This window comes from Capra hircus, chromosome 7, assembly GCF_001704415.2.
Source record: "Capra hircus breed San Clemente chromosome 7, ASM170441v1, whole genome shotgun sequence".
In the NCBI taxonomy this organism is placed as follows: domain Eukaryota; kingdom Metazoa; phylum Chordata; class Mammalia; order Artiodactyla; family Bovidae; genus Capra; species Capra hircus.
In genome coordinates, this window is record NC_030814.1 from 106,299,522 (window position 1) to 106,430,772 (window position 131,251).

The 131,251-nt window shown below is 42.7% G+C and overlaps 2 protein-coding genes across 6 annotated transcripts; one reads left to right on the forward strand and one right to left on the reverse strand.

The window, feature by feature from the left end:
• On the forward strand, nucleotides 24,964-73,308 carry LOC102176218 (zinc finger protein 2 homolog). Of its 5 annotated transcripts, XM_018051570.1 has the most exons (12): nucleotides 24,964-25,061; nucleotides 33,569-33,665; nucleotides 41,990-42,054; nucleotides 42,996-43,675; nucleotides 43,975-44,064; nucleotides 45,229-45,321; nucleotides 45,659-45,729; nucleotides 53,129-53,289; nucleotides 53,691-53,792; nucleotides 55,779-55,905; nucleotides 56,309-56,398; nucleotides 69,832-73,308. In XM_018051570.1, exons 9-12 carry the CDS (start codon nucleotides 53,760-53,762, stop codon nucleotides 71,163-71,165), a joined length of 1,584 nt encoding a protein of 527 aa, XP_017907059.1. In that variant the 5' UTR covers nucleotides 24,964-25,061; nucleotides 33,569-33,665; nucleotides 41,990-42,054; nucleotides 42,996-43,675; nucleotides 43,975-44,064; nucleotides 45,229-45,321; nucleotides 45,659-45,729; nucleotides 53,129-53,289; nucleotides 53,691-53,759; the 3' UTR covers nucleotides 71,166-73,308. The 5 variants fall into 5 exon arrangements, 4 of the variants coding, with proteins under 4 accessions (XP_017907059.1, XP_017907062.1, XP_017907060.1 ...); XR_001918378.1 differs by lacking the exons at nucleotides 45,229-45,321; nucleotides 53,129-53,289; nucleotides 53,691-53,792; ... (1 more) ...; nucleotides 56,309-56,398; nucleotides 69,832-73,308 and adding exons at nucleotides 47,411-47,486; nucleotides 51,027-51,067; XM_018051571.1 differs by lacking the exons at nucleotides 24,964-25,061; nucleotides 33,569-33,665; nucleotides 41,990-42,054; ... (2 more) ...; nucleotides 45,229-45,321; nucleotides 45,659-45,729 and adding an exon at nucleotides 52,365-52,778.
• Nucleotides 87,749-100,063, reverse strand: GRM6 (glutamate metabotropic receptor 6). Its single transcript, XM_018051710.1, has 10 exons — nucleotides 99,554-100,063; nucleotides 98,321-98,537; nucleotides 97,951-98,086; nucleotides 97,201-97,355; nucleotides 95,973-96,113; nucleotides 95,666-95,866; nucleotides 93,566-93,711; nucleotides 92,854-93,477; nucleotides 88,704-89,015; nucleotides 87,749-87,952 (listed from the first exon to the last, which is right to left on the reverse strand). The coding sequence occupies exons 1-10, from the start codon at nucleotides 100,031-100,033 to the stop codon at nucleotides 87,749-87,751; spliced, it is 2,616 nt and encodes an 871-aa protein (XP_017907199.1). The 5' UTR covers nucleotides 100,034-100,063.

Sequence of the window (131,251 nt, forward strand, 5' to 3'; positions counted from 1 at the left end):
ATGGAAAACTGAATATCATGGGCCTCAAAAAATGGGGTCCACTGCCAAGGCATACGTGTTGCATTATTTAATGAGGATAGGAACCATGTTGAAATTTGGAATGAGGGGGCCACTGTTGCCCTGTGATGGTCATGGATGGACACACAGGGCATGAGCAAAAAGAAGGCACATCGTTAGGATCTGGAAAAATTTAACTCACATCTCCATGAGGATCAGATTTATATACACAATAGTTGGGGATGTTCCCCCTTGTGCGTGAGTGCTCAGTTGCTTCAGTTGTGTCCGATTCTTTGTTACCCTATGGACTGTAGCCTGCCAGGCTCCTCTGTCCATGAAGATTCTCCAGGCAAGAATACTGGACTGGGTTGCTGTGCCCTCCTCCAGTGGATCTTCCCCACCCAGGGATCGGACCCATGTCTCGTGAGGCTCCTGCATTGCAGGCAGATTCTTTAACACTGAGCCGCTGGTGAAGCCCTGTTCCCTATGGGGTGCTCACAATTATTGCAATCAAAGAATGTTCAAACTATTGCTCAATTGCACTCATCTCATACACTAGCAAAGTAATGCTCAAAGTTTTCCAAGCCAGGTTTCAACAGTATGTGAACCATGAACTTCCAGATGTTCAAGCTGGATTTAGAAAAGGCAGAGGAACCAGAGATCAAATTGCCAACATCCACTGGATCATTGAAAAAGCAAGAGAGTTCCAGAAAAACATCTACTTCTGCTTTATTGACTACCCAAAGCCTTTGACTGTGTGGATCACAACAAACTGGAAAATTGTTAAAGAGACAAAAATACCAGACCACCTGACCTGCCTCCTGAGAAATCTGTATGCCGGTCAAGAAGCCACAGTTAGAACCAGACATGGAACAACAGACTGGTTCCGAATGGGGAAAGGAGTACATCAAGGCTGTATAGTGTTACCCTTCTTATTTAACTTTTATGTAGAGTACATCATGCAAAATGCCAGGCTGGATGAAGCACAAGCTGGAATGAAGATTGCTGGGAGAAATAGCAATAACCTCAGATAAGCAGATGACACCACCCTTATGGCAGAAAGCAAAGAACTAAAGAGCCTCTTGATGAAAGTGAAAGATGAGAGTGAAAAAGTTGGCTTAAAACTAAACATTCAGAAAACAAAGATCATGGCATCTGATTCCATCAGTTCATGGCAAATAGATGAGGAAACAGTGGAAACACTGAGACTTTATTTTTTTGGGCTCCAGAATCACTGCAAATGGTGACTACAGCCTTGAAATTAAAAGACATCTGCTCCTTGGAACAAAAGCTATGAACAAACTAGGCAGCATATTAAAAAGCAGAGACATTACTTTACCAACAAAGGTCCGTCTCGTCAAAGCTATGGTTTTTCCAGGAGTCATGCATGGATGTGAGAATTGGACTATAAAGAAAGCTGAGTGCCAAAGAATTGATGCTTTTGAACTGTGGTGTTGGAGAAGACTCTTGAGAGTCCCTTGGACTTCAAGGAGATCAAACCTGTCAGTCCTAAAGGAAATCAGTCCTGGGTGTTCATTGGAAGGACTGATGCTGAAGCTGAAATTCCAATACTTGGGCCACCTGATGTGAAGAATCGACTCATTTAAAAAGACCCTGATGCTGGGAAAGATTGAAGGTGGGAGGGGATGGGGATGATAGAGGATTAGATGGTTGGATGGCATCACCGACTCAATGGACATGAGTTTGAGCAAGCTTCAGGAGTTGGTGATGGACAGGGAAGCTTGGGGTGCTTCAGTCCATTGGGTCGTAAATAATCAGACACAACTGAGTGACTGAACTGAACTAACTGAAAGTCCCAGTCATTTGTAGTGATTGTGATTTTACTAGGTTTCATGCAGTTTTACTCAGATTATTTTATTTGATCGTACTACTGTCCAATAAGTAATTTCTAATTTTTCTTTCCTTTTTATGGATAAGCTGCTAGGCTTATAGAGGCTCTGTCACTTATCCAGCATCACACTGTTAGTAAGGCAGTTAACCTTAGTATCTGTTCCTTTGACCATCATAATCAAAATATCCCCAGTAGGCCTCCTCATCCTTCCCTTTTTTCTGTCGTGGACATCACCACTAGATCTGACTCTCCATTCCCATCTGACTGCACCATAGTTTTAGTAATTCTGCCAAGATGTGTGTTCTTCAAGCACTGGCCTTCATTCCACTGTTCAAGAAATTAAAATGCCTCTGTTGGCTGAGGTCGTGTTTCCCATGGGAAGATTCTGAGAAAGTTAGGTTCAGGAAATTAGGCATTACATGAAGAAAGAACACTGTGCTTAAAATTATTCCATCCCCCGAGATTTACTGAGGTATAACTGATACACCAAAAAGTGCACATAATTAATGAGTACACATTTGTTGAGTTTGGACACATGCCTACCCACCCCCCCCCCCCGCCCAAAACCATCACCACAATCAATGTAATAGATATATCCATCACATCCAAAACTTTTCTCTGTGCCTTTGTTGTGTGTTTTTAAAATTTCGGTAAGAACACATCGAATGAGATCTGCTGCTGCTGCTGCTAAGTCGCTTCAGTCGTGTCCGACTCTGTGCGACCCCATAGACGGCAGAATGAGATCTACCCTCCATCCATTTTTACGTGCACAATTAACTATGCTGATTGTACTGTTTATGGTAGGCATTATCTTGGGCAGTACTTACTCATCTCGTGTGACCCACTGTTGAAGTTCAGCTCCCCATGGCCCTGTCCCTCTGTTACCTGTAACCCTCATTCTGTTGTCTACTGCTATACGTTTGACTGTTTTAGATGCCTCACAGACGAAGGGTCGTGGATTTGTCCTCTGTGTTTGGCTTATTTCACTTAACATAGTTTCTTCCAGGTCCATCCATATTGCTCCAAATGTCAGGATTTCCTTCTTTGTAAAGACTAGAAAATGACTCAATAATAAAACCCAATTAAAAACATGGCAAAGACATACAAATGGTCAACAGGTGTATGAAAAGAAACACAGCATTAGGGAAATACAAACCAAAGCTGTAATGAGAAATCACTGCACACCTGTCAGAATGACCATAATAAAAAGACAAGAGATAACAAGAGCTAGTGAGGGTGTGGAGAAAGGGAACCCATGTGCACTGTTGATGGAGTTGTATTAGGCTGACCAAAAAGTTACTTCAGATTTTAAGTAAAAATAAAAGACACATTTTTCATTTTCACCAAGAACTATATTGAACAACGTAGTCACCATTTTGTTCTGCTACCTTCTGTCATTTCTCAGGCAAATTCATAATTCCATCTTCCCCAAACTTCTTATGTTATTGAGCAAAGAACTGTTCTAGGTGCCTTTTACAATCTTTCAGGTATTTGAAATTTTTTCCATTAAGAGAATTTTGTAAAGACTTAAATAAATGGAAATCCAAAGGTGCAATCTCTGGTGAATACAGTGGATGAATCAGAATTTCCTAACCAAGCTGTTAACAGTTTTTGCCTGGTCATCAAAGAAACATGCAGTCTTGCATTATCCTGATAGAAGATGATGCATTTTCTGTTGACTAATTCTAGATGCTTGTCAATGAATGCTGCTCTCATTTGGTGTAATTGGGAATATTAGTACTTATTAGAATTACTCGTTTGGTTTTCCAGAAGGCACTCATATTAGAGGACTCCCTTCCAATTCCAATATATACACAGCATCACCTTCTTTGGAAGTGGAGATGATGGAATTCCAGCTGAGCCATTTCAAGTCCTAAAAGATGATGCTGTTAAAGTGCTACACTCAATATGCCAGCAAATTTGGAAAACTCAGCAGTGGCCACAGAACTGGAAAAGGTCAGTTTCCATTCCAACCCTAAAGAAAGTCAATGCCAAAGAACATTCAAGCTACCGTACAATTGCAGTCATCTCACATGAGAGCAAAGTAATGCTCAAAATTCTCCAAGCCAGGCTTCAACAGTATGTGAACCGTGAACTCCAGATGTTCAAGCTGGATTTAGAAAAGGCAGAGGTACCAGAAATCAAATTGCCAACATCTATTGGGTCATTGAAAAAGCAAGAGAATTCCAGAAAATCATCTGCCGTACTGACTACGCCAAAATCTTTGACTGTGTGGATCACAACAAACTGTGGAAAATTCTTAAAGAGAGGGGAATACTAGACCACCTGACCTGCCTTCTGAAAAATCTGTACATAGATAAAGAAGCAGCAGTTAAAACCGGATGTGGAACAATGGACTGGTTCAAAATTGGGAAAGGAGTATGTCAAAGCTGTTTATTGTCACCTTGCTTATTTAACATGCAGAATGCTATGCTATGCTTAGTGGCTCAGTTGTGTCTGACTCTTTGCTACCCCATGGACTATAGCTCCTCCCATCCCCAGTTCTCCTCTGGCCAGGAGGATTCTCCAGGCAAGAATACTGGAGAGGGTTGCCATGCCCTCCTCCAGGGGATCTTCCTAACCCAGGGATTGAACCCAGGTCTCCTGCATTGCACGTGGCTTCTTTACCATCTGAGTCATCAAGGAAACCCTGTATGCAGAATATATCATGTAAATTGCTGGGCTGGATGAAGCATAAACTGGAATCAAGATTGCCGAGAGAAATATCAATAACCTCAGATAGACAGATGACACCACCCTTATGGCAGAAAGTAAAAAGGAACTAAAGAGCCTCTTGATGAAAGTGAAAGAGGAGAGTGAAAAAGTTGGCTTAAAACTCAATATTCAAAAAGCAAAGATCATGGCATCTGGTCCCATCACCTCGTGGCAAAAAGATGGGGAAACAATGGAAACAGTGACAGACTTTATTTTCTTGGGCTCCAGAATCACTGCAGATGGTGACTGCAGCCAAGAAACTGAAAGACCCTTGGTCCTTGGAAGAAAAGCTATAACCAACCTAGACAACATATTAAAAAGCAGAGATGTTGACTTTGCCGACAAAGGTCCGTCTAGTCAAAGCTATGGTTTTTCTAGTAGTCATACATAGACGTGAGAGTCATGCATGGACCAAAAAAAAAAAAGAAAAATAAAAGGCTGAGTGCTGAAGAATTGATGCTTTTGAACTGTGATGTTGGAGAAGACTGTTGAGAGTCCCTTGGACTTCAGGGAAATCAAGCCAGTCAGTTCTAAAGGAAATCAGTCCTAAATTCATTGGAAGGACTGATGCTGAAGCTGAAAGTCCAATACTTCGGCCACCTGATGCAAAGAACTGACTCATTAGAAAATACTCTGATGCTGGGAAAGATTGAAGGCAGGAGAAGAAGGGGACAACAGAGGATGAGATGGTTGGATGTGAGAGGGTAACAAGCAGGAAGGCCAGGGGCCTCCAAATGGAGGAAATAGGCTGTAAGTATCAGACATTTTTTATCTCTCTTAAGCAGTAGGAGGAAACAAACGTGTTAGATTTTTCCCCCTTCTCTATACAAATTTAAAAGATTTCTCTTAAAATTCTGCATTGCTATGATGACACCTGGCTTCACCTGAACTTGACTTTTCTCAAACCTTGAGCTAACCAATGCATTTTTCTTATGGAAATGTTTTTCTTAAGCTATGTTAGTGAACCATGCATTTATCCTCGACTCTTTCTTCAAGTTGATTCTGCTTAAGATTCTGAACTGATAAGGGGTCAACAAACAGGTATATTTTATTCATACACTGTTCTCCTAATCTATGTTAATGAAACTACATATTTACTTAAAAACCTGTCTTTTTTTCAAGATTCATGTCAATCATTTTATGTCCTGGGATGACTCACTTTGTGCCAGTGTTATCTCAAAATGCATGTTGTGGGTGAGGGGCCTGGTGCCAGTCTCTGAGTTTTGAGACCTTTCCTTTCTCCAATTAGCAGCCTGCTAGTAGCTATATAACATCCAGCTAAAGACTAGCAGGGGTGCACTCTTTCTGCCCCCTTCTGATGTCTATGTCAGAAGCTTTATCTGTATCTTTTATATTTTAATAAAACTTTATTACGCAAAAGGTCATCACTGGCCCTGGATTGAATTCTTCTCCTCCAGAGGCCAAGAATCCTGGTGTCTTTCACGGCTCAGGAACAAACTTTCAGATGGCATCGCCGACTCAATGGACATGAGTTTGAGCAAGCTCTGGGAGTTGGTGATGGACAGGGAGGCCTGGCGCGCTGCAGTCCATGGGGTCGCAAAGAGGCAGACACCAGTCAACTGAACTGAAGACAGGTACATGTCAGTTTTAGTATTTAATAAATACTGCCAAAAAATGTTACAATGTGAGTATACCAGTGTGTGTTTCCCTCTTCAATGCAAACAAGGGGCTGCCTGTCATTTTAGTGAATCTGGGAGGTGTGTATTGATACCTCATTGTGGTTTTGTCTTTTGATCTCCTGAGGTCTAATCAAGCTGAGCATCTTTTTCTATGTTTATAGGCCATTTGGATATCCTGCCTTTTTTTTTTTCCATTTTGATGTCCTGATTTTCATGTTTCATGCCCTTCCTTTTATTAGGTTACCTATTTTGCTTTGTTTTTCAAGGAGTCCTTTTTATTTCATGAGTTCAAGTCTTTGTGAACATTTAAGTATAGCGAATACCTTCTCCCACTCATCTGCTTGCCTTTCATTTTTTTAAAAAAGTATCTTTCAGTAAACATTGGTAAAGTTTTTTTTAATGAAGTTTGCTTTATCAATACATTCCCTTACGGGAAGCATGATTTATATCCTGTTTAAGAAAGTTTTGTGGATCACAAAGTCATAATGATTTTTTTTATGCAATCTGTTGTTGTGTGGGGGGGCATCTAGATTTGTGAGTGGGCATCATTTCTGATTTTAGGGGAAAACCTTTCAGTAACTCACATTAGGTATGGTATTTGCTATGGTATTTAACAGATCAGTTATCAAGTTAGTCCCTCAGCCACGTCCAACTTTTTGGACCCCATGGAGTCTAGCATGCCAGGATCCTCTGTTGGTGGAGTTCTCCAGGCAAGAATACTGGAATGAGTTCAGTTCAGTTCAGTCACTCAGTCATGTCCGATTCTTTGCGACCCCATGAATCGCAGCACGCCAGGCCTCCCTGTCCATCACCAACTCCCAGAGTTCACTCAGACTCACGTCCATCGAGTCAGTGATGCCATCCAGCCATCTCATCCTCTGTCGTCCCCTTCTCCTCCTGCCCTCAATCCCTCCCAGCATCAGGAATGAGTAGCCATTCTCTTATCCAGGGGATCTTCCAGACCCAGGGATCACACTCTGGTCTCCTGCATTGCAGGCAGATTCTTTACTGTCTGAGCCACCAGAGAAGTCCATTTAACAGATATGTCAAATCAAATTAAAGAAGTTCTCTTTTAGTTTGCTAAGAGGGATTTTCAGAAAATTCATTATGAATGGATGTTGAATTTTACCAGATGATTTTTCTGAATAAATAGGAATTATCATATATCTTTCCTTTTTTTTTATGTTCATGTGGTGAATTACATTTTTCATCTGGGATGACCCACCCTTGTATTTCTGGAATATACTTCACTTGGTTATGCAATATAATCATTTCAGTAGTCATACTGTGTTGACAGTTTTTAAATGTAAGCTTATTAGAGTGATTAGTCTCTAAGGTTCCTTTGTTGATCAGTCAGGCTTCTTTTTGAAATTTTAAATGAAATGTAGTTAGTTTACAATGTTGTGTTAGTTTCAGGTGCACAGGAAAGTGAATCTGTTATCAGTTCAGTTCATTTCAGTCGCTCAGTCGTGTCCGACTGTTTGCGACCCCATGAATCGCAGCACGCCAGGCCTCCCTGTCCATCACCAGCTCCCAGAGTTCACTCAGACTCACGTCCATCAAGTACATGTACTTATAACCACTCCTTTTTAGATGCTTTTCCCATATAGGTCATTTCAGAGTATTGAGTAGAGTTCCCTGTACTATACAGTAGGTCCTTATTAGTTTTCTATTTTATATATAATTGTGTGTATAAGTCGATCCCAGTTTCCCAATTTATCCCCCTCCCCTTTCCCCCCAATAACCATAAGTTTGTTTTCTACATCTGTGATTCTGTTTCTGTTTGGTAAATAAGTTCACTTGTACCTTTTTTTTTTTAGATTCCACATACAAGTGATATCACATATTTGTCTTTCTCTAGCTTACTTCATTCAGTATGACAATCTCCAGGTTCATTCATGTTTCTGCAAAAGGCATTATTTCATTTTTTTATGGCTGAGTATTATTAATATTCCATTTTGGGCTTCCCTGATGGCTCAATGGTGAAGAATGTGCTTGCAATGCAAGAGATGTGGTTTTGATCCCTGGATTGGGAAGATCCTCTGGAGGAGGAAATGGCAACCCACTCCAGTAGAAATCCCACGGACAGGGGAGCCTGGTGGGCTACAGTCCATGGGGTCTCAGGAGTTGGACACAGCTTAGTGACTAAGCAACCACAACAAATACTCCATTGTCTATACATACCACATCCTTTTTATTCATTCCTTTGTTGATGAACATTTTGGTTGCTTCCATATCCTGGCTGTTATAAATAGTGCTGCAGTGAATGTCAGGGTACATGCATCCTTTTGAGTTATGGTTTTCTCTGAATACATGCCCAAGGGTGAGATTGCTGGTAATTCTATGTTTAGTTTTTTAAGGATCCTCCATACCATTCTCCATAATGACTGTACTAATTTACATTCCCATCAGCAGTGAAGAAGGGGTCCCTTTTCTCCATATACTCTCCAGCATTTGTCTGTATACTTTTTATGCTGGCTATTCTGACCAGTATGAGGTGATACCTCATTGCAGTTTTGATTTTCATTTCTCTAATAAGTAGTGATGTTGAGCATTTTTTCACATGCTTTTTGGCCATCTATATGTCTCCTTTGGAGAAATGTCTCCTTAGATCTTCTGTCCATTTTGGGGGGTTGGGTTTTTGTTGTTGTTACTGAGCTGCATGAGCTGTTTGTATATTTTGGAGACTAATCTCTTGTTGGTTGCATCACTTACAAATATTTTCTCCCATTCTGTGGGTGGTCTTTTTGCCTTTGCTGTGCAGAAGCTTAAGTTTAATGAGGTCCCATTTACTATTTTTGCTTTTAACTTCATTCCTCTAGGATTCAAAAAGGTATTGCTTCAATTTATGTCCAGGTGTGTTCTGCTTATGTTTTCCTCTAAGAGTTTTATAGTATCTGGTTATACATTTAAGTGATACAAATTTCACTTGTCTCAAACCAACTGTGAATCTTGCAAGCTTCACTGAGGACTCAGGATCCTAACTCAATCTACATCAGTCATACTAAATTTCTCTTAGTTGTCTCCCTACCTCCTTGACTACTAAGTTGGTTACATTTTTGAGGACTGTGGGTGAAGGGATGCTGGTTGTTGCTGAAGGCCCTCTTAGAAGTGACTTCCAACTGCATTTCCAGATTTGAGTCCAGTTCTGTTTAAGATTCACAAACTGACTTTCTGACAGCATATAAAGATGAGCTTACTCTTGGTAATAGACTCATACTATTAAAAATCAGAGAGACTTACAGAACTTTTAATGGAATTGCTGGCTCATAAGGATGTAAATATTCATTTTGAGTAGTTACAGCTGGAGAGTTTTCCAAAGAAGTTGTGCAAAACACAGTCAGTATCCAGCTGGCTACTGCATATCCTCATGAACATTGACTATAGCCAGGCTTTTAATGTTTCCCATTCTGTAGTATTATGTTGTGATTAAAGTTTTCATTTACCCAATAACTAAAAAAGTTTATTGGCCTTTTAGATATCTTTCTGTTCAAATTACTTGTTCATTTTAAACTTGGATTTTCTGCTTTTTTTCTCTTTTATTTTTAGGAGTTTTTCATATATTCCGAATGAATCCTTTGGTAGGAAAGTGTACTGCAAAGACTTCTTCCCATCATATCACTTGCTTTTGATTTATCTTAACTATCTTTTCATAAACAGAAAATCCTAATTTTAATGTATGGTGGTGTCAGCTAAAAATTGTCCCTTGCCATCTGCCTCTACAAGGATTAGATCACTAATTACTGTACTCACTGACCTTCAATATACCTGCAAAGAGATCAAGAATGAGGCACTCTGTCCTCTGGGAAAACTGGCAAAACAGATCTTCAGAAGTCAAATATTTTCAGGAACTGATTTTACGAGCCCAATCCTTGCATCTCCTCATATCTAATGAAGTGAAGTAAAGTCGCTCAGTCGTGTCTGACTCTTTGCGGCCCCATGGACTGTAGCCTACCACACTCCTCCGTCCGTGGGATTTTCCAGGCAAGAATACTGGAGTGGGTTACCATTTCCTTCTCCAGAGCATCTTCCCAACCCAGGGCTTGAACCCAGGTCTCCCACATTGTAGGCAGACACTTTACCGTCTGAGCCACCAGGGAAGTCCTCTTCATATCTCAAAAAGCACTAAATCCCTTCAAGGTAACATCAGCTCCTTGTGACTAGCAGAAAACTTTTGCAAAGATAAGTACTTGATCAAATGAACTCTTCCTTCAGCAAAATAACATATAGGTTGACCTCTACCCTATACCACTGCCCACTGCCCCCCACCCCCCAACACCGCCTCTTTGGAGCAGTTTCTCAGAACTATCTCAGGTGCTGTTCCTGGGCTACAGTCCTCACTTTGCCCCAAATAAAACTCACCTTGTAACTCTCACAATGTGCATTTTTTAAAAGTCAACATACTATTGAAACTGAGTCCCCCTAAAGCTGAGTTCTTCTGCCAAGTTTATGATTAACCTCTCTACCCAAAATGTTATTCCCTTTCTTGTCTAGCACCTGTTCCCTCAAGGTTGAGGAGTATCAAAGAAAAGTGGAAGAGGCTGAAACTGAGCAGGCCCCTTTGGGGCCCTCCTAGATACAAAGTCGCTTCATGCCCCTCATTTCTTATCTGTAGGAAAAAAGGCTTTCCACCTCCTAGACCTTCCCCTGAGTTCCCTAAGAGCATAATCAAATAGTTACTAACTAGGGGAGTGAGGAAATGCAAAAAGAAGCAAGAGTGCAGTGTGGGGCATGGTCCCGGTTCCCCCTCAACGCATATACATAATAATATGTCTCTAGGTTCTTCTATAGGAATTAGCCATGCTCTCTGCCCAGGTTATTGTTGTAGTTCACTCAGTCATGTCTATTTGCGACCCCATGGACTGCAGCACGCCAGGCCTCCCGGTCCTTCACCATCTCCCGGAGCTTGCTCAAACTCTTGTTTGGTGATACCATCCAACCAGCTCATCCTCTGTCATCCCCTTCTCCTCCTGCCTTCAATCTTTCCCAGCATCAGGGTCTTTTGTAATGAGTTGACTCTACGCATCGGGTGGTCAAAGTATTGAAGCTTCAGCATCAGTCATTCCAATGAATATTCAGGGTTTATTTCCTTTAGGATTGACTGGTTTGACCTTTTTGCTGTCCAAAGGACTCTCAAGAGTCTTCTCCAACACCAGAAAGTTTGAAGGCATCAATCCTTCCGCTCTCAACCTTCTTTATGGTCCACCTCTCACATCTGTAAATGACTACTGGGAAAACCACAGCTTTGATCATACTTTGTCGGCAAAGTAACGTCCCCACCCAGGTGGAAGATGGTAACTTCAGTCTGAGCACAAGCATATGGAGCCAGACTGGTTGGAACTAGATGACTGATGATTCTGATTCCTGGAACACCAGCCTGTCACCTCACTACCAACCAAATCAGAGGAAGTTTACACCCCTGCTACCCTTCTCTCGAATTTTTCCTATAAAAACTCTTCCTTGAAAAGTATCGGGGAATCTGGGCTTTTTGAACACAAGCTACTCATTCTCCTTGCTTGGCCCTTACAACAAACCTTTCTCTGCACACCAAACTCTGATGTTTTGGTTTGTTTGGCCTCACTGTATATTGAGCACACAAACTAGGGTTTGCCAGCGCTACTAAGTTTGTGAGTAAGATAGAGAAAGGATCAACTTTTGTTTTTATTTTATATACACTTTATATATAAAAATGTTTTTATTATATATATAATATATGTATATAATATATATAATCAGTACACTATTAAAGAGGAGGGTTTTTTTTAAAGGTAAAATTATGACTGCCATATAGATATAAAATGCACAGATTTTAAATTACTTAGTGAGGGAACAAGCAAAAAGTTACAAACGGTGCAAAAGACATGAAATGAATTTACAGACAGATTCAGAACTGGTTTTTGTGGTGGGGGCTGGCTGGAGGGAAATCAATTGTCCCTCCATCAGACAGTTTATTTGCAAATCTACAGAAAAGAATGATATGCATTGTTTTTAGCTGTCTACGATATTTAAACTTAGAAACTTTCAGAATAGCTGAAAGGTAATGAAATGGTTGTAGGCTCAGCAGGGAGGCCAGAGGTCTCCCAGCGGCAGGAGGGAATAAATGGCAATCGGAGGCTCCTTTTTTCCCTCTTCTAATCCTGTGTTGTCATGGCACCACGGGGTTCCACCTGAACTGAACTTGATCTCAAACTTGAGCTGACCAATGCGCTTTTCTCAGGGAAATGTTTTCTTAAGCTATGTTATTTGCTCGGAAATCTGCCTTTCTTCAAGATTCATGTCAATTGAGTTGTGACCCGGGATGACCCACCTTGAGCCAATGGTGTCTCAAAGTGCATATTATGGGTGAGGGGACTGGTGCAGTCTCTCAGTTTTGAGGCATTTCCTTTCTCTAATTAGCAGCTTGCTAACAGGTATAAAACTCCTTACTAAAAACTAGCAAAAGGGCACTCTTTCTGTCCCCTTCTGATGTCTAAGTCAGGAGCTTTCTCTATCTTTTTTATACTTTAATAAAACTTTATTATTACAAAGAGCTCTGAATGATCAAGGCTTGTCTCTGGCCCTGGATCAAATTCCTCTCCTCCAGAGACCATGAATCCCAGGGTCATTCACAGCTTGCAGCAGCAGCCTTTCAATAGCTTATAGATTCAGATGACCTGGAAGGGCTTGCTCTAGACACAGTTTTCTCTTGCAGACAGCAAATAATATTTTGGTTCATTTCACAGTCTTTTACACCACTTAAGAGTTCTCAGTATGGACATTGTACTTCAATTGTTTAAAAGTTAATTTAAAAACAAAATTAAAGCATGGAGAATACAGAGATCAACTTTCTCAACTGTTCCCCAAGATTTCTCTAAATTCCTGAGAATTCTTCACCAAACAGCTTTCTTCAAAAGCTTCAACCTCTCGTAATAGAGAAAAACAGAATCTGACTCCATGTTGGATCTGTTTCTTTTACTTTAAACCTTTGCTTTCCATTGCTTTTGTTTTATAGTCTCTGAAAGCATGCTGTCTATAACTCTCAGTTCAGTTCAGTTCAGTTCAATCGCTCAGTCGTGTCCGACTCTTTGCGACCCCATGAATCGCAGCACGCCAGGCCTCCCTGTCAATCACCAACTCTCGGAGTTCACTTAGACTCACGTCCATCGAATCGGTGATGCCATCCAGCCATCTCATCCTCTGTCGTCCCCTTCTCCTCCTGCCCCCAATCCCTCTCAGCATCAGGGTCTTTTCCAATGAGTCAACTCTTCCCATGAGGTGGCCAAAGTACTGGAGTTTCAGCTTTAGCATCATTCCTTCCAAGGAAATCCCAGGGTTGATCTCCTTCAGAATGGACTGGTTGGATCTCCTTGCAGTCCAAGGGACTCTCAAGAGTCTTTTCCAACACCACAGTTCAAACGCATCAATTCTTCGGCGCTCAGCCTTCTTCACAGTCCAACTCTCACATCCATACATGACCACAGGAAAAACCATAGCCTTGGGCCTTGTTGGGGAACCAGACCGGAGCCATGGCAGGCTCGACAGGTTGCACTAGGCCTAGGTTTTGAATTCTTGTAAACCTGGGTCATGATTCCGGGAGACTACCCCTAGGAGGATCCCACTCACCCTAGGATGAAGGGCCTGAGCTACTCCATCTTGTAAAAGAATTCCATCCCGCAAGGTCCTGGGCAAAAGAACTTTGGACGTTACCCAACCTGAGCCCACTACCCATAGCCAATCAACCCTCAGATTACCTAACCTAGCCCCACTGTACACGAGCCAATCGGCCCCTAGGCTAAACCTTCTGACTTTACCTTCAGGAGTTTGTGATTTACCTTGGAAGTGAAAACCAATCAAGAATCTACACACAAATTCTATGGATGGAAGTAACCAGCCAGTTATCTGTCAACTTAAACACCCCCTAAAGTGGCCAATCAGTTGTCCTCTTGCCTGAACACCCCCTTCTTGTACCCTTTTACCTGAATAAATTCCCTATAAAAGCAGTGCAGCCCAAGACTCGGGGCTCCCTCCCTATAGCCACTGTGTCGGTGCCGGTGGGAGCCCTAGCTCGAGCTAGCAATAAACCCCTTTATGCTTTTGCATTGCCGTGGGCATCTTATTTCTCTCAGTTTTGGGGACTCGGACTTCGGGCATAACGGGCCTGCCTCAGGGAACCCTGCCCCTCTGCCTGAAAGTTAAACTGAAGTGCGTTTGTTCAGCTCACATCTCACAGGGAGACATTCTGACCCTGCCCACCTGTGAAAGTCTGCAGAAAAGGAAAAAAAAAAAAAAATTAGCGTATCTCCTCCATGATGCTGGACATTCCAGGAGATATTTGCAAAACTAATGGCCGTTTTACTTTACTTCCATACCTCATCCCCATCTCTGTTCTAGAAAAGAAACTGGCATCCAGACCCTGATAAGATGGTACTCTAGGACACATCTTCTCAGATGCTTGGCTTTCCAAATAAAGTAATTATTCCTTGCCCCAACAACTTGTCTCACGATTATTAGCCTGTTGTGTGGTGAGCAGACCAAGTTTAGATTCAGGAACACTCTTGCCACATGGCTGGCCTCTGTCTTACTTCCTTTTTCCCAATTTCCTCTGCAGAGACTAACTACCTGGAATTTGGCATTTTCCAAGATTTACCAAGAATATAACATCTACCTACTTTTCAGGTCTAAAATGTTGCTGGTGTGTCCTTGCCTGATTTTGCCTGACTTTGTGAGTTAACTTTTCAAATAATACCTTAATTTTGGCTTTACTAGGTTTCAGAAGTGGAGAAGGAAATGGCAACCCACTCCAGTATTTTTGCCTGGAGAATCCTATGGACAGAGAAACCTGGCTCCCCACAGTCTCTGGGGTCACAAGAGGTGGACACAACTTAGCGACTAAACCACCAGGTTTCAGAAGGGAACAAAATTTGGTGTATTATCAGAGATAAAAATTTTATCCCTCCTGTTAAAAAAAAAAAAAAAGCTGTTAATGGTAACAGAGGATGAGATGGTTGGATGGCATTATTGACTCAATGGACTATGAGTTTGAGCAAACTCTGGGACATAGTGAAGGACAGGGAAGCCTGGCATGCTGTAATCCACAGGGTCACAAAGAGTCGGACTTGACTGAGTGACTGAACAACAATAAAGAACAGTAAGACAGAGTTTATTCAAGGGGTGGCCATTGCAATTGGGTACAGGGATCACTGCAGTGGAATCTAGCAGTGGGGAAGAAGGATTGGGATCAACTCCATACACAGCATGAACAAGTAGGAATTTTTTGCTAAGGAACCAAGTTAAGTGGTGGGTGGTCAGAGAATAGAAAATTCCTAAGAGGAGGAAATGTCAGGGGTGAGGGAAGCCCAACGTAACAGAATACTTACTGAAAGCAGACATCACCTGAGGCATGGTAGAGGAGGAATTCCCAGATTAGCTCAGTTGGTAAAGAATCTGCCTGCAGTGCAGGAGACCCCAGTTCAATCCCTGGCTTGGGAAGATCCACTGGAGAAGGAAATGGCAACCTATTCCAGTATTCTTGCCTAGAGAATCCCATGGACAGAGGAGCCTGGCGGGCTACAGTCCATGGGGTCGCAAGAGTCAGACATGGCACAGTGACTGAACCACCACCAGCACCACCACCACTAGGAGTGATAGCAGGAGGGAGCATTCTGGCTACACTAATTTAATAGGATTCTTGCTAAAATTTGACAACGAGGAAACAAAAAAGAGAACCCATCAGTTGAGGTCTAACTGAAAATGAGCTCAGAGGAGCCTGATTAGAGTGTGACAAGCCTAATCTCTAAATATTCTCTTTTTAAAAGGTTTCTGATCTTTTTGAAGTTGTTGTTAAACTGGAGTAGAGTTGCTTTATAATGTTGTGTTAGTTTCTGCTGTATAGCAAAGTGATTCAGTTACAAATATACGTATACCCCCCTTCTTTCAGATTTCCTTCCCACCTAGGTCACCACAGAGCACTGAATAGAGTTCCCTGTGTTATAAAGTAAGTTCTCGTTCAGTTCAGTTCTATCACTCAGTATTTCGACTTTTTGCGACCCCATGGACTGCAGCACCCCAGGCTTCCTTGTCCATTACCAACTCCCGGAGCTTGCTCAAGCTCATGTCCGTAGAGTCAGTGATGCCATCCAACCATCTCATCCTCTGTTGTCCTCTTCTCCTCCCGCCTTCAATCTTCCCCAGGGTCAGGGTCTTTTCCAATGAGTCAGGTCTTCACATCAGGTGGCCAAAGTATTGGAGTTTCAGCTTCAGCATCAGTCCTTCCAATGAATATTCAGGACTGATTTCCTTTAGGATGGACTGGTTTGATCTCCTTGAAGTCGAAGGGACTCTCAAGAGTCTTCTCCAACACCACAGTTCAAAAGCATCAGTTCTTTGGTGCTCAGCTTTCTATTTAACCCAATTCTCACATCCATACATGACTACTGGAGAAACCAAAACTTTGACTAGACAGACCTTTGTCGGCAAAGTAATGTCTCTGCTTTTTAATATGCTGTCTAGTTGGTCATGGCTTTTCATCCAAGGAGCAAGCATCTTTTAATTTCATGGCTGCAGTCACCATCTGCAGTGATTTTAGAGCCCCCCAAAATAAAATCTGTCACTGTTTCCATGGTTTCCCCATCTATTTGCCATGAAGTGATGGGACCAGATGCCATGATCTTTGTTTTCTGAATGTTTAGTTTTAAGCCAACTTTTTCACTCTTCTCTTTCATTTTCATTGAAGACTCTTTAGTTCTTCTTCACTTTCTGCCATAAGGGTAGTATCATCTGTGTATCTAAGGTTATTGATATCTCTCCCAGCAATCTTGATTCCAGCTTGTGCTTCATCCAGCCTGGCATTTCACATGATGTACTCTGCATATAAGTTAAATAAGAAGAGTGACAATATACAGCCTTGTCATACTCCTTTCCCAATTTGGAACCAGTGGACATGGAACAATGGTATTCCATGTTTGGTTTTAACTGTTGCTTCTTGACCTGCATACAGATTTCTCAGGAGGCAGGGAAGGTGGTCTGGTATTCCCATCTCTTGAAGAATTTTCCACAGTTTGTTGTGATGCACACAGTCAAAGGCTTTGGTACAGTCCATAAAGCAGAAGTAGATGTTTTTCTGGAATTCTCTTGCTTTTTCAATGATCCAGTGGATGTCGGCAATTTGATCTCTGGTTCCTCTGCCTTTTCTAAATCCAGCTTGAACATCTGGAAGTTCACGGTTCACGTGCTGCTGAAGCCTGGCTTGGGGAATTTTGAGCATTATTTTGCTAACATTGAATGAGTGCGATTGTGTGGTAGTTTGAGCGTGCTTTGGCATTGCCCTTCTTTGAGATTGCAAAGAAAACTGACCTTTTCCAGTCCTGTGGCCACTGCTGAGTTTTCCAAATTTGTTGGCATATTGAGTGTATCACTTTAACAGCATCATCTTTTAGGATTTGAAATAGCTCAACTGGAATTCCATCACCTCCACTAGCTCTGTTCATAGTGATGCTTCCTAAGGCTAACTTGACTTCACATTCCAGGATGTCTGGTTCTAGGTGAATGATCATACCATCATGGTTATCTGGGTCATGAAGATCTTTTTTGTATTTCTTCTGTGCATTCTTGTCACCTCTTCTTAATATCTTCTGCTTCTGTTAGGTCTGTGCCACTTCTGTCCTTTGTTGTGCCCATCTTTGTATGGCCGTGGGCTGCAGCAATGTGTGGGAGTCCCTGGAGCCAGCACATGGAGGCTGGGAAAGACCTAGCCATGGGTCTCTGGCACCCCAGTGGCTTCGGAGCACTGAGTGGAGGGTTGCACACTGCAGGTCATCCAGAGGACCCAAGACATGGTGGCTACTAACCGACTCTTTCCACAGTGCTTCTTCATAAATGTGGACTCCTATAAGGGCAATGAGCATCACGACTTCCTTTGAATTTGATCTGGATTTAGATAATTTCTTATGTGCTATCACAAGATGGAGGAGTAGAAGGTTCTCACTAGTTATCTATTTTATACACAGTGGTGTATATATGTGAACACCAATCTCCCAATTCCTCCTACTGTCCTTCCCCTTTGATATCCATAAATTTGTTTTCTGGTTTCTGGTCTTTTAAAAAATCTCTCATTGCATTGTTGTCAAAGAATGTGATATTTATGAAACCAATTCTTTGAAATGTGTTGAGACTACTTTTGTAGACTAACTCGAAGTCATTTTTCATAACCGTGTGATAAAAAATGTGTTTTCATTACTTTGGGCATGCAACATTCTTTATGTTCATCAGTTAAATCAAAGTTGGTTTATTTCACTCTTTGGATATTATATCTCTTTAGTGATTCTGGTGACTGTGTGGGGGGTAGATTTTCCTATCAATTACTGAAAAAGATAATTTAAAAATAACTCAGTGAATTTGTCAGTTCTCTTTGTTGTTCTGTCAATTGTTGCTGTATTTATTTTGAAACTCCATTATTAAATATATGAAAGTTTATGCTACTGCTGGTAAGTCACGTCAGTCGTGTCCTACTCTGTGCGACCCCATAGATGGCAGCCCACCAGACTCCTCCATCCCGGGATTCTCCAGGCAAGAACATTGGAGTGGGGATGAAAGTTTATGAATATTTTCTTTTCCTGATGAAGTAACTCTTTTATTGTTATGTAATTACCTTCTCTACATCTAGCGATATTTTTTGGTTTAATTTGTGTGTGTGTGTGTGCAGTAGTACACACACATACACACACACACGCACACACACACATACACACACACATTAACTTTTGGGGGTTAATATTTGCCAGGTATATCTTTCGCCAGTTTTCCACTTTCAAAGTTTGTGTATCCTTATGTTTTAACATGTAGCTTAGATTTATAAGAATGTAAGTCTGACAGTATTTTGCTTTTCATTGGAAGTTCAGTTCATGTGCAAATAGAGTAATTACTAATAGACTTGGATTTAGTACTATCCTCTTCTCATGTGTTTTTTATGTATCTGAATTTTTATATTGGTGGATTGCTGGGTTTGAAGGAAGGTTGGTTTCTTTTGTTCCTTCTCCCTCTTCCCATTCTACATTCTCTGTCTGCTTCTTTTTTTTGAAACTGCACTCTCTGTGTTATGGGTTTATCAAGGGCCATTTCTCTACCAGACCATGTAAGAATGACTTTGTAGTTCTGAAGCAACTGTCTGATTCAAGGTATTTGAATCATATATACATATATATATATATAGTGGTAGAGGTTTACTCTTTTTGCCATCTGGGTTACCTTCATTGATTAAATGAACTGTGAAGATTTTCATGTTTTTCAATATGATACCCGGTGAGTCTCCTGGGCACAGAGAATTTCTGTGTCCCCCATTTCTTTGATTATAAGGAAAAACCTTCATTCAGGCTTCCTTCATAAGGTCACTTCCATGAGTTCCAATGGGCAGATTCAAGCAATTGTTAATTAGGGAAGGAAGAGGATGTGAGACCAGGGGAAACAAACAGTCAAGAGAAGCCTTGTGCTTCCCCATCAACAGTTACACACAGTAATGTCTTTGAGCTATTTCACAGATACTGAAATCCCCTCCAGGTGGGAAAGTTAATGATTAATGATGATACACTGACCACAAGGATGTAGACCCCAGACCAATTGGACTGAAGCTTGATGATAACTTCTACTCACCTCACCATCCACCCATTGGAAGAATGTCCATGGACTGATCATACCCTCTTTGAAGAATTACTATAAAACTTCCCCATGTTGGGACACATGGTTTTGAGGGCATGACACATTCCACTGTGTCTCCCTTTGCCTGGCAAAGCAATGAAGCTATCCTTTCTATTTCACCCAGAACTTTGTCTCTGAGATTTGATTTGGCACTGGTGTACAGAGAAGCTGAACGTTCAACATCAAATATTATAATATAGTTCAAACAGCTCTCAAGAGAAAGAGTTGAGTGCTGGTAAACACAGTGAAGACATATTTTATTCAGTAGTACTGCAATAGGGGTTTCAGTAAAACTGAACTCAACTCCCAACACAGCAAAGACAGCTGGGGATTTACAGCTCCAACAAGCAGGGTAAAAGGAGTCAGTGGATGGAAAATCGCCAAAAAGCACACAGCAAATTTAGGAGATTCTTGCTAAAAGCAGGCCAAGAACTTAGACATTAAGAGTAGGGTATGAAGGATTTGATCAGATATCAGGAGCAGGTGATTGTACCTAAATTAGCAGTTTTCTCACTCAAACTGGGCTCCACAAGCCAAGGACAGGCCTCAAGGTGGAAGCCTAGTAGAAAAGAAGGCTCAGAGGAACCTTCCTAAAGTTTGATAAAGGGTTAAGTCTTTGTCACATCAACAGAATGAGGCATATGAAGCTAGCAGTTATTTTTAGAAAACCAAATATTACAGTCTAAGCCACCATGTTGATCTGACTCAAATGTCATATACTTCTCTGGATTCCAGTGGCAGATCCAGCTTAACTGACTACTCTGCCCACAAATTAAACTGGAGATTTTGTCTGCATTTTATACAGCTGCTTTCTATACTGTAGAATTCTATAGAAGGCTCCTCTGTCTATGGGATTTCTCAGGCAAAAATATTGGAGAGGGTTGCCATTTTCTTTTCCAGGGGATTTTCTTGACCCAGGAAAGGAAGATATTCAAACCCAGGTCTCCTGCATTGCAGCAGATTCTTTACCCACTGAGCCACAAGGGAAGCCCTTCTGTACAGCCGGGGTCCCCAACCACTGGGCCACGGACCAGTAGAGTCTGTGGCCTGTTAGGAACCAGGCCACACAGCAGAGGTGAGCAGCGGACAAGTGAGTGAAGCTTAATCTGTACTTACAGCTGCTCCCCATTGCTGGCATTACTGAGGTCTACCTCCTGTCAGATCACTGGTGGCATTAGATTTTCATAGGCATGCAAAGCCTACTGTGAACTGTGCGTATGAGGGATCCAGGTTGCTTCCTCCTTAGGAGAATCTAATGCCTGATGATCTGAGGTGGCACTAAGGCGGTGATGAGTGGCTTAGCACTGAGGAGTGGCTGCAGATTAGCAGTAGCAGAGAGGTATGACTCTGAGACCATAATAAACCAATTGCTTACAGACTCATCAAAACCCTATCAGTGAGTGGCAAGTGAAAATTCAGCTGCATTTGGTGGCAGGTTTAAACTCAGAATCTGACACCTATTGTAGTCCATGTGTGGCCAGCTCATTATCTTATTTACCGCTTGCATCCGTGCCTTTGTCTGGCACTGCACGCTTCTCAGTCACAGGTTTGGTAAGCCCATAAGCCAACACTAGCCAAAATGAGTAAAAACCAAATGTCACTGGAGAGCTTCTTTGAAAAAGAGGAAAAGACCCAATGATGAGACAGCAGAAGACTCTAAGACTTCCAACAAAAGGAAAGGTGCATCATTTTCTTTTTTTGTACTTGTATTTCTACATTTAAAAAATTAGTTAATTTTAATTGAAGGATAATTACTTTACACTATTGTGACGGTTTTTGCTATACATCAACATGAATCAGCCACAGACGCACATGTGTCCCTCCATCCTGAGCCCACAACCTGCCTCCCCACCCCATTCCTCTGGGTTGTCCCAGAACACTGACTTCGAGTGCCTTGCTTCATGCATTGAACTTGCACTGGTCATCGATTTTACATATGGTAATGTACATATTTCAAGGCTATTCTCTCAAATCATCCCACCCTTACCTTCCCTCACAGAGTCCAAAAGTCTGATTTTTACATCTGTGTGTCTTTTGCTGCCTTGCATATAGGATTGTCGTTACCATCTTTCTAAATTCCATACACATGTGTTAGTATACAGTATTGGTGTTTCTCTTTCAGACTGACTTCACTCTGTGTAATAGGCTCCAGTTTCAGCCATCTCATTAGAACTGACTCAAATGAGTTCTTTTTTATAGCTGAGTAATATTCCACTGTGTATGTGTACCACAACTTCCTTATGCATTCGTCTGCCAACGGACATCTAGGTTGCTTCCATGTCCTAGCTATTGTAAACAGTGCTGGAAAGCTGCATTAAAAAAAAAAGAAGAAGAAGAAGAGTTCTACTTAAGTGTTGTTGCAGCAGATGATTTATATTCTCCAAACCTACTTTGTTATAGTATGTGGTAACTGGCTATCCAGTGAAGCTGTGAAACCTTCCAAACTGCTTCACCACAGTGAGACCAGACACCCTGCTTTAAAAGACAAGTCTTCGGAGTTTTTCAAGAGAAAAATTAAAATGTGAACATGAAGAACAGAAGCAATTACTGAAGGCCACCATGTCATCAACTATGTCTGTACTGAGAGGATCACTTGTAGTGGCAAACGGCATTGCTAAATCTAAGAAGTCCTTTACTATTTGTGAAGAGTTGATCCTGTCTGCTGCTAAAGTTCATTTGTCACGAACTTTTAGGAGAGGTTGCAGTGCAAAAGGTGGGACGTGTTCCTCTTTTAGTTAGCACCATAATTAGACGAATGGATGACGCAGCAGAGGATACTGAGGCACAGTTGTTAGAGAGGATTAATGAGTCACTATGGTGTGCAGTCCAGGTTGATGAGTCTACTGATGTTGACAAGACAACAGTGCATGTTTTTGTGCGAGTTATTTTTCAGGAGGATGTGCATGAAGATATGTTGTGAGCACTTTTGTTCGCAATCAACACCACCGCTGCAGAACTACTCAACTCTTTGAATGATTACGTATCAGGGAAACTGAATTGGTCGTTTTGTGTTGGTATGTGCACAGATGGAGTGACTGCCATGACTGGATGGCTTTCTGGTTTCATGACTCCAGTCAAAGAGGTTGCTTCTGAATGTGAGTCTATGGACTGTGTCATCCATAGAGAAATGCTGATTAGCCAAAAAATATCACCTGAACTTAACAACGTTTTAAAATTATCAACCACATTAATGTACACACCCTTAACTCCTGTCTGTTCACAAAGCTCTGTGAGGAGATGGAAACAGAGCACACATCTCTAATACAGAATGAGATGACCTTCTAAAGGCAGATCACTGGCCAGAATTTTTGAGCTAAAAGAGCTGTTTCAGAGATTTCTTACTGGTAGCGTATTTCAGTGATAGAGAATGGGTCGCAAAACTTGCTTACTTGTGTGACATATTCAACCTGCTCATCGAACTCCAACTCTCACTTCAGGAGAGTGTAACAGCTGTGTTAGGGTCAGCAGATAAACTGACCACATTCAAAGCCAAACTAGGATGATGGGGATGATAGATTAATATTGGGATTTTTGACTTGTTACAAACGTTAACAGAGATCTTGAAAGAGACAGAACCAGGGCCTTCTTTCTCCTAGTTGGTGCATGATCACCTATCTCAGCTTTCAGAAGAGTTTGTGATGAGTATTACTTCCTAATCACAAAAGGCCTCTGAACTGGGAGGGAGTGGATCAGTGACCCATCTGTGAATCAACTTTGTCTGTGTTAGAAGAGGATCAACTGCTTGAGGCTGCAAATGGCTGTGGTCTTGAAAGTATGTTTGGGACAACTTCAGATCGCCATACATTCTGGATTAAAGTTAAGGCAGAATATCCTGAGACTGCCACAGGAGCACTGACAAGCCTGCTTCCATTTCCAACATCATATCTTCACAAAGTAGGGTTTTCTTCAGTGACAGGAACCGAAACAAGATTATGGAGACTGGGCACAAGTAACAGACTGCAGGAGGCAGAGTCTCCCGTCATCCCCAGATGGGATTATCTAGTTGCAGGAAAACAAGCTCAGGGCTCCCCCTGACTCTGCATTATGGTGAGTTTTATAATGACTTCACTATATATCACAATGTAACAGTAGTAGAAATAAAGGGCACAACAAATGTAATACACTTGAATCATCACTGCAGATGGTGACTGCAGCCATGAAACTAAAAGACGCTTGCTCCTTGGAAGAAAAGTTATGACCAACCTAGACAGCATATTCAAAAGCAGAGACATTACTTTGCCAACAAAGGTCCATCTAGTCAAGGCTATGGTTTTTCCAGTGGTCATGTGTGGATGTGAGAGTTGGACTGTGAATAAGGCTGAGTGCTGAAGAATTGATGCTTTTGAACTGTGGTGTTGGAGAAGACTCTTGAGAGTCCCTTGGACTGCAAGGAGATCCATCCAGTCCATTCTGAAGGAGATCAACCCTGGGATTTCCTTGGAAGGAATGATGCTAAAGCTGAAACTCCAGTGCTTTGGCCACCTCATGCGAAGAGTTGATTCATTGGAAAAGACTCTGATGCTGGGAGGGATTGGGGGCAGGAGGAGAAGGGGACGACCGAGGATGAGATGGCTGGATGGCATCACGGACTCAATGGACGCGAGTCGGAGTGAACTCCAGGAGTTGGTGATGGACAGGGAGGCCTGGCGTGCTGCGATTCATGAGGTCGCAAAGAGTCGGACACGACTGAGCAACTGAACTGAACTGAACTGATCGCGAAACCATCCCCCCTCTCCCTGTTCGTGAAAAAACGCCTCAGGTTTGCTGGCCTCCAATCCACCCTTTCTTCCTACAACTTTGCAAGGGACTCCTCTAGGCTCCTTTTATTTCGGAAAAGGAAAAGTGAGGCTTAGCAAAGGATGGCTGCCCCTTCTCCCCTACCCATGGGTTAGGAATCCAGAAGCTCTAATGAGGGGGCTTCTTCAGGGTTGCGAGGGTAAGGCCCCCGCGCCGCTGACTCCTGGCTTGACAAACCACAAGCCCACCAAAATGCAGTGGCCATTCTGGGAGCCACCACTTTCTCTGGCGGGGGCATCGCCCCGCCCGGCTGCGGCCCGCGTCTGCGCATTCCTACGCCCCCGCTCCGCCCCTCCGAAGCTTTGTGGGAAATGTAGTCCGACTTCCCGGGGTGGCGGTGCCGCGAGGGGCGTCATCGGTCCGCAGGCGGCCTCGGCTCCTTCTGGGAGAGGGTGAGTGAAGGGGCCGCGGCGGGAAGCGCCCGCTCCGGAGGGTGAGCGGGGCCTTGGCGGGAGGCGTCCAGTGCAGCCAGGCGGGGCCCCTTAGGGGTGGGGCGGGCTGCCGATGGGCCGCCACCTCTCTGACCCAGCGCAGCGCCGGGCTTTTAACTCCCGGTGTGCCTCCTCGCGCCCTGGGAGCCCCGCCGGTGAGAACGCCAGGAGCCGAGCGGTCGGGCGCGGCTCTTGGACCGCCTGCCCCCCGAGCGGCCAGGGCAGAGAGCTCGGCCCAGGGGCCCAGCGTCGCAGGGGCAAGTGGGGCCGAAGCCTCTGGAAGTCGCTCGGACCCTGGGTTCCTGCCCGTCGCGAGCCGTCCCCGGGACCCGCCGTGAAAATCCCGGGGGATTCTCGACCAAGGTGCGGGTCTTGGGGCTCCGGCTCCGGCCCTTTGTGTAAGCCGCATCTCGCGGCCGCCCTCAGGGGTTTCCGATTCCTTGGGGCGCTGGCGCGGGCCCCGCTTCACTCCTCTCTCCGTAAGAATGGGGAGGGCCAGCCTATGCAGATTTCTACTTGAGGGAATCCTTTTCTTTCTTCTTTTAAAGCAGTTTTTTCTCTTACCAAAAATAAAAAAGTTCACTATAGGACAGCTAGAAGGTCCAGAGGAGCAAAAAGGGAAAAATCATTTGAAAACTGTCAAAATCTGCATAGAAATGCTTTCTAAACAAATATGTGGATATTAGTATCCTTTTCTCCATTTACTTTAAAAAATGAGTTATGAAATACATGTGCGCGAATCTTAAGCTCCGTGATTTCTTAATAAATATTTTTCTCTGTGTAGTACAACTTAAGATGCGGAATAAAGTTTTTTTAATTTAATATTTTGAAACCATCTACTTACACTAGTTTTTAAGAACAGCTAAGTCAGCTTATTAATGAATATGAGGAAAAGTATGTCTGTGCCACGCTTAATCCTCTCTGTAGGCCTTAGTGTTCTTTCTCAGGGTTGTTGTGGGCTTTTTCTGATTTTTTGTTTAGTATTATAAACAATGAAGGCCATCTGGCTACATTCTTCTTTGCATTCTTATCTCATTCTGTAAATCTTCTCAAGTGAAATTTCTAAATCATACTGTAAAGTTTGTGATACCTTCTGTCCTGTTCTCTCTAGAACAGTAGTAGTTTATAAACATTGCAAGGTAAGGGTACCTTACTGACACACAGTTAAGTCTGAGTGTTACTGTTCTCTAAGTTTCTGAGAGGTGCAAACAATAAGGTGCAGCTATTTGTATTTTGAAAGCAAGTGAATATTTTTATGCAGTTTGCATTGTATTTTTAAATCGTGTGTCTGATACACAAATATGTTTTCAATTTCTATGCAGAAATGTTGCATTTCTATATGTTCAGACGTGCAAACCTTCCCTTCATGTTTGGGTCTTTGACATCATTGTTGGGGAGCCCTTTAGTCCATATATCACAAGATACTCATCTGCATTTTCTTCTAATACTTTAGTTTCACTTTATGTGCAAATTTCTATTCTTTTCCAAGTGGTAAGGTCTTGTTCTGAGTTACTGAATCGTTCATCCTTTCTGTGGTGACCCAAGGACGAAAGAGCAGATAAAACCAAGGAGGGTCTTAGAATGCAGGAACAGAAAATCCAGACCCTTGTCGTCCTTCCTTCCCCCCTGTTGTAACTAATAATGGATTTCAGGTCCTCCTGAGCAGTATAGCCTGTCTCCCCTCCTACCCCATAGAGAGAAGGTATTTGCCTTACTCTCCCTACCCCTGCCCACCCAGTAAATTACCTGCAAGACCCCATCCCACTCCTTGCACCCTGGGTATAAAAGTGAATTAAGGACCGCTGTTCAAGATCGGTTCTCCCTTGAGCTGGCCCACTGTTCTGACAGCATCTCCCACTCTAATAAACTTTATTTCCCTCTCTTCTGTCTATTGTCTGGAAATTCTTTTCCAACCCGCGCTTGGACCACGACATTTTTGGTGGCCCGTACAGGGACCTTGGGGCCTCTTCCCTCACCTCCTTTCTCATAGGGACCCTCTGCAAACAGTCAAGTGCTGTGGAAGCAACTGAGGAACTGTGGCCAGGGTTACCCTCTGGTGTGTTGCAAAGGCCCCACTGTTCACTGTGCCCCAGTAACTGCCGCCCGAACGGGTGAGGGTCTCTCCTTTGTCTTCTTTCCAACTGAGAACTAGGCCAACCAGTATTGTGAGCATGGGTCAGGCACTTGAAAGCCATTAGGGCGCCTGCCACACGAAGACTCCCGTGTGAGGATAAGGGGGACACGGAACAGATCAGGCTACAAGGGTATCCGCCCGCAGCAAGACAATTTCCATGTGCCATGTCAGGCACACAGTGATTGAAGGAAAACAGAGACCATTGTCCCCTGGCCACCGCCTCCCCAATAGGATTGTAAGGCAGATTCCTCAGCCTTCTTCCCTGTCACTTCTTTCCTTTTCAGTCCAGATTGATTTACAGGAGCCTAGGTGTTGCTTCTGAGCTATCCCAAGAGTGGCTTCCACGTTTCAGGGAATCTCCAAACAGTGAGTCACCTGGTTGCTCCCAGGAATCTCTGTACATCCTGGGATCCTCTCTAGGATCTCAAGACTCACCCCTTGGCTACATTCTCAGAAACTGGAAAATTTTGACCCTGCGGGAGACCTGGCCCCAATACAAACTGGGGAACCCCCCCAAAATATGGCCTCTGAATGGCACACTAGCTTTTGCCAAAAGCAGGGAAGGGACTCAGAATTTCCTTATGTTCTGTTGCCTCCCTGTCTCCTGTCCCCCTCTGTCTCTCTCCATCAGATTTCCTAGATGACCCTTACTCGACCTTTCATATCCACATGACCTCTTGGAAAGGATTCTGAGGTTCTCTTTGGTCCAGGTCTTTCCCTATATTCAAAAGCCTGAAGGATCAAAAACTCTCCTAATATTCTAAAGAATCCCCTTCTAACTATACTTATTTCTCAGGTGGGGAGGGAACCAAGCTTCCCCCACTCCTGAACATCCTAAAGAATTCCCTTCTAACTACTCTTTATTTCTCAGGATGGGGAAGGACCAAGCTTCCTCCTGCAAATTCCCTTAACCCTTCAGATTCTTCTGATGGGACAAAGACCTCACTTCCCATCAGAGGGACAATCCAAAATTTTTATCAGCTAATCCTCCCCTGATATCAGAGTCAATTTGAGCACTATTTGGTCTATATTTTAGCTATAAAACTATGACTAAGCAACCCACTCCAGTACTCTTGCCTGGAAAATCTCATGGACAGAGGAGCCTGGTAGGCTGCAGTCCATGGGGTCGTGAAGAGTTGGACATGACTGAGGACTTCCCTTTCACTTTTCACTTTCATGCATTGGAGAAGAAAATGGCAACCCCCTCTGGTATTCTTGCCTGGGGAATCCCAGGGACGGGAGCCTGGTGGGCGGCCGTCTATGGGGTCGCACAGAGTCAGACACGACTGAAGTGACTTAGCAGCAGCACAGAAAGGAAAGATAACTTTTTGACGCAGGATGGCCATGATGTTCTATAGACTCTGGAGAAAACTGGTTAAAATGAAATTTTTTCTTGGAAACTGAAAAACTGGTTCTTTTTGTGTATGCAATTAAGAACATCTAGCTTATTAAAAGGCCTGCCTAGGGAAAAGCTTGAAGTTAACTCTTTCCATGTCCTTGAAATACACAGCCCACTTTACCTGAGACCTCAACCTTGGGCAAATTAGAATTTTTAAAAAAGGGGGGCGGGGGAAATCAAAGAGACATTTTAAATCTCAAGCGGAAAACTATGATCTGTCTGTATTTATGTATGTCTCAGTGTGTGTCTTTTGGGTTTTTTTTTGGTAATATTGCTGAAGTTGTAAATGAGTTCTAATTTATTGGCCTAAAGAAAAGTAAGTACTTAAATATCAAACAATTCTAAATACAAGGGAAATTAACTTAAATGAATTTCAGATTCATGTGAACTGGGAAATATGCAGTATTAAGTATCTAGTATTAATGTTTGTTTGCTAATCTGATATAGACATATCTAAGAGTCATTAACATTAAGCATAATATTTCCTTTGTGCCTAGGTTTATTATAAGTTAAATATTGTTATATTGTTGTATCTGTTACAAGTTTGTCAACAAGAAAAGTACCTGTAGGGGAAAAAAAAAACTGAAAAATGTAAATGAGATATGAGCTTTTAGATAAACTATTAAGAAAAATTATACTTTAGAAATGTCTGTCTAAAACAGCAGTCTCTCTAGATTTTGGTAACCTGAATATCTAGGGTTGTGCTAAACTAAGTGATGGAAGTTTACTGAATAGCTAGGTCATTTCCAAATAAAATAAGATTCTGAAACATTCATTACTGAACACTAACTTCTTACAGAGAAACTAGTGATTTTGGACTTTTATTGAATAATGTTTGATGCCATCCTGAAATGTTCTCTAGAATTTTTTTTTAGAATTTAAAAACATAAATCACTGGTATTTATGTTCGCCAATCTATAGAATGCTAATATAAAGGTCAGTTCTTGGTTGCTTAAGGAAAGTAGGATGTGTGTTTTCAGTAAAGAAGATTTATTGCAAACACTTCCTAAATCATTTGACTTCTGGCTAGCTTTGGGATGCTTCAGAGGGCCCCTGAGACATCCCAAAGAGAGATACTAAACTACCTGAGTTCATTTGACATGTTAAATTACATGGGAAATATTGCTAGAAGAGTGATAAATCATCTCAGGTTATATTGTATGGTTGATGTTACTAATATTAAAATTAAGTGAAATTCATGAAAATCTGATATGTCCTGATAAAATGTCATTATAATTCTAGTTATCATGTTAAAGTGTTACAAGTCACAGCAATGGCCAGGCTACATTGTCAATTACAGTTTAATCAGATTTTAAATATGCCTTCTATGGTTTCACCCTGATGCCTTTGCAAGAATACTGCTACTTCAGGATTTATGGAAAAGACTTTTCTAAGATTAAGCGATAAACAAATTTTGTTTGTTATCTGGTAAACTGGTAACAGACTGGAATTTAGTCTACTCTATGTTAAGAGAACACAGTTTTCCTAGAATGAAGTTTTTGATAACAGATTATCAATTTCTTTGCCTTTAAGTGGTTTATATTTGTTTTTAAAATCTTTTGTTACTTTGGTAAAGTAAATCAACATTATTTAAGATTACGGTGCATGTAGACAAAGCTCATTCTGCTTCTACAAAATATAAGCCCTCACGGTTAGACTTTTGCTATCCTGATGTCCTTAAAACATGGCAACAGTCTACTCCTAAATTGGGGGATTAAAAATCGGTGAACAGTAGCTGTAAGTCAAAGAGTCAGGGCTACGGGAAGTCCAAGACGGCCGCTTGGCTTTTCCCGGCTCCCTGACAAGTCTCATTTTTATTTGGTGGGTTAAAGCCTTCCCTGCCTACAGGGTTAATGCCCTCACAATGACAAAAAAATTATATTTCACTTAATATTAAGTTCTAGTTTTGTTAATTAAGGTCTGTTTACTTCCGAGATAGTTTCCTGTTGTTATGTTATATTGCTAAAAGGTTTAATTAATTAAGTTATTAAAAAGGACACTCTAAGTTTGTTTCTCAAGCTTAGCTAAATAACCAGTCTTTGAATAAAGGTCAGATGCTCCATGATGTACAACGAGGAGATTCACATCTGGCTATAATTATTTAACTAAGTCAGATGACCTGTGGTATACTGGACTCTACCTAATGAAAGTTCTTGACTTATAATTCTTACTTATGACCTTACTAATAACTGCTGGCTTTGTTATTTTCTATGTTGCTTGTTTCAGATGATTGTTTCTTAACGTTACTAAATGTGTGACTGAGCCTGTGGTAAAATGTGGATATGCAGTTCCATATGAGATCAACGATTATAACAGTGTAACTCTAGATATGGGAAGAAGCAACATGAGGGAATCATTTCCTAGACCAAGAGGCCAGTAAGACAGGTATGGTGCAGAGACTTGCCGCTTGCAAGGTCTGGTCCTGTAAGAGCACACTTGAGTGGACTGTCCATGGAATCTTCGGTAGACTTGAGAATGAGCCTTCCCAGCACCGCTGGACACAACAGCCCTGAAATGCCCCCAAAGCATGGTCAGATATGTGGCTATGAAGGGACCCTGCTGACTGGAAGTTGGCACTTGCCAGCTGCCTCTAAAATCATTACATCATGACCACTGCAAGGTGCTGGCCTTCAACACCCCTTGAAAGGAGTTCAGGGTGGAGATCAGAAATAAGGCACTCTGTGCTCTGGGAAAAACTCAGAAGACCCGGCCTTGAGACCATCAGATGCTTTGAGGTAAAGATTCCCTGAGCCCCAGTTCTTGCCTCTTCTCATACCCAGAGAAACACGAACGTCGTGAACCAGCCTAGTCCTGGCTTTCCTGGCTAGCTCCTCAGCAGCGTTTCTACTTCTATTCATCTTTGGGCCACGCACCTCTAACTTCTGGGTTAAGTTTCTTTCTTCTAGAGTACAGCACATCTCCAAGTGATAGTATGACAAGAATATACCCTGACCAACACCAGACAATGCTGAAACAAGCCGCCTTATCATTCCATGGACGCTCGTCTCCCTCCGTAAACGCACCCTGGCAGAGAGCAGGCAAAGAGCCCAGAGCCCCGTGACAGCCTGAAGAAGTCAGAGCGGTCATCGCCCCTTCTCCTTTGAGACTGGTTTCCGAAACGCCTGAGAAGGGAAATGGGTAGATAGTTAGATATGAGCAGGGTATCAACAGGGGCCAAAGAATTGACCCTAAAAATAAAGAGAGGGGGGAATGTGGTGACAAGGACGAAAGAGCAGATAAAACCAAAGAGGGTCTTGGAATGCAGGAACAGAAAACCAGACCCTTATCGTCCTTCCCTCCCCCATGTTGTAACTGTTCATGGACTTCAGGTCTCCAGAGCAGTGTAACCTGTCTCTCTTCCTACCCCATAGAGAGAGGGTATTTGCCTTACTCTCCTCCCGCCCACCCACCCAGTATATGTGCCTCATCCCATCAGCAAATGACCCGCAAGACCCCATCCCACGCCTTGCACCCTGGGTATAAAAGTGAACTAAGGACCGCTGTTCAAGGTCGGTTCTCCCTTGAGCTGGCCCACTGTTCTAACAGCGTCTCCCACTCTAATAAACTTTATTTCCCTCTCATTTTGTCTCGTGTCTGGAAATTCTTTTCCAACCTGTGCTCGGACCACGACATTTTCTTCATTGATGTGAACTGTCATATGTTTCAATATCCTGAATTCTTATGTATAAACTTTTTCCTGAACTGTTTGTGTTGCTAGGATTTTAATTTATTCCATTAACCCTTTTCCCTGTTAGACTATAACATCCATGAGGGTAGAGAGTGTATTTTGTTTGCCCTAAGAATAGGTGCCTGGTACACAGTAGGTGGCCAACAGTATATCTGGTGAATGAGTGATTCTCCCCATGCAGTGACACTGTGTACTAAATTTGTGTATGTGGCCAGTCATATCCAATTCTTTGGGATCCCATGGACTTTAGCCTGCTAGGCTTCTCTGTCCATGGGATTTTCCCAGCAAGAATACTGGATTGGTTTGCCATTTCCTCCTCGAGGGACTCCTATAATATTTGGAGGTCAAGTTTGCTGTTTCCTTTCAGAAATTTCCTTGCTATTGTTTCATAACACAATTAACTTTTTAAAAAGATCATCTTTTCCGTAATTAACCTCACAAAATTATTATTTAGGTATACCTTGGTTGGGCATGTGTTAAGTTTATAAATTAATTTCAAAGAAGTGACAACTTAGGATATTGTGACATCTTATCCAGGAAGATGGTATGTCTCTCTTTGTTCAGCTTTCTTTAAATAAGTTTAATCAGTAAATTAAATGGTATATTTTTTATGGTATTCTTCACATAAATACCATATACTTCTTATTTGGCTTATCTGTAGGTATTATATTGTAGACAAAAAAAATTCACAACCTGAAAGTTGGGAGTTATGTTTTATTTAGCAGAAATTTTTATGACCTCAAGCGCAAGCCTGGGAGGCAGCATCTATCTCAAGTAACCCTGAGAAAACTGCTCTGAGGAGGCTGGGGAGGAGCCAGGGTATATATATAGGAGTTTTGCAACAAAGGGCAGGTAGTCTGAATGTCAAAAGATGATTGTTAATTAACGAAAACTGGATAGCTCAAGGAATTCAGCACTTTTCTGTGTATGGGAAGATGCGAGAGTCAGGGCTCACTGAAATCATTCCTTTGATAGGCTCCTGGGCTGCCTGGGGCTGGTGTCCTATGTTTTCATACCCTGAGTTTCCTCAAGGCTTACTCTGGGGAGGGGCTGAAGTCTGATGTCTGCTAGATGCCAGGTATCCTTTCTTTCCTGAGTTCCCCTCCAGGCTCCCCAGCTCACTGGTGGCGGATGCAACCCTGATAACTATGATATCCTTTGTTTACTGATATGGCAGGCAATATTCCATTTCTCAGTAATTTTTTTTTTTCAGGAGTCTTGTTTCTCACATCTTTTCCTTCCCTCAGCTCCATCTTCTCTGGATCCTGCCCATCCCCTGGGAAGGACACCACAGGAAGGAAGGAGAAGGCAATGGCTGCTGGGCCTCTACTTTGGGGAGTTCAGGTAAACTCAGCTTTCTCTCAAACCTCTCTCTTACTCCTTGCTCCTGTAGTGTAGGTAGGCCTCACCACAGAAAACAGAACAATTGAGATCTCTGAATGTCGGATGTTTCCCACAAAACCCTCCCTCACTGTCTCTCAGTTCTGTTCTCAGCTGCCAGTTCCTTATTCAGCTGGATGCCTTGGCCTGTTAATTTGTTGGTGCAGTTCAGGGGTCAAAAAAGGAACAGAAATCATGTGTGAGATGGTCCTTATAGGTGCTTATAGGGCTGTGGTCTCTCCAGGAACATAAAAGAGGTCACATTTCTACAGGGAACAGTCATGGTGATTGCACATGTATACGATAATAAGAAATTAAAAGACGCTTACTCCTTGGAAGAAAAGTTACGACCAACCTAGATAGCATATTCAAAAGCAGAGACATTACTTTGCCAACAAATGTCCATCTAGTCAAGGCTATGGTTTTTCCAGTAGTCATGTATGGATGTGAGAGTTGGACTGTGAAGAAAGCTGAGTGCCAAAGAATTGATGCTTTTGAACTGTGGTGTTGGAGAAGACTCTTGAGAGTCCCTTGGACTGCAAGGAGATCCAACCAGTCCATTCTGAAGGAGATCAGCCCTGGGATTTCTTTGGAAGGAATGATGCTAAAGCTGAAACTCCAGTACTTTGGCCACCTCACGCGAAGAGTTGACTCATTGGCAAAGACTCTGATGCTGGGAGAGATTGGGGGCAGGAGGAGAAGGGGACGACAGAGGATGAGATGGCTGGATGGCATCACTGACTTGATGGACGTGAGTCTGAGTGAACTCCGGGAGTTGGTGATGGACAGGGAGGCCTGGAGTGCTGCAGTTCATGGGGTCACAAAGAGTCGGACACGACTGAGTGACTGAACTGAACTGAACTGAGCAATAATAAGAAAAAGTACTGTTAAGTACCCAGGTTTTCCAGAGTTCAGGAGAAAGAGAAGATCAGCGTGGTGACCAGAAGTAGGCTTAAGTAGGGATATGTGGAGAGGATTTGCTGTAGTGAAGTCAGGGCGTCTGAAGTTTAAATTCCAAATATTATTTAACAGCTGCACTGTCTTGGGTGAGTGGCCTGACTTCCCTAAGCATTAGTTCCTCATGGTGATGACAGAAACAACAGCCTTAACTGAGTGTTTGCCACATACTTGACACCGATAAGAATTTCACTGGACTTGTTTCATTTAATAATACCTACTTCATAGGTGTGGTGAAAGATCAAATGAGATAAAGTAAAAAGAGCCCAGCATTGGTTCCTGGAATGTTGAAAGTACTAGCTCAGTTGTAGGCATTCTTAGCATTATTCCAGACACTATACTTGGTGTTTTATTAGAGTTTGTCAACCGAAAAAAAAAATGCACAAGACGAGAATTGTGAGTTAAGTTTTATTTGGGGCAAAATGAGGACTGAAGGCAGCATTTCAGATAGCTCTTAGAAACTGCTCCAAAGAGGTAGGGGGGAAGGTTAATATGTACGTGATTTGGGGGAAGGGGGAGTACATGCAATCAAGCCCTTTTTTTTTTTTTTTTTGCAGAAGGTTACTGCTAGTCACAAGGAGCAGATGTCACCATGAAGGATTTTAGTGCTCTTCTAGATATGACAGGATGCAAGAACTGGGCTCATAATATTGTCTCCTGAAAATAACTATCTAAAGACCTGTCTTGCCAGTTTTCCCAGAAGACAGATGCTTTATTCCTGATCTCCACCCTGAACTCTTTTCAGGGGGTGTTGAAGGTCAGCAGGTGCAGCAGCTCGTGTGTAGAGGTAGATGGCATGGACCAATTTGTAGGTGACAAGTTTTACAGGTGGAGTGAAGGCAGCAAGGGACTGGAAGTAAGAGGGAATCAGAGACAAAGTTGGGGTCAAGTACCAGGAAGGAGGAGTTTGCATGCTGGGTGGGGTGGTAGGCCTGAGAGTAGAGGAGAAGTCAGAGGAATTTAAATCAGGGAGTTGGCATGATGAGAGCTTTTCTGAGAAGCAGCAGAAAAAATCAGAGGTAAAAAGGGCATAAGGAGCCTAGGCTAGTTTTGCTGTGAGAGATTGCTTGAAATGGATCCTACTAGTTTTTGCTAGAACTTAAAGTTGTTGCTTCTCTGGAAAAGGAAGTAAGACATCAGGAGGATTGAACCCAGGAAACTCTTAAGTTCTTAGGTGTTTTATTGTTTTACTTTTTAAGTTTAGGTATAGTTAACTTTGTCTGTGATCCTAAAGGACTTGTGGTATTTTCTCTAGTCATAAGGTCATATGTTAGGAGTCTCTTGAATATGTCACTTGGTTATTTATAAAAGGAGCCAGTCTAAAGACTTCATGAAGACAAACGTTGACTGTCATGATTTCTCTTTGTACTGTTTTCTCTCCTCAGTGTTATCAAGCTCAGTTTTAAAAGGAAACATAATTCACAAAAATAGGTACTATCAGAGAATTTCTGGAAAGGAGGAAGATTTAAGGTGGGGGAGCACTCAGAAGATTTTAGTTGATGAAGGCTTCAGTTTGGTTGTCAATAGCCTTGATTTTATTTTATTTAGTTAAAATGCATGCATGCTGCATGCTAAGTTGCTTCAGTCATATCTGACTCTTTGCAACCCTAAGGACTACTGTAGCCTCCCAGGTTTCATAGGGTTCTCCAAGCAAGAATACTGGATTGGGTTGCCATGCCCTCCTCCAGGGGATCTTCTTGACCCAGGGATTAAACCTGTGTCTCCAGTGACTCCTGCCCTGCAGGCAGATTCTTTACTGCTGAGCCATCAGGGAAGCCCATTTAGTTTAATAGTCCTAACTACATTTTTAAGTCAACTTTATTTTTCAGGTCTCATGTACATAAAATAACCCAGGTAAAGCATACAATTCACTGAGTTTTGACGAATTTGTGCACCAACATCACCAGTGTCCCAGTCAAGCTGTCATCACTCCAGAAAGTATCCTCACCTATTTCCTATCCACAGCTCCCATCCCAGGTAATCACTGGTTTCACCTGCTTCCTACACGAAACTCCCATCCCAGGCAATCACTGGTTTGATTTCTAAATACTTAAGTATTTGTTTCCTAAAGTTAAGGACCCTGTTTTATGTCCTTACACTAGTACAATTCTGTTAGCTGATCTGCCGACCTTAGTCCTGTTTTGCCACAAATGTCCTTTATCTGATCTAGGAACTAATCCAGTTCTCACCTGGCATCTAAATGTCCTGTCTCCTTAGTCTCCCTGAATCTGGAACAGTTTCTCAGTCTTGGTCTTTGATGACCTTGACACTTTCAAAGAGTATAGTGATTGATTTAGGATGTATCAGTGGAGTGTTAGAGCTGTATTCCTTCTTTCATCTTTCCTAATATTTCCGTCTTTCCTATATTAACCAGTTACGTGACTGTGAATTGCCCAAGTATAACTTGCATTTGCCTTTAAGTTTAATCCTCTTTTTCTGAATATAAATATTAAGCATATAGTTGTAAAAAAAATTAAGGTGATAAGGTTATAAGATATACTTCTAGGTCTCAAATCTTCAAAAATGACTGTGGATGTACATTCTTCCAGCCTTTTAAGATGCCTTTTTGTGTCCTTTGTCCATTTTTATGTTGAGTTGTTTATATATTAAAGAAGTGGATATTAGTCCTTTGCCATAAATCGCCATTCTTGTTCCCTGTCATTCAGCTTTAAGTTTTTTTGTAATCTTAGGCTACAAATAAAGTTTTATACAGTTAACATTTCTTTTCCTTTGTTTGTGTTTGGAATTATTGCTATGAAAGGTTTTCTGTAGCCTAAGTTTATAGAAATACTTTTCTACATTTTCTATTGGTTTTTATCATTTTAAATTTAGTTTCTTGAGCTATCTGGAATTTATTGTACACGTGAGGTTGGACTCTAATTTCATTTAATGTGTGGTGAGGCATTTCATCATCCATCTTTTCATTAAACATATTTTTAGCACCTGCCTACCATGTGCTAAGCAATGTTCTGGATGATGGGAAGGTAGTAGTGAGTGAAACAGACAAAGCCCTTTCCTCCTTGATTTTCTCTTCTAGAAAGAGAAGGCAGCAATGAAGAGGAAGAAATACTACTGAGGATGTTGTTACATGCTGTGGTCACCAAACAGGGTGGCCTGGCTGCGTGTGACACGGTGTCTGCTTTAGTTAGGCAGAACTGGGTTGGCGTGTTTGAGGAGATGGCATTCAAACTGTTGTACACCTATTGAAATAATATATTGAGTACTCTGCTTATTCTTGAAAGATTTGAGATACTCCCTAAATTTACACTAAATTGGATACACTAAATTAGATAATACACTAAATTTATACGTGTATATAAAATGTTTACATATAACATATTTAGATACATATACATACACACTTGAGTTTATTTTGCTGAATTCTGTTCTGTTGCTCTATTTCTACTGTAGTACCACTCTGTTTTGTTTGTTTTAGAATTTACTTTGTTAGTTTATAAAGAACATCCCAACCTCCTTTGGTTACTGTACTGTTCGTATACATTTATCCTTAGAGTCAAATTTTATTAACTGTTATCAAGTTCAACAGAAACCATTAAAAAATATGCAGTTTTGATTTGAGCTTACTAACTATATCAATTTGAGGAAGATTACCATCTTTACAATATTTATTCTTCCTATTGAGTAAAAAAAAATTACCTTTCCTTTTATTCAGGTCTTTCATTATGGCTTTTGTTAATTTTCATCACGAGGATCTTGCTTATTCCTAGTAAGTGTATTCCGAGGTGTTTCAATTTTTGTTGCTATGGTGATTGTGATTTAACCAGAGTTATGACTTGGTTAAAAGAAATTAAGACACTGGGTTGCTGAGAAGTACATCTGAAAACATTGTGCTACTGTGGTGTCTAAAACTTTATCACTATTGTATCTTCTTTATAAAACATTTTCATTATTAAAATATTCCTATTTATTCCATTTGATATTTGGCCTTTATAAAGAATAACAATATCAAAAACCTCTGTGTTTTATATTTGAGGAAACCTCTGCATGAAGGAGATAAACCCATGAAGCTGCTTATTTCAAATACCATGATTTACCATGAGCTTAATGTAGTGCTGGGGAGAAAAAAACCTATAATAAGTGGAAAGGAGAAAGGGAGAAAACATCTTAAGAGATTAGCAACAAATACATTCTATGACAGATACAGTTAAGTTTCACTTTAGCTTTTTAAATGGAAAAGGCAATGGCACCCTACTCCAGTACTCTTGCCTGGAAAATTCCATGGACGGAGGAGCCTGGTAGGCTGCAGTTCATGGGGTCGCTAAGGGTCTGACACGACTGAGCGACTTCACTTTCACTTTTCACTTTCATGCACTGGAGAAGGACATGGTGTTCTTGCCTGGAGAATCCCAGGGACGGGGGAGCCTGGTGGGCTGCCATCTATGGGGTCACACGGAGTTGGACACGACTGAAGTGACTTAGCAGCAGCAGCTTTTTAAAATGGCTTTCTATACTAATCTACCCAGGGTTCCATAGTATGCTTTATAGTAGGGACAAGCTCTGAGGCCTGTGGCAGGAGTGGAGGGGGTAGTAGGTTCTGCACTTAAGGGAATGAGAAGAATCTAGGAAGGTAGAGAAGACCAACATATAACCCATCAGAGTCTAAATTTGGGCTTTTAATTTTGCCATATTATTAACTTACTGGGAAATTCCCTGGTGGCTCAGAGGTTAAAGCGTCTGCCTCCAATGCGGGAGACCCGGGTTCGATCCCTGGGTCGGGAAAATCCCCTGGAGAAGTAAATGGCAATCCACTCCAGTATTCTTGCCTGGAGAATCCCATGGACGGAGAAGCCTAGTAGGTTACAGTCCACGGGGTCGCAAAGAGTCAGACACGACTGAGCGACTTCACCTTCACCTCACCTATTAACTTATTGAAAGTAGGCTAATTTTTTGGAAAGAGAGTATCATATTTATTATTGCTTTTTAACGCATTTTTTTTTTAATGAATTTTATTATTTTTTAATTTTTTGGCTGCATTGGGTCTTTGTGGCTGCACGTGGCTTTCTCTAGTTGTGGTGGGCACAGTCTGCTGTCTAGTTGGGGGGCGTGGGCTTCTCCTTACGGTGGCTTCTCGTCGCAGAGCACAGGCTCTAGGCCACGCAGACTTCAGTAGTTGCAGTGCCTGGGCTCAGTAGTTACAGCTTGTGGGCTTAGATGCTCCACGGCACGTAGAACCTTTCTGGACCAAGGACTGAACCCGTGTCCCCTGCATTGATAGGTGGATTCTTAACCACTGGACCACCAGGGAAGCCCAGAAAGAGGGTATCATATATATGATCTATTACCTTTTTCACAAAGGGGCTTATATTTTATTTCCACATATATTCTACCTTATCTGTTATTGATATGGTCTCATCCCTGTTTTTTATTTGCTTTTGCCTGCTGTATCTTGTCTGTGCGTGTGTGTGCTCAGTTGGTCAGTCATGTCTGACTCTTTGTTACCCCATGGACTGTATGTAGCCCACCAGGCTCCTCTGTCCATAGGATTCTCTAAGCAGGAATACTGGAGTAGGTCGCCATTTCCTCCTCCAGGGGATCTTTCCGATCCAGAGGTTGAACCTGCATCTCCTGTATGTCCTGCACTACAGGCAGATTCTTTACCACTGAGCCACCTGGGAAGCTCATGGCTTTTCTCTAGCAGCCCCACTTTTTAAAACTTTTTGGTTTGTATTTTATGTGTGTCTCTTATATGTATGTATGTGTTAGTCGCTCAGTTGCAACTGACTCTTTGCAGCCCCTGGACTATAGCCCGCCAGGCTCCTCTGTCCATGTAATTTTCCAGGGTCTCTTGTATGTGCCATATAATTGTATTTTAAGCCAATTTTACTGCTTTTCTCTTTTAATAGATAAAACCAACCCATTTACATTTGTTGTTATACATGTATTGAGTCATTCGTTATTTAATGATTTATCATTATCATGCTTCCTTGTTTCATCCCCTTTCTTTAGAACATTTTTCAAACTGATGATTTTTCTCATTTCTTTTTTTCCTTTCATAAAATGGAATTTCTGCCATGCATTTCTATACTACTAGTAGCTACTTTTGGTGACAGAGGATAAGATGGTTGGATGGTATCACTGATTCAGTGGACATGAACTTGGGCGAACTCTGGGAGATGGTGAAGGACAGGGAAGCCAGGCGTGTTACAGCCCATGGGTTTGCGAAGAGTCCGACGTGACCTGGCGACTGAAGAACAAGTAGCTACTTTTGGTGACAGAGGATAAGATGGTTGGATGGTATCACTGATTCAGTGGACATGAACTTGGGCGAACTCTGGGAGATGGTGAAGGACAGGGAAGCCAGGCGTGTTACAGTCCATGGGTTTGCGAAGAGTCCGACGTGACCTGGCGACTGAAGAACGAGTAGCTACTTTTGGTGACAGAGGATAAGATGGTTGGATGGTATCACTGATTCAGTGGACATGAACTTGGGCGAACTCTGGGAGATGGTGAAGGACAGGGAAGCCAGGCGTGTTACAGCCCATGGTTCGCGAAGAGTCCGACGTGACCTGGCGACTGAAGAACGAGTAGCTACTTTTACTTTTCTCAACAATATTTGTCAACAAATTTTAACATGTTTTTGTTATTTTGATATGTTGATTTAAAAGTACTAGGAGAAAATAAATAACGAGGTAGAAATATAGTAAACTGTGCCTCAGGGTTGACACTTTTTCTAGAGTTCATAGCCAGTAGGATGTAAAATATCCAGATTGCTTGGAAATTGGTTTCATTCCATCTCTGAACTCATCAGTCCTTTTCTCTCTTTTGCCTATTCACATATTACAGTGCTGTCTGTCCTTAAATGAAACTTTTCCATTGCTTTATTTCCACAACTTATTCCTTACTTCTTCTCATACAGTCTTTTGGTTTTTTTTTCCTCATCTTCACAAAATGTTTGAAATAATTTCATCTGGCTGCTTCTGATTCCTCATCTTCCATTTATTCTTTTATCCACGGTAAGCTGGCTTCTTCCTTCATCATTCTTCTGAAATTAGCTAATTTTCAAATCAGACATTCTTTTCAACCATTATGCCATTCGACCTACCTGACTTCTGATAGTGTTGACTAGCCCCTCTTCCTTGAAACCCCTTTCCCCCCAAGTTTCAGTCCTGAGTCGCCTTCCATCTCCCTTTCTGTCTTTCTCTCGCTCTTACGATTGCTGAGAGTTGCGGGGATCTTTTCTTGGCCGCCTTCTCACAACATGAGGAGTTGGATGGCCTTGGGTTCAAGCTGTATGACTTGAATGTACTAACGTTTTGATCCTCAGATTCCTCATTGGTAAATTGATGACTTTAATTGTATCACTTTGGCAGGTTGTCCTTTGGGTTAAATGAGCTGAGGCATATGAATCTCCTCTTGGTACAAAACTGAGTACAAGGTGAGTTATCATTTAGAGTGACTGCCACTCAGTTAGTGTTCGCTCTTGTATTAGTTAGGGTTCTCCAGAGAAAGAGAACCAATAGGATATATGTCGATATACAGAGAGGTTATGAGGAGTTGGCTCACACAGTTATGGAGGATGAAGCGTTCCCATGACCTTCCATCTGCAGCTGCAGAGGGCCCAAGAAAGCCAGTGCTGCTGTCCCACTCCAGACCAAGGGGTGTGAGATCAAGCAACTGATGGTCTAAGTCCTGGTCTGAGTCTGAAGGCTCAAGAACTAAGAGAGCTGTGTTTAAGGGCTGGAGAAGATAGCTATCTCAGCTCAAGCAGAGAGAGCAAATTCACCTTTCTTCAGCTTTTTTGTTCTGTGTGGGCCCTCAGTGGATTGGATGATGCCCTTCCCCCTTTTTGTTAACTCAATCTACCTATTCAAATGGGAGCACTCTCACAGAAATACCCAGAAATAATGCTTTACCAACTCTCAGATCATACCTTAGCCCAGTCAAGCTGACATGTGAAATTAACCATCACACTTATCAAACATAGTGATTTCTTACAGAGTTTTATTTCCTCGTCTAAGAGATGGAAAACAAGGCCCAAATGGGCTTGTAAGTTTGAAATGCCATTTTCAAGTCAAGCTGGGTGTTTTGCTGGTTGTCTCACAGACCAGCCACATTCTAGATTTATCCTATTTATACATGCTCTCCCCCCATTAACTGGAGTTTCCACCCAGTTATTGTAAAGCCTAAAATTCCATGTGCTGTCTCTACAACTTTGAACCTTAGGGAGCTCCAGAGGCCTAGCTGTGAGTTCCCCTGCTCTCACTGGATATGCTCCCACCTAGTGGGAAGGGCTCCCCATCCAACTGGCTCTTGTCAGTCTGGCCAGGTACACTTGTACTAATCCTCAACCTTATGGTTTTTTTATCTTCCTACCAGCTCGAAAATGTTTAAAGAAGCCAATCATATCTTCCCATGGTAGCCAAGGGTCACATCGCCCTCCTGTCAGTACAAAGCCTGCCGCCCACAGCCCATGCTGGCTCACTGTTTCTGAGTATGACCACCAAATGGTCTTGCCTGGTGTGAAGTGTCCTCCCCCAGGTTGTGAGATTATGTGACTAATAACTGCTGTCATTCTCTTCTGTCCAGTGCTGTGTGTCATGTATTTGGTCATCTTGTGCTATTTAGGGTGGGGAATCCATCCTTTCATCAGTGGGGTAAAAAGGTACAACCAGAATACCATCTACTCTTCTCCACTGCTAATCTAGAGCAGCCTTCAATATCTTTCCCTATTTTTCCTTATGTCTGTCCCTGATTGTTTCATAATAATGTCTGTTTTTGTTGCAGATGTTCAGTTTCTTTTGGAAGGTAACATTTTCTCTCACAGATCTCTTCTTTATCCTATCCTGTCTAATGCTGCTTGTTTTTTGTTATTTTTGTTTTACTTCCCTCAGAGGTGTTATTGGCATAATTCTTTTTTAAGCAGGAATTTATAGTTTCAGGATTCAAGGATGTGTCTGTGGACTTCACCTGGGAGGAGCAGGTCCATCTAGATTCTCCTCAGAGGAACCTGTATGGGAAAGTGATGCTCAGAAACTATAGGAACCTGGTTTCACTGGGTAAGGACTTCTTGTAACTCAAAACCTACCTGTTACCATCTTTCCTACCACTGACAGCTTGTACAGCCTCTGGAATTTTTGAATTTGTACTTGACATCCTGATACTACAGGACATTATTTTAGGGTAGTTCCTTGGTGTCCTCTCAAGGTGAAAGGTCTTTTCTGTAGAGAATGGAAAAATGGGAAATCTCAGAAGCCACATACTCTCAGAAGCCCTGAAGAGGAAGGGATAAGACATGCTGGGAGTGATTTTTATGCTCAGTTCAGAACTCAAATGTAGTGTTTTTCTTCCTAAGCAGGACATCAGCTTTCCAAACCAAATGTGATTTCTCAGCTGGGTTGAGAACTGAAGCTGATGACAAAAGAACATTCTGGGTGCATCTTCCCAGGTAAGGATCAGGCTGCAAAGACTTGTTTTATGAGTGTCACCTTGGGGCGAAACCACTTCAGAGGTCCCTGAGTCTCTTGAGACCTGTACCATTTGCTGGGTGTTGTCATTGAGTCATGTGTTACAAATACCTTCTCTAGTATGTAAGTTTTTGGGGTTTTTTTTTTAGTCTTCTGATGCTTGAGACCATTTAGTCTTCTAATGTTTATTCTCCCATTTGATTTTTATGCTCCCCCCTTGTTCTCCTACTTTTATTAAACATTTCTTGAACTTCTGCCTAGTTTCCAAATTTTTTATTTTCTGTGTGTCAGTTTCTTTTCAATAGTTTTGTCTCTCTGGACTTTGTATTTGTCTAAGAGTGTGAATATATACCCCATGTCCTCTGTGTTGTTTACTGGGTGGCACTTGTTGGTACTTCACACTTGACTGGATAGGCCTTCTTTGAGGTTACTTGGTGGTGTGTTTGTTTTACAGGTGGACCCTGCTTGGCTTTCCACTTTTTCTCTTCTGTGTAACTGGGTCAGATTAGAAGGATAAAGTCCAGTTCATGCATATCTTTTGCTTTCACAGTAAAGCCTCCTGCCCATAGGCCTTTGATCTGTTGGTTCACTGTTATCTCTGCTCTGGTAATTTTGATCAACCTGACAAGTGGATTCTCAGACTGTAGTTTCCTGTCCTCTGCCTCTCATTGCTTCCAGGCCATTTTATCTGGGATAAGAAATGGGATCAGTGAAAACAAAGGCTGAATGGTTACAAGGCCTTTCCTCCTGCTCCATTTCAAGCAATTCAACAGATTCTTCCCTACCTGCCTCTACCACTAGTTCTTATCTTCAAGGAATGGGTGTTTAGGAAAGGGTAGGGCCCTTTAGGATTCTCTTCCCTAAACAGAGTGAGAAAATCACAGGCTCCTTGGGCAGAAGGGAGGAGCTTTGAGATTGTGCCATCCTCCCTTGACAGTTTAAGTTTCAAGTATGTTCTGATACTTTATCTTCCAGCCAAGTATGTACCCTAAGGGTAGTTTATATGCATTAATTTACTTAGTCCTTATGAGATTATTTGCATCCTCATTTTATATCTGTAAAACTCAGATTCAGAGAAACAAGTAAGTACTTAAGATGCTAAGCGTTAACAGCCAGTGTTTAAACCCAAGTTTGTCTGCCTCCAGGGTAAACAGTCTTTTCACTATGTCACACTACTGTGTTTTATGAAGATTTAATATCAGAATTATAGCCAGCCTGCAGAAGAGAAGAAACTGCTGGTAAATGTGCTATGGCTTATTGATCTGCCTCTCCTAATCCCAACTTGTCTGTGTATCTTCCCTTAGTTCCATCTTCCTTTGTCCAACAGTCGGTGATTTCAGTATCTGTCCCTCCTGCATAGGCTCACTCTTTGCTCTGCTTACCCTGCTTCTAGTTCCCCTGTTATCGGTGGCTCACTGTTCTTTCCCTCCCTTCCAATTCTCTTCCTAATTATAGGGACATCTTTGGAAGCTCTCAAATGTGCCATGTAGTTATTCTCAGTTGCATTCTCTCATTCCCATCTTATACAGTTTTCAATCTAGTATAGAAACAATTTTGAATTTTTATTTTTTTCAGACTGGAAGACCAAGACTTGAAACAAAAGAGTCAACTACGAAGCCCAAGTTACTGAAGATTTATCTTATGGGGTAATAATGGAAAGGGAAGGTCTCTGGCATTCTTCTTTAGGGGAAACCTGGGAACCTGATAATTGGTTAGAGGGGCAACAGGAAAACCAGGATAGACATTTGGGCCAAGTGCACATTACCCATAAGGAAACCCTCTCTGAGCGAAGGACATGTGGAGGTAATGAACTTGAAAGATGTTCCAGTCAGGGTTCAATCATTGATATACAACAAACTATTCCTGTGGGGAAAAGTCCTCACAACTGGAATTCACATGGAAAAGACACCAAACAAAATGCTGAATTAATTAAAACTCAAAGAATATTTGCAGGAGAGAAAGTCTATGAATGTAATGAGTGTGGGAAAACCTTCAGCCAGAGTTCGTCTCTTCTTAAGCACCAGAGAATTCATACGGGGGAGAAACCCTATAAGTGTAATGTATGTGAGAAGCACTTCATTGAACGTTCCTCACTTACTGTACATCAAAGAATTCATACTGGAGAGAAACCCTACAAATGTAATGAATGTGGGAAAACCTTCAGTCAGAGCATGAACCTTACTGTTCATCAAAGAACTCATACTGGAGAGAAACCATATCAATGTAAAGAGTGTGGAAAAGCTTTCCGCAAGAATTCATCCCTTATTCAACATGAAAGGATTCATACTGGAGAGAAACCCTACAAATGTAATGAATGTGGTAAAGCTTTTACCCAAAGTATGAATCTCACAGTGCATCAAAGAACTCACACAGGAGAAAAACCCTATGAATGTAATGAATGTGGAAAAGCCTTCAGTCAAAGTATGCATCTTACTGTACATCAGAGAAGTCATACTGGAGAAAAACCCTATGAGTGTAGTGAATGTGGAAAAGCCTTTAGTAAGAGCTCAGCTCTTACCCTGCATCAGCGAAATCATACTGGAGAAAAACCCTACAAATGTAACAAATGTGGGAAATCCTTTAGCCAAAGTACGTACCTTATAGAGCATCAGAGACTTCATTCTGGAGTAAAACCTTTTGAATGTAATCAGTGTGGGAAAGCTTTCAGTAAGAATTCATCTCTTACTCAACATCGGAGAATTCATACTGGAGAGAAACCTTATGAGTGTATGGTATGTGGAAAACATTTCACTGGGCGATCATCCCTTACTGTACATCAGGTTATTCATACTGGAGAGAAGCCTTATGAATGCAGTGAATGTGGAAAGGCCTTCAGCCAGAGTGCATACCTTATTGAGCATCAAAGAATTCATACTGGTGAGAAGCCCTATGAATGTGATCAGTGTGGAAAAGCCTTCATTAAGAATTCATCCCTTATAGTGCACCAGAGAACTCATACAGGAGAGAAACCCTATCAGTGTAATGAATGTGGAAAAGCCTTCAGTCGGAGTACAAATCTTACACGGCATCAGAGAACTCATACGTGAGGAAAACATGGGACCCTTCATCATGATTAACTCTTCAGTGGTAATCAGATAAGTCATGTAATATAGAAACTTAATAAATGTAATGAGTCCAGTAATTTTTTAGTTGAAGTATAACATACCATGTCAGAAAATACAGACCACTGCAGAGAAACCACATAAAAATGGAGAGAAATCTTGATTCAGAAAGTAAAACTTACTTTATACCAGAACGTTTAAATAACTAATGTTCTAAGCAGTGAGGATTCATGCTGAAGATAAGTTCTATTGTATTATACTGCAGATTCTCCTTTGGACATCAGAGACTTCACACTGGAGAGAAAATGTGAGAGTGCTTAACTGGACAGCCCAAAGACCTGGTATGTAGTCCTGATCTGCTACTAACTTGGACAGGTCACTTACTTTCACCAGGTCCCAGTGTCCTTATTTGGTAAATGAGGGATTTTTAGATTTAGAAGGCTCCAAGATTGCTATAAGCTCTAAAATGCTACAATCCCATAAATATAATGAATGCTTGAAAATCCTTGATTTTTCACCATCTTATATATGTTATCTAGATGCTCCTATTCCACAATCTGGTTTCTCTGAATCTGTTCAGTCAAAATTTTGTACCTCCACCAACTTCTATGATTGTTTCATGTCCTCCTCTATACCCTTTTATTTTCTCCTCTGAAATATTAGCTGGTTGCTACCAGATGACAGAATAATTGTACAGATCTTAATACAATAGCATGCTGTTTTAATTCTCCAATAACAGTCATTAAACTATTGTTAATAAGCTAATTATTTAGAAAACAATATAACAAATATAGTCTTAGAGTACATAGGATTCAAACACATCTTTGGATTGTACTTTTAACTATCAAAGTGGAAAGGAGAGGAAGCTAAACACTAACAGACATGAAAATCTGATGTTACTAACAAAATCTTTACAACTCATAAAATATTCAAAACAGTCATAGGGAGAGATTTTATAGATCTATAGTTATGAGAGTAGTTAAAGCAATTTCATTTATAGGTGATAAATGTGATTAGGAAATCAAACTGAAAAAGATAGTCTTTGTTTTCCTAGGGCTAAACTAAGAAACTAGCAGTGGGATGGGAGAGAAGAGGAAGAATTCAAGCAATGATAAGGCAGAATCTAGGTATAGTGGTAATCAGTTAAGTGTGAGCACTCAGATTTATTTAGGTGGATGGCTGCCATAATTAACAAAAAAGGTTGACTGACTTTGTGGGGCAATGATGAGTTTGCTCTGGGGGCATTTTATGAGTGAGTGGTATCCAAATGAAGATTACTGATAGGCAGTTGAATAAGTAGAAAGGTGGTGATGAAAGGGTATTCTGGGAGTACTGTCTTTAAATGCAATGAGTGGAAGGCTAAACTAAGAAGCTTTGCTGGTAGCTCTGCTGTTAAAGAATCCGCCTGCAATGAGGGAGACCTGAGTTTGATCCCTGGGTTGGAAAGATCCCCTGGAGGAGGGCACGGCAACCCACTTCAGTATTCTTGCCTGGAGAATCCCCGTGGACTGAGGAGCCTGGTGGGCTACAGTCCATGGGGTCATAAAGAGTCAGACATGACTTAGCACACACAGGTGGGAAATATCAAATTAGTAGAAGCTGAGGAGAAAAAACAGGCAAAAAAAAAAAACACAGAAAAATCAGGAGAAGGTGGTGGCATAGAAGTAAAAGAATTTTAGCATAGAGACAGATTTTCAAATGCTACCATAAGGTAAAAATAGAAAATGGCCTTTGGTTTTTGATAATCTCTAACTTTTAGTGGGTTGAAGAGTGAGTTAAAGGTTGAAAAGGACTTAATAGCTTGATTGACAAAGGAGACATTTAGGAAGGTAACTAGGAGACTGTGGTTGAGAGAGGGAAAGCTTTTGGCTACAAATAACAGAAAGCCCAAATAACAATGACTTGCAAGCAAACAGGGATTTATTTTTCTCCCATAACTAATCTGGAGGTGCTTGGCATTATTTCAAAGGCAAAATAATTCAGTGCCTTGAGTGTCATGACTTTTTCATCAAGTCACAGGATGGCTCCCATACTTCAGGTTAAATATCTGCATTCAAAGCAGGAAGAAGGGTGGGTAGCACCAGCAACATCTGTGCCTTTTATCAGAAAAGGTTTTCCCAAAAGCCCTCAGCAGACTTCTGATTACATCTCATTGACCATAGCTGCTGTGTTGCATGGAGGCTAGGAGCAAAGGAGTCTGAAAAAAATATTTAGCTCTTCTAGCCTCTATAGTGGAGTTTAGGTAAGCAAAGAGGGGATTGAGAAAGGTGTTGATTTAGCCAACAAATAATCTGCCAGGAGCATTTGTATGATTTAAGGCAGAAGAATTGAGCATGTTTATCACTGCATGGGAGAGTCTGAAAGTGCAGAGAGGAGGGAATGTGCAGCTGAAAGTGGGGAAATCAGATCTAGGACAGAGGCAGAGGCCACGGATCTTTTTCAACAGGAGGAAGGAAACTTTCCACTGGGAGAGGGGCAAACAAGAAACAATGGGTACAGAAGATATTTCTGGATAGCAGTGGAGGTTTCCCATGGACTCCTGAGTGTTTGGAACTACATCATTTTGATCTCTCTGGGCTATAGGACCTCTGTGGAGTTAAAAAAAAAAAGAAAAGGCAAGGACTAAGCGGGAATGAAACACTGAATTAATTATGACCTCAGAAACTTAGATTTTAAACAATCTATCTCCCTTACACCAGCTTCTTCCTTTCCCTTCATATATTTGTTTTTCTTGTTCCCCACCTGATCTCAAAAGATAGAAATGAAGGGAAGAAGGAAGCAGAGAGGCAGAAAATAGATGAAGAATGAAAAAGTAGCAAAATTAAAGGCTCAAAGGGAGGCAGAGGACGAGGAGGAGAGGGAAGAATAAAATGTACTGATGCCTATAAGACGGATGTGATAACCCCAAATTGGTAAAATATTAACCTTCAGAGGGAGCAGCAGGAGAAATGGGTCAGATAAATGAAGGTTTCACTTTTCCAGGAGTTTTGGAAGCTTCGGGTCCTCATATGTCAGTGCTCAGCTATCTTGGGCAACAAGGAAAAAGGAAACTTCTGCACCTTTCTTCCCAGCAGGGGCAGGATTTCTGGTCCCTAGACATGAGACCTTAGGCAAGGCACTTAATGTATTGCTATCTCAATTTTCTTATTTGTTAACAGTGCAGACCTTATAGCTTTGGATTACATTCAGTACTAATGTAAAATGCTTAGTGCCCAACACATTTTTAGTGCTAAATAAATATTATCGTTTTCATATATATGAACAATATCCAAACTTGTTAGCATGGCATCCAGAGCCTTTAATTAGCTCAATTATCTTGGGCTCTCAAAGCAAATGCCTTGTAGGAAGGTTAATAATTGTAGGAGGCTCTCTCTTCCTTCTGTTACCCCACTGCTATAATAGCCTTCTAACTGCTTTCCCTGTATTAGCTCTAGCCCCACCACAGCCTTTTCTCCCCAAAGCAGAACATTGATTCTGTCAAAATGTATTCAGCCACACCACTCTTTTGCTCAAACCCCTTTGATGGTTTCCTATAATGTATAGAATAAAGCCAAACTTTTTACCATGGCCTTCAAGCCCTCTAGTCCCTTCTAATCTCCTCTCCTACTCTCCCTTGTTGACTGTGCCCTCTCCTGTCATACTGGCCTTCTTAAACCGCAGACTCACCAAGCACGCTTCTATCTCTGGTCAGCATTTCTGTTCTCTTCCCAATATTCACATGTTTTCCTTCCTACTGCATTCAGATCTCTGCTCAAATGTTACCTCCTCAAAGAGAACTCAAAATGCTACTTAAAATAATCCCCACTTTCCCACCTAACAGCCGAAGTGTGTCATCAGTTCAGTTCAGTCACTCAGTAGTGACTGACTCTTTGCAACCCCAGGGACTGCAGCACACCAGCCTTCCCTGTCCATCACCAACTCCTGGAGCTTGCTCAAACTCATGTCCATTGAGTCGGTGATGCCATCCAACCATCTCATCCTCTGTCGTCCCCTTCTCCTGCCTTCAATCTTTCCCAGCATCATTCCAATGAGTGAGTTCTCCACATCAGGTGGCCAAAGTATTGGAGCTTTGGCTTCAGCATCAGTCCTTCAGTGTCATCACTACCTAATAAAATATTTTGTGTTCATTGAGTACTACCTCTAGTAGAATTCACCCTGCAACAGTGCTGTTGCTCAGTCGCTCAGTCGCGTCTCTGCTACCCCATGTAGTGCAGCACGCCACGGTTTCACTATTGCCCTGGTTCTTAGTGCCTGACACAAGTAGACACTCCAGAGGCATCTACAGAATGAAATCGTCGATAAAAACTAAAACAATGCCATAAGTAAACACTTCTTTCTAAGATGTGGCCAACAGTTCCCTAATTGACAAATTTCAGGTCCCATTATTGACTTTTTTTTTTTTTTTACGGGGTCGGGGGCAGGCATAAACTTAGAACCCTTTCATGTTTCCTTCCGAGCTCCCAGAAAATACACATTCAAAGGCAACTAAATATCTCCAGTTGGAGTTTTCTATACTTTATCTCATCCTTGCCCGCCTCCGCAAGACACTGTCCACAGAAACAAATACCACCTCTCTAAACAGCACCCAATTGTACAATACAAACTCCTTGGCATCCAGGCTCCTTGCTAAGACGTGGAGAACCAAATTTATTCTACCTCGTGGACGTTTCTCGCGCCATGCCCTCTGTCCTGTGGCCACCACTCGTCCCAGCCAGCATCCGCTGAGTCCTGAACTACCACAGCAGCCTCCTCACTCATCTGCCCGCACCTCCGTCGACCTGGTTCCCGCGTCCCACTCATCGCCCGAACCACGCTCCGGCCCAAACACCAGGACCCACTGTTAGCATCTGTAGCGTTCCCGTGGCCGAAGCACGGCCACACTGCCTTCTCCAGTAATCGCGCGGTCCTCCACCCGGGAACGCCCCTTTCCGACTTGTCTCCTACTGAGAACTTGAGGCGCGTCCCGGTTCCGCTCTCCTCGTCGGCTCGGGCGCCGCTCCCCCGGCAGGACCTCCCGTATCCCTTTGTCAACTTTCGGCTGGTCTCTATCTTCCTTATGCTGACCAGAACGGAACCAAATCCGCACGTGAGGATCAGCGCGTTGGGGGGTTCCCTGCCCGGGGAACCGTGACCACCAGGCGAGTCCCTGGGAAATGTTTCTGCACCGAACCTCTCTAGCCCGGGCGGGGGCGGGGACGGGGGGGGGTAGGGATGGGGGTGCCTACCTGCGCAGGCGCGCAACGTCCCTGTCTCCGCCCGGCGCGGAGGCCGGCGCTTGCTGCCGATACGCCTTCTGGGAAGTGGAGTCTGAGGCCGCTCTTGGACCTGGGAGAATCCGGCGGAGCCGGTCCCTCGGCAACGCGCAAGCGCAGTTCCGACCCCGACTGCAGACCAGCTCATTGTGTTCTGCGTGCGGTGTGGCGGTGTGGATCTCACCGCTGGCAGAGGCTCCTCGAAGGGCAGCCCAGCGCTGACTAGGCACGGTGGCCAAAGCCGTATCAGGAGAGCGGGAGCAGCCTTCGGGTGGTGGAGCCTGGTGGGAAGGGCGGTTGAAAACCGAGTCGGTCTGGGTCGTGGTCCGTTCTGAAGGGCGCTGATCTGACGCCCCAAACTTCCCTGGATGTATGGCCAAGGTTAGATTCCATAGACAAAAAGGCCAAATGTGGGCTCCCGGGTTTAGGGTCCGAATCCGCGGGTGCATGTGGAGAAAGATACGGTCAGGGTCACTGGCTTGTGATTTGGAACCAACTCCGGTGATCCCGTTTACGCTCGGTGGTAGATGCTCCTGTGTGGTTCGGCTCCCTGTATCTGGAACTCGCTGAGGCCGGGTCTGCAGCTGCGCAACCACTGCAGCAGCTCCGCTAGGGACCTAGCTGAGAGGCAGAGGGCCGGTGGATGGGTTGTACGATTAAAATTCGTTGCGCCCAACACCCCCACCCGACCCCCACGTGTACGCTACTTCTCGCCCACCTTTTCTCTCCAGGTCACCCAAACCGGGTCCCAGAGAAGGAGAGGCCTGAGGCTAGAGAACAGCATAGCCCCAGAGACGTCTCGACAGTGAAGATGCAGCCTTCTTAGCTTCTGTTTTGAGGAGAAAGAAGACGACCTTCCTTCCCTACTTCCTCTGCTCCCCTCCAGGATTAGGCAGGTGTCCAGGCAGGAGTCACACTTTTCTTGAGATCTCTCAGCATAATTTAAGGGCAAAAGGCCAAAGGGCGTGTAAAAAGTGTGGAATCGGGCTGGAGGATGCTTTTTTCAAGGAGAAGTCAAAGTATTTAAGATACGGAAGGAAAGATACTGAGAAGTTGACTCAGATTGCTAGGTGGAAATTGATGGGGGATAGTGGGAGTAGCAGCAAGAAGAGCTATTCCCTTTACAGTGGAGGCCAGCAGAAATATCCCCGAAGAGGAGAGAGGATTGGGAGCAAATAGGGACTGAGAATTCACTGTTTGGGGTATTGGAGGATTCCCAGGGTGCGAATACTCAAAGCCCCCCTCTGGACTGCTGTGTGATATCTTTTGACCCAGTCCTCTCCTCATGAACAGTAGAAGGTGTTTCCAGCCTGAGGATTTCTACTCTGCTTGTCTCTAAAAAGGCTCATCAGAGAAGCAGGAATGGCAGTCAGGTGCCTGCCCACCATGGTCCAGGTAAGTGAGGGTTCACTGCCGGCTTCCCCCTCTAAATGGCCTTAGATTTGAATGTAATGGTTGAGGAGGGTGGGCATGTTTCTTTCCCCTGACCAGAAGCTTTTCTCCCAGTCCACTCTCACTCAGGAGCCTGACCCACTTGCTTCCTTTCCCATGCTTCCTGCCCCCCTTGCTGGGTTCATTCTGGTGGTTGTCAGAGCTGAGGAACTTGCTAAAGGTCATATAAATGACGCAGCTGGACATGAAGCCCAGATTGGTCCAGAGTGGAAACCTGCCCTCTTTCCATCAGCAACTAAAATTAAGGGTCTAAAGTGGTAAAGGCAATGCCTAACACAGTGATAGAAGAGTGAAATTGGAATGCTTTCTTAGGAAGGTAGGATTTACTGAACACTTTTTTTTCCAATGGTATTTGGCTTTTTACTTCAGAGGAATGTTGGTTACCAGTGAAATCTTTCAAATGGCATGTTTTCAATTTCAACAAATTATTAAAAAACTTTCAGCAGTGCTAGCTTTTTTTAGAATAAAGATATGGACTCCACTTTGAAGGAGACAGCATTCATTTGAGTGTATAAATTCTGATGAATTTGGTGAATTTGTTTAATTCATTCACATGTAAACCTGTCCAGGGAAGGAACCTGTGGCAGAAATCACTGGAAGAGTTGAGCCGCTGATTGAAAGTCCTGTGTCACCCCAGTCCCAGCTTATTGGCTGTTCACCCTTCTCCTTGATTTCTAGCTTGTCCTTTAGAGCCCATCTCAAGCACTGGTTTTCCTTTGAAACCTTTCTTCACGGTGCCAGTCCACTGTGATATTTCCCTTCCCTAGACTTTTCCTCAAATTCATTGTTGGTGTCACACAATTGTCTTGGGTTTACAGGCTGCTATACTTTTGGTTGCCTTTCAAAAGACCTATGTTAGGGGTGTAAAATGTGCCAAATATTATGTTCCATGCCTGGGATACAAAGGTGAACAACAGTCCTGACGGATTGGTTCATGGATTCAGTCAAACAAGTGTTCCTTGGTTCAGCCTACTTTGTGCAAGGCTCTGGGTGCAGGTAACAGAAACCTAACTCAAACTAAGCAAAAGCAGGCGTTTATTGGAAGGATACTGGGTATCACCCCAGTCAAGGCAAAAATGCAGCTGTACCTCAGCTATGCAGGGAAGGTCTGGAATAATCTGAAAGTCGTTTCTCTTGGACCCTTCACTTTCTTCTCTGGGCCTCTACGTAACTCTTCCTTCTCAGTGCACACTAGCTCCCTTGGCCTCTTGTCCAGAGTTTCCACAGAAGGGATGAGTTGTGATCAGTGGGAATAAGGTCACATTGTTCAGAAGGACTGTTTGATGGGAATGGTATGTGTGTGTTGAGGGTGAGCAGGTGAACAGCTGAAGAAACAGGAATTGCTGAATAACACATGTATAGTGGGTGCTGGGTACCTGGGCCATGTTCTAGAAGACATGACGGCAAGACAAGGGAGAAGTAGAAATGGTCCATAGCTCCTTGGAGTTAACAGTCCAGTGGGGGAAATAGAAAGTAAGCCAGAACTCCGTAAAGTGAGGCAATGCTTGAATGAGCCTGCACAGATGATACGAGAACAGTTGAGGAGGGGTGCTGAAGACGTAATACTGAAGCCAAGACCTGGGTATGATTGGTCATAGGGGTGGGGATACTGCAGGTGCTGCTGTAGGGCTGTGGCAGTTTGATGGAGATGGGACAAAATGTTTTGGACAAAATGAACAGCTACTATGAAATCCCAGTGCTGAGGAAGAGTATCTTTTCCTCAAGGTCTTTTTCTTCAGAGTGGGAAACAAAGTCTAATAAAAGCTCGACCCTTAGAGACCCTGAGGAAATGCTTCCCTTCTCACAGAAAACCAGCTCCCTCTGTGCTAACAGTCCCGCAGGTCTCAGCCAGCTCCTGGTTGAAGCCTTTCCCAGAGAGCCACATAAGGGAGAAGCCCCCAGTCAACAGGGGTGGGTTTGCCCTTACAGGAATCAGTGACCTTCAAGGATGTGGCCGTGCTTTTCACCCAGGATGAGTGGGCGCAGCTGAGTCCTGCCCAGAGGGCCCTGTACAGGGATGTCATGCTCGAGAACTACAGCAACCTGGTGTCCCTGGGTAAGTGGGAGCCTCTGGAGGCTCATCTTCAAATGGGAGGTTTCTTTGGAATCCTTGAACTGGTTCCATACAGCAGTTTGGATTGGGAGTGAGCTGTTCTAAGGATGTTATGTCTGTGCCTCTCCTTTGTGTCCTGGGTACAGGGCTCTTTGGAGTCTAAGTGCAGCTGTCTCAAAGGCGACTAGAAGCCAAATCCTCCCTCCCTTCCAGCAGGGAGAAGGACAGGAGCAGATTGGCTTTGCCACCCCGGAACCTTCTTTTCCTCCTCCTGGGACCTCTCCTCTGCCCTGGGCCCCTATCATGCCACCTTTTCCAGGAAGTTCCACGTCTCATCCTTGCAGTGATTTTATCTCTGGTATGAACAGATATGGCCCTTTTTTTTTTTTTCCCCCCTCAAAAACAGGACTCTTAGGACCCAAACCAGATATGTTCTCCCAGTTGGGAAAAGGGGAAGAGTGGATGCCAGAGGACTCCTTGGGAGGCTTCTGTCTTGGTAAGCATCCTGCATGTGGGAGGCACTGGGGGCGACTCAGCATGTGCACTGGGCCTGTGGATTGAGAAACCGGTATCTTTTCCCTTCACATTCACCTAAATGCTTTGTTGCCACGTTTGTCCCCGTGTGCGTTTGGCACTCCTTTCTTGTGGCAGTTTTGCCTCTCTGGACCGTCCTTTCTGTGAGTTTTCTTCTTTCTCTGTTTGGCACAGATGGGCCGCTCTGTGCCACGCACTGTGCTTGCGTCCTGTTGGTCCCCGAGCACCCGAGCATGCAGCCTCTGCTCAGCCTCCTCCAGTGAGGAGGGAGAGCACTGGGTTGCACGCAGCTGAGCAGCTTCTGGTCCTCAGGGCCGCTCACTGTGTGCCCACTGAGGCAGCTCTTCCAGACAAGCAGCGCAGATTTCTTCCACCACCTCCATGTTTGTTCATCCACATGTACCTACACCCAGCATTTTATTATTCTTCACCTTCTGCTGGTGCTGCGCTGGGCTGTAAGTACCATACAGGCATAGCCAGATTTATTGCATGTTTTGTTTCGCTCATACCCACCTAGTAAGGGGCAAAGACTTGTTGCTTAGGGATACAGAGGACATGCTAGTTTAGTGGCTGTTACTTGTTTTGAGGAACCCATTGGATTTGGCAGCTCCAGAGCAGGAACAGGGGTGCCTCTCCCCAAATCCGTGAATACTCTAGAGAGCTATTGCGTTATCCAAGACATTACAACATTTTCACTTTCTGCCAGCATTTCGCCAACTGCAAAATATTTTTTAAAACCTTTTGTTAATTGATTTTTCACAGAAACCCAGTGAAGTAGGGAGGACTTTGTATCCTACAGTAAATAACTACCTAGAATGTCTAGGATCTGATCTGTTACAGAATTTAAATGTCTTAACTCCAAAACTCAGTTATCAAAATCTTTTAACTTGCTTCAGTAGTATTCTGAGTTTGTATGTTTATTACAGCCAAACTAAGGCATTTTTAGTATTTTACTCTGTATTATACAAGCAGTGTTATAACGAAAAAAGATGGGGTGGGAATGAAAAGAAATGAATCCACTGTCCCAGTACTCTGGCATAATATCATCATTTATTCTTTTTATTCTTCCATTATTCATCATTGACACAAATTCTTTATTGTACTTCTGTGGGGCAGTTGTGAAACTGAAGAGGACTCTTACGCCTGGAAGGGATTTTAGAGTCAGGTGTGAGTAATGACATGAAAATCCAGGGGATCATGATTCAGCCCTTCCCAGATGCATTTCACAAACCTCTGCTCCAGCACCTCTTGTTTCTGAATTTCCTCGACACCCCAAACCAAGAGCTGATTCATGAAGGATGATTAGTGGTCAGCCAGTCAGACACAGAGAGAAATCTTGTTTTATATCTCCCAATATAGTTTTGGGGTTTGTTTGTTTTTTGCACCATGAGGCTTGTGGGATCTTAGTTCCCTGACCAGGGATCAAACCCAGGCTCCCGGCAGTGGAAGGGCAGAGACCCAACCACTAGACCACCAAAGAATGACCCTAATAAAGTTCCTTCAATTTCCTGTTAAAGTTATATTTTTCTTTTTTTAATATAACCTCTTTCCTTTTGTTTTTCAAATTGCTGCTATAAGAAAGTGGTAGTCATTTCCAAATATTTATTCCCCTCATGTCACTCTCCAATTCTTATTCTTCTTATTTAGTGAGTCATTTTTGGTTTTAGATTTTCTTCTTTCTGTTTCACGTCTTAATTACTGGCTAGGACTTAAAAGACCGTATAGAACAATGATAATAAGTTTGTCTATGACTTTTCAAGGGAGAGGATCTAGAACTTTTCTGTTGTTGCATCAGTCACTCTTGGTTTAGACAGACACTTAATTTTCTTCATAGTAAGGAAAAGTCCTTCTGGTAGCTTTCCTTTAAAATTGTTCTCTTCCCTGGGCTGTGAGCTAGTACACACAGGGAGCTGACTTTTGAGCTCTTGTGGATCAGCACCTTGCGGGGTGATCTCTGGAGATGTGTTAGCTGCCCCATTTCAGCCTTACAACCTGTAAGGCAAAGATGATTAACTCTACTTACAAAAATACAAGCTTCTGTGTGGTTAACTAATTTCAGCATATGCAAGGCAAGGTGAGGGTTAAACCAGCATGACGCTCAAACTGTCATTTTCACCCTTCTCCAAGATAGCTTTACTTATACAGAAATTGTTCGCTCAGTAAACCTGAAGAAAACTGCCTCATCCCTTAATTTAAGTAGTTTGCTAGTAACTTTTAACATTTTTTCCTTATTTATGAATCTGTTTATATCTTTTGTTTCTTTTTGTTATATCAATTGCACATTTTGCCCTTTAGCTTTAAATTACCTTTTCTTGAGCTATAAAATGTATTCATTTACAGCTGTGCATGGTTTCCTCTATAATTTTAGCATTTTATATTATGTCCTCTTTCTCATTTTTATCTGCGTTTTTTTCTCTAAAATTTGTTGAGACATTTTGTAGAGAATTAGCTCTTATTTCTCTTTCATACTATTATTTTATTTTAACACTTAGCATTGTCATTGCCTTTTTTTTTAACTTCAGACAGATGTATTTTGATACTGTAATCCTGTCTACAGAACAGAATATGTACTATTTTGAACAGTCTGAAGAATAGGTAAACAGCCCCCACACTCCATGAAAGTGAAAGTTGCTCAGTCGAGTCCAACTCCTTGCTACCCATGGAGTTCTCCAGGCCAGAACACTGGAGTGGGTAGCCTTACCCTTCTGCAGGGGATCTTCCCAATCCAGGGATCAAGCCCAGGTCTCCCACACTGTGGGCAGATTCTTTACCAGCTGAGCCACAAGGAAAGCCCAAAAATACTGGTGTATTTTGAATAGTCTGAAGAGTAGGCAAACAGCCCTCGCACTCCATGGTCCAGCTTAAGAAACAGAACACAGCTATACCTGTGAAGTTTGATATGTCCTTCCTCATCAAATCTTCCTCCTTTCATACCAGAGAGCCCCCAGCTTGAATTTTACACTAGCTCCAGCGCTGGCTCTTCATGCCCTTCACCACATTTATCCATCCATGCATGCCAAGTCACTTCAGTCGTGTCCAACTCTTTGCAAAACCATGGACTGTAGCCCGCCAGGCTCCTCTGTCCGTGGGATTCTCCAGGCAAGAATACTGGAGCGGGTTGCCACTTCATACTCCAGGGGATCAAACCCGACCCAGGGATCGAACCTGCATTTCTTGTGTTTCCTGCATTGGTAGGAGGATTCTTTACCACTGGTGCCACCTGGGAAGCCCACATTTATCCATAGCTCTGAGCAATGTTGTTCAGCTTTGCATGCTTTAAAGCTTGAAATGTATGTATTGTACTACAGTTACCTTTCCACAGCTTGCTTTTTTAAAAAAAAAAAACTTTTTGGCCAAGCCATATGATATGGGGATCTTAGTTCTCCCACCAGGGCTCAAACCCGAGCCACCTGCATTGGAAGCTCAAAGTCTTAACCACTGGACCTCCAGGGAAGTCTCACAGCTTGCATTTTAAAAATCCTTGTTGAGATGTGTAGCTTTAGTCATTTTTAGCTGCACTTGATACTGCTTCAATGGCTATACCTTAATCTGTTTTGTTGACAGACTGTCGGTTGTTTCCAGACTTTTTGCTGCTTTTTGAATACTGCTGACCTGAATATTCTTGTACATGCTTCCTTAAATATTCGGGCCTTGTTTGGGAGTTTCTTAGGTGTATTCGTATGTGTAGAAATACTGGGTTTAAGAGTATATACTTTTTCAGCTCTACCGGATAGTTGCAGATTGCTGATTAAATTAATTGGTCCTAATTATACTAATAGTTGATACAAGTTCCTGTTACTTGCCAGATAACATGAACTTGCCAAACTTCCTGAGAAATGTTATCTCATTGCGATTTTAATTGGCGCTTCCTTGTTTCCTAGTGGAATTGAACATCTTTTCATATGTTGATTATTTGTGTTCTGTGAAATATTAATATTCTTCCTCCACTTTTCTGTTACAATTTATCTTATTTGCTTGTAGGAGATATTCAGGAATCTAATACTTTATCAGTTAATATGTGTGCCAGTCTATGGCTGTCTTTTCTCTTTCTTTACTGGCTGAAGTTCTTAATCAGTCTTAGTCTTAATGATCTTTATTTTACTGTTTTCTGTGTCCTTTTAAAATGATCCTTTCTACCCTTATATCCATGAGAGAAAGACTTGATCATGTTTGCTCTTGTATTTCAGCTCACCTGGTCCCATTGTGTATTTGTTGAATCAAAGCGTAATTGTTTTCTAATAACATTTACTTTTGTCTTTTTTTTTCCTGTATACTGCTGCTGCTGCTAAGTCGCTTCAGTCGTGTCTGACTCTGTGCGACCCCGTAGACGGCAGCCCACCAGGCTCCCCTGTCCCTGGGATTCTCCAGGCAAGAACACTGGAGTGGGTTGCCATTTCCTTCTCCAGTGTATGAAAGTGAAAAGTGAAAGGGAAGTCGCTCAGTCGTGTCCGACTCTTAGCGACCCCACGGACTACAGCCTACCAGGCTCCTCCGTCCATGGGATTTTCCAGGCAAGAGTACTGGAGTGTGTTGCCGTTTCCTTCTCCATTTTTTCCTGTATAAATCTTATCAAAGTTTCCCTTTTTTAATAAATTTAATAAATAAAATTTAAACGTTATTGATACTTTCTATCTTATCTTTATTTCATTAAATTGTGCTCTTCATTAGTTCTTTCCTTTGACTTTTTTGGAGTTTGTTCTTTTTCTTTATTTTCAGTATTAAATTTTATCACAATAATACATTTGGTTTAATGAAATTACAGTGTTCATTATGAAAACTGATGGCCTCTTGTCCCTGTTTATCCCTGTTCTCTCCTCTTTAGAAATAACCATTTTCTCTCCTTTAAGCAGATTATTTGGTATGTTTGCTTACGTGTCTTCAAGGAATGTGTTTATATTGCTATCTATTGACCTCAGTTTTAGGTATTATTTACTGAATTCCTTCTCTAAAAAGTGAGGACTAGACTCACTTCCCCAGCTGTTCATCTTACTACCTTTTCCGTTCCCTGTCCTCCCAGTATAGTGTATTTTTGGTCAGAGAAATAGTCAGTGTTTACATACTGAAGCGCTAGTCACAGCTGACCCATGTAGTAATTCTGACTTTTTTGCCTTTGCTTTTTTTCCTTTGCAGTCTTTCATGGGGTTCACGTAGTTTAATTTAATCTCAGACCTTGCTTCACTGTCTGCATCTCTTCTCAAGAAGTTTAGATCAGCTTTCGTCCTAACAATTCCATTTTCCTGGGAAATTCTCTTTTGGAGCAGTCTGACCTGCTCTGTTCTCGCAGGGCCTTGGCTGTCATCCTCCTACAAACCCCATCTTTCCTGGCCCACATGTCCCACGTCATCCTTTTTCTTGGCTTCTTTCTTCCTTTTGTGGCACATATCTTCCAGTAGCTTCCTTCAAGGATGCATGGGAATAAGTCTTGGTAACCTCTCATCTGTCAATGTCTTTTTTTCTCCCATAACACTGGTAGAATTCAGCATGGGATGTCTTTTTTTCTTCAGAATTCTGAAGACATTGCTCTAGTATTTTCTAGTCCTCAGTCTGATATTGAGAAATCCAAAATCATTCAGGTTCTTCATCGTTTGTGATCCATTTTTCCTCCCTGAAAGCTTGCAGGATCTCCTCGTTTACTCCAGTGTTTCTTAGTGACGGACCCTGTTATGGTCCTATGCTTGGATCCATTAAGTACTGGTGAGCCTTCCATCTGAATTTCTGCCTTGTGGATCTAAGACATTTTATTCTAGTGTTTTTTAATTTCCACCTTCAGCTTTCTCTATTTGCTCTTGATGGTATGCCCAATACTTCCTGGACTGGTCTTGTAATTTTAACTTTTTATTAAAATTTCCATCTTTATGGATTTTTTGTTCTACTTTTTGACAGGTTTCTTCAGTTTTGACAGGTGTCTTTTTGACAGGTGTCTTCCATTTCATCTATCGTGATTTTTAAAATATTTTAATCAGTCTTTCCCTGTCATTTGTCCATTGCCTAAAAATAGTTGTTTCATTTTTTCCCCTGGTTTTCCAATTGTTTATGGTGGGAATTCTCTGTTGAGGTTTCAAATTCTGCCATCCTTTTTAATTTCCAAGAACTCTTGTGTTATTTGTAAGCTCTTATTCACATTTTACAATTAAAATATTTTACCTCTAAATATAAAAACACTTTCATCTCCCTTTATAGGCACTGTGTTCTCAGATTTTCTCTTTGACTGCTTAAAAACCTCTTTTTAAGAGGTTTTCCTCAGTTGGGAGACAGGAGCTCTCTCGCTCTTCTGAGTTGGGGAAGACCTGGGGGCAATAAAGTCTTCCTAAACTGACCTTGAGCTTCCCTCGTGGCTCAGACAGTAAAGAATCTGCCTCCAATGCAGGAGACCTGGGTTCGATCCCCAGGTCAGGAAGATCTCCTGGAGAAGGGAATGGCAACCTACTCCAGTATTCTTGCCTGGAGAATTCCATGGACAGAGAAGCCTGTTGGACTATAGTCCACAGGGTTGGAAAGAGCTGGACACGGCTGAAGCAACTAACACACACAGACTGACCAATGCTCCTTATTTTACCCGCTGCCACTCTCAGATATGCCTGATGGTGAAAGGTCTTGAAACTTGATGATTTGGAGGAAATTGGGTCAGTTTCTGGTCCCTCTCTGGGTGTGACCTCTTGACTATGTTGTGTATGTTTGGATCATACTACTCGCATGCCTTGCTTGATACCCTCGAGTTATATATTAATTGTTTAAAACCGTACTTTGTTTTTTTAATTTGGGTCAATGCAGCTATGGGTATTGCTCCTAATTCAGCCCCCATGAAGTGACCTGGGCCCCAGTGAGAACTGACTTGAGGATCCAGTCTTTCCCCATCTCAGTTCATCTTCAGTGTGGTAGAGCCAGAGTGTGTTTGACCCCTTGTTGGTATACAATTAGATGAGTGTTTTCCTGTAACACAAAACATTAAAAATCCAATTTTCTCATATATAGGTGATAAGTTTTTATGATCACGATCAAGGAAAGGCTTTAATAGACATAGCTGTCTAATAGCTGCTACAAAGGAAAGTTAACAATTGTTTTTATTGAACCAGATTATTATTATTTTTACTATTTATAAATATTATATTTATAATAATTATTATTTTTGAAAGCTGCTCCCAGATTTTTAAAAGTAGGCTTTTGTTGAAGTAGTTCTAACACAGGAAAATACATAAATTATAATTTTTACAATATAAATACTATAAAAAGTATAACCAGCACCTATATCAAGAAATAGAATGTTACTTGAATACCAGAAACCCCCTCCCATCTTCTCTGTTTCTTTTGTCCTAAAGATAATTATTACCCTGACCATAGCTTTGCTTTGCCTGTTTTAAAACGTTGAATAAATGGAATCAAACATGCCTACTCTTTTGTGTCTGGCTTCTTACCGTCCATGGTGTATGTTTGAGATTCGTCCATGTTGTCACATGCTGCAGTAGTTGGTTCATTCTCATTGAAGTATGACATTTCACTGTGTAAAGCTACTACCATTTGTACATTCTACTATTGCTACACCTTTGGTTTATTTCTAGCTTGGAGCTCTCAGTAGTACTGAAACTATTATGAACATTCTTGTGCATCTTTTAGAGAACATACATTATACATTTCTCTTGAGCATATAGCTAGGGGTACTAAGTTCATGGGTATGCAAGTTTAATGTACTTAAACCAAATAGTTTAAGTGGTTATACCAGTTTATACTCTAGCCAGCAGGACATGAGGGCCATATCCTCTCATGTACTTAGTATCGTCATTAAATATTTTCACCCTTCTAGAAGATGTATGGAGTGTCTCATTGTATCTCAACTTATGACTGAAGTTGATCATCTTTTAACTTTTTATTAATTATTTAATATTCTCTTTTGTAAAATTTGTATAAGTCCTTCCCCTATTTTCTGTTTAGTTGGCTGATCTTTCCTCATTGATATATTGTAGGGTTGCATATTTGGGGTTTGCTCCTTTGTCATATAGGTATATTGTAAATATTATTTCACATCTGAAATAATGGTGTTACTCGATAAACTGAAGTTCTAAATTTTTAGGATAATCCAATTAATCAGGGTATTCTCCCCTTATAGTTAATGTGTTTTGTGTTCTACTAAAGACATTCAAAGTCTTGGAGATCTTCTGTGTTTTCCTCTATGGAAGATCTATTTTCCTTATTTTCCATATAGATATTCAATTGACCCAGGATCATTTACTGAAAAGACTGTCTTTCTCCCCGTTGTATGCAGTGTGCCTACCTTTGTGATACATATAGGGACTACTTGCGCATAGGTCTGATTCTGGGCCTATAATCTGTCCCATTGGCCTGTTTGTATACAGACTGGACTTCCTTAAATGATTAGAAGAATTCACTAGTAAGCCATCTGCTTGGAAATTTCTTTATGAGAGTGTTTTGGGCTTTTTTTTCATTTTTATTTGTTTTGTGTTTGACTGCGCTGGGTTTTCACTGTTGTGTGTGGGCTTTCTCTAGCTGTGGCCTGTGGGGACTGTTCTTCATCGTGGTGCATGGGCTTCTCATTGTGGTGGCCTCTCTTGTGGCCCTTAGGCTCTAGAGCACAGGCTCAGCAGCTGTGGTACGTGGGCTTAGTTGCTTGAAGGTGTATGGGATTTTCTGGGACCAAGATCAAACCTGTGTACCCTCCATTGGCTGGAGGATTGTTAACCACTGGACTCCCAGGAAAGCCCCTGTGAGAAGGTTTTAAATTGAAGATTCAATTAATTTATTAGATATAGGACCATTCAGATTTTCTGGTTTTGTGTGTGTGTGTGTGTGTGTGTGTTTTGGTATACTATACATTCCTAGAACTTTGTCTTTTAATTTATTGGCATAAAGTTTCCTCATTATGTTATTATCTTATAAATCTCTTTAGAATCTGTTTTGATACTTTTATCATTACTTTGTTAAATTTATTTGTTTTTAATTGGAGGATAATAAATAAAATCTAATTGGAGCTTTACATTGATGTGTTGGTTTCTGCCATATATCAGCATGAATCAGCCGTAGGTATACATATGTCCCCTCCCTCTTGAGCTTCCCTCTCACCTCCCACCCCATCCCACCCTTCTAGGTTGTCACAGAACACGTGGTTGAGCCCCCTTCTTCATACAGCAAATTCCCACCAGCTATCTGTTTTACATATGGGAATGTTTATGTTTAAATGCTGCTCTCTCAGTTTGTCCCACCCTCTCCTCCCACACTGTGTCCACAAGTCTGTTCTCTGTGTCTGTGTCTCTATTGCTATATCATTCTTGATAGTGGTAATATGTGCCTTCTTTCTTTCTCTGTTAGTCTTGATAGAGGTCTGTCGATTTTTAATTGTTATTGATTTCTGTCATTTTTGTTATTCGTTTCTCTTTTGTATTTAATATTCTATTTTTCTGATTTCTTGAGATTGATAATTGATATAGATAGACAGATATACATTTCTTTCTAACCATGCTGTAGCTGCATTTTGTTATGTTTCATGTTTCTGTTACCATTTAGTTTACAATATTTTCAAGTTTTGTTGTGATTTCCTCTTTTTTTAATCAGTTATTTTAAAATGTCTGGACTAGTTTTAAAATGTCTGGGGATTTTCTAACTACCTTCTGGTATTTTGCTATTTATTTCTGGTGTAATTCCACTGAGTTCAGAGTACACATTCTGAATGATCTGTGTCCTGTGAAATGTGTTTATTCTACTTTGGTGGTAGTGGTTTAATCACTTAAGTTGTGTCTGACTCCTGCGAGCCCGTGGACTGTAGCCCACTAGGCTCCTCTGTCCTTGGGATTTCCCAGGCAAGAATACTGGAGTGGGTTGCCATTTCCTTCTCTATTTTGGTTAATGTTATGTATGGACTTAAATATATATATTCTGTCATTGCTGGGTATGGTTCCAAATATTCAGTATATCATTTCGGTCAAGTTTATCTTATAGCTCAGATCACCCCTCTTCTTAATGGTTTGATTTCCGAGTTTTTGAGAATGGTGTGCAAACATGTCTATCATTTTTCCTTTTATTGTCCCAATTTTTACTTTATACATTTTGAAGTTATGTTACATGAAAGTATAGATTTGTTATATATTCCTAGATACTTGAACAAACCTTTAGTCAATATGAACAATTAAAAAGTCTGTTTTCTCTAATTAAATGAGATTTGTCTGATAGTAGTATAGGTACACCAGCTTTCTTGTGGTTAGTGCTTGCTTGGTACATCCTTTTCTATTCTTTCTTTTTATTTCTGGGTCTATATCTCTGGTAATACTCTCATGAGTGACTTATAGTTGGATTTTATTTTTTTAAATACAGTCTCACAACCTTAATTTTTAATAGGATAATTTAGACCAGTTGCTAATATATATATAGTATTGGCTGTCTGCTATTTTATTATTTATTTTCAATTTTACTCACTTGCTTTAAATCTCTTTTTTGTCTTCTATTTTGCCTTCTCTTGAATCAACTATTTTTATTGTTCTATATTCCCCCATAAGAGCTTTTATCTTCTTTAACTGTCTTTTACTGCTAAGTCTAGTAAATAAAACCAGCTTATTGCTATCCAAAATAAGTAATTCCCAGGCAATGCTAATAACTTGAAATAATTCTATTTTCTTTCATCTTTTGTGTTAACTTTTCTTATGTATTTTAATTATGTACATATGTTCAACCTCTCAAGACATCGCTAGTATTATTTTGTGCAATAATTTTTTTAAATGATTGTGTTTGTTCATTTTTATTTTGACTGTGCTGGCTCTTCCTTGTTGCATACGCTTTTCTCTAGTTGCAGGGAGTGGGGGCTATTCTTTAGCTGTGGTGCATAGGCTCTTCTGGGCTTCCCTGGTGGCTCAGACGGTAGAGAATCTGCCTGCAGTGAGGGAGACCTGGGTTCGATCCCTGGGTTGGGAAGATCCCCTGGAGGAGGGCATGGTAACTCACTCCAGTATTCTTGCCTGGAGAATCCCCATGGACAGAGGAGCCTGGCGGGCTGCAGTCCATGGGGTCACAAAGAGTCAGACATGGCTGAGCGACTAAGCACAGCACACATTCCTCTCTTTTGCTATGTCTGATAATATACTATGTCCGATAATATACTCAATCCATCTATTGAGTTCTTTATTTCATTTATTATATTCTTCAGTTCTAGAATTTTCACTTGATTCTTTGGTTCCAGTTCTCTGTTAAAATTCTCATTCTTATCTGTTTTATTGGACATAATATTCACACTTATTTTTAAACCCCATGTCTGATAACTTTGGTATCTGAGTACTGAGGATCTCTGTCTATTATTTGCTTTTTATCTTGATTCAATGATTTCTTAGTACTCCTGGTACTTTAAGACTGAATCCTAGACGTTATGTATGAAGGAGTGAATAGGCTCTGGATGATGTTATTTTCCCTCCAGAGAAAGCTTGCCTTCCCTCTGGTAGACAGCTGGAGTGAAAGCAAACCTTCCTAATCCATCCAGGGACTCTTTAGCTGGAGATTGGGTTGAATGTTCATGAACCCTTTGCTACTGAGTTGTAGCCCTCCAGGAGTCCCAGCTGAAAGTTTTATATGTTTACTGTGACCACCACTCACCCCACCCCGAGGAGGTCCTGAACTCCAATTTTTGGCTCAATGGTACTATAAGACTATAGAGAATTCTGAATTTCTACTTAGCTTAGTTTCTTGCCTTGAGAAACTTAAGAATTCATCAAATTCTGTGAGGAAAAAAACTGGATCACCTCTCTGCATTTTCCTTCTCTCTGAAATGTTAGACTATCAAGTTGGCCTCAAGTGATATCTGATGACTTTAGACAGATTCTTTTTTCAGTGCAGATTTTTTCCAGTAATTTTTTGCAATAATGTTGGTCTGCCACAGGGCCAGTCTGTCAGGTCCAGAAGCATAATTCAGTTCTTAAGATTTTGAGATTTGGCAAAACAGGTGTTTAAACATTCTTTCTTTTGAGTGAAGATATGTTATTCTAAGCTAACAAGGATTTTAGCCTTGAAGTACACCTGTTTAACTTTCTTTTCCAGATAAGTACAAGGAGATGATGATGATGATAATGATTATAGCTCTTTATAGATTTTCTGGAGGGAGTAGGAGAAAAAAGTTTTGAGGGAGGCTTGTTCTTGATAGGCTTTCCCAGGAGTCTTTACATCGTCTATGTTAACATCAAGTGCTTACCATTGCATTTCTTGGTACAAATTGTTAAATAGACAAACTAAAAGACGTTCACAAATATGTACCAGAAACTAATGTTCATTCAGATTCTGCTTGTTAATATCAGGCTACCATGAGACCAAGTGAGAATGTTGTTGAGTAAGTGTGGAGTTTGTTTGTGGGGAGAGGAATCATCTCATCAGACAACTCATGAGACCATGGCCCATATCCCGGTAGCAGGGTCCCATTTCTAATGACCAGTATAGTGCTTTCCCCAAATTCAGGGTCTTGCCTCCAAGACATACTGGATGTATCCTGGCAGATGTTCTGCTTTGTTCCAGATTTTCTGTGCTGACATATATATCATCATGGTACATTTTCCTCATATCAATGTCACAGTCATATAGGTTTGAAGACATTGCTTCCTTACCAGTAGCGTGCATGTGTGTGAAGTCACTTCAGTTCGTGTCTGACTCTTTGCAACCCTATGGACTGCAGCTCACCAGGCTACTCTGTCCATGGGATTCCCCAGGCAAGAATACTGGAGTGGGTTGCCATTTCCTCCTCAAGGGAGTCTTCCCGACCCAGGGATCAAACCAGTGTCACTTCTATCTCCTGCATTGGCAGGCAGGTTCTTTACCACTAGTGCCACCTGGGAAGCCCTTACCACAGCAGAAAGTCCTAACTTTATTAGTAGATATCAGTGTTTCACAGCCTAACTTTTTGTTTTCCATCTGAATGCTGAAATGAGTTTACAGAACATAAATGCTGATTTTAGTAGTTATTCTGAAAGCTGAACTTTTTTTCTACCAGGTGTTGACCTCTAGTTGCAGTGGTTTCTTAAGGCCACATCTAGGTTATTTTAAAGCCCATATCACTAAAATAGATAAGATGCATGTTGTTGTTTTTTTCCTTATCTGTTAGCATATTGCTGTCTGTATAGGTTTTTTGAGACTTTAAAATTCAGGTAACTTCTCTGTAATCACAAAGAAAATAAATATTTTACTCAGGCCTATGACTTGTGAATGCCATCTCCAAATTTTCCTGCTTCATACATAGTATATTTGATCAACCCAGTCCTGCCATGTCTTCTATCCACCTCTTCTCCCCTTTTTCTGTATTCATTTCAAGAAGTCTTCAAAATTGCAACTTCCTTGTTAGCATTATAAATGAGGTCATGTACTTATCCCAACTAGATGTTTTACTATGATAAAACAGACATGTTTATTTTTAATGTCTTTCAGACTGGGTGATTACACCTATGAATAAGAAATCTATTCTCAAGACAGATATTCCTGAAGGAGAATTGGGTCAGTGGATGATAAAGGAAAGATTCACTAGAGATAGTTGCTGGAAATATGATAGCCTGTTGGAATGGCAGCATGGAGGCCAGGAGATAAACTTGAAGCAAGTGGTGCTTGCTCATGAGAAAACTTCATCTGTGGTTGGTGACCAGAAATGTGATGAATCTGGAAAACATGGCACCATGAACTCATCTTTTGTTCAGAGTCAGGGATTTCAGTCTAGCAAAAAAGCCTTTGAATGTATCGAGTGTGGAAAAGTCTTCACTAAGAGTTCAACCCTCAATAAACATCAGAAGATTCATAGTGAAAAACTTAATGCAAATCAGAAAATTGTTATTAAAGAGAAGCGATATGAATGTAGAGAATGTGGGAAGGCCTTTCACCAGAGCACACACCTCATCCATCACCAAAGAATTCACACTGGTGAGAAGCCATATGAATGTAAGGAATGTGGCAAGGCCTTCTCAGTGAGCTCCTCACTTACTTATCATCAGAAAATTCATACTGGAGAGAAACCTTTTGAATGCAACTTATGTGGAAAAGCTTTTATCCGAAACATACACCTTGCCCACCATCACAGAATACATACTGGAGAGAAACCTTTTAAATGTAATATATGTGACAAAGCCTTTGTGTGTAGGGCACATCTTACCAAACACCAGAATATTCATAGTGGAGAGAAACCCTATAAATGTAATGAATGTGGGAAAGCCTTCAATCAGAGTACAAGTTTTCTTCAGCATCAGAGAATTCACACTGGAGAGAAGCCTTTTGAATGTAATGAATGTGGAAAGGCCTTCAGGGTGAACTCTTCCCTTACTGAACATCAAAGGATTCATACCGGAGAGAAACCTTATAAATGTAATGAATGTGGGAAAGCGTTCAGGGATAATTCATCCTTTGCCCGACATCGGAAAATTCATACTGGGGAGAAACCTTACAGATGTGGTTTGTGTGAGAAAGCCTTCAGGGACCAATCAGCCCTAGCCCAACATCAGAGAATTCATACAGGGGAGAAGCCTTATACATGTAATATATGTGAGAAAGCCTTCAGCGACCATTCAGCCCTCACTCAGCATAAGAGAATTCATACCAGAGAAAAACCTTACAAATGTAAAATCTGTGGGAAAGCCTTTATCCGAAGTACACACCTGACTCAACATCAGAGGATTCACACAGGAGAGAAACCCTATAAATGTAATAAATGTGGGAAAGCTTTTAACCAGACTGCAAACCTCATTCAGCATCAGAGACATCATATAGGAGAAAAGTGACATGGAAGAGCCTTGAGACTGAGTGCATTAATTATTGAATGCAGGAGAATAACCGTGAAAGCTTACTTGAAGATAGTCATTTTGTTTTTACTGAGAATCAAGGTTCACACTAGTATGGGTTTTGAGACCTTAAGAATGGCAAACACTCTTCATACTTCAGGAAGTATCTTGGTTGAATAGCAGTGATATTTAATTAGTCTGAATTACCAAGTATCAGAACCAGAATGGACCTTCATTAACAACAGAATAATTTCTATGGTGAACTAATGTTCACCATTAAGAGAAATTATAAAATTGTAAAAATTAAGGTTGAGAAGCAAAGGAACAAAAAAGAAAATGGTCTATAAGCATTTTACTTTACTTGTAGGAGGCTTTCTACCTTGAATGGAACCCTTTGTTTTCTTCACCCCCTACAGCTGACACCAGTGTAAAGAAAGTGCAGTTATCTATGCATTGGCCCAGGAGTTAAATTATGCTTCCTGCCTTCTGCTTCAAACCACCTTTTGTCAGACTTCCCTGGTTCATATGTCCACTAGCTTCTTACTTGTATTCTTCTCCTGGGATAATTCATTTGAACAGTGTGTCCTTATTTGATTTAGCAACTCCTAATTGGTAGCATCACATCAATTACTACCACCCAGTTTGCTCTTGAGGACTGGTGACTTGACCTCATACACAGCTCTCATGATTCTGGATATTGCGCTAAACCCAGCTTTCAGAACATGGGACCCCTGTCTGGAAGGCAGAGGCTGATCTAAATTCCTGAGTTACCCAGTTCCTCTGGGCTTCAGCTTGACTCTCACTCTTGGATAATCCCTAAATTAGGGACACATTCTGTGCAGACATTTTCTTCCAATTGTTCTGCATTGTAGTACTCTACACATGGCAGTCAGGGGCATGCTCAACTTTGGGTGTGATGATTCTAAAACCTAGAGGTGTTCTGGGCCAACTCTGCTTCTGTGACTTGCCATTTCATGATGTGCAACTGCTGAGGTTAGAGTTTCAGGCGGGTTGTCAGAGTGCTCTTAACCACCCTTTCCTTTGGCTGGGCAGTCCTCTGTATCCGCTGCATTAGAGTGTATTTGTTGCTCCCAGAATATTGAACTGCTGGATCCTGGTCCTTGCCTTCCTGTTGTCCACTTTTCTGAAGGTATCAACTCTGTGTTCACAGAAGATGGAGAGAGCTTTGAATTTCTGATTTTGCACTTAAAAGTTGCCATTTCCTCTCCGCCACCTGGGTATTCTACCATGTAAAGATTAGCCCATTCTGACAGTACTGAGCAGCGTGCTGAGTAATTCCATGGAGTGATCAGCAGCACTGTGACATTCTCTGGCAGGGGCCGCTCCCAGAAGTCGGAGTGATACTCTAGCCCTGCAGGTACAGTTCCCTCACTATCTTTAATTCTTCAGTGCTGTCAGTAGAAATCACAGATAGAATAACATCCATGTGCCTTCAAACTCAGCCCCTCATGGCATCTCCCCTTCCCCATCACAAAGAATGGGGAGCCCACACTATTGCAGGCTGGAGCATGCTACAAGGCATGAAGGTGGAAGAGCATGTCAGCTGTCATCTGGGAAGCTGTGTGGCAGGTTCCTGGTCTGTGAAAGTGCTCTCCATCAAGTTGGGTGACCTGCCAGCCCCCATGAAAGCTGTACCTTAGCTCCAAGTTACAGGAGAGGATATTCTTTGTGATGGTGGAGTCAGGACTTCAGGTTGAACATAGACTTGGAAGCTTCCAGTAGCTTTAAAGCCCCAAATTCTCTAAATTCAGCCACCACCTAATAAAGGCCACCTACGTGAGTTGCTATCTCCTGTTAGGTGATCAACAACTCATCCTTTCTCCCCGGGTGAGCTGCAGGTGGAGCAGAATTTCAAGAGGTTGCGTGGAATCCACCGTGCCCTGGGCCCATACATGTTCATCTGTAGCTTCTCATGGCTGGCAAGCCCCAGATCCAACAATAAACTTGGAAAACTGCTCACTGCTGCAGAGATCTGCTTTCAGTCCTATCCCTGTGTCCCGCTGGTCCTGTTACCTCCTTACCTTGAATCCCTCACAAGAAACACATTTCTCAGCTGAGTTCTTCCTTTTGCTTTTTTCTTTTTTACTTTATTTTACTTTACAATACTGTATTGGTTTTGCCATACATTGACATGAATCCACCACGGGTGTACATGCGTTCCCAAACATGAACCCCCCTCCCACCTCCCTCCCCATAACATCTCTCTGGGTCATCACCGTGCACCAGCCCCAAGCATGCTGTATCCTGCGTCAGACATAGACTGGCGATTTGATTCTTACATGATCGTATACATGTTACAATGCCATTCTCCCAAATCATCCCACCCTCTCCCTCTCCCTCTGAGTCCAAAAGTCCGTTATACACATCTGTCTTTTTTGCTGTCTTGCATACAGGGTCGTCATTGCCATCTTTCTAAATTCCATATATATGTGTTAGTATACTGTATTGGTGTTTTTCTTTCTGGCTTACTTCACTCTGTATAATCGGCTCCAGTTTCATCCGTCTCATCAGAACTGATTCAAATGTATTCTTTTTAATGGCTGAGTAATACTCCATTGTGTATATGTACCACAGCTTTCTTATCCATTCATCTGCTGATGGACATCTAGGTTGTTTCCATGTCCTGGCTATTATAAACAGTGCTGCGATGAACATTGGGGTACATGCGTCTCTTTCAGTTCTGGTTTCCTCGGTGTATATGCCCAGCAGTGGGATTGCTGGGTCATAAGGTAGTTCTATTTGTAATTTTTTAAGGAATCTCCACACTGTTCTCCAAAGTGGCTATACTAGTTTGCATTCCCACCAACAGTGTAGGAGGGTTCCCTTTTCTCCACACCCTCTCCAGCATTTATTGAAGCCACAGTCATCAAGACAGTATGGTACTGGCACAAAGACAGAAATATAGATCAATGGAACAAAATAGAAAGCCCAGAGATATCCACACACATATGGACACCTTATCTTTGACAAAGGAGGCAAGAATATACAATGGAGTAAAGACAATCTCTTTAACAAGTGGTGCTGGGAAAACTGGTCAACCACTTGTAAAAGAATGAAACTAGATCACTTTCTAACACCATACACAAAAATAAACTCAAAATGGATTAAAGATCTAAATGTAAGACCAGAAACTATAAAACTCCTAGAGGAGAATATAGGCAAAACACTCTCAGACATAAATCACAGCAGGATCCTCTATGATCCACCTCCCAGATTACTGGAAATAAAAGCAAAAATAAACAAATGGGATCTAATTAAAATTAAAAGCTTCTGCACAACAAAGGAAAATATAAGCAAAGTGAAAAGACAGCCTTCTGAATGGGAGAAAATAATAGCAAATGAAGCAACTGACAAACAACTAATCTCAAAAATATATAAGCAACTTATGCAGCTCAATTCCAGAAAAATAAACGACCCAATCAAAAAATGGGCCAAAGAACTAAATCGACATTGCTCCAAAGAAGACATACGGATGGCTAACAAACACATGAAAAGATGCTCAACGTCACTCATTATTAGAGAAATGCAAATCAAAACCACAATGAGGTACCACTTCACACCAGTCAGAATGTCTGCGATCCTTTTGCTTTTAATAAGAGCTGTTGCCCCTTGGTGTTTGCTTGCCTTTGGGCTAAGGTTCCTGCTGCCACTCATTCCAGTGACAGCTGCAGCAGCTGTCCTCCCAGCATTAGTGCAGTCTGATGGCCCTCCACCCAATGACAGTCCATTTTCCCTGAGACCACTCCTGCTAGGCTTGGGTCTTCATGAAATTAGACCTCTGAGATGACTAGTCACTCCCTTGTCTGGGAAGGCAAAAATAAATGGCCTATTAGAAATGCCTGAGCCGACTTGGATGTATTTATGATTCATCTGACCTGACTATTAGCAGTGACTTTATTCTGCCACATTATTAACACCTTATGTATGACCTTCTCAACTAAGGGAGCCAAAAGTTGCCTGGGTGCTATTTTGTACTTTTAAAATCTGAAGTAGTCTGACTCTGCACGCCAGCAGTCTGACCTTTGGCTTAACCCCAAAAGTGCATTTTTGAGAACTCTGACTTAGAGTCCCTCAGCCACCTTCGCTTCTGCCAGGCAGTCTGCATGGTGTTAGAAAAGAGTTGAGCAATTACTGACAGGGGCTTTTCTTTACCCAGGCCTCCGAGATGGAGCAGTTCATTCTGCAACTCGATTTTCTAGCTTTGCTGATAGACACTGAGACAGAAGATGAGGATCCCTGGGACCCTCCATGCTCAGCACATCCGGCCCACCCCTCACTACTCCATGGTGGCGCAAACACTTCCCAGCACACCAACATCTATACCATCTCAAAATAATGAGTCTGAACATGTGGCAGAGGAAGTGCTGAGCCAGTGTACCCATCCCATTCACCTGGACTCTAGGAAACAGACACAGAAGCAGACCTAGAACCCATCTCCCATACCAGTGCTTTCCTAGGGCACTTTGGAATTGCCCAGTGATTTTTGGAATTGCCCTTGGAAGTACCAATTCTACTCTGGCTGGGGAAGTGTTTGAGTAGAGAATTAGCCTGTAGACTTTTTGTTATATTCTTCAATGTCTCCAGGCTCCCATGAATAGCTACTGAAAGTGCCAGCTCCTGAGGGAAAAATAATTTCTCCAAGTTTCCCCACTCAAATTCTCTCATCAGGACTTCCTCATCGCCAGCTGATTCATTTTGCACCTGAGTTCTCCCTGGTGAGTTTGCCTAGCTAGAGAGCAGCACCTCATCAAGATGTTGCCTTTCTCCGTATTCAGTGACTGTGCTTAAAATGGCACCTTGACCTTGCAGCAGACCAGGGCTTCCAGCCTCAGAGTCTTGGAACAAATAGCTCTAAACTGCATGCATGCCTTTGGTTGAGAAAACAACCATGTTTAGTTCCCTACATGTGAATGTAATCTAAGACTGCACAGCCTGTAGCTGTCTGAATTCTTTTCCCTTCCTTACCCTCTTTGTACTTTGCTCTACCCGCCCATGCTGGATTAGCCACCAGGACAATCTGGAAATAACCACTCCTACCTGCTTTATCCTGCAGTGGGAAGGTGCCCACCTCAACTCCTGATAAATATATTTTGGATCCTATTTTTACTTTCGATATTTTTATATCAATTTGTGAAGGGAAGAAAAATACAAGGCTCTACTATTTCTATCACTCAAGGGCATCTCCATTGTGCTCATGAGGGCTCTTTGCCCATGCCGGGGTTTGGTTGTATGGACATGTCCCTCATTCTTTGTCTTACCCTGTACACACACATCACTATCCTCAGGGAAAAAAAAAGTTTCCATAAGAATTACTAATCAGTGTGTCCTTCTGAAAATAAGTGAGAAAAGTATTCAGTGGTTAAGATGTGCAAGCTGCCTGGTGATCTAATTAGATATCACTAAGAGTGGGTGTCGGAGAAGGCAATGGCAACCCACTCCAGTACTCTTGCCTGGAAAGTCCCATGGACAGAGGAGCCTGGTGGGCTGCAGTCCATGGGGTCACAAAGAGTCGGGCACGACTGAAGCGACTTCCCTTTCACTTTCATGCGTTGGAGAAGGAAATGGCAACCCACTCCAGTGTTCTTGCCTGGAGAATCCCAGGGACTGTGGAGCCTGGTGGGCTGCCGTCTATGGGGTCGCACAGAGTCAGACATGACTGAAGTGACTTAGCAGCAGCAGCAGCAGCAGCAGAGCCACCTGGGAAGCCTCTTACTTGGCTTTAGATCAACACATTTTCTTTGGTTTCCTCCTGCGTTACTGGGCTGCTGTTTCCTCCTACTTTCTTCCTACTGTTCCATGGTAATAACATCTTCTGACAGTTCTCTCTCCTCTCCCTGACTGCTTAGTACCATTCTACCCTCTGACCTCTTCTCTTTTTTCTTTATATTCATGCAAATGAATGGTTTAAAATACCATCTGCAGACTGAGGACAGATTGAGGACTCCCAACCAGTCTTAATGTTCAGCATGGGCATCTACAGTGTAACCCAGATTCATGTATGTAACAGCTTACTCAAGGTCTCCACTAGGATGTCTAATTGAGATCTCAATCTTAACATATCCAAAATCATATTTTTCTTCCCCCAAACTGCCTGGGACTGAGGCATGAGAGAACAAAGGAAAAAAAGAAGGATTATGGTGAATTTTCTTATAAGGATCTTTCTAAGATCCTTATCTTGATCCAGAACTTGAGGGATTATTGTGGAACTCTGTTGAAAACCTGGTGCCCAAGGCCAGGTTTCAAACTAGGGATATTCAGGTTTTAGATTTATCCCCAAATATGCCTGTTATCACTTATTTTCTAGAGTCCTTAAATAGCTATTCCATGGTTTTTGTCCAGGTTTTATAGCAGCATTCAGAGGAAGAGAGAGAGAATGGAGTCTACTTACTCCATATTATGCAGAACTGGAACCTAGAATAAAAATTTTATCTTTATACAGCATTGTGTTTTTCCTAAGTTAATCACCTGAATGTTTTGTTTACATTAATTTCCACAGATCCTTAATTTTTTCAGATGTATTGTCATATGAATCAGCCATTTTTTCTACTTACTTCACTTTTACACTGTAGTCCTCCATTTGGACTCCTTGGTCCTCCTCTGATTTAGATTACTTGCTTTCTAAATTGCCTACAGGGGACGACAGAGGATGAGATGGTTGGATGGCATCACTGCCTTGATGGACATGAGTTTGAGCAAGCTCCAGGAGTTGATGATGGACAGGGAAGCCTGGTGTGCTGCAGTCCATGGGGTCGCAAAGAGTTGGACACAACTGAGTGACTGAACTGAACTTCCAACTAGATCTTCTCTTCACTAGTTTCTTGGATTGGATCCATTGCCTCTTGGATCCCATGTATTCTTCCTTGCTTGACTCTGTAGTTTTTGTTGGAGGATATTCTCCAAAAGCATTCTAAGGAAACATAAGAGATGAACTTTACATCCTTGCATGTCTGAATATGTCTTCATCCTGCCTTTGTTTCAGATTAGTAGTTGATTGATTATAGAATTCCAAGAGTGGGTAAGAAGCAATGCATTTTTCTCTAAGTAGATTTGTAAACAATACCTTTGTTTCTAGTTCAATTCCTCACTCCTGCACCCTCCCATGTCCTACTCCTGTATCTAAGACCTCAGTCTTTCCCAGTCAGTGTCTTTAAGAAAAAAACTATCCTCTTTTCTCATTCCTAGTGCATAGGTGTCTGTTGATGGCTTTCCGCATCTGGTGTGAGTGTAGAGGTGTTCAGTTCAGTTCAGTTCAGTTCCGTCATGTCCAACTCATTGTGGCATGCAAAGAGTGCAGCACGTCAGGCTTCCCTTGTCCATCACCAACTCCTGGAGCTTGCTCAAACTCATGTCCATCGAGTTGGTGATGCCATCCAACCATCTCATCCTCTGTCGTCCCCTTCTTCTCCTGCCTTCAATCTTTCCCAGCATCAGGGTCTTATCCAAGGAGTCAGTTCTTCACATCAAGTGGCCAAAGTATTGGAGTTTCAGCTTCAGCATCAGTCCTTCCAGTGAATATTCAGGACTGATTTCCTTTAGGATTGACAGGTTTGATCTCCTTGAAGTCCAAGGGACTCTCGAGAGTCTTCTCCTACAGCCACTATAGGGAACAGTGTGGAGATTCCTTAAAAAACTAGAAATAGAACTGCTGTATGACCCAGCAATCCCACTGCTGGGCATACACACCAAGGAAACCAGAATTGAAAGAGACATGTGGGCCCCAGTGTTCATTGCAGCACTGTTTATAATAACCAAGACATGGAAGCAACCTAGATGTCCATCAGCAGATGAAGGGATAAGAAAGCTGTGGTACATATACACAATGGAGAATTACTCAGCCATTAAAAAGAATACATTTGAATCAGTTCTAATGAGGTGGGTGAAACTGGAGCCTATTATACAGAGTGAGGTAAGCCAGAAAGAAAAACACCAATATAGTATACTAATGCATATATATGGAATTTAGAAAGATGGTGATGATAACCCTGTACATGAGACAGCAAAAGAGACACAGATGCATAGAACAGTCTTTTGGACTCTGTGGGAGAGGGCGAGGGTGGGGTAATCTGGGAGAATAGCATTGAAACGTGTATTATCATGTGTGAAACAGATCGCCAGTCCAGGTTCGATGCATGAGACAGGGTGCTCAGGGCTGGTGCGCTGGGATGACCCAGAGGGATGGGATGGGGAGGGAGGTGGGAAGGGAGTTCAGGATGGGGAACACATGTACACCTATGGTGGATTCATGTCAATGTATGGCAAAACCAATTCAATATAAAGTAATTAGCCTCCAATTTAAATAAATATATATATATATATTTTAAAAAGAGTCTTCTCCAACACCACAGTTCAAAAGCATCAGTTCTTTGGTGCTCAGCTTTCTTTATAGTCCAAATCTCACATCTATATGTGACTACTGGGAAAACCATAGCTTTGACTAGAAGGACCTTTGTTGGCAAAGCAATGTCGACATTGATGGACTTAAGTAACTTTTTGTTTTCTCTGCCTCTGCCCAGGCATACTATACCTCTCTTCTTTACCTACTACTTGTAAGCATTCAGTCTTCATGAGAGACTCTTGTGCAAATTTAACATTATATTAAAAGTTAAAATTGGCATTAATATCCAGGTATCAACATTGAAACCTAACCGTGTAGCAAATCCAAATCTTTCCATAGGTCAGTATATTACATGGAAATTATCTTTTAGGCAAGAAATGTTTTAAGTTGGCATAGAATAGTTATAAGAAGTGTCTGGCTTTCATGTAAACAAGGAGATTCAGTAACCTGTTTTTGGAAAATATGTGTTTCCAGAAAACTATGGTACATGATTTGGAAGAAATCATATAATATTTTTTTAACCTAACGTGAAGTTAAATTTTGACCAGTTCTAAAGGGGCCAACCTTGATTGGTTAATCATAGTGCCTCTGATGTTACTGTGCGCCTGTATGTTATGAAACGTGTGTGAAAACAATTCTGAGATGAATACATACTGAATGAAAATGACTGAGTCTTCGTGTCAGTAGAAGTAAGTCCTCCGTCTTAATGTGATTGTTCACACAGTTCTGCTATTGGTTCTAATACTGTGTTTTACCCATTTTATTTTTTTAGAGGTGAGAATTGTTTTTAAAAATGAAGGATTTAAATTTAATATATTTGCAAATATTTTTCTCCTGAGATTTGAATTATGAATGTTCAGAGTCACTGGGGAGTAAAAAAGGTGAATGAACCGTATATGCTCATTATGAACCATAATAAGCAGCCACAGTGTACGAGGCACCACGAGGATATGAGAACAAATCCTTGTCGGAGTTCACAGAAATACCGGAAGTGCCGGCAAAGTCTTCATGAAACTTGGCTATGTACAGTAAGATCTTTAAAACTGGAATCAAGTGGTAAGCAATGTGGAGGACGCTGTGCATGGATACTTTCGGGAGAGTCTTGTGTTTTTATAGGGGTGATGCTCTTGGAGACATAGATTTGCCTTTCATTTCTGGAATTTCCTAGCTGTGTAACTTTGGGCAAATCTTATATATTCTAGTCTTCAGTTTCTTTACTGATTAAAAAAAAAAAAGAGCAGACCAGAGAATTTTAAATATCCTATCCAATTATATTATTTCTGCCATTCTTTGTCAAAGAGGATGTAGTCTGAGGATAGATCTTAAGGGGCTTTTGTTACCAATGTTATATGTTTAAACTTATTAAGTGGGCAATGGGGATAGACTCGAATAAGTGAAGAGAATATCATAATTACACTTATTGACTGGAAAAGTGGTTTGTTAGCAAAGATGGTTATCAGGAATACCTGTGGAGGTGCTAAAAAAAGGCAGCTATTTGTATCTTTAGCCCTACTCTGACAGATCCTGTGGTAGGAAAATATTGCGGATGCCTGAGGTTAGGGGGAGACTGGATCTTGAGAGTCCAGTTATGCAGCTGTTCCAATAATTCATCTGAGTTAAATGATAGTATCAATAGAGAAAGTGTCTGTGGCTATTGCTTGAGAAGCTGGTCATGATGCGCCTCTTCATCTTTCAGGTTTCCTATAACCATCAGCTTTTCTTACCCTTTCTAGTCATTTTTATTCATGCCATCATAGAGTAATAGGTATGTTCACATAGGTAATATTCACTGAACATATACTTTCAGTCAGGCTCTGATAGCACATCGTGTCAAGAAATTTATACAAACTCCCGGGTTTGTGGAGACAAATGGTTATCCATCAGCTGGATACGATTATCACACTCACTGTATAGATTAGGAATCTGTGAGTTGTCCTAAATCACAGTGTTGAAGTAAGCATTTTAAATGTGAAGTATTTTTGAGTCTAGAAACCAGACCGCTAAGCTGTTCTGTCACGGGTTGGAGACCTTGTCATTCTGGCTGCTAGAGCCGTCTGCTCACCTCTTTTCTCTCTTCTTTTTATCATCTTCCTCCATGTGTAAGGTGACATCAAAAGGTGTCTCTAAGAATGCTAATGCATACGTGACTGAGAACAGTGTTATTTCAATGAATGAATGTGTCCACCACACTAGTCTGCATGTAATACACTGTGAAAAGACTCATGCACAAAAGGTGTCTCTGAGATATTCCTAACTCAGCAACCAGAGTGTTCCTTTCAACTTAACCATCTCGCTCCTCTTTTAAAGCCCTCCCATGGAACCCTCCAATGTCTCCTCCTCTCCCCTAGAATAAAGGCAAGTCTGTAATTATAATGGCCCGCGGGGCTCCATATGATCACCCTCATTATCTCATGTGGTAGTTTTCTAAGTCCACTTGGCTAGGTTATATACTCAGCTATTCAGTCAAACTGAAACTGAAATTTGCTCAGTCGTGTCCGACTCTTTGCGACCCCACGAACTATACAGTCCATGGAATTCTCTAGGCCAGAATACTGGAGTGGGTAGCCTATCCCTTCTCCAGGGGATTTTCCCCAGGGGATTTTCCCAACCCAGGAATCGAACCGGGGTCTCCTGCACTGCAGGCGGATTCTTTACCAACTGAGCTATCAGGGAAGCCCACTGATTCAGTCAAACACTAATCAACGCGTTGTCATAAAGGTATTCTGTAGCTATGGTTCATACCACCAGTGTACTTCAAGGGGAGAGACGTGAGTGTCTTCAGTAATGTTAGTGGGCCTCATCTAATCACCCAGTGTTGACAGCCCTGGAAGCAACAATTCATGTTTCCAGGTGGAAAAGAGATTCTGCCTCAAGACTACAGCATCAGCTACTGCCTGAGCTTCCAAACTGCCACCTGCTCTACAGATTTCCAACTTGCCAGCCCCCACAATCATGGGAGCCATTTCTTAAAATTTATCTCTTGACATGAAGAATTACACACACATAGAAAGATAGTACACACATTCGATTGGGTACAGGTTAGATAGGCAGCTAGTTACAAAGATGATAGATAGATCTGTTCGTTAGCCTATCTTTTATCTATATGTACTATATTCTCTATATCTCTGTAATCTATCTATCAGGGTTCTCCAGAGAAACCAGTGTGTTCTATTGGTTCTGTTTCCCTGGAGAGCTCTTACTGATACACCTCACCTAGCTTTTTCACATTGTTTCCTTCTCTCAAACCTGCTCCAACCAAGCCAGGCTCTTGACTGGGTCCTCAAACCTACAGGCACACCCTCGCCCTAGGGCCGCTGCACTGGCTGCTCTGTGGCTAGACCCTTCTTCCCCCAGGTAATTCCATAGCTCACACCCTACTTCCTCCAAGTCCCACCTTTTCAAAGAAGCTTACACTTCACCACTTTATTGCAGCCCATCCCCTCTGGCCTTTTCCATTCTCCCTGCCTTGCTCTGTTTCCTTTTATCCACAGCACTTTATCACCTCCTAATATGTGATTTATTTATCTCATGTATTATTTATTGTTTGTCTCCACCACTAGTATGTAAGTTTCATGAAGGAGACAATCCTTGTCTATTTTATAAACTGATGTATCCCAGGTGCTTAGCATGGAGTAAAAATCCAATGATAATTGTTGGAGCAACAATGAATGAGAAGTCCGTAGAGATCAATAAATCAGAGGGCCAGGGGGCTGAGATGGGGTGTTGGGACTGGTCACTTGAGGACTCTGCTTAGTGAGTAGGGTCTGTATGGACAGTGATTGGTAGGACTAGGAGGGTCAGTAGTAGATAAATGGGTCAATAATCAGGGCTTCCCAGGTGGCGCTAGTGGTAAAGAACCTGCCTGCCAGTGTAGGAGATGTAAAAGATGTGGGTTCGATCCCCGGGCTGGGAAGATCCCCTGGAGGAGGAAATGGCAACCCAGTCCAGTATTCTTGCCTGGAGAATCACAAGGACAGGGGAACCTGGCAGGCTATAGTCCATAGAATTGCAAAGAGTCAGACACAACTGAAGTGACTTGGCATGCATGCACACGGAGATCGTTAAGGAGACCAGCTACGGCAGAGGCCAATTATCTTGCCCAAGGTCATCCATCTAGCAAGTTGCAGAGCTGGAACTGACCTCAAAATGTCTTAACCTTAATGCTGTACAATTCAAGATGTGAAAGCTGACGGAAGGAAGTATATGATGGAAGGGGCAAGACAATGTCTGTGGATCCTGGAAAATTTCCCTGAAAATTTTCCCAGAATGGAAAAAAACTCAGAAGCTGATACTACAGGTAAATTCAACACTCAAGAGCTTTGGTAGAATAACCGAATGGTACTTGATCTGTCAGATTATGTCAGTGAGCAGTGCACGAGGCCATGATCCTCTAGGCTGCTGCACCCTTCCTGTGACCCCTCCTGTGACTTCTGCTTCCGAGTCTGCAGGTGAAACAGAATAGTCACAGCCTGATGCAGGTGCTGGGGGAAGGCAGGACCCGCCGCAGTGCTCCTGTAAATGTGGGGAGTTGGTGCTCTGGCATGATGATTGTGACACCAGTGTGTAGGATGAAAGGAGGGAAACACAGGGAGCAGAAAGACTAGTGTCCTGAATAGTAATCCGTGAATGAAATGATGAGGCTTAACATGTCCAAATCCAGTCCCGTCACCATTAGTGCCTCTCTGCACCCCTGTTTGCCTTTTTTCATCCAATCCTCCCGCTCAGTCTTCCCCTTTCAGAGCTGTGCATGGATGCTAAGTTACCTTAGTTGAGTCTGACTTTTTGCGACCCCATGGATTGTAGCCCAGCAGGCTGCTCTGTCAATGGGATTCTCCAGGCAAGAATACTGAGGTGGGTTACCATGCCCTCTTCTAGGTATCTTCCCTATCCAGGGATTGAACCTACGTCTCTTACCTCTCCTGCATTGGCAAGCGGGTCCTTTACCATTAGTGCCACCTGGAAAGCCCAGTCACTCAGTCGTGTCCGACTCTTTGTGACCCCATGGACTGTAGGCCATCAAGCTCCTCTGTCCATGGGATTCTCCAGGCAAGAGTACTGGAGTGGGTGGCCATTTCCTTCTCCAAGCCTATCTCTATTCATACACCTTGCTTCACAGATTAAAATGGTGTCTCTGAAACTCCCAACCTATTTGTCATAGATTTCAGTACTCTGTCATGTCTGTGCTGGAGGCGACTTCCCCCTAAAAGCCCAAGAGGTGGGAAATAGTTACCCTTGGGAATATTTCATATTTAGATGCAAATATGTCAGTATGACAGAATATTCCTCAAGAGGCTTCTTTCTATAAAAGGATGGTAGAAACATTCACTTGGAATCGTGCATTTTATTCCATCTTAGAGGGAATTTTGCAAATCAATAACTATATACAGAAGCAACAGAAATCCCAAATCAAACTTTTAGGAAAAGTTACATTTATTTAATAAGAAATTACTGAGTAAAGTGAGAGACAATGACTGTAATGAATTTCAGAGAATTTTCCAAAGATCACAAAATGTAATAAATGTGACAAAGTTGTAGTGAATGTATCCCCAAGAAAATCACACTATGAAAATGAATAAGAATATAAATAATATTAAAAAAATCTTTCCTAGGGGGAGGTTACAAGGGCATAATGAAAGTTTTCTAAATTATGAATTTATTCATTATCTTGATTATTGTGATGATTTCATGAATAGTTACATATGCTAAGACATATTAAATTGAACCTTCTACATGCAGTTTATTGTATGTCAATTATATCTCAATAAAGCTGTTTTGTTGGGGTTAAAAAACATTTTAAAAATCCCTCCTGTACAAATCTCAACACATTGGATGTACTGAATAAAAGCTTGTATCAAAATGTAATCTTACTCTGCTTTAGAGAACTCAAGCTGCAGAAAATACTGGGATTCTAAGGTGGAAAAGCCAGCAACCAGAACCCCATTTTCACTGGAACATATAATCCACACAGAGGAGAAATCATTCAAGGGCCATGAATGTGAGAAAGCCTACAAGTATAGCCCAGCTCTTATTCAACAGAGAAGGGAACACACAGGCAGAATGCCTTATAAATTCCACAAATTTTGGAGAAAAAAACTTTTTTTCAGGGGTTCAAATTGATTGGATACTGGGGAAGGCAAACTCCAATATGTGTGCAAATCACATGGAAAACCCTGCAGGGATCTGTCAATCCCCACTGAACAGTGAAGAAATGATCCAAGGGAGAGATCTTATGTACACACTGAATGTGGGAAAGCCCTCTTCCAGGAGTCAGACCTTTATACACATTAGCGAATTCAGAAAGGAGAGAAGTCTCACAAATGTACTAAATATGACAATGCCTTTGGCAATAGAGGATGCCCCCACTGCACACAGAATGGTGCGTGCCTCTTCTATGAGTGGACTGAATGTGAGAAGGCCAGAAGACAGAACTCACTGTGCCTCAAAGAATTCACATCAGAGAGACCAGTCTGAGGGAAATTGGGAGGTGTTAAAGTCTTCAGCAGGAAGCCAGGACTCTAAGTCAGAAACTTCACATGGTGGGGTGGGGGGTGGGTGAAGAAATCCTCTAAACGTGGAAAAGCTTTTACTAAGAAATAATCCAAATTCTAAGTCACAGAATTCAGAGTGGGGAAAACCACAAAAATGTAAAAACTGTGGAAAGGTTTCCAATTAGAAGTCAAGACTCACTGCACAACACAGAATTTATACTGAGAGAAAGAGCAAGAAAACAACAAATACAGGAAAACCCCATTTGGAGATGAGAGCTCATTGTTCTCTTAAGAGTTAATGTAGCAGAAAAACCCTGCTAAAGCACTAATGTGGAAAAGCCATCAGCAAGAAAATACACCTCATTGTACATCAGAAAACCTACACAGGAGAGAAGCTGTATGAAATAATGAATTTTGGTAAGCACCCAGCAATATATGAGATGTCATAACTCGCACTGCAGAGAATTCCTAGGAATACAACAAATGTGGGGAAGGAAAATCTGTACACCAAAAATGTTATTCTGAGGAGAAGCCCTTTTAAAGAATGCAGAAACACCTGGTCCTAAGGTCAAAATGGATTATGCAGAGATTCTGTCTAGGGAAGAGTCTCTATTGGATGAAGTACAGCTGAATCTTCAAAACCAGTTCCAAACATCAGCCACTAGAGAATTTATACTGATAAATAAAAAGAGTCAATTTAACAAATTTAAATTCTACCCCAGGGGAATAAAATTCCATAACTTAAACCAAAACTTTTGTTAAAAATAGATTACTGAAAAATGCATTTGACATCCAAGCATTTTCCTTTCCATGCCTCATGCATGCTTTTCAAAGGCGATCTCCCGGTAAATATTGGGAGAGAACAGTTTGGATATTCATTCCAAGTTATCCACTTGGAATGAATCTTCACCATGGACACAACTCTCTCTGTAACTTGTCCCAACCTAGAACTTGAGAACAGGCATCAGAGGAGGGCAAATACCACATTGATAGTTTATTCTCACACCACTACCACCACACAAGTATATCTCACCTTCTTAAAGTTCAGGGTTAATTTAAGTAAATACACATGGGAAGGAGGAGGGGTGGGAAGCTGTTCTCTAAGTATGACATCACCCAGATCCCAGGAGAAAAGAGGTCAAAGAAAAGACTCTGATGCAAATAACCTCACGGGGCACCCCAGTTCCCTCTGTCCTGTGCAGGCCCATCTTCTCCCACAGGGCTCTCATGCGAGGCTCAATCCCTCTGTACCAGCAAAATATTTACCCAAGCCCAAGTTACACAGTCCAAAATACAGAGCCACAGAGCTCTTGTGGAAACTGCTCCTCTCCGATTCCAACCCTGTATTTCATTCTGGAGTCTACACGTTCTCATATACTGCTCACTCCCTAGATTCTGGTGGTTGATCAAGGTGGAGGAAATCCACTCACACTGGGCCAAGCCCAAGGCTTCACCACGATCTCTGACTTCAACCCAGTGAATATAAGTTTAATCCCTCTCCAGAAGAGGATTCTCTCGGTGCCTGTTCTTGGCAAGATGGAAGCATGAAGCCAAGACCCACAGAAAAACGGGGCTGAAATGTGTCGTGTGGGTCCAGGCCAATTCCATCTTGCTAGGCCTGGCCTTTGCAGACTCCCCACCCTGATTGCTCACTGCAGATCTGGACTCTTCACAGCTTCCATTATGAAGCAAGGAAACAAAGACAAAAGAGGAGGGGGAGCAAGTGTCCCATTCTTCTTCTACTTGCTACTTGGGGCCTCTGTGTCCTCACCCTTGGGTGGGGCTGCCACTGTGGAGGTCGTCTTGAGGCTCCGTTTGCGCTTCTGCACGTTCTGCTCCGGGTGGAACAGGATGACGTAGGTCTTGGGTACATACAGCATGCCGAGGGACACGGATGCACTCAGGCTTAAGGACACAGTCAGTGTCGTGGTTTGGATGTAGATCTAAGCCACAGAGGAAAGGACCAGGTGGACTCAGTCCAGCTCTCACCCACCCTCTGCCCCCACACAGCCTGGAAGTGAGTCCATTTCAGTCAGCTGAATGGGAATGACCGCACGATAAAGGAGAGCAGTGGAAACAAAGGCCTTCATGGCATGACGAATTGACAGTAACCGTGTGGCTCTGGTGTAGGCAGGAAGAAGGGAAAACAACACATGACTGAGTGGACAAGTGACCAAGGGAAGCAAGAGGTTTATTCACAGAGAGCCACAGCTAGGGCAACAGTGCACAGGCCTAAAAAGGGCTAGAGCATGTTAATAAATGAATGAACATGTTTTCAAATATACAAATGAGTGGATTAATACAACCTGTATAAAGGAACAAGTGGGCAAACAAAGGGATCATGAAGTGAAAAAATGAAAGTTCCACGGGGCATATGAATAAACGAATGCATAGTGGTCAGACAAATGAACTGACAGATGGATTGGCAGAGATAAATCTATGAAAAGGTAACTTAATAAAAAGTTAATTGGTGGGTAGAAGCATGGATGAACAAACGAATGAATGAACAAAGGGCAAGGGAAGGAGAGAACAATCAGAGGGAACCTAGAAAGACAAATGAGTACATAAATGAATCAGCCAACCAAACAATCAGTCATTCATATGGGCCCAGCACTTAGAACAATTGAGCCGCTCCAGGGACAAGCAGGAAACAAACAAGATCGTGAAACCCAATGAGGTCGGGACCCAGATTACCTTCTCAGCTGATTGGGCAGTGCCAAAGAAGATAGGCACAAAAGCCAGCCAGATGATACAGGTGGTGTACATGGTGAAGCCAATGGGCTTGGCCTCATTGAAGGTCTCGGGCACGCCACGGGCCTTGATGGCGTACACCGTGCACGTGACCATGAGCAGGAGGCTGTAGCCCAGGCAACCAATGAGGGACAGATCAGACATGTCGCACTTGAGCACACCTCTGGCCTGTTCTGGGTCCACCGTCCGCTGCTCTTCATAGTCAATCACACTGTGCGGGGGCTGGGCCCCCAGCCAGGCCAGCACTCCAACCACCTGCAGGAGGCAGCATGGTTACCAAGGACACACCCAGACTCACCCTCGACTGAGGTCTCTGCCAGGGTAGGGTCTCTTCAAGGCTCCTGGCCTGCTGAGTGGAATGCTCAGGCCTGAGGCCACTGTGGAGACGGCAGGGTTGTCCAGGAGGGGGTCTGCCTGGGCAAAGGCCAGTGACACAGGCAGGTGGGGAGGAGGGGCTGCAGTGGAAGTATGTGCTGGGAACATCAGGGCTGACTGGGTAAGGGGGCCTAGATGTCCTCTTCCTGAATTTCAACCACTCAGTTCAGTTCAGTTCAATTGCCCAGTCGAGTCCAACTCTTTGCGACCCCATGAATCGCAGCATGCCAGGCCTCCCTGTCCCTCACCATCTCCCGGAGTTCACTCAAACTCAGTCCATCGAGTCAGTGATGCCATCCAGCCATCTCATCCTCTGTCGTCTCCTTTTCATCCTGCCCCCAATCCCTCCCAACATCAAAGTCTTTTCCAATGAGTCAACTCTTCGCATGAGGTGGCCAAAGCACTGGAGTTTCAGCTTTAGCATCATTCCTTCCAAAGAACACCAGGGCTGATCTCCTTTAGAATGGACTGGTTGGATCTCCTTACAGTCCAAGGGACTCTCAAGAATCTTCTCCAACACCACAGTTCAAAAGCATCAGTTCTTCAGTGCTCAGCTTTCTTCACAGTCCAACTCTCACATCCATACGTGACTACTGGAAAAACCATAGACTTGACTAGACGGACCTTTGTTGGCAAAGTAATGTCTCTGCTTTTCAATATGCTACCTAGGTTGGTCATAACTTTTCTTCCAAGGAGTAAGCATCTTTTAATTTCATGGCTGCAGTCACCATCTGCAGTGATTTTGGAGCCCCCCAAAAAATGAAGTCTGACACTGTTTCCACTGTTTCCCCATCTATTTCCCATGAAGTGATGGGAACAGATGGCATGAGCTTAGTTTTCTGAATGTTGAGCTTTAAGCCAACTTTTTTACTCCCCTCTTTCACTTTCATCAAGAGGCTTTTTAGTTCCTCTTCACTTTCTGCCATAAGGGTGGTGTCATCTGCATATCTGAGGTTATTGATATTTCTCCTGACAATCTTGATTCCAGCTCATGTTTTTTCTAGCCCAGTGTTTCTCATGATGTACTCTGCATAGAAGTTAAATAAGCAGGGTGACAATATACAGCCTTGACGTACTCCTTTTCCTATTTGGAACCAGTCTGTTGTTCCATGTCCAGTTCTAACTGTTGCTTCCTGACCTGCATATAGGTTTCTCAAGAGGCAGGTCAGGTGGTCTGGTATTCCCATCTCTTTCAGAATTTTCCACAGTTGATTGTGATCCACACAGTCAAAGGCTTTTGCATAGTCAATAAAGCACTAGTGCCATTTACTGAGCTACACAAGGTGGCAGAGGGTGAGCCAGTTAGATAGCATCTCTGACTCAATGGACATGAACTTTCAAACTCCAGGAGATAGTGGAAGACAGGGGAGCCTGGCCTGCTGCAGTCCATGGGGTTGCAGAGTCAGACACAACTTAGTGACTGAACAACAACAAGCAAGGTAATGTGACTGCAGGCAGAGGCTCTGGAACTGTGACCCTAAACATACCTCCTCCATCTATCAAACAGGAACCCTCATAATCTGTTGTGAGGATGTGATGGCAGCTTAAGGGAGGAGTCAGTGCATGTCACAGTAATTTAGGACAAGGCCCAGCAGAGATGCTCCTCTCCATGGAGGCAGGATGGATCCAATCTAACCGTATGGGACACCTCATTCCTGAGGACCCCCTTCCTTCTCCAGATCCAAAGAACTGTTGAGCAAGACATCATGAAATCATGAGGGAATGCATAGTGAAACTCAAAATAGAGAGGCACCGGACAGAGAGTGGTACGAATGTAAGCTTATGCTGGGTGGCCAGGGAGGTCAGAGTCAGTCACAGGCCCTAACAAGGAGCAGATGGAGAATGAATTCCTTCACAGTGAGGGGAGACATGACCTTGAGCCAAGGAAATCTGGGCAGTAGGAACCAAGCTGCTGCTACGTCGCTTCAGTCATGTCCGTCTCTGTGCGACCCCATAGACGGCAGCCCACCAAGCTCCGCCGTCCCTGGGATACTCCAGGCAAGAACACTGGAGTGGGTTGCCATTTCCTTCTCCAATGTGTGAAAGTGAAAAGTGAAAGTGAAGTCGCTCAGTTGTATCCGACTCTTAGCGACCCCATGGACTGCAGCCCACCAGGCTCCTCTGTCCATGGGATTTTCCAGGCAAGAGTACTGGAGTAGGGCATAAAGGTGGGACCTGGGAAAAGCTGTCCTATACATTTGTGCAGGCCATTCACCGAATAAGAATGCTTGATTTGGGAGGAATGAAGCCGAACCCTAGCCAACACTTCAGTGCAATGCTGAGCATCTGGAGTAGGGCTATGTGAGCCTGGAGGAAAGGAAGTTTTTAAAGGAATTTGTACATCCAGAAGGAGCATCTTTTTGTGATTCTCCCAAAAGCAGAAGCTCCATGAACAAGGGACTAGTAAAATAAAACTCCACCCACTGTCTAGAAAGGAAGCAGGGAGGCTCCTCTTATAACTGCTCTAAATGGGGGAGAAAGTTGCCCCTGAGAAATGAAAACTCGAGGCCTATGATACATGCGCATAGCGGCCAAAATGCACCTCACTGAGTTTGCAGCCTGAGTAATTGACAGAAGAATTAGCATCCAGTACACGTGACAAACTCCTATAAAATAACAGAAAGTGAGCAAAGCACAGGAGCAGGCACAGGCACATCACAGGAGACGAAACCTCAAGGGCCAGCTGCACTAGAAAGGAGAGGCGAATTAAATAATGAGATATCCTTCCACATCCATTACATTGCTAAATAACTGTGTGACGGTGAAGGTGTGCATCTCTGAAAAGGTTTGGGATTTCTAGAAAGGGAGGTCTAAAGCAGGGAGGCCATAGGTAAGCCAGAGGAGAGCACTGAATGTAAGCACCTCCATCCTGGGGTGAAGGGTGCCACGGAGGCTTCAGGCAGGAAGCAGTGAGGTGCCTTCTGAGGACGGGCTGGGCACTGAGATGCTGGCCCTGACGGAGGACACTCAAACCCGTCTATATACTGGAAGAGGGCAGCACCTTCCAGGTGTGGACAATTGCATGGACTGAGGCCCATGGGTGGGAAGGGTGCAGAGGTAGGTAGGAAGAAGAGCTTTCTTGGAGTGGAGAAAGAGCTGTGTCCAATGACTTGAGCCCCCCACTTGGCCCTGAGATTTGGGCTGTCTCTGCAATGTCACACACACACCTGTCTCCTAGCACCCTTTACATAACACGGGAGCCATTTCCAAAGTTCTATTACCATCTCAGAGGAAACCCAGAAGGAATTCTGCTTTTGCTGTACATATAGCATTACATTCTGGCTATTTATGGAACTGGATGCTTCGTTCCACAGTAATATCATCAGACCCTATGCCTCTCATCCAGGTTACCCAGTGACAGACCGGGCACCAGAAACTCCCCTTATGGAAATAGATTCTCTGCTTAGGGGAAATTCATCAGGCATCTCTTTGCCCTTGGAGCCAAACTGTGGAACATCATGTTCAGTTTATGAAAATTATTCCACTCTTTTACAGAAGAATCACTGGATGCTTGCACTCCCCACCTTAGGAAGAAACAGTTGCTCCTAAATGAGTTCTACTTACAAAAACAGCAGCCCCCTAGCTCCTGGTGCTTTTTTTTAAAAACATAGAGACCAAAATAGAAGAGTGAGTCTGATCTTTAAAGCGGAGGTCAGCGCCCTTACCCTCAGCCCCAATCCCATCTGCCAGCCCTTCAACTTGGAGCCTGCGGACTCACCTGCACGGAAGTGAGGCTGAAGGTGATGACGAGCTGCGAGGTGGGGCTGATGAAGGGCGGAGGCGTGACCGAGCGCTTCCCTTGCTCAAAGATGCGGTAGATGCGGTTGGTCTTGGTGAGCAGGGCCGAGTAGCTGAGGGAGGTGCCGAGGCCGAGGAACAGTCTGCGGGTGGCGCAGACCGCCGCTCCGGGCTCAGCCACCATGAGGAAGGTGATGGCGTAGATGAGGAAGATGCCGGTGAGGAGGACGTAGCTGAGCTCACGGCCAGAGGCGCGGACGATCGGTGTGTTGTTGTGCCGCACAAAGGTGCCCACCACGGTGGTGGTGGCCATGATGCCCAGCACGGCCAAGAGGAGGGGCGGGGCCGCCCAGGGCGAGGACCAGGAGAGGCGGACCACCGGCGTGGGGCGGCAGCCCGTGTGGTTGCGCGTGGGCCTCATGTGCCCTGGGCAGGCCTCGCAAGTGAACTCGTCCACCTGGAAGCGGTACCCGTCGCAGGCCTCGCAGTGCCAGCAGCAGGGGACGCCCTTCACCATCTTTTTCCGCTCCCCCGGCCCACAGGGGAGGCTGCACTGAGACTCGGGCACCTCTCGGGGGTCTCCTGACCACTGCAGGGCTTCCACCTGGGACAGGACAGCGCCGCCTGTGACTCCCGCCTCCAGGAAGGTGGGCCCGCCTCCCTGCGCCCAGAGCTCAGCCTGTGCCACTTACATCCAGCCTGAGGGTCTCCGCCCACTGGCCCACCGCCTGGTAGCTGCCACTGCCTGCACTGCCATTGGTCGCCTGGTACTGGAAGATGTCATATCGCCCAGGTGCGTCCCCATTCTCATTGAACATCACAGGGGTTCCCGCGCTGCCTGAAAGGAGAGCCTGTCATCCTCAGCTGGTTCTCTAGCCCATCAAAGGCCAGGACAAAGGAGAAGTTTAGCCAGCATGTGAAAAGGTGCTCAGTATCACCTATCATCAGGGAAATTGCAATCAAAACCCCAGTGAGATTCCTCCTCACACCCATTTAGGATGGCCACTGTCGAAACAACAGAAAGTAAGTGTTGGCAAGTATGGAGACATTGAAACCCTATACTCCACTGATGGGAATGTAAAATGATGCAGTAACTATGGAAACCAATATGGTGGTTCCTCGAGAAATTACACAGAATTACCACATTGGATCTAGCAATTCCAATTCTTGGTATATACCCAAGAAAACTGAAAGCAGGGACTTGAAGAGAAGTCTATACACTCATTTGTTCACAGTAACATTATTCACAGTAGCTAAAACACGGAAGAAATGCAAGTGTCCATTGACAGACGACTGGATAAGCAAACTGTGGTCTATACAGACAATGGAATATTATTCAGCCTTACGAAGGAAGGGAATTCTGACACTTTCTACAACATGGATGAACCTTAAGAACACTGGTAAGTGAAATAAGCCAGTCACAAAAGGACAAATTCTGTGTGATTCCACTCATCTGAGGTACTTAGAGTGGTCAAATTAATATTGACAAAAGGTGGAAGGGTGGGTGCCAGGGGCTGGGAGAGAGGGACATGAGGCGTTAATGTGTGACGGGTGCAGAGTTTCAGTTTTGCATAGTGAAGAGTTCTGGAGACTGACCGCACAAGTGACACCATTCAACTGTACTCTATGTGTCCATGCGTGCTAAGTAGCTTCAGTCCTGTCTGACTCTTTGTGGCCCTATATACTGTAGCCCGCCAGGCTCCTCTGTCCATGGGATTTCCCAGGCAAGAATACTGGAGTGGGTTGCCATGCCCTCCTCCAGGGGATCTTACTGACCCAGGGATCAAATCCACATCTCTTTCCTCTCCTGCATTGGGAGGCACGTTCTTTACCACTAGAGTCACCTGGCAAGCCAACTGTTTGTGTATGTTACTACAATTAAAAAAAAAAATAAGAAAGCCTTGGTATCTAGGTAAGAGGAAGAGTTCTGACTTAGAAAGGTACTGATTTGAACAATAAGCCTTATTTCTTTTAGATGCTTGTTCTACTACCTTGCAGAGCTATTCTGGAGTGATATTATGTCATGCTCTTTTACTTTATTTATTTATTTAGCCTCACAGCATGTGGGATCTCAGTTCCCAACCAGGGGTCAAATCCATGGTCCCTGTAGTGAAAGCTCAGAGTCTTAACCACTGGACAACCAGGGAAGTCTTAAATCATGCTCTTTAACAGGGAGCTTAGCAGAGAGAAGATGATCAACACTTGGTGAAAGAACGGTTTTTAATTTTCTAAAGGATAGTAATCGAACACGATGTGAAGCTTTCCCCACAAATCATAAGCACAGCTGAGTCTATCTGGGCCTTTTCAAAAACCCTTACTCTGAGCCCTGACCATGTATCAGGCCCCTGGTATCAGGGGGACATCCAGATCCATACCCTGTGCTCAGGCAGCACAGGCCTGACTGGGGAGGCATTTGGAAGCCTCAGGTGTGGAGTGGGACGCCTGTCCACAATGCGGGCAGTGCCCTGAGAGACCAGACCATTCCAGACTCTCTGCGGTGGTGCAAAGAGTTGTGTGCGACCCTCTGAGAGATCCAGACAAGAAGGGTCACAAACAAGTTCTTCAGAACCTGGAATCTGCAGCCTGGGGCAGGGGTTACTCAAGCCTGGGGAACAAGAAGTGTCAAAAACTGGTCCCCAGAACTTGGCCCAAGCCTCCAGCTCTCAGGCCTAGGTGCTCTCACTATCCCCTTCTGCTCTCCCATTCCTTCCATCTTGGACTGTCCCAGGTCCTGAGAACTCCAACCCAGCAGGCTTCCCCTCACTCACACAGGGGCTCTGGCTCCCACTCACCATTGAAACGCACAGCTCGAATATACTGCAGCAGTGTCCGACCATCAGTGGGCTCCATTGCTGGGCACAGCCCTGTGTGCCCGGGGCAGAGAGCCTGGTGCATGCTGTGGAGGGCGTGGGCAATGGCGTACACAGCATCAATCACAAACTGCACCTTCCCTTCCTGCTCGTAGGCAGAGTCCCGGCCGATGCGTTCCTCACCTGTCCTACGGATGCCCAGAGGAAGTGTGCCTGGCCCCCAGGTGCCCAACCTGGCTTCCCACCCTCTCCCTCTCCACCCTCACCACCCACCCTGGGCAGCTCTCACCTGTGCATTTGCGGGTGGAATCGTCAGACTGGGTACCTGAGCTAGTCAGTTTGCAGTTAAAATTCTCTTCCCAGAACTCAGCAAACCAGATGTTTCGGCGGTTGTTCTCCAGGGATCGAGTCATGAAGTACTGGTCAAATCCTGAGAGAGAGGGAAGGAGGAAGGAAGGGAGGCCCCCATATGAGCCAGCCATGGCCCACCACTTGTGTCCCTTCAACACCTGCTGACTTTACAGCTGGGGACGCCCAGGTGATCAATTTCTGGCCTGGCTGATGAGTTCAAAGTCATCTAGGGACTCTGCAGTAAATTTGGCCAACTCTGAGCCTCACCACATAAAAGAATTTTTTGCTGCCTTGTCTTTCCTGGTTAGGATGCTGCTGTGAAGATGTAATGGGCGGAGCTTCAGCAGCCACTTTGTGAATAAGACATCACAATCAAGAAGACATATAGCAACTACAGAGGATGGTGGGACAGAAGGGAGGACAGAGCTCAAGATTCTGAGAGCATCGTTGACTCATGGCCCCAAACATGAAGTTTCCCCTACTTTGAGACCTCTTGTCTTGTGATGGAATACATTTATTGCTAAAACTACTCTCAGTCTAGTTTGTTGCCTACAATTGAATGCATTCTAAGGGAAAGAAAGAGTGTAAGGGTGTGTGTGCACCTCCAAGAGGCTGGGAGCCCCTGGAAGTCAGGGCTCAGTATTGACAAGGGCCTGCACTTCATAAAGTAGCCCTGAAGTACCTCATCAAGGTGCCTTCAGTTTAGCCTTTGGGGAAATGAGCAATCCTAATGTAAAGTGACCATCTTTTTTGCATTCTTCCAGATATTCACAGGTGGGATGGTGGAGGAGGGGTGGGGAGGTACGCCTCATTAGTTGATCAGTAGGACAGTAAGCCCCACATCCTTGTTTTCTCTCCCTGTCACACTCATCTTCAAATTAGAGTGCCTTTGGCAGAACCAAAATGCAGGCACTGATTAAAACAAACAAAACTTAACAATTTCGCACCCTGTACAGTGGTGTGTGCGTTTCCTCATTTGCCAATTCATTTCAAACACTGTTTGGAGGGATGTGTTCATAGAATCTCAGGATTCTAGAATTCCCAGAAGAGACCCTGGGTCTTGGTACAATTTTATAGAAGGGGAAAATGAGCACCCCCAAGAGGGGATCATTGTGGGGAGGATAGATATGGGTGGGAGATGCAGGGGAGGGCCTGACTCCACTCACCATCAATGGAGGCCCTTTTGGGCAGGATGGTGATAGCTCCCACGGCCACATCCTCCAGGTTCAGGACGGGTGAGATCTTGGCTCCCCAGCTGTCTGAGCCAACCCACAGGAAGTGGCCAGTCAGGTTGGCCTGGCGTGCAGCCTCCAGAACCCTCCTGGAAAGAACAGGGTGAGGGATGCCCTGAGGTCCTCCTCCTACGTAAGCCTGGTCACTTTTCAGTCTCCTCTCGCCATCTATCCAACTCTGCACCACTCAGCAGACCCTTGTTTATCAGGAAACGTAGGATGCAGGGAGTTTAGGACACTGGGTTTCTCAGGTAGTAAAAGGCAGAGCCAGGCTCTGACTCCAGGCCTGCCCTCTCGTTCTGCGCATCGCTCCATGCTGTCTTTGAGAAGGGCCTGCCTTCTCCTGCTGCGGTTCAGGCTGGGGGCCATGCCTCCTGCTGATAACTCCCCGAGAGTTGTTCCCTGACAATCATTACATGTGCCCACCAGTCTCTCCCCCACTGTTAATTATAGAAGTAGATGTGTATTCTTATGTTTCTCTGGCTAGGCTTGGAGCATTGTGACCCAGACCAGGCCAGGTTCATTTCTGGGGCCCCACAGACAGAACAGTAGAAAAGGTATGCGGAGGCAGGAAGGTAGGAGGGGAAGAAAGAGGGGAAGGGAGGATGTACATGGCTGGGATGCGGGAGACGAGGCAGTAGGGTCTCCAAGAAGAGCTACAGAAGAACACGCCCTCTGGCCCACCTGATGTCATCCTCGTTGGCGAAGATGATGATGCCTCGGGCGTTCGGTGTCTCCATGAGTCTCTTGATCACTTTATTGAATTCTCCTGGTTTTGGTTCCCTGGGAATCTTGATGGACTGGGCAATACAGACCCCCCCTGGGTGTCGGAGATGCCAAAGTCAGTCATTCACCCACCAAGGCCACCACCACACAGGACTGTGGCAGGGACTGAGTCTTCCAAAGGAAAGGGTGCCTGCCCACAGGGAGCACCATCCAGGCTCCCCACTATAAACCCAGAGCCCCGCCTCACAGCTTGTGCTCTGTCTGACTGCCTTTCCATAGGCCCCTTCAGGCCTCAGACCACCCCCCTCTGCCCTGGCCCCAAGCTCACCAGCCTCTCGAGAGATCTGCACAAAAGCCTCAACCCCGCTCTCGCCATAGTTGCCCTCAGAGGCCAGCGTGGACACGTAGTTCCATCCCAATGCCCGCACTATGTCCACCATGGCCTGGGCCTGGTAGGAGTCAGGAGGCACCACGCGGGAGAAGAAGTCATAGCGTGTGGAGTCGCTGAGCTCAGGGGCCGTGGAAGCGTAGCTGATCTGGGGGATCTAGAGGGAGGAAAGACACCCGGGCTGTGGATGGAGGGTCAGTCACCCTAGGTAGGGAAGGCAGTGAGGACCCAGGACCCAGGGATAGAGTGCTCGGGGCAAGTGGGGGCAGCCTCTCCACATGGAGAGGCTGGAAGATGCAGAGAAAGACCTGCATTTTGTGAATGGAACTAATGGAACATGGGGTTCAAGTCCAGTCTGCAGCTGCCAGGCACTGGCTGCAGCTTTCGCCCGGGTAAAGGGACCTCTGTCAGCCCCAGAGGAAGGCATGTTTCCCCAGTTCACACAAAGGGGTGGTCTGCGGAGGTGGGCATCAGCCCCAGGAGGGGCTGAGCAGGCAGGAGAGCTGGGGAGGGGCTGTTTGATTGAAGGTTGTGTCTGGTCTAACAGAGGGGCCTGTTTGGAACTGGGTTTATCCCAGTGCATTAGAGTGATTAATAATGGGGATTATGGCTGAGCTGATTCAGGAGAAAGGATGGAGGCACTAAGTGTGAAAAGAGACCGGTGGTGGGAGAGGCTAGCAGAGCAGAGGAGTGAATCCCTCATATTAAAGGAGGACACAAGCAAACAACAGCAAAACCGACACACACACACAAGGGAGCAAGTGGGGGCTGGTGTGAAGGTCAGAGACGCGGAGGTTCTGGAAGAAGCAGGTTGGAACTGGTCCAGGGGAGACAGAGATGTCTGAAGCTGAAACGGAGAAAGGGTGGCGTATGGAGACGTTATGGAAAGCGGAGGGGAAGAGCGAGGAGGAAAAGAGGGAAGAGAGAACAGAGAGAACGAGAGAAAAGGAGGCAGAGGAAGGCCCATGGGCAATTAATGGACGCCGTAGTTATCCCGGCACTCTAGACACTTTCATCTTCAGGACAACCTTCCCAGACAGGCTTGCGTCTGGCCCAGGGAGCAGGGCTTCTTGGCTAACTAGAGTGATTCTCGAAAGGAGACTAGACCTCAGGCATCCCCAAGGCAAAGACAAGGGAGAGACCCTGCAGCCGGGGCGCGCCCCGGGCTCTCACCGCGAACAGGCGCAGCACGTTGGCGACCATGATGGAGACAGAGCTGGCCGAAGCGCCCACGACAGCCACCACGCGCTCCGGGGGCGCGGTGCGCAGCGGGGGGACCCCGCCGGGGCAGCGCACGGCAGCCTCCTCGCCGTCGCGGCCGCGGATCAGCGCCTGCACGAAGCTCAGCGCCTGCTCCAGCGCGTACGTGTCCCGCGAGCAGGTGTCGAGCAGCCTGGCGCCCAGGCGCACCCCGGGCAGCAGCTCGGGGTCGGCGTTCACGCGGTCCAGGGCGTACAGCATGGCCTCGAGCCGGTGCACGCCCTGCTCCTTCTTCAGCTGCCCGCACGCCCTGCCCGCCGCGCCGCGAGCGTGCACCGGGAAGAGTCCGCCCAGCGTGAGGCCGCCCGCCAGGCGCACCGAGCCCGCGGCGCCCACCGCTCCCGCCTGTGCCAGCGCCAGCAGCAGCGGCAGCAGCGCCGGGACCGCGGCCATCGGCTCGGGGGCTGCAGGAGGCGGACGGGGCGGGGACCGGAACAGACGGGGAGCACGCTCTGATCGTGGGCCAGAGGAAGGACCCGGGTCGGGGGAAAGAAGAGGGAGCCCCACAATCCTTGGGGACAGGGGAGGTGCGCAGTATATAAATGTTGGCCAAGCCAGCTGGAAGAGAGGCGAGGCATCAATTCAGCCAGCCTGCCCGGGACACCTGGCTCTCACACCCTCTGAACCTCAACCCCTGGGTCCGCCCCGCCGGACCACCTGTCTCAGGCGCTCCAGTCCTGCCCATCCCCAGCGCCCACCCAGGCCCCCTCTGAAGCCACACTCACCTCCGCCAGCCGCAGTCGGTTCAGTGACAGACGCAGAGGGCCCCGAGAGAGAGAGAGAGAGAGAGAGAGAGAGAGAGAGAGAGAGAGAGAGAGAGAGAGAGAGAGAGAGAGAGAGAGAGAGAGAGAGAGAGAGGATTTAAGGATTCTAGGGAAGGGATGAAAGGCCGCCCTGAGGGCGGAGACCCATCCAGAGCAAGACCTGTGCACAGAACTGGCCCTCTCAGCGTCTCCTTTCCCTCCCGCTCCTACTCCTTGGGTCTGTTTCTCTCCTGTCTTTGGATATGTGGCTGACACACACGTTTCTCTGCTGGTCTCTGTATTCCTTTGTGTGTTTCTGGCTTTCTCCCCCCATCCCTCTCCCTTCTCACTTCTTCTCTCTCTCCTGTCTCTGTCGATGTCTCTTTCTCTCTGTCTCTCTCTGCCTTTTACTCTTTTTCTGTTACTCTTCCTCTCTTTTCCAGCCACCAGTGGCTTGGCTCAAGCTGCCTAAGATACTTCCCAACTTTCTCCTTGCAAAACCCTGCAGGAAACCCATGAGTGGGGTGAGAAAGGAACACAGGTTGAGTGAAGGGGAGTGCACCCGAAGGGGAAAACAGTGAGCAGGGCTGAGCCAGGAGGAGGCAAGAACAGAGCTTTAATGGTAGTGAGGTCTCTGCTTATCACACACACACACACACACGCACCACCAGACAGTCCTGCAAAGAAGACACTTCTCCCATCAGACCCTTTATGCAGACAGGGGAATAGACACCTCATGGAGTTAAATGTCTCAGTCAAGGTCACACAGTTGCCGTGTGTCAGCGTCAGGACTGGTACCCAGGTTGGCGAGGAAGGACCAGCCTTCACTGCGTTTGATGGAGGGAGGGGACAGGGCAGATTCGCCCTGCTGTTCCCACCCCCGTCTCTTATGTCCTAAGGAGTTACTCTTGGTGGTTCATAAAGCCTTCTTGGCCCTGAGGGCTGAAGCAGTAACATACCATGTGAGCGTCTTTGTATCTGAATTTCCTCATCTTATGTTTCGGGCCAAGGTGATGGGGATTGGCCAAGAATACTTCTGCCACCATCTGCAACTGAGGCCCTGGATTTGCCTTTGTGACAGTAGGCCTGAAGTGCATCCTGGAGACAGGTGGTGAGCTCCCAGCCCTAGGGATTAGCAAGTTCTAAGGGGGAGGGGTATGGGGGACTGAGCTGGGGGGGCTGAGCTGGTTTGAGCTCCATTAGAGGGTGGATTAGGGTGGCCATGGGGATTTGCGAAAAGCTGTCAGAGGAGCAAGCAAAAGCCACGTCATCCTTCTCCCGTCTCCCCCACACAGAGGGCCCGACTATCTCTGCTTTCAGAGCCATCCAGGCACCTGTGCCTGGCAGAGTTGGGCGGTCCAGCTTGGTCTGTTGGACCAAGGTTGGCAAGGATGGGGCACTTAGCTAGTGCTAGGCCCCAAGCTTGATGTTGCCAAAGTCTGTATGAACTGGGCATTTGAGGTGGTAGGGCGCTGCTGCTGGGCTCACACCATCCCTCACAGCCCTCCCCTGCCCAGGACAAGTCAGACAGGGCCACAGCCGACATCACAAAACAGCCTTCTGACTCATAGGATGAAAGCATCCCGTTGGTTCCTTGAGAGTAGGACGGACCAACAGCGAGCTGGGGCATTAGCCCTCACTGTGGTGCGTGAGGGAAGCGAGTGAGTGACTAGGAAAGGGAGAGAAGCAGGTGGGTTCCAGGCCAGGGGAAGAAATGGCTCTGAGAGTGAAAGGAGAGGCATCATGGGTGGGGCATCTGGTAGGAGGGATTAGCCATCCCTGCAAATGTGAGGACCAGGACCAGGGCTGAACAGCTCAGAGGAAGGCAGCAACCAAGGCTTTGACTTCAGACCCAAGAAAGCCAAGAATTTCATTTGAGATTTGAGAGGGTAGGTCAAGCTCCTGGTTAGATTCAGTGAAGGGAGAAGTTTAATATGGCAAATACCACAGTTTTAAAATTTCAGTTTAGTGTTTTGAATACCAGTGTCTAGATTTCATATAGTTCTCTTCTGGGACTTATAGGAAGTGTCCAGAGTAGTAATTAAATAATTACAATGAGTGTTGAAAGCTTGCATTTATTGTGTGATGTGTGTGTGTGTGTGTGTGTGTGTGTGTGTGTGTCTGTGTGTATTGCTAGTGCTAAGTTGCTTCTGTCATGTCCGACTCTTTGTGATCCTATGGCCCATAGCCTGCCAGGCTCCTCTGTCCATGAGACTCTCCAGGCAAGAATACTGGAGTGGGTTGCCATTTCCTTCTCCGGGGATTCTTCCCCACCCAGGGACTGAACCTGGGCCTCTTACTTTCCTGCACTGACAGTCAGATTCTTTACCACTAGCATCACCTGGAAGCCTCACTACGCTCTATGAAGTCCGTATCAGTATCATCCCTATATTACAGATGTATACTGAGGAGCAAAGAGATGTCGGGAGCTAACTTATTCAGGACTACACAAACATTAAGCAGTGGACTTGGGATAGTGAAGCCAAGTCAGGCTGAACTCTGAGCTAGGCTACTCACTGGGCTACACAGATGAGTCAGTACGTACATATACACTGCTAACTGGGCTACACAGATGGCATCCGTACATGTAGATCCTTCTAACTATACATTTGTACCCCTACCCCATGACCCTGCTTGTTGTAGATGTAATCCTGACAGAAAGGGAAGAGAGTGTTACAGAAATTACAGTTTGTTTATTTTGAACATGTAGTGTTTTGGTTCCTGGGGAATTCCAGCTCTGGAATCCCTTTGGAAACAAGAGTCTCTCACCACAATTGTTAAGTTGCTAGAGCTGCCAGAACAAAGTACCGCAGACTTAGTAGCTTCCCCAACATATTTATCAGTTTGCAATTCTGGAACTTGGAAGTCTGAAGACAAGGTGTCAGCAGGGTTGCATCTATTCAGGGGAGGATCTGTTCAGCCACCTTCTCCCTGTGTAAAAACACCAAAAAGACACCAGTCTTATTGGAACAAGGCCCACCCTACTGACCTCATTTCACCCTGGTTAACTATATAACAATTTTATTTTCAAATAAGGTCAACATTCTGAGATACTGGAGACTAGGATTTCAGTACATGAATTTCTGGGTAGGGAGATGCAAAGCAGCCCAGTTTTTCAGCCCACAGCTTGAAAACCTTTGCAAATGAGCTTTCACCCAAGTCTGCCAGCCCTTTGCTTTGGACCCAGAATAACTGATCACATGAGTCATGAGGTGAGTGGAGGCAGCTTGAGCCAAGGCTGTGCCATGTGGACTCAGTAATATTACTCAGGTGTGAACTAGCCTTGAGAACCTGTTCATTTTAAAGGAGCTATTTGCTAGATAGCAGGGTATTCACTAGGAGATACCGCCTAATTGTTGTTGTTGTTTTCAATGGCAAACCTTTAACTAGAGTATACATTTTCTTCAAAATTAGAGACAACTGAGGAAAGAAAAGATATAGAATGAATCTCAAGGAAGTTTTCCCAGATATAGTATAGAACAGCAGTCAGAAAAATTTTTTGTTCGTTAATGGAACTTAGATTTAATGGAATTTTCTCCATAATACACAGTATCAAGGTATGAGCATAGCAAAACACTTTTTTCAAGGGCCATATGGTAGGCCAAATAATCTACCCCTCACCCCAATTTGTCCAAGTCCTAATCCCCAAGACCTGTGAATGTTACCTTATATGGCAAAGGGGACTTTGCAGATGTGATTAAATTAAGGATTTGTGATGGAGAGATGATCCTAGATTATCCTGGTGGGCACCATGTACTCATAAGGGTCCTTACAAGAGAAAAGATGATGTGACCACGGAAGCAGGGAGAGATTTAAAGATGCTAAATGCCGGCTTTGAAGATGTGGATAGGCGCCACAAGACGAGGAATGCAACCCTAAAACCTGGAACTGATGAGAAAATGGATTGTCTCCTAGAGTCTCCTGAGGGAACTGGCGCCTTGACTTTTATCCAGGGAAACTGATTTTAGAACTTTATAGGAGGAGAGATCTGTGTTGTTTTAAATGACTAAGTTTGTGGCAATTCGTTACAGCAGCAATACAACACTAGTGCAGGTCGGGTAGTAAATATTTTAGGCTTTGCAGACCATATAGTTTCTCTCTCAAGTGTTCAACTCTGCTAGTGTGAATAGTCACAGACAGTTCCCAGAGCCAGCCACAGGGTCACGGCAGGAAAGCAAACAAGGCGCTAGTTGGTTGTGAGAATGGGACATCCCTTCTCAGTATTAATTTAGGTCAGGAACCCCAGCTAGTAGACCTGATTTGGGTTCTGGAGGGCCAGCTGGAGGCTAAGAGAGAAAGAGAAAGAAAGACAGTGAGTGAGGAAAGTGGCACTGCAGAGCTTTGGATAAAAGAATTTTTTTCAATAAATAATGTGGAAAAATTGTGTGTCCATGTACACAGAATCAATTCCAGATGCATTATTGACCTAAATGGGAAATGCAAAGTGATAAAGCAGGTAAAAGATTATATATGAGAGTACTTTATCATCTTAGGGAAAGATATCATAAAATAAACATGAAAGTAATAACCATGATAACTCCAGGTGGCGCTAGTGGTAAAGAACCCACCTGCCAATTCAGGAGACATAGAGATGGGTTCGATCCCTGGGGTGGGAAGATCCTCTGGAGGAGGAAGTGGCAGGATTCTTGCCTGGAGAATCCCATGGACAGATGAGCCAGGCAGGCTACAGTCCATAGGGTCACGGAGTCAGACACGACTGAAGTGACTTGGCATGCAAGCATGAATAGTTTGACAACATTAAGAATTCTATCAAGAGATATCAAATAACATAAAATATGTCGATATCATTGAAGCTAGATTTATGGGTTCATTATGCAATTTTCTCTAGAAAACGAGAGAAAAAGACAACAAAAAGAGAGTGAGAAGGAAAGCCACAGAGTGGGAGAATATATTTAAAATTCATGAAGGGAAAGTTGAAGTGAAAGTGAAAGTCGCTCAGTCATGTCTGACCCTTTGTGACCCCACGGACTATACAGTCCATGGAATTCTCCAGGCCAGAATACTGGAATGGGTAGCCTTTCCCTTCTCCAGGCGATCGTCCCAACCCAGGGATAGAACCCAAGTCTCCCGCATGGCAGGTGGATTCTTTACCAGCTGAGCCACCAGGGAAGCCCAGGTATAGTGGAGAGGGTAGCCTATCCCTTCTCCAGAGGAGCTTCCTGACCCAGGAATTGGAACCAGGGTCTCCTGCATTGCAGGCAGATTCTTTACCAACTGAGCTATCAGAGAAGCCCTTAAAACTCATATAACCAAAAATAACTAATATCCAGAAGGTAATGAAAAGACAAATTACACATGAGAAAAATGGGCAAAAGATTTGAGCCGTCACTTCACAAAAGAAGATATCAAAATATCAATAACCCAGTAACCAAATCAGCCTCATTAAAAATTAGGAAACTTCAGCTTAAAAGTATAATAAGCATGGCAGGCCCACTGTCAACTGAAGATTCCATGCATCAATGCAGAGGGGAAGTGGTAAAAATTCTCAGATACTACTAGTCGGAGGGTAATCCTCAGGAACACAGTTTTGCATTATAACTAAAGTTGAAGATGTACACGCCCTATTTCTTAGCAATGTTACTGCTAGGTATAAACCTTAGAGAAATGAACGCATAGATGCATGCAAAAGAATATTTGAAGTATTATTATTCATTAGAGAAAAAATTAAAACTAAATCAAAAGTGTATTAACAGTAGAGTAAATAAATAACTTGTGGTATATTCATATAATGGGATGGAATAATATATAGAAAAATGAGTGAGCCAAAACTATGCATAACAACACATCTTACATATTGTTGAATAAGCATACTGTGATTCCGTTTTGTATAGCATCATAAGTAAGCAAAGTAAATCATAATGTTTAGAGACGCACTGCAGTGGTGAACCCACAAATGAAAGCAAGGAAGGGTAGAGGACATTTAGCGCTGCTAGGGAATCACACAGCTGTTTGATTTATGCTGATGAGTTATGAGTTATGCTACACATTTATGCTCTTGCATGTAAAAATGTGTGTTATTTTTCACAATTAAAAGATATTAAACCATGGAAAAGTTAGGACAATTAGATAGCAAGAGTAAGATATGAGAACTATTAATAAATTGAAATATATCAGTAATTGGAATAAATGTCACTGGACTAGATGCTTCAGTTCAAATACAAAAATTTTGAGTTAAAGTAAAAGAAAATTCAGTTTAAGTTGCTCCCAAGGGACACATGTAAGACATAAGGGCACAAAGTTGTGTACCCATCTAACCTATCTGATGGTTCCCTGGAAGAGCCCACTTGAAACTGATTTGGTGCTCAACCAGTGTTAAAAGTCTTCCCCTGGAGAACACTTGTCAAAAAAATTTGCAAGCAAATATCATAATATTGAGGCTAGGATGATAGATAACAGTTGGTTTGGGGCAAAAAAAAATGTGTATGTGTCTGTATTAGTCACTCAGTCATGTCTTTGCAACCCCATGAACTGTAGCCCACCAGGCTCCTCTGTCCATGGAGTTCCCCAGGCAAGGATATTGGAGTGGGCTGTCATTTCCTTCAAGCCAAATAAACATTTTAAAAACCTGACAAATGAGATGACTCCTGGAGCTTTGCAAGGCTCTGACATATTCCTGGGAATCTAGAAGGCCACACGCATGTAGTGTGTGCACATACTCAGGAAAGATGAGAGAAAGCCCTAAGTCCTCAGCTCAGGCTGACTTTGAGGCTCTGCAGAAGCAGACAGCAGAGTTGTCAACTGCCTGAGTGCTAAAGGCATGTGCCAACATGCACACAAAGCCCTTTGGCAAAGAATGGGAAATGCATTAGTTCCAGATGTTTGAAGAAATCTCCATTAGACATTAGCTGATGGCCAAGTTCATCACAGACCACAAAGAATACAGACTTTACAGAACTAGTTCCAAATAGTCACTAAACAAGAGCAAACAAACAAGCAAAGACAACAAGCCCTGGGAAAGGGGAAACTCTAATTCTAAGAATCATCACATTATAATATTTTAAATCTTTAGTTTTCAACAACAACAAAGAAATCATGTCATGCAAAGACAAGAAAGTATGGCCATTCATGGGGGAAAGAAAAATGATCAACTGAAATTCTTTCTGAGGGAGAACAGACATTGACATTTCTAAACAAAGCCTTTAAGTTATCTGCTTTTCAAATGTTCAAAGAGCTAAAAGAAACCACACCTAAAGCACTAAAAGAAAGCATGAAAACAATGTTTCCTCAAATAGAACATATTCATATTGAGACAGAAATTATAAAAATAAAACAAATAGAAAATCTAGAGCTGAAAACTGGGGGCTCCCCAGGTGGCACTAGTGGTGAAGAGCCTGCTGGTTCAGGAGGCACAAGAGACACGTGGATCCCCGGGTCGGCAAGATCTCCCAGAGGAGAGCGTGGTGACCAGCTGCAGCGTTCTTGCCTGGAGAATCCCATGGACTGAGGAGCCCCAGCTATGGCCCATAAGGCCACAAAGAGTTGGACAAGACTGAAGCAACTTAGCCCGTTCGCAAGAGCTGAAAAGTATCATACCTAAAATGAAAAAGTCACTAGGAAGGCTCAGTAACAGTTTTGAGAAAGCAGAACAAAGAACCGATGAACTTGTAGAGAGGACAATTGAGATTATGTAGCAGGAGGCAGAAGGGGGAAAAAAAAAACAAGGGAAAATGAACAGAGCCCCAGGGCTCTGTAGGATATTACAAAGGATACCAACATGTGAGATAAATGAAAATGAAAACATGATATAAGCAAGCTTTTTGAATGCAGCGTAAGCAGAGCTCAGGGGGAAATTTATCATTGTAAATGCCTATATTTAAAAATAAGACAGTCTCAAATTAATAACTTTATACACTAAGACACTAAAAAAAATAGCAAACTAAACTGAAAGAAGAAACAACACAGATTAAAGCAAGGATCATTGAAATGGAAAATAGAGAAAAATGATAAAAACCAGAAGTTGGTTTTTTGAAAAGATCAATAAAATTCAGAAACATTAGCTAGACTAAGAAAAAAAGAGAGAAAGTGCAAACAAGAAGAAATAAAAGTGAGGACATTACTATCAACCTCAGAGATAAAAAGCATTTTATGCAAGTACTATGGACATTTGCACACTAAAAATTAGGTAACCTGGCTGAAAAAAACAAACTACCAAAATTGACTCAAGAAGAAATAGAAAATCATAACAGACCAATACTATAATCAGTAATGAAAACTTTCCCAAGAAAGAAAAATCTAGGGTCAAATTCTCTGGGTGAATTCTACCAAACAGTTAAAGATTAACAACAATCTTCCTGAAGCCTTATAAAAAGATCAGTTCAGCTCAGTCACTCATGTCCATTGAGTCTGTGACGCCATCCAATCATCTCAACCTCAGTTGTCCCCTTCTCCTCCTGCCTTCCATCTTTCCCAGCATCAGGGTCTTTTCTAATGAGTCAGTTCTTCACATCAGGTAGCCAAAGTATTGGAGCTTCAGCCTCAGCATCAGTCCTTCCAATGAATATTCAGAACTGATTTCCTTTAGGACTCACAGGTTTGATCTCCTTGAAGTCCAAGGGACTCTCAAGAGTCTTCTCCAACACCACAGTTCAAAAGCATCAGTTCTTTGGTGCTCAGCTTTCTTTATGGTCCAACTCTCACATCCATACATGACTACTGGAAAAACCATAGCTTTGACTAGACGGACCTCTGTCAGCAAAGGAATGCCTCTGCTTTTTAATATGCTATCTAAGTTGGTCATAGCTTTTCTTCTAAGGAGCAAGTGTCTTTTAATTTCGTGGCTGCAGTCACCATCTGCAGTGATTTTGGAGCTTAAGAAACTAAAGTCTGTCACTGTTCTGCTTTTTCCTCATCTATTTGCCATGAGTGATGGGACCTAATGCCATGATCTTAGTTTTTTGAATGTTGAGTTTTAAGCTAGCTTTTTCACTCTCCTCTTTCACTTTCATCAAGAGGCTCTTTAGTTCCTCACTTTCTGCCATAAGGGTGGTGTCACCTGTATATCTGAAGTTCTTGATATTTCTCCTGGCAATCTTGATTCCAGTGTGTGCCTCATCCAGCCTGGCATTTCTTGTGATGTACTCTGCATATAGGTTAAATAAGCAGGGTGACAATATACTGCCTTCACGTACTCCTTTCCCCATTTGAAACCAGTCCATTGTTCCATGTCCAGTTCTAACTGTTGCTTCTTGACCTGCATACAGATTTCTCAGGAGGCAGGTAAAGTAGTCTGGTATTCCCATCTCTTTCAGAATTTTCCACAGTGTTGTGATCCACACAGTTAAAGGCTTTAGTGTAGTCAATAAAGCAGAACTAGATGTTTTTCTGGAATTCTCTTGCTTTTTCTATGATTCAACGGATGTTGGCAATTTGATCTCTGGTTCTTCTGCCTTTTCTAAATCCAGCTTGAACATCTGAAAGTTCTTGGTTTACATACTTTTGAAACCTAGCTTGGAGAATTTTGAGCATTACTTTGCTAGCGTGTGAGATGAGTGCAGTTGGGTCATAGTTTGAACATTTTTGGCATTGCCTTTCTTTGGGATTGGAATGAAAACTGACCTTTTCCAGTGCTGTGACCACTGCTGAGTTTTCCAAATTTGCTTTCATAGTGAGTTCAGCACTTTCACAGCATGTCTTTTAGGATTTGAAATATCTGGAATGCCAGATATGGAATCCCATCACCTCCACTAGCTTTGTCCATAGTGATGCTTCCTAAGGCCCACTTGACAGACAGGATGTCTGTCTCTAGGTGAGTGATCTCAGCATTATGGTTATCTGGATCATGAAGATCTGTTTTGTATAGATCTTCTGTGTATTCTTGCCACCTCTTCTTAATATCTTCTGCTTTTGTTAGGTTCATACTGTTGCTGCCTTTATTGTGCCCATCTTTGCATGAAATGTTCCCTTGGTATCTGTATTTTCTTGAAAAGATCTCTAGACTTTTCCATTCTATTGTTTTCCTCTATTTCTTAGCATTGATCACTTAGGAAGGCTATCTTATCTCTCCTTGCTATTCTTTGGAACTCTGCTTTTGGATGGATATATCTATCCTTTTCTCCTTTTCTTTTTGCTTCCCTTCTTTTTTCAGCTATTTGTAAGGCCCCCTGAGACAACCACTTTGCCTTTTCTCATTTCTTTTTCTTGGGGATGGTTTTCATCATGGCCTCCTGTCCAATGTTGTGAACTTCTATCCATAGTTCTTCAGACACTCTATCAAATCTAGCCCCTTGAATCTTTTGTCACTTCTACTGTATAATTGTAAGGACTTTGATTTAGGTCATACCTGAATGGTCTACTGGTTTTCCCTACTTTCTTCAATTTAACTCTGAATTTTGCAACTATACACCAACAAAATGGACAACCTAGAAGAAATGAAAAAATTCTTGGAAAGGTACCACCTTCCAAGTCTGAGCCAGTAAGAAATAGAAAATATGAACAGACCAATCACAAGTACTAAGATTGAAACTGTGGTTTAAAGACTCCCAACAAACAAAAATCCAGGACTTATGTCTTCATAGGTAAATTCTATCAAAGATTTAGAGAAGAGTTAATAACTATCCTTCTGAAACTCTTCCAAAAACTTGCAGAGGAAGGAACACATCCAGACTTATTCCATGAGGGCACAATCACCCTGATACCAAAACCAGCAAAGATACCATAAAAAAAAGAAAATTGAAGGCCAATTAAAATAAATTTAAAAAATAAAATAAAAATATATGTTAAATTAAAAAAGGCAAAGAAAATTGCAGGCCATATCACTGATGAACATAGACTCAAAAAATGCTCAACAAAATACTAGCAAACTGATTCAATAACACATTAAAAGCACCATACACCATGATCAAGTGGGATTTACCCCACGGGTGCAAGGTGTTTCCAATATCCACAAATCAATCAGTGCGATACATACACCACATTAACAAACTGAAGAATAAAAACCATATGATCATTTCAATAGGTGCAGAAAAAACTTCTGACAAAATTCAACACCAGTTTATGATAAAATCCTCTCCAGAAAGTGGGCATAGAGGGAACATAAGTCAACATAATAAAGGTCATATATGAGAAACCCGCAGCCACTCTCATACTCAATGGCGAAGAGCTGAAAGCATTTCCTCTAAGCTCAGGAAGAAGACTAGGATATCCACTCTTGTGACTTTTGTTCAACATAGTTTTGGAAGCCCTAGCCACAGCAGTCAGAGAGGAAAAAGAAAGAAAAGCAATCCAAACTGGAAACGAAGTGTTAAAACTTTCACTGTTTGCAGATGGTATGATATTATACATAGAAAATTCTAAGGATGCTACCAGAAAACTACTACAGCTCATCAGCAAATTCAGTAAATCTGCAGAATATGAAATTAACACACAGAAATCAGTTGCATTTCTAACACACTGACAGTGAAAGATCAGGAAGAGAAGGAAACAATCCCATCTACCATTGAATCAGAAAGAATCAAATACCTAGGAATAAACTTACCTAAGGAGGGAAAAGACTGCTACTCCAAAAATTATGAGGCACTGATAAAAGAAATCAAAGGTGACACACACATTTGGAAAGATATTCCATGTGCTTGGATTGGAATAATCAATATTGTCAAAATGACTATACTACCCAAGACAATCTACAGATTCAGTGCAATCCCTCTCAAAATACGAATGGCATTTTTCATAGAACTAGAACAAAAAAATTATTTTAACTTGTATGGAAACACAAAAGACCCCAAATAGCCAAAGCAATCCTGGCAAAGAAAAATGAAGCTGAAAGAATCAGTCATCTGGTGACTTTAAGTTGAAAGCAATGCTTATTTACTATTCCCAAATCCCTAGGGCCCTTAAAAATTACACTAAATCTACTCTGCTTATGCTTTATAAGTGGAAAGACAAAACCAGGATGATAGCATATCTGTTTACCCCATGGTTTACTGAATATTTTAAGCCCACTGTTGATACCTACCACTCAGAAAAAAAAAAAAAGATTCTTCTCAAAATATCATTGTTCATTGCACACTCACCTGGTCACCCATGAGCTCTGATGGAGATGTACAATGAGATTAATGTTGCTTTCTTTCCTTTAGCACGGTATCCCTTTTGCAGCCCAGTGGAACAATGATTAATTTCAATGTTCAAGTCTTAGTATTTAGCAAGGACATATTGTAACAGTATTTTGGAAGAAGTTGATCCCCACCCAAGCTGACGACTTCGAAAGGTTCAAGAATTTAGCAGAGGAAGTCACCCCAGACGCAGCACAAGTAGGGGCAGAAGTGAAATTAGAAGTGGGGCCTAATATGTGAGCGAATTGCTGCAATTTCATGGTAAGACGTTAATGGAGGAAGACTTTTTTCATAGGGATGAGCAAGAAAAGTGATTTCTTGAGATGAAATCTATTCCGGATAAAGATGTCTTGAAGACTGTTGAAATAACAACAAAGGGTTAAGAATATCATGCAAACTTCACTGTTGCCTTATTTTAAGAAGTGACCACAGCCACCCAACCTTTGGCAACCACCAGTCTGCTTAGTCAGCAGCCGTCCACATCAAGGCAAGAGCTTCCACCAGCAAAAAGATTATGACTTTTTGAAGGCTGATGATGTGTAGCATTTTTTAGTAATAAGGTATTTTTAACGAAGACATGTACATTGTTTAAACTTCGTGCTATTGCACACTTAATAGACTACAGCAGGGTGTTAGCATAATTTTTTAATTATTTATTTATTTAATTGGAAGCTAATTACAGTAGTGTGATGTTTTTTCCATACACCAACATGAATGAGCCGTAAGTATTCATGTGTGCCCTCTCTCTTGAATACGCATCCCATCTCCATCCCCACCTCATCCCTATAGGTTGTCCTAGAGCAACGGCTTTGGGTTCCCTGCGATATACATCAAACTCCCACGGGCTATCTGTTTTATACATGTTTTATATATGTTTCAATGCTATTCTCGCAACGGATCCCACCCTCTCCTTCCTCCACTGTGTCCCAAAGTCTGTTGTTTATGTCTGTGTCTCCTTTGAACATAACTTTTATATGTACTGGGAAACCAAAAAAATTATGACTTAAGCAATATTCCAAACCTATATTTCTGAGGTATGCCTCAGATGTGTGGCAGAGGTCCAACTTCATTTTTTTGCAAGTGGATATCCTGTGGTATATTTAGAAGATCTCTATGGTAGGGGATACATGGGCAGAGACTGAATGAAAAATATGATAAAGTAATATGGGTATCTACTAGACAGAGAAGACAACAGTTTGAGACTCCAGGTACAGACTGGTGGCACAAACTAGTCAAGGAATGAATATAGATGTTTCTTTTGGAGTACAGTATATACATATAATATATATATGAAATTTTTCTGTTGGATAAAATTGCAGACAAAAATATAATGGGAGATGAGGCAAGAATAGGATTTGAATAGACCATTCAAACCATAGCAGGTTTGGAACAATCCTGATAAAAGATAACAACATAATTTTAAAGATATGATTACTTACTAGATACCTACATATGGACAGATATGACAGAGAGACGGTGAGAGAGACAGGCAGACAGAACTTCGTTATTAAGAAAGGTGAAAGTGGTGACAACTCAAAGCCTATGGGATGCAGCAAAAGCAGTTCTAAGAGGGAAGTCTATAGCAATACAATCCTACCTCAGGAAATAAGAAAAACATTGAACAGACAACCTAACTTTACACCTAAAGCAACTAGAAAAAGAAGGAAAAAACCCTCAAAATTAGTATAAGGAAAGAAATCATAAAGATCCAAGCAGAAATAAATGAAAAAGAAATGAAAGAAACAATAGTAAAGATTAATAAAACTAAAAGCTGGTTCTTTGAGAAGATAAACAAAATCGACAAACAGCCAGACTCATCAAGAAAAAAAGAGAGAAGAATCAAATCAAGACAATTAGAAATGAAAAAGGAGAGATTACAACAGATAATTCAGAAATACAAGGATTATAAGAGACTATTATGAACAACTATATGGCGATAAAATTGATAGCCTGGGAGAAATGGACAGATTCTTAGAAAAGTTCAATCTTCCAAGAGTGAACCAGGAAGAAATAGAAATTATGAACAACCCAATTACAAGCACTGAAATTGAAGCTGTGATCAGAAATCTCTCAAAAAACAAAAGCCCAGAACCAGATGGCTTCACAGAAATCTATCAAACATTTAGAGAAGAGCTAATGCCTATCCTTCTAAAACTTTTTCAAAAACCTGCAGAGGAAGGTGCATTTCCCAACTCATTCTATGAGGCCACCATCACCCTGATACCAAAACCAGACAAAGACAACACAAAAAGAAAACTATAGGCCAATATCACTGATGAACATAGATGCAAAACTCCTAAACAAAATTTTAGCAAACAGAATTCAGCAATACATCATAAAGCTCATACACCATGATCAGGCTGGGTTTATTCCAGGGATGCAAGGATTCTTCAATATATACAAATCAATCAATGTGATACACCATATTAACAAATTGAAAGATAAAAACCATATGATGCAGAAAAAGCCTTTGACAAAATTCAGCACCCATTTATGATTCAGTCAGTCAGTTCAGTCGCTCAGTCATGTCCGACTCTTTGCGACCCTATGAATCACAGCACGTTGGGCCTCCCTGTCCATCACCAACTCCCGGAGTTCACTCAAACTCACGTCCATCAACTCAGTGATGCCATCCAGCCATCTCATCCTCTGTCGTCCCCTTTTCCTCCTGCCCCCAATCCCTCCCAGCATCAGAGTCTTTTCCAATGAGTCAACTCTTCGCATCAGGTGGCCAAAGTACTGGAGTTTCAGCTTTAGCATCATTCCTTCCAAAGAACACCCAAGACTGATCTCCTTTAGAATGGACTGGTTGGATCTCCTTGAAGTCCAAGGGACTCTTCAAGAGTCTTCTCTGACACCACAGTTCAAAAGCATCAATTCTTCAGTGCTCAGCTTTCTTCACAGTCCAACTCTCACATCCATACATGACCACAGGAAAAACCATAGCCTTGACTAGACAGACCTTTGTTGACAAAGTAATGTCTCTGCTTTTGAATATGCTATCTAGGTTGGTCATAACTTTTCTTCCAAGGAGTAAGCGTCTTTTAATTTCATGGCTGAAGTCACCATCTGCAGTGATTTTGGAGCCCCCAAAAATAAAGTCTGACACTGTTTCCCCATCTATTTCCCATGAAGTGATGGGACCAGATGCCTGGATCTTTGTTTTCTGAATGTTGAGCTTTAAGCCAACCTTTTCACTCTCCTCTTTCACTTTCATCAAGAGGCTTTTTAGTTCCTCTTCACTTTCTGCCATAAGGGTGGTGTCATCTGCATATCTGAGGTTATTGGTATTTATGATTAAAACTTCAAAAAATGGGCATAGAGGGAACCTATCTCAACACAGTAAAGGCTGTATATGACAAGCCTACAGCAAACATTATTATCAGTGGTGAAAAACTGAAAGCATCCCCCCTAAGATCAGGAACAAGACAAGGGTGCCCGCTTTCACCACAATTATTTAATGTTGTTCTGGAAGTCCTAGCTATAGCAATCAGAGAAGAAAAAGAAATAAAAGGAAGCCAGATCAGAAAAGAAGAAGTTAAGCTCTCACTGTTTGTAGATGACATGATACTGTACATAGAAAACCCTAAAGATAGTATCAGAAAATTACTAGAGCTAATTAGTGAATTTAGCAAAGTTGCAGGATACAAAATCAATACACAGAAATCACTTGCATTTCTATATACTATCAATGAAAAATCAGAAAGAGAAATTAAGGAATCAATCCCATTCACCACTGCAATGAAAATAATTAAATATCTAGGAATAAACTTACCTAAAGAGACAAGAGAACTGTACATGGAAAATTATAAGACACTAATGAAAGAAATCAAAGATGACATAAACAGATGAAGAGATATTCCATTTTCCTGGGTAGGAAGAATCAATATTGTGAAAATGACTATACTACCAATCACAGTCTACAGATTCAATGTGATCCCTATCAAACTACCAATGGCATTTTTCACAGAACTAGAACAAACATTTCACAATTCATATGGAACACAAAAGACCCTGAATAGCCAATGCAATCTTGAGAAAGAAGAATGGAGCTGGAGAAATCAAGCTTCTGGACTTAGGTTATACTACAAAGCTACAGTCTTCAAGACAGTATGGTACTGGCACAAATACAGAAATATAGACCAACGGAACAAGATAGAAAGCCCAGAAATAAACCCATGCACCTATGGATACCTTATTTTTAACAAAGGAGGCAAGAATATACAATGGGGCAAAGACAGCCTCTTCAATAAATGGTGCAGGGAAAACTGGACAGCTACATGTAAAAGAATTAAATTAGAACACTTCCTAACACCATACACAAAGATAGACTCAAAATGGATTAAAGACCTAAATGTAAGACCAAAAACTGTTAAACACTTAGAGGAAAACATAGGCAGAACACTCGACATAAATCAAAGCTAGATCCTCTATGACCCACCTCCTAGAGTAACAGAAATAAAAACAAAAGCAAACAAGTGGACCTGGCTAAACTTAACAACTTTTGCACAGCAAAGGAAACTATAAGCAAAGTGATAAGACAATCCTCAGAATGGGAGAAAATAATAGCAAATGAAACAACTGACAAAGGACTAATTTCCAAAATATACAAGCAGCTCACACAACTCAATACCAGGAAAACAAACAACCCAATCAAAAAGTGGGGAAAAGACCTCAACAGACATTTCTCCAAGGAAAACATACAGATGGTTAGCAAACACATGAAAAGATGCTCAACATTTCTCATTATTAGAGAAATGCAAATCAAAACTACAATGAGATATCACCTCACACCCGTTAGAATGGCCCTCATCAAAAAGTCTACAAACAATAAATGCTGGAGAGGGTGTGGAGAAAAGGGAACGCTCTTGCACTGTTGGTGGGAATGTAAATTAATACAGCCACTATGGAAGATGCTATGGAGATTCCTTAAAAACACTAGGAATAAAACCACCATATGATCCAGCAATCCCACTCCTAGGCAGATACTCTGAGGAAACCAAAACTGAAAGAGACACATGTATCCCATTGTTCACTGCAGCACTTTTTATGATAGCTCAAACATGGAAGCAACCTAGATGTCCATCAACAGATGAATGGGTAAAGAAGTTGTGGTATACATACACAACGGAATATTACTCAGCCATAAAAAGGAACACATTTGAGTCAATTCTAATGAGGGGGATGAACCTAGAACCTATTATACAGAGTGAAGTGAGTCAGAAAGAGAAAGATAAATGCCAAATTCTAATACATATATACAGAATCTAGAAAAATGGTGCTGATGAATTTACTTACAGGGCAACAGTGGAGAAGCAGAGATAGAGAATAGACTTATGGACATGGGGAAAGGGGAGGAGAGGGTGAGATGTATGGAAAGAGTAACATGGAAACTTACATTACCGTTTGTAAAATAGATAGCCAACGGGAATTTGCTATATGGCTCAGGAAACTGAAACGGGCTCTGTATCCACACAGAGGGTTGTTACAGATGGGAAGGCAGACAGGAGGGAGCTTTGAAAGGAAGGGGATATATGTATACCTAAAGCTGATTCATGTTGAGGTTTGACAGAAAACAGCAAAATTCTGTAAAGCAATTATCCTTCCATAAAAAAATTAATTAATTTAAAAAAAGAAAGGTGAAAGTGGGAGTTCCCTGGTTAGGATTCGGTGCTTTCATTTCTGTGGCCTGAGTTCAATCCCTGGTCAGGGAATTGAGATTCCACAAGCTATATGGTGTGGCCAAAAAAAGGAGTGTGAAAGATAAAGAAAACGTGATGAAGGGTTGATGCCACTGAGTCATGAAGACCACACAGAAGTGTTTCTGAGAGAGAAAGCAGGTGGCCACAGTGTGTTAGGAGAGAGATTGGGAGAGTTCAAGATGTATCAGGAACAGCCCTACTTTCTCCAATTGTACCACTCTCAACGTCCATCTAGTCAAGGTTTTTCCAGTGGTCATGTATGGATGTGAGAGTTGGACTGTGAAGAAAGCTGAGCGCCGAAGAATTGATGCTTTTGAACTGTGGTGTTGGAGAAGACTCTTGAGAGTCCCTTGGACTGCAAGGAGATCCAACCAGTCCATTCTAAAGGAGATCTTGAATCAGTTCTAATGAGGTGGATGAAACTGGAGCTGATTATACAGAGTGAAGTAAGCCAGAAAGAAAAACACCAATACAGTATACTAACACATATATATGGAATTTAGAAAGATGGTAACGATAACCCTGTATGCGAGACAGCAAGAGTCACAGATGTATATAACAGTCTTTTGGACTCTGTGGGAGAGGGAGAGGGTGGGATGATTTGGGAGAATGGCATTGAAACATGTATAATATCATATAAGAAACGAATCGCCAGTCTAGGTTCGATGCAGTATACAGGATGCTTGGGGCTGGTGCACTGGGATGACCCAGAGGGATGGTATGGGGAGGGAGGTGGGAGGTGGTTCAGGATTGGGAACACGTGTACACCCATGGTGGATTCATGTTGATGTATGGCAAAACCAATACAATATTGTAAAGTAAAAAAAAAAGATAATAATAATAAATAATAATAAAGGAGATCGGTCCTGGGTGTTCTTTGGAAGGAATGATGCTAAAGCTGAAACTCCAGTACGTGGGCCACCTCATGTGAAGAGTTGACTCATTGGAAAAGACTCTTATGCTGGGAGGGATTGGGGGCAGGAGGAAAAGGGGACGACAGAGGATGAGATGGCTGGTTGGCATCACTGACTTGATGGACGTGAGTTTGAGTGAACTCCGGGAGTTGGTGATGGACAGGGAGGCCTGGCGTGCTGTGATTCATGGGGTTGCAAAGAGTCGGACACGACTGAGCGACTGAACTGAACTGAACTGAACAGCTGTGTTGGTTTACCTGTACTCAGAATTCTCTTACTTGAAGAGTAAAATATTAATGTACTGGAGGAAAAAGCCTCCTGTGAACCAGGAAACCTTCCACATCATACCAAACTAATCTATAATAGAGAAGCACATGTGGCAAAAATATTCTTCACAAAAAATTCAGAGAAGAAAATAGAAAACATCTTACAGTATATTTTATGAGACTAGCACATAACTAGGACAAGAAAGAAAATTTATAGCCAAACTAAGGAGCACAAACATAAAAATCCTTTTCAAAACATTGCAAGCTGAAGAACATAAAAACATCATAATCAAGTCTGGTTTGTCCCAGAAATGCACTTTAGCAGATTAATGACTTAGGAAATTACTAATGTAATTCACTGCATTAACAGATTAAAGGAAAAACATGATTATCTAAATGGATGCAGAAAAAGCACTTGAGAACATCCAATATTCATTCATAATTTTAAAAACTTAGCAGCCTAGGGATCTTCTTTAAACTGGCAAAATCATTTACCAATAGCCTCCAGAAAATATTGTATTCTATGATGAGTCACTTCAAGCATTTATTTCCTTTAAAACCAGAAAGAAAAAAAAAAAAAACCAATACAGGTGATTCTTAACAATATAGGGCTTAGGGATGATGACCCCCTTCACATTAAAAAAAAATTATCTATGTATAAATGTATGGTTAACCACCGATTTTGATCAACAGACTCAACCAACCCCAGATTGTGTAGTTCTGTAGTATGAATTCATTGAAAAAATAATCTGTATAAGTGAACCCATGCAGTTCAAAACTGTGTTGTTCAAGGGTCAGCTGTAATTCCAATTATCACTGTTCCATATTCCATGTTCGTCATGAGAGAATCAGCCTTTGTCTTCTATTCTGGCCTTCATTTGACCGGATGAGACCCGCTTATATCATGTAGGGTAATCTGCTCTACTCGGCCTGCCAATGCAAATGTTTATCTCGTCTAGAAACATCCTTACAGACATATCTAGGGTAATGTTTGACCAAATAATAGGGCCCCTCTATGGCCTATTCAAATTGAATCAATAAATTAAACACACTTTGTCAACTTGGCCCTCATATGCATCTCTTTAAACCATGCCCAGTCTCTAAATAGAGACAGTTCAGTTCAGTTCAGTCACTCAGTTATGTCTGACTCATTGTGACCCCATGGACTGCTGCAGTACGCCAGGCTTCCCTGTCCATCACCAGCTCCCAGAGCTTGCTCAAACTCATATCCATTGAGTCAGTGATGCCATCCAACCATCTCATCCTTCGTCCCCTTCTCCTCCCGCTTTCAATCTTTCCCAGCATCAGGGTCTTTTCCAGTGAGTCAGTTCTTCGCATCAGGTGGCCAAAGTATTAAAGTTTCAGCTTCAACACCAGTTCTTCCAATGAATATTCAGGACTGATTTCCTTTAGGATGCACTGGTTGGATCTCCTTACTATCTAAGGAACTCTCAAAAATCTTCTCCAACACCACAGTTCAAAAGCATCAATTCTTTGGCGCTCAGCCTTCTTCACAGTCCAACTCTCACATCCACACATGAGCACAGGAAAAAACCATAGCCTTGACTAGACGGACCTTAGTCAGCAAAGTAATGTTTCTGCTTTTAAATATGCTATCTAGGTTGGTCACAACTTTTCTCCCAAGGAGTAAGCGTCTTTTAATTTCATGGCTGCAGTCACCATCTGCAGTGATTCTGGAGCCCAAAAAATTAAAGTCTGACACTGTTTCCACTGTTTCCTCATCTATTTCCCATGAAGTGATGGGACCAGATGCCATGATCTTTGTTTTCTGAATGTTGAGCTTTAAGCCAACTTTTTCACTCTCCTCTTTCACTTTCACCAAGAGGCTTTTTAGTTCCTCTTCACTTTCTGCCATAAGGGTGGTGTCATCTCCATATCTGAGGTTATTGATATTTCTCCCGGCAGTCTTGATTCCAGCTTGTGTTTCTTCCAGTCCAGCGTTTCTCATGATGTACTCTGCATATAAGTTAAATAAGCAGGGTGACAATATACAGCCTTGACGTACTGCTTTTCCTATCTGGAACCAGTCTGTTGTTCCATGTCCAGTTCTAACTGTTGCTTTCTGACCTGCATACAGATTTCTCAAGAGGCAGGTCAGGTGGTCTGGTATTCCCATCTCTTTCAGAATTTTCCACAGTTTATTGTGATCCACACAGTCAAAGGCTTTGGCATAGTCAATAAAGCAGAAATAGATGTTTTTCCATGATCCAGCGGATGTTGGCAATTTGATCTCTGGTTCCTCTGCCTTTTCTAAAACCAGCTTGAACATCAGGAAGTTCACAGTTCACGTATTGCTGGAGCCTGGCTTGGAGAATTTAGGGGTAATAATGGACGGTGCCACTGTTTCCCATTTCCTCCCCTTGATTCCTGGACTTGTGAATTCTGGCTAGGGGGAAATCAAAGCTGTATATTGGATGCTGATTCAAGGAATATACAGCCTTAGGGAGAAACTTGTCTTAGCCCTGCAAGGTATTCACGTAGCTGGCAATGTGACTAGGTCTCTCAAAAGAACATTCCACTATTCTATCAAGCTGGCTACTTCAGGATTGTGGGAAATACGGAAAGAGCAATGAATTCCATGAGCATGGGTACATTGCCACACTTCATTTGCTGTAAAGTGAGCTCTTTGCTCACAAAGCTATGTGAAATTAGCTCACAATGCTATGTGGAAATCCCATAATAGTGGATAAGGCATCAGTCTGCCTGATTACCACAGGAATGGTACTATATCACGGATTCAGTCTTTGGTCTCTAATTGCTGGCCGGTTGGGCATTCAGCAATGGCCATAGTTGGGTTGGCCTTGGTGAGTGGGAGTCCATGCTGCTGAGCTCACATGTAAGTCCCAACTTTGCTACCAGGCAACTTTGTTCATGAGCCCCTGGGTGATGACTGGGATTACCAGAAAAAGATACTGACTGATGTCCACAGAACATGGTGAAATGAAAGTTGCTCAGTCACGTCTGACTCTTCGCAACTCCATGGACTCTACAGTCCATGGAATTCTCCAGGCCAAAATACTGGAGTGGGTAGCCTTTCCCTTCTCCAGGGGGTCTTCCCAACCCAGGGATCAAACCCAGGTATCCTGCATTGCAGGCAGATTCTTTACCAACACATAAGGTTATCTTCCATGGGGTCGCAGAGAGTCAGACACGACTGAGCGACTGAAGTGAACTGAACTGAAGATTATCTTATCCACTTGATTATTAAAATTCTCCTCTGCTGAGGTCACTCTTTGGTGAGCATTCACATGGACACAAATATCTTCAACATCTGTTGCTCATTCAGAAATATATCTCTGTATATTTTCCCCAAATTTCCTTGTCATCAATTTTCCAGTTTTATTATAATCATTGTTCCTTCCAATTCCCTGACCATCCAGGCAAACATATGACTACAGTCCATGAATCGGTATATAATTTCACATCTGGCCATTTTTCCCCCAAGCAAAGTGAATGGGTAGATGCACTGCTCAAAGTTCTGCCTACTGGGAGGATTTTCCTTCACCTTAGTTCTTTGGGGATGTCCCACACGGGGGGTGTCATGGTGCAGCTCTCCACCTCCAGCGATGCCCAGGACGCAGTGAACTTCAGACGTGTAGGGTGATGGTGAAGACAGAATAAAGAAGGACTGAAGGATATGGAGGGTGAAAATCAGTGAGACATAAAATCCAACATGAGAAACCATCATCTCTGACCACCCCACATCTTTCCATGCCACCCCGCTTGGAAATTCCCCCATTGTCAGTGAGAACTACCAAATCTGACTTTTATGTTTGGTATCAGAATTTAGGTTCCTGCTCCATTGGTTGGTTGGTTTGGTTTTTTTTTTAAAACAGTTTTCAGAATTTCTTAGAAGGCAAGAGTGAATTTATGTGGATTTTACTGGTCTCAGCTATTATGTTCTTTCAGACACTAACAGGACTGCACAGAGGTTATTTCAACATTACTGTATGGCCTCCTGCCAGATGTGTAAGATCACCATTAGAAATGGATGAATGAGTTACATTCAAAAGCCACTAGACTTCTAGGTGAGGTGATGCAAGCATATGAGAGCGAGGTTAATCACACTGTGGAGATATGTGTGATATCATTTTCCCTTTAAACTGTTTAAATTGAATTTTATAAAAATGTTTAAAATTAAGCAGATGTTAGCTTGAGGTGGAATGGTTTTGCTGTAAAAAGTTTCACACACTGCTGAAATGTTGCCAAAAAGCGTAGTGCTCATAACCGTTCAATAACTCATGGCTACTCATTCTTGCCTGTTTTTACTCTTCCTCTGAAGCAGGTCTACATTGAAGGTGGTATGGAAAAGCCTGCATGTGTGTCCAATTCTTTGTTTCTTCTCCTTCCCTCTCCCCCTGGGCCCTGCCTCTTCCTCACTCATTCAGTCTCTTTTCTTCAGTATGTTTTCAGTTCAGTTCAGTTGCTCTTTGTGACCCCACGGACTACAGCACACCAGGCCTCCCTGTCCAACATCAACTACCGGAGTTCACTCAAACTCATGTCCATTGAGTCAGTGATACCATCCAGCCATCTCATCCTCTGTCGTCCCCTTTTCCTTCTGCCCCCAATTCCTCCCAGCATAAGAGTCTTTTCCAGTTAGTCAACACTTCACATGAGGTGGCCAAAGTACTGGAGTTTCAGCTTCAGCATCATTCTTTCCAAAGATCACCCAGGACTGATCTCCTTTAGGATGGACTGGTTGGATCTCCTTGCAGTGCAAGGGACTTGCAAGAGTCTTCTCCAACACCACAGTTCAAAGGCATCAATTCTTCGGCACTCAGCTTTCTTCACAGTCCAACTCTCACATCCATGCATGACCACAGGAAAAACCATAGCCTTGACTAAATGGACCTTTGTTGGTAAAGTAATGTCTCTGCTTTTGAATATGCTACCTAGGTTGGTAATAAGTTTCCTTCCAAGGAGTAAGCGTCTTTTAATTTCATGGCTGCAGTCACCATCTGCAGTGATTCTGGAGCCCAAAAAAATAAAGTCTGACACTGTTTCCACTGTTTCCCCATCTATTTCCCATGAAGTGATGAGACCAGATGCCATGATCTTTGTTTCCTGAATGTTGAGCTTTAAGCCAACTTTTTCACTCTCCTCTTTCACTTTCATCAAGAGGCTTTTGAGTTCCTCTTCACTTTCTGCCATAAGGGTGGTGTCATCTGCATATCTGAGGTTATTGATACTTCTCCCAGCAATCTTGATTCCAGCTTGTGCTTCTTCCAGCCCAGTGTTTCTCATGATGTACTCTGCATAGAAGTTAAATAAGCAGGGTGACAATATATAGTCTTGACGTACTCCTTTTCCTATTTGGAACCAGTCTGTTGTTCCATGTCCAGTTCTAACTGTTGCTTCCTGACCTGCATATAGGTTTCTCAAGAGGTAGGCCAGGTGGTCTGGTATTCCCATCTCTTTCAGAATTTTCCACAGTTTATTGTGATCCACACAGTCAAAGGCTTTGGCATAGTCAATAAAGCAGAAATAGATGTTTTCCTGGAACTCTCTTCCTTTTTCCATGATCCAGCTGATGTTGGCAATTTGATCTCTGGTTCTTCTGCCTTTTCTAAAACCAGCTTGAACATCTGGAAGTTCACGGTTCATGTATTGCTGAAGCCTGGCTTGGAGAATTTTGAGCATTACTTTACTAGCATGTGAGATGAGTGCAATTGTGTGGTAGTTTAAACATTCTTTGGCATTGCCTTTCTTTGGGATTGGAATGAAAACTGATCTTTTCCAGTCCTGTGGCCACTGCTGAGTTTTCCAAATTTGCTGGCATATTGAGTGCAGCACTTTCACAACATCGTCTTTCAGGATTTGAAATAGCTCAACTGGAATTCCATCACCTCCACTAGCTTTGTTCATAGTGATGCTTTCTAAGGCCCACTTGACTTCACATTCCAGGATGTCTCGCTCTAGATGAGTGATCACACCATTGTGATTATCTTGGTCTTGAAGATCTTTTTTGTACAGTTCTTCTATGTATTCTTGCCACCTCTTCTTAATATCTTCTGCTTCTGTTAGGTCCTTACCATTTCTGTCCTTTATCGAGCCCATCTTTGCATGAAATGTTCCCTTGGTATCTGTAATTTTCTTGAAGAGATGTCTAGTCTTTCCCATTCTGTTGTTTTCCTCTATTTCTTTGCATTGATCAAGCAATGCAAATCAAAACTACAATGAGATATCTCCTCACACCAGTTAGAATGGTCATCATGAAAAAAAATCTACAAACAGTAAGTTCTGTAAAGGATGTGGAGAAAAGGGAATCCTCCTACACTGATGGTGGTAATGTAAATTGGTGCTACCATTATGGAGAATAGTATGGTGTTTCTTTAATATGCTAAATATAGAACTATCATATGATCCAGCAATCCCACCACTAGGCATATATGCAAAGTCATACTTCTAAAAGATACATGCTAAAACAACTATATTCCAATAAAAAATAATTTTTAAATGTATACCATAAAGATATATGCACCCCAGTGTTCACTGCAGCACTATTTACAATAACCAAGACATGGAAGCAACCTCAACGTCCATTGACAGGCGAATGAATAAAGAAGACGTGGTGTATTACTCAGCCATAGAAAAGAACCAGATAATGCCATTTGAAGCAGCATGGATGGACCTAGAGATTGTCATGCATGGTGGAGTAAGTCAGAAAGACAAACATCATATGATAGTGCCTCTATCTGGATTTTTTAAAATAAAAAATGGTACAAATGAACTTATTTACAAACAGAAATAGAGTCACAGATATAGAACACAAACTTACGGTCACCAGGGAGAAAAGATAAATTACTACTGTATATAAAATAGATAACTAACAAATACTTACTGCATAGCACAAGTAACCCTACTCAGTACTGTGTAATGATCTACATTGGAAAATAATTTTAAAAATAGTAGTTATATGTATAACTGATTCACTTTTCTGTACACCTGAAACTAACACATTGGAAAATAAGTATACTCCAATAAAAATTATAAAAATAAATAAGATTTGAATCTACCAAAAAAAGATCACTCAGCAACTGGTTAGACATTCATATACTGTATTTCTATTTGCCTAATTGGTTTTATTAAATATTTAACATACACATTAAAAGATTTTTAAAAATTTACATCTGAAATTATCTATCACTCCCCTGAATAAACAGGAACAGTAGTCTGTTACTACATTCTCTTTGCCATTCTCTTTTGTAATCATTTTGGGTTTTGATCTATGATTTGGGTTTTGACCTTCACATTATCTTTCAAGGGCTATTCTGACTCAGAGATTTTACTGATTAATTTACTTGCTTCATTTTCTTATAATCCATAAAAATTTTACTTTCTTTGATTTTCTAGTGAATTAAATTCATAACTAATCCCACCAGAGATATTATAGTAACTATAATCTACATAAATACTTTTGCTACCCAATACAAGTTTGTGCACCAAACAAACAGAAAAGTCAGTTTGGAGTAGAGAAATGTTACAGTAGGGCCATATAAGGAGATGCGTAGCTCGTGACCGACAAACTGGACTCTTGGAAGGGTTTCAGCAAAACACTTTTAAAGGCAAGGTGAAGGAGGGGCATATTAGTTGTTGCCAGCTTCTTGGTGTGGAAAATCTTTGTTCTTCCAGCTTCAACAAGACAAATGTTATTCCCTGTTCTGTGCTTTTTAATCTCTGTATGAATGCACTCTTAAAAGCCAGGGCCTTGAGAATTGGCTATCCTGTATATTTGAGACTATAGGTAACATTATTTTACAAAAGGTTTAGAACCAGCATGACTAAGCACAGGTGACAGAGCACAAACGTTGAAGCAAAAAGGAACAAGTCTAATATACGGTCAGATTCGTTCTTCTCTATTACACCTTTAGCTCCCAAATACCTTTGCTTTACTCACAACTGAATTACTAAGTTATGAGTCATAGAATTTTAACTTATACATTATTTTACTTTGGGAATCTGAGGATATTGCTCCACACTGTTTTCTAGAACCCAGTGCTCCTGGTGAAAGTCTGAATGGTGTGGACATTCTTGTCTACCCAATATACATCCCTTCTCCTCTTCCTATTTCCCAGCAGAACCAGAAGCCTGATTTTGTGTCCATGTCCATAGTCCAACCAGCTCCTGAGGAGCAGAGTGAACAGAAGATAGAAACCTGATTTTTGTTGATGACCTTACTGAACCATTGATTCTGCTGAGCTGTAGTCTGCACCACATACTAGTAAGATTATACTCAAAATCCAAGTTAGACTTCAGCAGTACACGAACTGGGAACTTCCAGATGTACAAGCTGGATTTAGAAAGGGCAGAAGAACCAGAGATAAAATTGCCAGCATCTCACTGGATCATAGAAAAAGCAAGAGAATTTCAGAAAAACATCTACTTCTGTTTTGTTGACCACAAGAAAGCCTTTGTGTGGGTCACAGCAAACTGTGGGATATTCTTAAAGAGATGGGAATACCAGACCACCTTACCTGTTTCTGAGAAACCTGTATGCAGGTTAAGAAGCAACAGTTAGAACCAGACAAGGAGCAACAAGCTGGTTCAAAATTGAGAGAGGAGTACAACAAGGCAGTATATTGTCACCCTGCTTATTTAACTTATATGCAGCGTACTTGGGAAATGCTGGCCTGGATGAATCACAAGCTGGAATCAAGATTACCAGGGGAAATATTAACAGCCTCATATATGCAGATGATTCCACTCTAATGGCAGAAAGTGAAGAGGAACTAAAGAGCCTCTTGATGAGGGTGAAAGAGGAGAGTGAAAAAGCTGGCTTAAAACTCAACATTCAAAAAACTAAGATCATGGAATAAGCCCCATCACTTCCTGGCAAGTAGACTGGGAAAAAGTAGAAGCAGTGACAGATTTTATTCTGGGGGCTCCAAAATCACTGCAGATGATGATTGTAGCCATGAAATTAAAAGATGCTTGCTCCTTGGAAGGAAAACTATGACAAACCTAAACAGCCTATTAAAAAGCAGAGACATCACTTTGCTGATAAAGATCCATATAGTCAAAGCTATGGTTTTTCAGTAGTCATGTGCATATGTGAGAATTGGTCCATAAAGAAGGCTGAGTGCCAAAGAACTGATGCTTTTGAATTGTGGTGCTAGAGAAAACTCTTGAGAGTTCCTTGCACCTCAAGGAGATCAGTCCTAAAGGAAAGTCAATCCTAAAGGAAATCAAACCTCAATATTCATTGGAGGGACTGATGCTGAAGTTGGCACTCCAATACTTAGGCCAGCTGATGTGAAGAGATAACTGATTGGAAAAGACCTTGATGCTGAAAAAGACTGAAGGCAAACAGCAGAGCATGAAATGGTTAGATAGTATCACTGACTCAAGGGACATGAACTTGAGTAAACTCTGGGAGACAGTGAAGGACAGGGGAGCCTGGTGTGCTGCAATCCATGGGGTCACAAAGAGTCTGACACGACTCAGTGACTGAACAACAGTCTGGCCCAAGATTTCATGTTGTGCATTTACACGCGTACTAAGTTGCTTCAGTCGTGTCAGACTCTGTGCAACCCTATGGACGGTAGCCCACCAGACTCCTCTGCCCATGGAATTCTCCAGGCAAGAAATCTGGAATGGATTGCTGAACCCTCCTCCAAGGGATCTTCCCAACCCAGAGATTAAACTCACGCCTCCTGCATTGGCTGGCAATACAATGCTCCTGTATTGGTGGGCAAGTTCTTTACCACTAGCACCACCTTGGAAGCCCTTAAATGCCTTTATATTTAAACCAATTTGAGCAGTCCTGTCTTCTATTATTGTACAAGTAATATACAGGATGTCTTGTGTGTTTTTTTTATACCCTGGTTGCTTTTAAGATTTTAGAGTTCTGAAATTTTCTCCAGGATGTATTTCCTCCTCCTTTTCCCCACCCTCCTGGCCCCGCACCAGTCATGCTCAGCACTTTATATTCTATTTAATCTGAAGAAGGACCCAGGCTTTCTTCAGTTTGAATATGTTTTCTGCTATATCGCTGCATGTAACCTATTCGGAATTATTTCTTTCCCTTTATTTTCTATTTTCTTCTGACTCTTTCTGTTGGATAGTCTTTGGCTCTCAGGGCACATATCTGCTGCACACCTTCCAAGATTTTCAATTTCTGGTACTCTGATGGCATTTTCCTAGACTTGTGTGGGTTTTATTACTTTAAAAATTATATATGGAAGTGTTTTTATTTTAAAGACTATGAAGAATATGTACATTTCAATGCTGTCTTGCCAATAATGGTTCACAATTATTTTATTTTAATTTATTACTTTTATTGCGGTAAAATATACAAAATATACAATTTACCAGTTCCACCATTTTTTTAAGTGTATGCCTCAGTAGCATTAAGTATATTTTCACTGTTGTGCCATCATCACCACCAGAAATTTTTCATTATCCCAATCTGAAGTCCAAACCCAGTAAACAATAAATCCTCATTTCCTCCTTCCCTTAGTTCCTGGTAACCAGTATTCTACTTTCCATCTATGAATCTGACTATTGTAGACATCTCGTATAGGTGGAATTATATAATATTTGTCTTTTTGAGTTTGCCTTATTTTACTTTTCATGTCTTCAAGATTCATCCATATTGTAGCATATATCAGATATTCCTTCCTTTTTATGGCTGAATATTTCATTGTATTATTAGACCACTTTTTGTTTACCCACTTACCAGTTCACTGACACTTGAGTTCTTCCTAGTTTTTCACTATTCTGAAAAACACTCCTGTGAACAGTAGTGTATAACCTGCTTGAGTCCTTGCTTTCAGTTCTTTGGGGAATATACTTAGAAGTGGAATTGCTGGATTATATAGTAATTCTATTTTTAATACTGAGGAACCACCATACTATTTCCACAGCAGCTGCGTTGCAGGGAGGAAGCCAATTTTGACTCCATGTTGGAAACTGTTTCCTTGACTCACTTTTCATTGCTTTAATTATTATAATCATACTCCGTGGCTTGCCTGGAGCACACTGCCCCTCTGTTTGATTAAAGTAAGTGTCTTTGTTCAACTGGTGGAGAGATAGTTTGTCCCTGCCCACCTGTGAACAGAAGAGATTAACACACCACTTCTGACGGCTGGACATTCCCTTGGAGATGTTTTGCAAGACTGAAGACCCTTTCACTTTGTTTCCCCATTGCATCTCCTTCTCTAGTCTGCCTTTTGACTTTAGTTCCTCATTGCTTCTTTCTCTCTGATCTACAAAACAGCCTGGCATCCAGACCCCAATAAGATGATTATTTTGAGGCACTAGCCTGCCATCTTCTTGGTCTGCTGTTCCCCTGATTAAAGTCCTCCTTGCCTCAACAACACCTTGACGCTCAGATTCGTTGGCCTATGGTGAGGCGAGCAGACCAAACTTGGACTCGGTAACAGCTGCAGCATTTTACATTCTCAGCAGCAGTTCACAAGGATTCAATTTCAACAAGTCCTCACCAATGCAAGTTGCTTTCTGAATTATTTTGCTCTTGTCTTTGTTTTGATAGCAGCTATCCTAATGGGTAAATTGCTAGCTCACTGTGGTTTTGATTTGCAATTCCCTAAGGTTAGCAATGTGTACTGTTGCATTTGACTATTTTTGCTTTGAAATGATCTTAGTAACACTGCGATCCCAGATCTCTTTCTCATATTATTTCCCTGGTATATAATAATTAATGTCTTTATTCTCTACCTTAAGGTGTCCTTTGGTTTTAGGCCTGGTTTTGTAAACTTTAACGGTGGCTATTTTAAAAAGCATTCACTTGATATTTATAGAATTGTATTATTTACAGTGCCAGACAATAAGGATGCAGTGGTAAAGAAGGGGGCTACTCTCAATACTGGAAAACAAGCTTTACAATTTAAAGGAACCCTTTTAAAAGAAGTAATGAATGTCATGAAAAGGGC

Excerpts from the sequence above, each read along its gene's own strand:
- LOC102176218 (XM_018051570.1), top strand. The coding sequence starts at position 53,760 with ATGGCAGTCAGGTGCCTGCCCACCATGGTCCAG. Across the intron at positions 55,906-56,308 it reads CAGCAACCTGGTGTCCCTGG|GACTCTTAGGACCCAAACCA; the intron begins GTAAGTGGGAGC and ends CCTCAAAAACAG. Across the intron at positions 56,399-69,831 it reads CTTGGGAGGCTTCTGTCTTG|ACTGGGTGATTACACCTATG; the intron begins GTAAGCATCCTG and ends AATGTCTTTCAG.
- GRM6 (XM_018051710.1), bottom strand. The coding sequence starts at position 100,033 with ATGGCCGCGGTCCCGGCGCTGCTGCCGCTGCTGCTGGCGCTGGCACAG. Across the intron at positions 93,478-93,565 it reads CGGAGACCCTCAGGCTGGAT|GTGGAAGCCCTGCAGTGGTC; the intron begins GTAAGTGGCACA and ends GTCCTGTCCCAG. Across the intron at positions 87,953-88,703 it reads CTGCCCAATCAGCTGAGAAG|ATCTACATCCAAACCACGAC; the intron begins GTAATCTGGGTC and ends TCTGTGGCTTAG.